This window comes from Diadema setosum, chromosome 15 (assembly GCF_964275005.1).
Source record: "Diadema setosum chromosome 15, eeDiaSeto1, whole genome shotgun sequence".
Lineage (NCBI taxonomy): Eukaryota > Metazoa > Echinodermata > Echinoidea > Diadematoida > Diadematidae > Diadema > Diadema setosum.
In genome coordinates, this window is record NC_092699.1 from 17,533,969 (window position 1) to 17,678,147 (window position 144,179).

At 38.8% G+C, this 144,179-nt stretch overlaps 5 protein-coding genes, 1 long non-coding RNA gene and 1 pseudogene across 7 annotated transcripts in view; 3 read left to right on the plus strand and 4 right to left on the minus strand.

Annotated features, from left to right (window-relative positions):
- The first annotated feature begins 13,145 nt into the window (after positions 1 to 13,145).
- LOC140238570 (allatostatin-A receptor-like) lies at positions 13,146 to 14,291 on the plus strand. The gene has a single exon (XM_072318471.1). It carries the CDS (start codon positions 13,146 to 13,148, stop codon positions 14,289 to 14,291), a length of 1,146 nt encoding a protein of 381 aa, XP_072174572.1.
- A 14,877-nt stretch (positions 14,292 to 29,168) lies between these two features.
- LOC140238571 (apelin receptor B-like) lies at positions 29,169 to 30,287 on the minus strand. Its single transcript, XM_072318472.1, has one exon. It carries the CDS (start codon positions 30,285 to 30,287, stop codon positions 29,169 to 29,171), a length of 1,119 nt encoding a protein of 372 aa, XP_072174573.1.
- A 372-nt stretch (positions 30,288 to 30,659) lies between these two features.
- On the plus strand, positions 30,660 to 33,890 carry LOC140238573 (uncharacterized; annotated as a pseudogene).
- Positions 33,891 to 42,779: 8,889 nt separating this feature from the next.
- On the minus strand, positions 42,780 to 96,287 carry LOC140238931 (eukaryotic translation initiation factor 4 gamma 1-like). Its single transcript, XM_072318828.1, has 28 exons — positions 96,273 to 96,287; positions 96,007 to 96,134; positions 83,881 to 83,953; positions 82,794 to 83,042; positions 79,994 to 80,230; positions 78,141 to 78,228; positions 72,045 to 72,262; positions 70,678 to 71,599; positions 68,325 to 68,431; positions 66,965 to 67,418; positions 63,931 to 64,058; positions 63,232 to 63,327; positions 62,345 to 62,518; positions 61,843 to 61,980; positions 60,796 to 60,999; positions 59,753 to 59,989; positions 58,614 to 58,718; positions 57,970 to 58,218; positions 56,865 to 57,064; positions 56,292 to 56,467; positions 55,823 to 55,938; positions 54,849 to 55,018; positions 52,826 to 53,030; positions 51,481 to 51,579; positions 48,989 to 49,144; positions 47,736 to 47,817; positions 46,956 to 47,102; positions 42,780 to 46,018 (listed from the first exon to the last, which is right to left on the minus strand). The coding sequence occupies exons 2-28, from the start codon at positions 96,063 to 96,065 to the stop codon at positions 45,855 to 45,857; spliced, it is 5,253 nt and encodes a 1,750-aa protein (XP_072174929.1). The 5' UTR covers positions 96,066 to 96,134; positions 96,273 to 96,287; the 3' UTR covers positions 42,780 to 45,854.
- Positions 96,288 to 104,310: 8,023 nt separating this feature from the next.
- Positions 104,311 to 108,674, minus strand: LOC140239126 (uncharacterized). 2 transcript variants are annotated; one of them, XR_011901953.1, is made up of 4 exons: positions 108,573 to 108,674; positions 106,545 to 106,699; positions 106,114 to 106,245; positions 104,311 to 105,264 (listed from the first exon to the last, which is right to left on the minus strand). It is a non-coding gene; the product is annotated as an uncharacterized lncRNA (long non-coding RNA). The 2 variants fall into 2 exon arrangements; XR_011901952.1 differs by lacking the exon at positions 108,573 to 108,674 and having other exon boundaries at positions 106,545 to 106,879.
- Positions 108,675 to 115,509: 6,835 nt separating this feature from the next.
- On the plus strand, positions 115,510 to 134,196 carry LOC140238933 (lysosomal amino acid transporter 1 homolog). The gene is given in 8 exon segments (XM_072318830.1): positions 115,510 to 115,545; positions 115,547 to 115,812; positions 116,933 to 117,062; positions 118,643 to 118,742; positions 123,932 to 124,167; positions 129,179 to 129,265; positions 130,176 to 130,346; positions 133,294 to 134,196. Coding segments are annotated over 8 exon segments (1,131 nt in total). The 3' UTR covers positions 133,399 to 134,196.
- Positions 134,197 to 140,616: 6,420 nt separating this feature from the next.
- LOC140238915 (uncharacterized) overlaps positions 140,617 to 144,179 on the minus strand; it is a 10,365-nt gene continuing 6,802 nt past the window's right edge. Inside the window, exons 3-5 of the mRNA XM_072318813.1 lie at positions 143,940 to 144,140; positions 143,252 to 143,470; positions 140,617 to 142,242 (exon numbers count right to left, since the gene is read on the minus strand). Coding sequence (XP_072174914.1) covers positions 141,563 to 142,242; positions 143,252 to 143,470; positions 143,940 to 144,140 — 1,100 coding nt within the window. The 3' untranslated portion in view covers positions 140,617 to 141,562. The remainder of the gene's footprint in view (positions 142,243 to 143,251; positions 143,471 to 143,939; positions 144,141 to 144,179) is intronic.

Below are 144,179 nucleotides of genomic sequence, written 5' to 3' on the forward strand. Positions count from 1 at the left end.
GTTCTGTCGCTTTGTTATAGGACGGATTGATAGTGCCGATCGTAGAACATGATGTGAGAAGAGGCTTTGAGTCTATGGAAGTTGTAATGAAACTGCTTTTGTATATATGATTTTTCTTCATATCCTCTAGAGACCCCTGGAATTTTCTCCAACATACCCAGGAAAAAGAACCAAAAAAGAGGAACACGAAACAAAACAATTTGTTGTTGTTGTTGTTGTTGTTATTGTTGCTGTCGAATTAACTGTCGCCTTTATTGTCGTTAAAACTGGCACTCTGAGGAACATGGAACCTGCCGAAAACCAACTTGGCCAAAAGAGCAAAGAAAGAAGAGACATAGAAGTAGCAGTAGTGGGATTATTGTCAGTTGTATGTTTAGAATGAGGAGAAAAGAAAAAGAAAAAAAGAAAAGGAGAAGACGGCGAAGAAAGAGAAGAGGAACGTATCCCATTGGTCGGAGTAGATCACATGATCTGAGATGTGAAATGAACCATCGAATCAAGTGATGCTCTTCAAGAGATGCTGCATACGATAATCTCGGGGATGATTGTACAAAGGCCATCGTGAATCGTTTCTTAACTCCCAAAGGTCTGAAAACAGGCTGCATCGGTTTTCCAATCAACAGTTTGTTTTGTTTATGTTTGTTTTGGGATTTTTTTTTTTTTTGTTCAACTAAATCTTTCTACCATGTAATGATGCCACAATTACAAATAGGATAAGAGATAATCTGTTCAGCTCTGCTAGACAGACGTAAATTGTATTTGCACTTGTTCGGCCTCTTTCCTGTGCCAAATTTTGCATAACAAAATTCCTTTATAGAATGGACAGGTTATCGGTGATTGTTATATGTACAGTTTGTGTCGGGCTTGAGTTCAATTAGAAATACCAGCTGGATCATCAGTAATAAAGGAGATATCACTGTCTTAAACTAAAGTAGTTATTTTTTCCGTCGTCTCATGAGCATAGAGTTTATTGTTATATAATGTAAATATATTTCATGTTGACGCTGAGTTGAATTATGAATATGTTATATGTGGACAGTTTTTTAATTCTACTTTGATTATCATAATGTACGTAATATCAGACATCGAAATATAACAAACAGACTGAGACTAATTTGTTTGAAATCAATCTAGAAAAGAAAATTTGGGCCTGATGGTTACAGTTTAAGCTTCATTATTAACGATGGTGTCGGGCACAAGACTCAATATATTAAACCATTATTATTTTTTTGGTCATTTGGCGATTTTTGGAAGTGTGGTATACCATCATTCTCTAGTTGCAATAAATGCTTACAGTGTTCACTTCATAATATTTCTAATATTTCTTTTCTCGTTTATTTGTTGCATGTGACATCCCCTTCCAGTCAAGGTTGACATTGAAAGGACAAAAAAGAAGAAGATAAACATTTCATAAAAATCGCATATGAAATACTTTATGCATTGCAACGCTTCACACAAGTTTCCGAAACGACACCAATATCCACATAAGGTGATGTTTTTTGCCCATTGAAAATCTCGCATTGACCTGCAGACACATTTTCTCTGAATTTAGTTTCATTTTTAGATGAAAAAATGCTGAATTGCATCCCACTCATCACAGTGATATAATTGTAGACATCAATAAAACTTGAACTGATGACTTTTACAGAAGCGGCCGGAGTTGTATCGGTTAAAATTGTCGACGCAAAATATACACTTTCACGTTATTCAGTGTTATTGTTTCTGCGTAAATTAAAAGGAGAATAACAAGATTGTCAATTGCAATTGAAAGATTTGACAATTTACTGCACAAAAGGACAAGTTCACCTTCATATACACGTGAATTGAGAGAATGCAGCAATTTAGATAGAACTCATCAATATAAGTTTGAGAAAAATTCGACAATCCGTTCAAAAATCAAGAATTCTTGAAGTTTCAGTACCACCATCGCTGGATGAGAAGATTACTACATCTTGTGATGTCACTAAAATGGTGTAGAACGATACAAAGAAAATATATAGAAATTGTAACATTTTCACTTCTCTCGTACATCAAAAGAGCACTGGACTTGCCTCTTTTAGAAGGAAGAGAAAATGATAACTTAAATATGTGCCAGTGATAAGTCGAGGGAATGTGTAAGCCTATATCTTTCTCTTTTTTTTTTTCGGGAAATGAAATTCTGGAGTCAAAAGAGGTCCGAGCTTTCGATCTTTGCAGAATCTTCGCCAGACTGAAGCCTAATGGCAGGTGAAATTCTGTGAAATGCTCTTTATATTTTCCTCATATCATTCTGCGCATTCCAGCAGTGAATGCGCAGAAACTTTAGAAATTCAATTTTGAACGTATTGTCTGATCTGCGTCAAAATTTCACTGATGTGTTTTACTGACATTGCTGTATTTACTTAATTCACATGTATAGGAAGGTGAACTTGTCCTTTAAATCATGTAAATGTAAATACCCCAAAGTTTGGCAGGACTTATTCGTTACAACCCCCAAAACACTTTAAAATCCCAATAACTTTCTCTTCGTTAATGATATTTAATTCATTGTTTTTTGTTTTCCTTTATTTGACTCTATCTATTAATGTTACCTTAAACATACATGGGAATTCATCTTTACTGCTTAAATTCAGTTCATGACAAGAATGGAGGCTCGGGCGAATTAAAGGGGGCAGCTACACTTGTCTTGACAGGAAAAAGGGAGTGACAGAGAGAGAGAGAGAGAGAGAGGAAGAGAGAGAGAGAGAGATGGGGAGAGAGAGAAGGAAGAACAAGTTTTGAATCTATGTCAGCCGTGGTCTCTAACAACACTACTAGTCTTGAGATTGTTATAGTTATGTACAGACCACCAGGATATCGTTCTTTTTCATCTTTCATTGATGAGTTCTCGGATTTGTTAGATGAAAAGTTGTATAAGTTATCTTCTCTCGTAATCACAGGAAATCTTGATATACACTTAGATAAGCTCTCATCCCAGTACACGCAGAAGTTCAACGACCTCGTCGATGGCCATGGACTCCGCCAGTTGGTGACTACACCTACACATGATCATGGCCATATTCTCGACGTCATCTTGATACGGCAATCTGACAGACTGCTATTTTCTAACACACGAGTTATTCCCGGCATCTCCGACCATTCCGCCGTAACATTCTTGTTTCGTTTTAACAAGCCAGAGAGGAATGATGCTACGTTCTCATCTCGCAACATAAAAGGCATCAACAGGACTGATTTCGCCAACGACGTGTCTGACAGTAACATTTCGTCCTTGTCAACAGCCGACGTTGATGATGCTGTGAACCGCTACAATTCAGAACTTAGCAGGTTATGCCCCAGTCACACAGTGCTTTACTATGGGTTACGTCCGCCGGGGATAGATACGGATGAGTGGACGCAGGGGGACGCAGCGTGGACGCAGGCATCCGCAGGGACGTATGTAGACGTAACTGTCCGTAACTCATCCGTAAAGAAACGCAAAATGACGGCGCCAAGCCTGCGAAATTTTGAAATGTTCAAAATTTCGCAGAGGGACTCCATGGATGCAAACTTACGCAAGTAACCGTAACCAAACGTAACTATCCGTAACTGAACGTAACTACCCGTAGCTTGGACGCAGACCTTCCGCAAAAAAATTTACCTCCCGTCCGTTTGCGTTCGTTTACGTCCACCGTAAGTATCCGAAATTAACAGCAAGTTAACGTATCACAACACTTTCGTCCGCTTACGGATATTTGCGCACAGTTACGGATGCTGCGGACTATTACGTCCTTCGACGTTTTCCGTTTTCCACTCGCATGGGAACACAGAGACTCGTGGGATGCCACACAACTCGTGTTGCCAAGCTGCAGGGCATTTACCTGATGGAATACTACAACACAGTCGGAGCGGTGGAGAGGCAGAACCGCATGGTCAAATTATGAAATTTCTCCCTTAAATTGTCATTTTAGGTAGCACCCATTTATACTCATGACATCGGTTGACCCTTGGTGCTGAACTTTTTTTCTTGCACTCTTTGAATGTATATTTTTCGAAAAAGGCAATATATTTGGTAGGGGATGGGGTGACAGCATTTTATTCACTTTTCTGGCCGGGGAAGGTGTGGGACATAAACTGAGAACGAATTTAGCATTTCTCTACAGTCTTACCCACTTTACGCTCCATGGAATGTGTATTACATTTTTTATATATATATATATATACAGTATGTCCCAAAAAAATTACAATCAGATTGTCGCGTTGATAACACCCAATATGATTAAACTGTCTAAATGCTACTTCAGGGTCTTAAAATATAACATCTTAGCTCTATTTTCCAGAAAACCCCATTCAATTTAGTTAACAGGTCACAGAGAAATGTGGATTGTTGTAAAGCATGTCATGAGTCTGATTCTTCCAAGTTTAGCATTCGATGCTCTTGTGTGTGAATACAATAGACAGAACATGGAGGGAAGAGATTCCTGACATGTAATTCCACATTTCTCCTTCACTACTAAAGCAAATCGAATGGGGTTTTTTGTAAGATGTGGGCAATGAGTTATAGTTTCATACCCTGAATTCGTATTTAGATTGATTCAATATTTTTAAAGATATCATTGCGGAGGGCCCCGTTGTTATTTTTGTTGGGACATACGGCATAATGTACTTGGTTGTGGGAGGGGTGTTTGAAAGTCTTGATGTCATTTTTTTCTGGAAATTTAATAAACATTGCTTTATTATAAAAATCTCCTTAACATAACCCAATAAGTCATGAATATCGCTGCACAACGACAGCGTAACCAAAGTTTGTCTATTCCATGACTGTAAGTAATATTTTCTTACTCTAGTGTTTAACATACCGATCTATAATGTACTTTATTTGTGGTATAATTATGTTATATTCTTTACATTTATAACGTTTATTCATATTTGAGTTGCACAAATAGAATTGAAACTTCAAGTTCAAAATTTCATATATCTTTTATTATTGTAAAGCAAATCAAAGGATTACGAATTTTTTTCACAACTTGTACATAATTCAATTTCAGTTTTCCCCAGTATACAATGTAAGACAGTCCAATATGTGATTACCTTGCTGTCAAGATACACTGACTTAGCAGGGATCGTCACAGAATGTCCATAATTATTTATAACAATCTGTAAGTATCCGTAACTATCCGAAAATATCCGCAACTCTCCGCAAGTGTTCAGAACTATTATGTGCCAATTCGTAAGAATATCCGCAAGTGGACGCAAGTAATCGCATCTGGTCGTATTTGTCCGTATCGCCCGCATTTTTTCCCCGTATGTTTTGTACAAATTTTCTGGTGACGGCAAAGGATCCGTGGGAGTCCGCAGAAAAAATAACTTTTTTGGACGTAACGCCGGACGCAGAGCATTGTGTGACTGGGGCCTAACTGGACATTTACGCACCAGCCAAGACTCGGAAAGTGAAGTCTCATCAGTACAGTCCCTGGTATGACTCTGGTATCTCTGAAGCAAAGAAAGAGTGGCGGCGACTTGAGAGGAGATGGCGCATCAATGGAAAGCTGCAGACAGACAGAAAGTTGTTCTGTGATCAGAGAGACCGAGTAAAGTACCTTGTGTCCAGAGCCAAACGCATCTATCACACCAGACTCATCGAAAACTGCGGAGATGATCATAAGAAGCTTTTCAACGTCGCCAATCGACTTTTGAACCGCAAACAGTCATCTCCATTGCCTAAACATGTCGATGGCTGTGCCATGGCTGAAACTTTTAGTCAGTTTTTTCATTCGAAAGTTGAAAAAATCCGAGATAATTTCAATTGTAATGTTGTACTATCTGAACTTGAACCTGTTACTTCTTCCACACTGGAAACCTTCCAACATACAACTACTGATGAAATACTTCTCCTTCTTCGTAAATTGCCTCCTAAATCCTGTCTATTGGATCCGGTTCCAACCATTCTCTGAAAGGACTGCGCACCCACGTTTGCCCCGATTATTTCTCAAATTGTTAACCTCAGTATCGAGCAAGCTACCGTACCCTTATCTTTAAAGAAAGGTCTGATCCGTCCTTTGCTGAAAAAACCTTCATTGGATAAGGAATCATTGACAAGTTATCGTCCTGTATGCAATCTTTCATTTTTGTTCAAGATTTTAGAGAGAGTTGTGTTTTCGAGACTCTCAGACTATATGCTGGAACATGGTCTATTCGATCCTTTACAGTCGGCTTATCGCCCTCACCATAGTGTGGAGACCCTTTTGATAAATGTTTCTAGTTATATTTTAAGGGAAATGGATTCCGGATCCGTCACAGCAATGGTTTTGTTGGATCTGTCTTCGGCCTTCGACACTGTAAATCACAGAATTCTTGTCAATACACTTAGAAGTTTGGGTATCCAGGGACAAGCTCTCGAATGGTTTAAATCATACCTATCACACCATTCACAGTCTGTTCTTTTGAATGGTGTCATATCGTCTTCAAAGCCATTAGGCTGTGGTGTACCTCAAGGCTCTGTTGGCGGGCCCACCCTTTTTTCTATCTATTTGATCGGTCTGCGGAAAATATTTCAAAGGCATTCTGTTCGGTATCATCTATATGCAGACGACATACAAGTTTTTGTATCTTTTCCACCACATCAAATCCAAGCATCTCATGCACTGCGCTGTCTAGAAAATTGCATCATTGACATTGATGCTTGGATGAGGTCTAACTCATTGTTTCTAAACCACAGCAAGTGTGAATTTATCCTTTTTGGTTCTAAATCTCACTTGAATAAGTTGGATATTAATTGTATTTCGATTGTAGGTAATGATATTCCTCTGTCAAAGTCATGTCGCAATCTGGGTGTTATGTTTGACTCTCACATGGCTATGTCCGATCAAATCACCAACATTTCTAAATCAGTCCGTTATCAATTGCGCAATATTGGTTTTATTCGCAAGTATTTGACTCGCTCTGCCACGGAAAAACTTGTTCATGCACTTATTTCTTCACGCCTTGATTTTGGTAATGGTTTGTTTTTCAATCTACCAAACTCGCAAATTGCCCAATTACAAAAGCTACAAAATGCCGCTGCACGTATTGTTTCTTTGTCAAGTAAACGCAGTCATATCACACCTATCCTGAAGAGTCTTCATTGGTTGCCTGTACAGGAGCGAATTCGGTTTAAGATACTTCTTTTGGTTTATCATGTTATTGAGGGATCAGCTCCTGATTACAATGTTTGTTTGTTTCGTCAATACCAACCTTCACGAACTCTTCGATCCTCAACTTCAGGTCTCTTACATATTCCGTTTTCTAGGAAATCTTGGGGGGAACGTGCTTTCGCTCACGCTGGACCAACACTGTGGAATTCACTTCCTCGTGAGCCGAAAGACTCAAGCTCTATAACATCTTTCAGGAGTAATTTAAAATCCTATCTGTTTAGCAGTGCATTTTGAAGACCAGTGTCTTTTGAAGACAGACTTTCATGTCTTTTTTTTGTGCTTCTTCATCTTCTTCTATTACTGCGATGTACTTGTATTTTCAATCTGTTTGCTTTGATGTACCTATTGTAAAGCGCCTTGAGCATTTAATCAAAGTGGAGAACGGCGCTATAGAAATTGTATGTATGTATGTATTATTATTATTATTAACATCAAATGAGGAAAGAAACCTAACACGATGCCTACAACGTTACGGTCATAATTATTTTGGTCTGTACAAAATCCCGTGCAAACTGTCCTTGTGTTTTTTCTTGACACTTAAACTTGTCATGCATAGCAATTAAAACTGACCCATTAAAGTCGCTATATCAATTTATCGAAATGCATGCAGGCTGGTATGTTGCCCCGAATAACATAAATGCTCAATTCTGAGTGATACACGCCATCAAAACCACCCAAAACGAAACAACGACAACAATAACCACTAAACAACACCGAATTCTGGAAACATGGGTCCAATTCATCGCGTTTCTTTCATATCAGCCTCAGAAATATAGCAGTTCTGCAACCATTTTTTTTTTCACATCGAAACAACAGCAACTATAACCTAACAGTTTATTAAGGTATCTCACATCGTTGCATAAAATGGTTTATAACGAAAGGGCATTCCGGAGGCGAACTCGTCATAACTCTGAATGCAGCGACACGTATCTAGAAAGAGTATTGCAATCTCAAACTCATGATGTTCCATTTCATGATATTTAAAGTTAATACGACCTCAATGCCATGTGCATCTTACAACTCCCCAGACACCGTGTAATTACGAGAGCAATGTTCATGAATTAGAACAAACCGTGAAATAGGTTAAGAAATTCCATTTAGCTGACCATGTTTGCTCGCCAGCATTACCCGTCTCTCCCTCTCTCTTCCTGCGTATTCATCGATTGACACAAAAGCGTTCAAACGAGCTACCCGTAACGCCTCCTCTCTGGGGAGGTGGACCATTTAGCAGCCATTTTATTTGGAAGTCTCCCGGGGACTGGGCCGAAGGCTCATTGCTGAGGGGGGGGGGGGGGGGAGTATGACCGTGTGATTATGGTTGTGACAATAATGATATGACCGACAATTTTGTCTTTCGTTTCATCTTATTAAAGTGTACTTTGAAGAAGCAATCCTCCTCCTCCTCCTATACTGCTACTAGTAGTACTATATACTACTATTACTACTACTACCACTACTATTACACACACACGCGTACCCACACCCACACACACACACACACACACACACACACACACAAATATTATATATATAAATATATATATATACATATATTTATATATACATATATTTCACACTGACACACATATACATATTCAATTCAATTCAATCAATTCAATCATAGTTTATTTCCAATCAACGAAAATCAAAACATAATACATAATACAAAGTATACTTGTCATGAAATGATATTGTCCAAACGTTTACAAAAGATTCATGTAGTATACGAAATAAATTATATACAACAACATAACATGTACAATAATTACGAGGAACAATGCATGTATACTTCGTGAGCGTTCGGAAAATAACTTCAATTATGGAAAATAGCGATCCACTAAAAAGCAAAGCTTGTGGGACGTGGATCGCTAGATAAATAATGAGTAAATAATATATTATTCATTTTTTTTTTAACAGCTATTGTATTAGATATAAATTACTTAAGTCACTTGTAAAAATATAGTTATTTTAAGATACGCTGGCTTCGGCAATAATAAGAAATAAGAATAGAGTATCAATGCTAATGCCCAGACAGTGTTCATTGAACTGCGTGTACCGGGAAAATATGACAAGGACGACACACTCGTACAGACATTCAGTTACCCACACACATATAAGACGCGAGACAGTACCGAGAAGAGAGAAGACAATAACAATACAATTCTACGAAGAACAAAAGACAGTAAAGGAAGAGGAAAGAAGAGAGAAGAGAGGTCTGCACACAGAACACGCCAAGTGCTGCGACATCAGGACAGGTGAGACCTCAAGCATGAATGAAAGCAATTTAAACTATCTAGAATTATAAGTATATAGTAAATGTTTTCTGAATTATTTAAATGTGAGGACTTTGGGGGAATATATTCATATGTTGAATATGTTGAATAATTACACTGCTTATTTCCTCTGTTTTAATCACTCTCTTAGCATAAAGAGATGGTACAGTTTCGGTTGAGATAGGGCTTCAGGTGTCCAGCGATGATTTTGTTTTTGTTTTTGTTTTTAAATAATGAGAACTCTCGCATGAAATATGAAAGAGCATACACTTCTTTTTAAAGAGGAATTCAAAGTTTATTCGAAATATTGGTTTTGAAATGGCTGAGATATCCAATATAAAGCAATCCTAATAAAAGGTAAGACCCACATTATGTTAGGATTTATTTATTTTATCTATTCCGTTTTATTTTCACAGGGTAGCCCTTTCAGATTAAAAAATAAATGATTTACAAGGGGGCCCTGCATTGCTTTGTTTTACTTTGGTTTGGATATCTCAACCATTACAAACCGATTTTCATCAAATAAAAATTAAATTCCTCTTTAATAGAATTATATGTTCTTAAACATTTAATGAAGTGGTTTCTACGTATCTCGCAAAAAGCTGAAAGCTGAATCCACCTCAATCAATATAATAGACCATCCCCATCATAACCTCATTCACACCTGCCCATACGTGCACCTATACCTACGTATCCAGGAACTGAAAGGACAAGTCCACCTTCACGTAGCCTATGTGTATTGAGTGAGTGCAGCAATATTAGGAAAACACATCAGCAAAAGTTTTGGGAAAATCTGACAATCCGTTCAAAAGTTATGAATGTTAAAAGCATCTATCGTACGCAGTCACTTCTGGATGAGAAGACTAGTACAGTGTGTGATGTCATATGCATAGAGCGATATTAGGAAAATATAAAGAGAATTTCATAACATTTTACTTTTTGAAAAAAGTGCACAGTTCCTCGACTTGTCACTAACGTATATGCCAAGGGCAATATTATTCCCCTTATCTTCTGAAAGAGGTAAGTCGGGTGTTCTCTTATTATGCGAGAAAAGTGAAAATATGTTGAATTTTCTTTATAGTTTTTATATCATTGTACACGTGTGACATCACAAGCTATAGCAGTCTTCTCATTCAGCAGTGACAGAGCAGAAACTTCAAAAATTCATAACTCTTCAACGGATTGTCTGATTTTTTTTTTTCAAATTCTCACTGATGTGTTCTACCAATATTGCTGCATTCACTCAACCAATATGTCAATGAAGGTGGACTTGACCTTTGAAGTCCTATTAACATGTTGTCTCTCCGGATCTCTCTCTTTCTCTCTCTCTCTCTCTCTCTTGTTCTTCAGTTTTATAAGCACAAATTATTTTGAGGACGACGTTTCTCTATAACAAGCATAACAAAACAAAATTCTATTTTCTATCACGCATTATCTAAGAGTAGCAGCATTGCGGTGATGCTATACCAGTGTTTGTTCTGAAAACTTTCTTAGCATTTCTTTGAGAAGTTTGTCGTAAATATGACAACTCAAGATTAAGCTGTCAAAACGTCTAGTAATTTTTTTTTTAATGCGATACCTTCACTACTATACTGTCTTGTAAATACATCATTTTGTTCTACATATACTCGTCCTGAGGTTTTTTTTTTTTTTCATTGAGTTTTTATTGATCAAATTAACTGGATTACAAATACATACTCGTCCTGAGTTTATCGTTCTTCATTTATGTACCTTGGGCTTTGCTTCTACTCTACATTTCTCATACACTCAATCATTCCATATGTCATGTTTGTCACTCTTTGTATCTTTGGAATTTGTGTTGAATTTGTATTTGCTTGAATACAGAAATAAATTGAACCAAACAAAAACAAATTTCTATGTTTCTTGTAATTTAATGCATATTCTTTTTCTATGCTCTATTTGAATGTTCAAGAAAGATATGAAATGAATATAAAATACCATAATATAGCCTCTCAAAATGTAATTCAAAATATCAAATAAGATAAATGTCTAATAGGTTGAGCTCAAAATTTTGGCTCACGGAACTCCTGCCTTTACCAAAGGCTGTGAGATACGAGTACCTTACTTCTAACTGTAAGGATCTATGATAAATCTGTCAATCTGATAATAAATGTATCTCACATGCTTCACACCTACTCAGCGCCTGAAGTGTCGCTGTTTTGATTCAGCCCTCATAAAATGCTAAATCTTAAAAAGTACACTCAGTATAACCGAATGCGTTTGTCAAGAAATAATGAAATCATAGCAACTCGTATCCTTGATTTAAAAAAAAAAAAAATCTGGGCGGACAAACTGTGTTCGATACACATACTAAAGACGCCGCACACACAGACAGACAGACAGACAGACACACATGCACACACACGTGCGCGCAAGCACACGCACACACACAGACACACACACACAATCCCACAAAGGCTTGTCATAGCAGGAGAGTCAGTCATGCCGCAGGCGCAGTGAAGCCCATCAAAACTCGAAGACGACAACTGAAATGGTAAAAAGTGCGACGGATGGATGCAGTTTTAGTTTGAATACTCTCAAGTTAGATCGACGTGGCGACGAGTTTGCCCCTGACATGTGCAAAAGATCGTCCAGCTCTTCCCTGGAGAAAGTCACCCTTCTAACCTTGGTGAGTTTGATATACGTAGCAGCTTTCTTGTTTCAAAAGGAAGGCACCTCGGTGATTCTTTCTATGATTCAATTATTTTTTTTTTTGTTTCTTCACCTTCCCTTTCTTTTTATCAGGTAATTATTCACTTTCTTTGTACTTTGTACAAGTGGTTACAACAGATTAAACTTAAATGATGCACATCATCATCATACATTCTGAGGCCCTTGACTAACACATCTAGTGATATCATCTTATAATCACAGATGAGGCATTTAGTCTACCATGTTCCATTTAATAATCTGAACAAAATACTCGCATATTCGTGGTGGACGTACAGATGTAAATATGATAATATGTCTACGCTTGACATTATCAGATCAGGAGCAATGGATAGATAGGGATAGATAGATAGACATATAGATAAATAGATAGATAGATAGATAGATAGATAGATATATAAACCAAGACATGTGTGATAATGATTACATAAATGTAATCATGGGGGGGGGTCAAGTTTCGGGGAAATTAATAGAAATATGATGACTTTAATAATGCGGGAAAAACAGAAATATTTACTTTAGTAGGTGTCTGCCAACCATCGTGGATCAATTTCTCTTGTTTATGTCATGTTCACACTGTCAAGTTTTTCCTCCATGATACTAAAAAGAGCAGTTTCAAAGGTAATTCCACTGGAAAGTGAAATTTCGTAAATATCACTAGATAAGTCATACTTCAAAGATCTATGGAAAAAAGTCGTCATTCCTTCGTTTCTGCACAAATATCGAAAGAAAAGTTCTTTCTTAATGTCACTGATTTATTTTATTGGCGTACGCAATTGTGATAAACATAAAGATTACGAATTCCAGACTTTCGATTGTCTGTTACATAGATAACATTCTGCGATAAAGCATACTGTCATACCGATTCTCTTGAAGGGATTGTACTGTTTGCTTTCTAGACACACTGTTAAGTTTCCTCCAAGTACTAAGGTAGTATTCAAGAATATTGTTGGTACTGAAATGTGCATTGTCATTTGCTGGTGATATTTTGTCATTGTCGCATGCAGAAAACACCTCGATTACATCAATGGTGATGGCGTGTCTCATCTTGACACTCTTCTATGTGCTATCAACATCTACATCTGCGAAGTCAAGTGACGGTGAAGTGGGAGTGGCGAATGGTACTGACCAAAGGGACCAGCTCTGGACATCATCTGAGTTTGTAGACGTGACCACTGTCGAATTTGAAATAGATGCTGGCCCTTCGGAATGGGCGTGGTATCCATTCCAGTGGAGCTGGTGGATCGGACTCCAAGCTGCTTCGGCGATTCTCGGCGTCACAGGGAATGGTCTCGTCGTCGTAATCATCTACGAGCGCTTCTCCGTAATCCGGTCGACCGATGTCCTCATCGGTGCTCTCGCCATCTCCGATTTGATCACGTCGATCTTTGTTTTCCCGATTCCGTGGGCGAGGCGGGTTCCCGGGACAATCCTAGGACACGCCTACTGCAAACTGCTGTATCCCTCGTTTATCCTGTGGCTTTGCATCACTGCCTCCACATACATCCTGATGGCTATCTGCATCGAGCGTTACCTGGCCGTCGTGCATCCGCTTCTCTTCACCCGGATCGTCAGCAAGAGGAGGGTATCACTGGTCGTGGTCTTGATATGGATCATTACGTTCGCACAGGTCTCGTACACTTTGTTCACCTATAGATATGATTACAACATCAACTACTGCGGTAGCGCAATCAAGACCGAAGCTGGTAAGATCGCTCAAGCCTACTACGCCTTCATCATTCGCCTGGTGATCCCCGTCGCTACCATGTTGATCACCCAGCTACTTATCGCCCGATCACTGCGCCAGCAGTCGAAGCAGTTCCGTCAGATGACCAGAGAAAGCAAGGGCGAAACCTTCCACATGCTGGCCAGGAATCGCATCATCAAGATGATGCTTATCGTGGTCCTGGTCTACATTGTGGCCTGGACCCCGAATCAGATCGCGTATCTATGCTTCAACCTTGGCTACATCTCTTCATCTTATAGAGGAAGCCCCCTTCACCGTATTCTTACTGTGCTCGGCTTCTACAACTCATGTGCCAACCCGATCATCTACACCTGGAAGCACCCACTTTTCCGAGCGGCTGTCAAGGATCTCTTCACATGTGTCAAGTCGGACGGCGTGGCGCTCTTCGAGGCGAAGGAACCAGCGCAGACCAGGTCAACCGCAGCGGACTAGGCAGTTGTTACCTGTCAACTAAAGCGTCTCGTCACACTCCTTTTCATCTATTTCCACAACTTGAGTATAAGAATAAACAAAACAGCATGAAATGCATCTATTCACACAATACTCACATATTGCACTAGTAGAACATCGTTTATGCATTATAAGTACATACACTATACGTACAAAAACTTACTCATGTCATTTAAAGTTCAAAGAGTGAATGAAGAAGCACAGGTCATTGACCTGTCAAGGTTGTTCTTCGGTTAAACTAATGGTAAAAAAAAAGAATGTTACAGTTACATATAGAAGTGAGACAAAAACAAAACATAAAAAAAGACTAAAAACACTGAATATGATGTAGGGCCTACTTGCATTAATGATTATGATCTATATATAAGTATACAAGATATAAGTGTATAAGATTACAATTTATGTGAATTAACAATTCATTCGTTACGTGTTTTTTTTTTCTTGAATGTAGAAAAGGAAACAAATTGTTTGAAAGAATTTGCTATACTCATCCGAATTTGGAGGCCAAAATATTTTATAATGCATCACGAAAACTCGAAATTTACAGTTAAAGTTGGGTTACTTACAACTCTTATCTTGTACAATTTACTTTGTTGTTTAGTATTGTATTGTTTTGTTTTTGTTATAACAAAATAAAGATCAAGAGGACATGCTATCATAATGATCTCTTTTAACAAACTTAAAAAAAGGAGGTTTGAATTTTGCTTATGTTATGCTCTTTAAACATTTACACGCAAATGCGAATGTGGTCTCGAATATGTCATTGTCACTGCACGCTTTTGAAGAATTTAAATTCTATTCAAATGCCACCATATTTAGTCCAAATATTACAGTAGGCGAGTTGTGATACGATCAATAATCTTGATGAAGTCTAACGAGATTTTTTTTTTTAATTCGTTTCAGCCTATTCATAACACCAATTGTCTTGCTTACTTTCACATATTGTATCAATATGTTAATTTCTATATGTTAACATTTCATCGATCACAACACAACACAACACAACACAACACAACACAACACAACACACACACACATACACACAATTCAGTGATTTGACAGAAGGGATTTGACAATCATAAATGCATACATCAACAACCATTACAATAATATTCATTTGTAGACTTATGCAGCATGCATGTTTTGGCCAAGTTTAATTATATCTAATTAAAGCCTATCTGCTGAAAACCAATCATCAACTCCACGAAATTTATTTTCAAAAGTTGAGCAAAGAACATAACATATCCATCAAAATGAGACAAAAACAGAGTAGTATCACATGACTGAATATGTATATTCAAATTTTCACTGTTTCACCAGATGTCATTTAGATATTCAGTCTCATCATTTTTTCCACTTTGAGTTTCGTATTACTATAGTTTATTTTTTTTCTGCTTTCATTTCAGTGTGTCATGCTTCACCTTGGTATCAAATTTCTTTAGGGTTGCAATTCTTTACGCCGAACGTTTATTATTACGAAGGAGCGTTATTCCGAAATGAAATATGGTTCATTATTGTGAAGGTTTGTTAATCCAAAAATGAAATATAGTTCGTTATTCCAAAGTTTCAATTATCCGAATATGGAAAAAAAAAAGTTCGTAATTCCGAAGATTCGTCAATTCGAAAACGAAATAATGTTCGTAATTCCGAAGGTTTGTTAAAAAGCACTTTTCAATAATTTTTTTTTTCCGCTCACACTTTACTTTCGGATTAACGAACTTTTGGAATAACAAACTTTTTGTTTCAATTTTCTATTAACGCACATTAAGATTAACGAACTTTATTTCACTTTCACATTAACACCGAATATTCAAACTTTCACTGTTTCCACCAGATGTCGTTTAAATATTCAGTCTCGTCAGTATTTCCATTTTGAATTTCGTACTATAGTTCATTTTTTGCTGCTTTCAAATTGGATTGCCTCGCAGTTGGGGAGCCAAAAGACCTTTCTGTAATGTATAACAGTTTCTGGATGTTTCTTTTCCAACTGCCTAGTAACGAAGCAATTCGTTTACCTGCTCACTTCCATTAAGTTCCATAGGAAAGAATTCGCCTATAGTTATAGCAAACTTTGTCGTTATTAGGGCAACTTTTGTGAACAAAGCATGCATAGAATCCGAATACATTACAGAACTGGTCTATTGCTTCGTGTCTTATTACATTATAAAACCACTTTCTAAGGAGGATATGTTTTTGTGATGGTAATTACTTTTCGCCATCCTTGCTTGTATAAGATGAGAGATATGCAAATGTAAAGACACGGGGAGGGGCGAATAAAAATTGCGTAGAAAATGAGAATAAAAATGAAAAAATGCTCGACTGGGCATGCCGGGCACTAATGTAACATATCAATTGGTAAAGAACTATACATGAAGATTATACTCAAATCAGATTTATTTGTCGGAATTGAGCGGAAAAAAAGTGACAAAATCGGCTTTCCAGGAGAGTGCAGTTTTTAATGCTTTCACAATCATGATACAGCTCTGATTTACGTTTTTGCACACATTTCTGGAGGGATTTTGATGTCATTTGATGAATAAGCAAGCGAGGTATCCTCAACATTATGAACGAGTTCAAAATAAATCTTCAGATTGCTCAGAAAGACCGCGGCATCAAACCTCATCATCAAAGGGACGCAGGCACCTGTGAGATTCTTTTGTGTAGGCATAGAATACTGAAAGCTGTTTGAATAATTAAAGTCATTTTGGAATTGCAGCTCTTGAACCTCCTTGCATATAAATGTATCCGCAATAAAATGTGTGTGTGTTTGTAATTGTGTTTAACTGAACATCTATGATTACAAACTAGGCAACCTCGTACACACATGATGGTGTAAAAAAAAGAAAGAAAAAAAACACACACACGTTAATATCCTGCGTTGCTGTTTGAAGATTGAAAACCAACATACTTTGGAGCACATAATTATGTCTTAAAGTACCGATAAAATATAAGGATACCGTGGAGTGTGAAGTCTGGAGTATATTCGAGAATCCCCTTTAAACAAACCGTGTACAGCTTTATAACTGATCTCTACGTATTCAATGCTTTCTTTATCCAGGGTAACCTCTTCACTGTTGACACTGCTCTCCCCGAGAGCCCTGCCTTTAATTATTACCCTAGCGTTGCCAGGTACCCATTTATACAATACCTGGGTCGAGACGGACGTGGTGGGGAAAAATATCTTATCCAAGGATGGAAGCACCGGGAGGGAATCGAACTCGGGTCCTGCAATTTTGAGTCGGGAGTCTTATCCACTATATATATATATATATATATATATATATATATATATATATATATATATGCCACAGCGCCCCCACAATAGTGTTTTGATTATGCATTTATTCATGATATACAACAGTAATATTCAGAGGTCCCAATTTGCAAGGTATGGGATAACAGGTAAACTCACAGTATAATCATGACCCTAGGATTAACATGATTATCGCTCTGAGAGAAATCTAATCTTGAAGGGAATGATTTATATCTGCCAAACTGAGTTCATATCTTACAGAGATGACTGTGTCCACTTTAGTCCGGGTCATTGACGTAGAATATTAGAGTACTTTTATCCTCTTCCTAAGTGTCCGTATGCATCAAAATGGTTCACCTAGTCGTTGAATATGCCATTTCACGGATCAAAGTGATGGGAATCGTTGAAGAACTTCTCTTTAAATTGGAAGGTGATTACGAATCGTAGAAGTGACTCGATGTACGAGGGTAGATTGAAAAGTGACTGCCAAGCCGTTAATGGGGAACAGAGTGTCGGTACGTCGAATGGCGTCGGACTCTGGAATGCATTAAACTAATCCGCCATAATGGAAATTAACCCAGCATCTGAATACTACACGTGTAGTTCTCCACTTCCTCTTCCTTTTGCTCTTTCCCCCCTCTCCCCCGCCCCCCCTCCTCCCCTCCCCCTCTCTCTCTCCTCCCCTCCCCCTTTCTAGCTACAATGCATGTCAGCGTTCTATTGTAATTCATAGCATACAATATATATATATTGATATTTATATATATATGTTCATATATCTTGTCGTAGTTGTAGTAATCTCAAATAAAAGTGTTGTTTTTTTTATTTCAATGTATGTAAAATTATGTAGCTATATATAAGAAGTTAAACCATTATAGTAATTATTATCATGTAGGTCTACATTTCCCTTGCCTCTGGCCCATACATCGCATATGGGAAATTATACGTTACAAGCTTTATCTTAAGTTTCTCTCTATAACAATAATATTGTATCATTGTTTCACAGTTCAGGAAGAAGTGATATGTATTCTTTATAATATATTTTTGTTAATGTTTTATGTTGCTTCATTTGAGGTAAGATTTTTTTTCGATTGTCTCCCCGATCTGTATTTATGAAATTTGTAAGATCGCAACCGCTGATCTGCATTTTTAGCAAACATGTTAGAAAAGGTGGTTCCTTTTCTGTGACTTGTTTCTCACATTGTTTGTTAGATATGTAGATTAGCAGCTGCGATCTTACAAATTCCGTTTGTATAGAGGGAGACAAATGAAAGAAAACTCATACCCCATATCTTCACCCCTCTGCTCAATAATCTCTCTTAATGCTTTCATGTTATCATTTATGGTGATTATAAAACAATAAATGCGAGGAAAGAAAATAATTCTCTTAACAATATCTATTTGTTCGTTTGTTTCCATCTGAGAAGCAGGCTGGATAGCCCATATTCAGCTACGTTAAGCTGGTCTTCCATGGGGGTCCAGTTGGATGTGAGGTGGGACCACTTCACCGGGTTAAACACCCTGCTATTTGCGATGAATGAATGAAGCGGGATCTTTTACGTGCGTGAGCTGTGACTCTCTCATACACGGGACCTCCATTTTATGTCCTATCCGAGGGACAGAGTGTTTTGCCTCTTTCTAGAGGAGACGGTATGATTACACACAACATTGCTCAGTCCAGACTCGGGTTCGAACCCGGGCCCTTAGGATCGTGAGGCAGACGCGCTACCGACTGAGCCAACTCACAGCCCGTACATCAATAGTAGATTATTGTGTTTGAAATGTATGCGTGGCTGGTCATTTGCTTATGTAATGATTTCTTCCTTCAAGTAAAGGGTGTTAAACTTTGCCTATTGTGACGTAGGCCTATTGCTTTCTCTTCTTTAATTCTCTCCCTCCTACTTTTCAGTATTTCTATCACAGCTTCGATTTGATATAATGTCATAAGGGAAATTACCACCACAATCACTGACATTATGGAATCAGCCGTTCTTAATCGATCCGCGTCGTTTGCTTCATTTAAATATTAAATTTTCTATTTGAATATTCAATACAATGTCTATTTATACTCGTCCTGCTTGTTGCTGTACGTGGATAGAAGATGATACAGATAATAGAAATGAAACCACACCAAACCAAAACCCAAATCCGGCAGGGCGTTATGTATTGATTGCTAAATTATGATGGATATGATATTACCTGTTGTAATCATCGTAGTTGAATGTATGCCTACGATTATGATTCCTGATTTATTCTGTATTGTTTTGTTGAAAAAGACAAGAATAAAAGTAAATGAATCGAAATTTAAATTAAAATTGATATAGTGTGCTATCTTACAAACAAAATCTAGTGTATTCTTTATTGAATCAAGGTATGCATTTACGTATGTATAAAATGTATCTTACGGAGCAAAGCGCTCATTGAGGTAAAGAAAAAGATAACTGCGAAAAAAAATATACATATATTTCTGGGGTTGAAGGAGCTGACATTGTCAGGAATGACAAGGACGAAAAAAAAAAAATGATTTCAATGCCTTTAACCTCAAGTGAGCATTCTATATCTTGCAGTTAATTATCAGTGACCACAGACAGGTAGGTAAGAAGATTATGTCGAGCAAAAAAATAGACGTTTTCTGAGCTTCTGAAAAAAAGTCGAATTTATAACGTCCTAGCTGTTTTACAAGCAAGGGAGTCTTTTTTTAAATGACTCCAAAGCCTATTATACTCATCCCTCGGAGCCCGTCGGTCCTTAAAGGTATTAATACTACATTTTCTTTCAAATTTAACAGCATATACTTGAACACATACACACACACACACACACACATATATATATGTATATATATATATATATACACATATGTCTGGAAAGGACACAGTGTCTCACAGTGTGTTCACAGTGTGGTCACATAGTCGACTATGTGAAAACGCTCGGATTTAACAGTGTTCACACTGTGTAACACTATGCAGGGGCCGCGGAACGTTTTTTCAGTGTGGGGGGGGGGGGGGGCTGCGGGACCGGGGGGGGGGGGGTTGGCAAGGTCAAGACACCCCCCCCCCCCCCCCCCCCCCGCTTAGACGGGAAGAATCTAAGGGCGGAATCTTTGGAAATTGAAATTCATGAGTGTTGTGATTTTTTTTTCTTTTATATTTTTTTTTTTGACGAACCAAAAGTGTGTGTGTGGGGGGGGGGGTTGCAGCCCCCCCAGCCCCCCCCCCCCCGCTTCCGCGGCCCCTGCTATGTTCTTTCCTGCAGGGTTTATATATATATATATATATATATGTTTTCATGCGTGTATAATTTTTACATTAACACATCATTGAGCATGACATAAGCACATATCAATCAGTAAGTATGTAAATGCTTACAGTCATTATTCACTCAGTCCACGTTTCGTCATTATACACACTGAAGAGATTTGATCGACTGAATGGAATCGTGCGTGGGATCGAGAAACATCTCACGGCAAAACACGCTTTGTGACCCGGAATGACATACACACCTCTCATCCAAATTATCTTCATATTCCCTCAGTTTATATTCAGTAAACGATCATAATCATGTATTTTTGTGTGATAACCTCAAAGCTAAAAAACCTTCAAAGAGGGTATCAGAACGATTGACTGAAGGGCTTGTAAATTATAGGGTGCACGTCCCTAACATTATCGAATTCGTCTTTAGTTCCTTTGTTTCTGTAGGTGTATATAATATTTTAATGTAGAGCAAGAATAATAAGACTCACGGATGTTTGGTATTATTCACTGCATTAAAAAGACGTCAACTGGGGAAAATATTGCATCATTATACGAGATGAAAGTAATACAAAGCTGAAAGGAATACCTTGACATTTACTATAAGACGATTACAGTAGCAGCAGCAAAAAAAAAAAAAAAAATGCTTTCTCGTAGTTTGGAGAAGTGACTTTTTCCCCTTTAAACATAAATTGACTGACGTTCAGCATATAATAGCTCAATTGACAGGGGACATGCATCTCTTTAAAGAATTTGAGGTATTCATAAATATCATATGAGCTCCCTCGTGGAGACTTAATTAGCTCCTTTGTGGAGACAATATGAGCTCCCCCGTGGAGACTTAATGAGCTCCTTTGTGGAGACAATATGAGCTCCCTCGTGGAGACTTGGTACATACACATATATATTTAATAATCTTGTTTATATTTTTCTGAGATTTATAATGTCTGTTTTATGTTAAGTGCTGTCTGGGGCAAATTATTTGTATAGGGCCCCATTTTTCTCTCTCTTCTTTCTTTCTATAAAACAACAACATGCATCTCTTCTCATCCGTCGATTATTCACGCTAAATAGATTGTTTAAAAGTCTCCTTTTTTTCTTTACCTTTTTTTCTCTGCTGACCTCTCTAAAGATTGAGTAAACGTCTCATCGAGTTTTTCTCATTTCCTCTTTTCTGTCTCTCCTTCGATACAAGTAGATTTGCATCGTTTCGTCTGAATTTTATACCGAGGTTGATGAACACTATATATATTATAGTCTCACTTTTAGAGTTGTGTTTCTCTCCCTGAGGGAAGGTGAGTAAAGGAGGTTCTATTCATTCGTTTGGATGATTGTAATTCTTATTCAAAGATTAAGTGCAACACAACCTGATCTATACTGACATGATTTAGAAGGACGAAATGGCAAGTCTTTGTGGATGGCAGGTCCACTTTCATCTCGGGGTCATCCCACGAGCTAGACAGCGACGAGTCATACGGACCACGAATTAGACATTGAAAAAAAAAAAAGATCCTAGAGTCATACACCCATGAGTCACACAGCCCAAGGGCTAGACACCAAGTAAAACAGGTCTACGAGCTAAACAGCAGAGCCAAATAAGGTCCACGAGCGAGACACTACTGTAGGCAAACAACGCCCACGAACACGACACTGAGCAAAAAAAAAAAAAAAAAAAAAATATTCCACGAGCTCGATGAGCAGTCATGAAATGTCGACCTCGTAGGCCCCTTTTTGCATTATGTCGAGCACGTAGACCTTATTTGCAGAGTGTCGAGCTCGTAGGAAATCTTCACTTAGTGTCTACCTCGTAAGTTGTATGTCTCGTGAGCTGTATAACTCGTGGGCTGTAGGACTCGTGGACGTCGAGCTCGTGACGTGCACTCTTCATTCCATGCAGATTTTCTCTCTTTTTACTTTTACTTTTCTGTCGAAGAGATGTGGAGAACATCATTTATAAAACCTTCTTTGTGCCATCCAGACGTCCGACATATGTAGATTCTCTTTTTATCTCATTCATCGTATTTGACATATAAACACATTTTTTTTTGTGTCTCTTTAAGCTGTTTAACTCTTCCATTACCATGACGATCTGCTCGCACACTATGTCAGGGGCACTCTGAGATGGTAGCTCTGAGCGGTTGAAGCGGGATTTCTCTTGTATGAAAATCGTCGGGAATTTTTAGGTCATGTGTTCATTTCATTTGTCATTGATATTTTCCTTGTTTCTCTTTCGCAATCACTCTATCTATATTGATTTTCTCAAGCTGTCCTTGAGCCAGGTTTCAGCTCTTCTATTTTTGTGTGATACATCCTTCTCCTACTCACCATCAGCATTGTCTCTCTCCCCCTCTCTTTCGCTCTCTCATATCCTTAAATTTCTATCTATCTATCTATCTATCTATCTATCTATCCATCTATCTGTATTTATATTTCCATCAATCTCATGTTTGTCTTTCTCTCCCGTGAGAGAAAGACTGCTGAAACCTAAAAACAACAACAACAAAAAAAGTCGTCATTTTTAATTTAATGTGATAGACTTACGGGAGCAAAACCAACCACCAACCACCACCTCCAACAACAACAACAACAAAATAATGATAAAAAAACTCAAAACACTGCAATACAGCCCCGGCATAAAAATGGGAAAGAAAAAAAAAATGCATACCCATTTAAATGGAAATTGAAAACACGCAGGAAGTTGCCGTGGTGACAGATGACGATAATGTATCTCACAAAACTTAAAATGACAGCAATTTAAAGATGTGCTGTGAGAGAAAACCATTAACCTAATGGCATTGATCCTGCAGACAGGTATATATGTGTAGGAGAATATGATATCCACGCATCAATAACTATTCGACATGAAGAAAAAATAAATCCACACAAACATCTATGAAAAATGATAATATTAAACGTTCCGCCAATTTATGTCCACCTACCGGTTGATACCCACGCATCGATCATCTTTTCTTATATACGTAGAGGGTACACGAAATATTTTGTCAGGTACAGGTTTGCAATGATAGAGTTGCTTTCAAACTTGCGAGCACTCGCAGTCGTTGCAGGTGGTTGTACGAACTTGAGACTGTCGTGACATTGAACTTTGAACATGCTCAATTTCCAGACGCGACCAGAGATTATTGCTGTGACCGGTTGTGAGAATGTCGTATACGAGTTGCACAGCCTACCTTGCTAGACTTGATCCGGGATTTCGCACGCAACGGAGATTGTGCAACGCTCGCGTGTGAACGTCCGCCCACTCGCACGATCATACATGAACGCCCTACAAGCAAATGCGACTTATTCGTGAAACGGTCCCCTCTAATCGCATTTGTTGTACAACATCGGATTCTGTTGCATTTATGAATGTCTCTCTGGGACCTGATGAGACTGATGGTGACTGAAGCCTGCTGCAACCTGTCATATGATCAAATAGTGTCAAACGGTCGCAGATCGATCGTTAGACCGGTTTCACAGCAGTGCTATGATTTCAAAGCGAAACATACAACTACAAAGTCCAAGGTCCTTATCCTTCTTCCGGTAACTTTTGACACTTTAACATACTCGCTACACATTTCATCAATTATTTTAGAGGGACTTTTCAAACGGATCTTAAGTTCCTCTGTTAAAGGAGAATGAAACTCAAATATACATTGAGTAATTCAATTAATATGGGTTGAGTAAGTTAATACAGCAACATTAGAAGAACGTAGGCCTACGTCTGTACGTTATAAGTTAAAGTCTGCTATAAATCGAACAATTTGTTGAAATGTTATGATTTTTTTTTTTATTTCTCATCCATCGCTGGATGAGAAGACTGCTACAGTTCGTGGTGTCACTTATGGAAAGCGATACAAAGGAGATATAGTGCGAATTCAACGAAATATATTTTTAATAAAAAATACACATTCCATCAGCTTTACTCAGACATAATGTTAAAGGTACTATCATTACCCTGTATTCTGGAAGAGGTAAGTCACGTTCTCTGTTATCGACTGGTAATTATGCCAAAAAAGGTGAAAATGGCAAGATATTTTTTTTTCTCAGTCTTCTTGGGGAGGGGTTTGGTAAAATGACTATACGGATCTAAAACAGTTTCGCAAGCACAGCTGCTCGTATCGTCCCCAGTGCTAGATTACACTAATGTAGATCATTTAGATCATTTCAACACTGAATGAGGTATATAGCAAGTCTCTTTCTTTTCCTTTTATTCTTCGATGTTTATATTTCCCCAATTTCTAAATTATCATTTCCTTCAATTCTAAATATCAAATAAGAATCAATCTTATATCTTCATCTGGGAATCTACACCTTACAAGCAATGTTTTTATGTAAATTCCTCATATTTCACATGTTTATAATTGTCTAAAATGCTGTATTTGACAATCATCCATGAATTTGTTTTAGTTACGTTTATGGTTTATTTGTTAAAATCTGGAACATGGAACAATAAGCACAAACCAAACAAAACAAAAGTCATTTCGATTGCTGGTGTGAATAAAAGAAAGATAAAAATAATAAGTGGGTCCACTCTGAGTATCTCATACCAATAGGCAACACAGTTAGTATAGTCCTGTCCTTTCAATGTTAAGTAGGTAATTAATGTCTTTTTATGATAATACTACTGACTTAACGACTATTGTGATGAATGTCGAAATACATTGTGTAAAAACATTGACTCTTTAAGAAAGTAAGAAGAAACAATCTTCCACGACTGTATGTAATAGGTTTAAAAAAAAACAGTCTGTGGTATGTCAAGTACGCAGTCACCAAACAAACAAAAACCTGAGATATTTCACAGGTGAAGCAGTCAAGTCAAATTGAGAGCTGCAACTTACGTGACACTTTCTTTATGTGATCTTTATCAATAACTCATCGAATGTGGTTTATCTGGAAAATTCCTGACTAAAACCCAATTAATATTATACAAAACGAAATACAAATTCACACATTTTTTGTTTTGTCTGCAGTTGTAAACAAGTGAACATTTATGCAAGGAGAATATTACTCTTTTTCAATCTTGCGCTGCAATACGTTTACGGCATTTATGAGATCAAAGTACTTTTCAGCAGTATCATTTTGACAGGGAATGTAATCCCTTTCGTGTCCTTCATCTCTCATCCACCCATCTATGTTATCCACAAAGCCACTGAGATGATACCACAAAACGACATTTTGCTGAGCCAGAACGATATTTCATTTGATTTCACTGTGCTAACGTGTTTACACACGGCACACTTCTCTGCACAAGCACCATTATAGTAATGCTGCCCTTCCGTAACCATTGCGAGAACGTTACCTGCGGTTGATATTCCTTGTTCCGAAGGTTCGTCTATTTGACAACAAAATAAGGTTCATTATTCTGAATTACACAAATTCTCTACTAGAATGTTCGTTAATCCGTAAATGAAAAAGGGGTCGTTTATCCTAACATTTTGTGAGGTTGTTCCAAAGGTTCTTTATTCCGAAGGTTTGTAATTTCAAAAATGCCTAATTTTCAGTAATCCGAAAATGAAAACAGGTTCGTCAATCCGAAAATGAAAAGGAGGTGTGTACTATCGAACCTTCGGAATTATGAACCTGATTTCTTTTCTGGTTTTAAACGAACATTTAGAATAACAAACTTCTCTTTTTTTAATTTTCTGAATAAAGAACCTACGGAATAACGAACTGTATCTCCTGTTAACAGACCTGGAACATCGAGAGTTTTGTTCTAACTCGCCACCACTGTAACAGATCTAGAAAGGGATCCCAGTCTATGTATGCGTGAACAGGGTGTGAGATGCTAAAGGTTGAAATTTCTTAGTATGCTTTGGACTGTGCAACTCATTAGTATCATGAAGTAAAAAATCAATTAGTTTGAGATACATCGTATACTAAACAGAAAACAAACCGCAACAGTCCGACACATAGTATTAATGAGGACGTCCATGAACGTTTTTGCTTATAGGTTTTCTTTATGCAGGTCATAAATATCGTCAGTGCATAACTTTTAGTCAGCATTCAAAAGATCGCGATGCAATGATACAGGGCTGGGAACACAGAAACATCCACATTTTGATAGTCGATTTGCAGTTTCAATATCTTCTTTGGTTTGTAAGTTTTCTCGCACAGTATGATTGCACTCGAATAGCGAAAGTAAATACAAGCAAACTAACATAATAAGACACTTTGTTTATTACATAATTATTTTGTTCTGGCATTTCTTGAAGGGTGTAATAGAATCTGACACCACAAGGGCGAATTTTACGGGTTACGGTTGAGCAGAAGTAAGTCATTTATGAACAACCCTATCGATGAGATAATTGATGCTGTACCTGTTTTCACTCGCAAGGGGTAGGGAAAGATTATCCTGATCCTTACTTCACAGCCAAAAACATTTTCGTTTAAGTTTGATGATTGATGAGATAGACATTCCAATTTTGCTGACTGAGAGAACAGATTATGTTTAAAAGAAAAAAAAAAGGTGTAAACCTATACGCTAAAGACACTCATGATATGGTGAATCTCCGAGAATACTTCCTGTAGGATTCACATGTACAGCCGTAAGTCTTCTCTAAATCTTATCCATTTCAAGGCGTAGCAAGAGAAATTGATCTTGTTCTTCACATCAAATAATTTCTAGACTTGCAACAGCCATACAGCGATGACATTTGAGGAATTAGGAGTCGAAGTTGCGTAAGTATCGGGAAGAAAAAAAATGTTGAGTAACGGAAAGGGAAAATCGAAAAATGAATTAACACAAAACTCCCTTGGTTTTCCGAGGATTCCGCTCTCTACGGCAGCTTCCGATGTCTTGTTTTGTTTTGAGTGGGGGGGGGGGGGGGGGAGGGGTGAGGGAGCATTGGCCCATGACCTAACTTCAACTGTAATATAATCATGTTTCATCTTGATATGTCCACTTTGATAACATTTCTACCTTTCCATACGTTTGATATCTGTCACCGTTGAGATATTTTATACATTTTGTCTATTCATTCGTTCATTCATTTTGTATGAACATTTATGATATATATTTCTTACAAATGGTCAACAATGTGACTTTTTAGATGCATACTTTTTCTTTGTATTACCTCTTGTTAGATGGTAATAAAGCACAACTGAATTTGATTGAAATTATCTGATGTCGTATCATTATCTATCAAATATCCTAAAAATGGGAGTGGATCTGCATTGTTTAGAGTTGAACTCTCCCTTTTTATTGATAGCCGGTTTCTGTGAGAGTATAAATTCAAAGACATGTTTTGATTCGTTCTTCTCCTTTACAGATGTAATACTGGGGAAGTTTATCACAAGTTTAAAGGTCCTATTTGCCATTGGGAGCATTGATAAAAAAAAAATCAAAATATCACTTTCGATGCATATGTGTAGCTCAGTTGTATCACAAAACATCCTACCATATACAATATTTGCAATAAAGCCTAAAATATAAGGAGATATCACTATTTTTCTTATCAAACAGTTACTGTAGACGGTTAAGTCTGGAGACATTCTTATTATAACTATTGTTCACATTTTGTATATTTACCAATACTTTTAACCTCGATTATACTCGTTCAAATTTTTACAGTGGTTGTGTCTATCCCTAACTCATATTTTAGAACTATTTTGAAGCACTAACACTGGGTTTTTGTTTCATCTGTAAATTGTAAATTATGCCTTTAAAGGGAAGGTAAACCCAAAAAGCAATGTGGATTGAGTGGAAGCAGCAACATTAGTAGAACACATCAGTGAAAGTTTGAGGAAAATCGGACAATCGATGCAAAAGTTATGAATTTTTAAAGTTTTGGTGTTGAAACCGCTGGATGAGGAGACTACCAGAGGATATGACGTATGAGTGGACAACAATACAAAGAAAATATAAAGGAAATTCAACAAAAATTCACTTTTCTAGAATTATGAAAGAGCAATAGACCAACCTCTTTCAGAAAGCAGGGGGAATAATTGCTACCCCTAACATATGTCAATATCAAGCTGATGGAATTTGTAATTTTCATGAAAAATGGATTTTTGCAGGATTTTCTTTATATTTTCTTGGTATTGTTGTCCACTTATACGTCATAACCTCTAGTAGTCTCCTCGTCCAGCGGTTCCAACACCAAAACTTTAAAAATTCATAACTTTTGCATCGATTGTCCGATTTTCTTCAAACTTTCACTGACGTGTTCTACTAATGTTGCTGCTTTCACTCAATCCACATTGCTCTTGGGGTTTATCTTCCCTTTAAAGCTCGGACTCTACTACTTGGGGCCTATGACATTTTGAAAAACAAGATATCATCTTTGAATTCGGTATGTCATCAAAAAAGGGGTGATTACTCATTTGAACTATAGTAAATAAATGAGTCCGGATGGATTAGGAGGGTTGTGGCAACTCTACCTGATCGGCTTTAGTCGACCCAGTGTGGGCAGCCTCTTCGTGCTCAAAGAGGGCGTCCCTCTCACTTGTTCTGACGAAGGTAAAGAGGCCTTTGATGGCGGTACGGAATTTTGGGTTCTGCCACGTGTAGATGATGGGGTTGGCACACGAGTTGTAGAAACCGAGCAAGGTCAGAAGCTGGTGGAGGGGACTTCCCCCGTAGGACGATGAGATGTAGCCGAGGTTATAGCAAAAGTAAGCAATCTGATTCGGGGTCCAGGCCACAATGTAGACCAGGACCACGATAAGCATCATCTTGATGATGCGATTCCTGGCCAGCATGTGGAAGGTCTCGCCCTTGCTTTCGCTGGTCATCTGACGGAACTGCTTCGACTGCTGGCGCAGTGATCGGGCGATGAGTAGCTGGGTGATCAACATGGTAGCGACGGGGATCACCAGGCGAATGATGAAGGCGTAGTAAGCTTGAGCGATCTTACCAGCTTCGGTCTTGATCGTGCTACCGCAGTAGTTGATGTTGTAATCATAGTCAAAGATGAACAAAGTGTACGATACCTGTGCGAACGTAAAGAGCCAGATCAAGACCACGACCAGTGAGACCCTCCTCTTGCTGACGATCCTGTTGAAGAGAAGCGGATGCACGACGGCCAGATAACGCTCGATGCAGATAGCCATCAGGATGTATGTGGAGGCAGTGATGCAAAGCCACAGGATAAACGAGGGATACAGCAGTTTGCAGTAGGCGTGTCCAAGGATTGTCCCGGGAACCCGACTTGCCCACGGAATCGGGAAAACGAAGATCGACGTGATCAAGTCGGCGATGGCGAGAGCACCGATGAGAACGTCGGTCGAACGAATCGCGTCGAAGCGCTGGTAAATGACCACGATCACGAGACCATTTCCTGCCACACCAAGGATCAAGGACAGGACTTGAAGAACGGTCCACCACGTCCAGGAAAGGGGATACCAGTCCCATGGGGACTGATCTGGGGTGAGTTGGGTCTCGACAACGCTGGTGTTATCCACCTCGGGTAATGCCCACATCAAGCTCGTTCCAGCAGTGGCGTTCACCATGTCAACGTCAGCGGTGGCAGACATTCTGCTACGGATTAATTTAAGGTATACAACACGAACATGAGGGTCGCCAATTAATGGCACAGAATCGTTGTCGCTTTCCTACATCGTCACGTCTTCTATCTACAGTTACTTCATATACTGTTAGGATCATATTGTGTCAATGTCAGTGTTATACCATCAGTGCTATCTATTATTTTGATCAAGATTCTATTACGTAATACTCGTATAAGTCTTCAGAGGTTAGCATTTCCCAGGTGTTTAAGGCAGTGAAGTCACATAATGAAATTCAAAGTAGGTGAAAATTCCAAGCAGTCCAAGATCGTTATAAATACCCGTGTCAGATAGCAGAAACCATCTTTTTCAAGTGTGACGGCAGTGAATTATAAAGCTCCAATGTCTAGTGATCGGGAAGACGACGCTACCTCTCAGCCCCCCTCCCCGCGGGGAGATCAGGGCATGGAAGGCCGCCTTGAAGCTCAGGCTATGGAGATCCGTAAACTTTCCGAGACACTCTCCCGCTTCTTGGATAGAGCGGCGCCAGACCGCGGCGATGACAAACGGCATGCGTGCCATGCCGGCTCGGGCAGGAGAGTTCCTCCTCCCGACGATTTGTCTAGACATGCGAGCCATGTCCGCGGGGACAGGGGCGCTGCCCCGCCCGCCGAAGATTTTAGCGATCTGATCAACCCCATAAGAAGCTCATGGGACGACGATATTCTCAGCCTCTTTCCCGGCGACCCTGACTGCCTCGCCCTGGGAGGTGACTCAGCCTCTACGGTTAATAGTCGTGTCGCTAAGAATTACGACCCAGCTGAACTCGACTCAGACGTCATTCCCACACAACCTAAGTCTGATACCGAGCTGGATTTTGACAATGACATATATGACACTAACTCTGATTTTGGCCCGGCCAAATTCGAAAAATTGGCTGATTTGCTAACGAAGGCGGTCACTCTGCCTCCCAAGAAGGAAAGCCTCGATAAAATCGCCGAGCGCTACCAAACGCCATCAAATGCTCAAGCAGCATGCACACCTAAAATCGAAAGCGAAATTTGGGCTACTCTCCCCGGCAAGGCTCGCGGCATTGATGCGAGCTTTCAACGGCTACAACAAAACGTAGTGAAGGGCCTTCTACCTTATGGGGAAATCCTATCTGAGATTCATGGATCATGCACGAAAAATCAGCCAGTTGACACTAAGCGAATCAAACAACTCGCCATCGATGGCCTAACACTTTCCGGCTATGCTTCATACGAACTGAGCATGCACCGTCGAGCTAGCCTGAGACCCTTTCTCAACCCCAGGTACAAAGGCTTGTGCAGCAAATCGACTCCGCTCGATAGTAAGCTGTTCGGGAAAGACCTCCGAGAAACCTTGGCAAGCGTCGCACAAGCATACAATGTGGGTCAGAAAGTATCCACCCAAGCCGGCAAAATGCAACGATCAAAAAGGATGCGAAGCACCCCCTTTCAACCCTATGGCTACAAACAACGACCATCTTGGCAGAGCCAGAGGCCCAGCCGTAGATTCCCTCAGCAGTGGCATCGCCCCCAGTCTCGGGCGGTCTCAACAGTGCCACGCCCACCACCATCACCCCGGCGCACTCCGACGGATACACGTCGCAACATGGTGCCCGCAGCCTCGGCTTGCTTCCCATCAAAAAACTAGTAAGTCCAAAACCATTCAAAGCTGGGAATCTCAAGCTTTTCAAAGATGATTGGTCAAAAATATCTTCAGATTCTTGGATATTAGATACAATATCCGGCTACAAAATCGATTTCATTGCAACCCCATACCAGCCAATTCTTCCACCACAAAGTTCACATTCTCCCGAGGAGGAGAAGGCAATCGACGAAGAATTATCTAAGCTTATCTCAAAGCAAGCTATTAGAGAGATTTCTCATTCCGAGTGTCAATTCATTTCTACTATTTTCACAGTCGCCAAAAAGACTGGCGGTATAAGACCAATCATAAATTTGAAAAACTTGAACAAATTTGTGAGATATGAGCATTTCAAAATGGAACAGTTTCATTTGGTCAAGGATTTAATTTTGCCTCTGGACTTCTTGACTAGTATTGATCTTAAGGATGCGTATTTTTCAATTCCCATCCACCCTGCTCACCAAGTGTATTTGTCTTTCGAATGGAAAGGGCATTTTTACTGTTTTCAGTGCCTTCCCTTTGGCCTGAGTTCAGCCCCACGGATATTCACTAAGGTTATGAAACCCGTCATTGCCTCAGCAAGGAGTAGAGGCATTAGAACGATTATATATCTAGATGATATTCTCATTCTTTCTCGCACTAGAGAAGAGTGCCTCGACAACACCAATTTTATGATCAACTTGTTATCCTCCTTGGGGTTCTCAGTTAACTTTGACAAATCCAGTTTAAACCCAAAACACGTCGAGTCCTTCCTTGGTTTTCAGATTGATTCGCAGCAAATGAAAATCAGCTTGCCTCAAAACAAGATTGACAAAATAACTACTCTTGCAAATTCAATCTTGTCTAAAGAAGAGACCATAATTCGGGATTTAGCCAAATTCATTGGCCTTGTCATATCTACGTTTGAGTGCTTTCCACAAGGAAAATTACACTTTCGTCACCTGGAAACAGAAAAGACAAATGCTCTACGTAAAGCAGAAGGTGATTTTGACGCTCTAATTGCGTTATCTAGTCATGCTAAACGAGAAATTATTTGGTGGCTGTCTTGCAAAGCCGAAGAATTTTCCACCCCCATCAACCCTGCCCCTATTAGCATAACAATCTCAACTGATGCTAGCATGTCCGGATGGGGAGCGGTCCTAAATAATGACAAATCCTTTGCTCAGGGAACCTGGACTGCCAAGAAGGCTGCCCTGCATATTAATGTGCTTGAATTACTGGCAATTCAGAACGGTCTTGAGGCCTTGTGCAGCTCATGTACAAACGTACATATTCATGTTCAGTCAGACAACACCACAGCTGTTTCATACATAAACAAAATGGGCGGTAACATACCCGACCTGAACAAAATAACAGTCGACATTTGGAATTGGCGCCTAACCTCTAATAACTGGATGTCAGCTTCACACTTAGCAGGTGTAGACAATTCTGAAGCTGACTGCTTGTCTCGCAGAGACATGAACAAAGAACTACAATTGTTACCTTATGTTTTTCATGACATGATTAACAAACTCCATACACTCATTGTCCCTGATGTTGACCTCTTTGCGTCTCGGTTCAACAACCAACTCCCTTCCTATGTAACATGGAAGCCTGACTTAAATGCCGTGGCCTCCGATGCCTTTTCCATACCTTGGAATGTTTTCACCCCATACATTTTCCCCCCATTCTGTCTCATCCCCAGGGTCCTCCACAAGCTTCAACAGGACCAGGTGGACAAAGCACTCCTCATTGCCCCAATATGGCGGGCGCAGCCATGGTTTCCGGCACTGCTGGAAATGATAACAGCCCCACCCTTACTACTCCCCGAGAGGAGCCTCGCCCCACACCCCCACCCACCAACGAACCTTCGGTTAGCCGCCTGGGTGCTCTCCGCCAGCGATGGCAAGCGACAGGCATATCGCAGCACGCTGCAAAGCTCCTTTCATCATCATGGCGAGACAATACCAACAAACAATATGAGGGCGCTTGGAGACAATGGCATCGCTGGTGTTCTGAACAACCTTGTGATCTCTTTAACCCATCTATAGAGAATGTTGTGAACTTTTTAAGCTATCAGCATAGCTTAAACAAAACCTACTCCACGATTAACTCGTATAGATCTGCTCTCTCATCCATACTACCTAAAATTGAAGGGTACGACATTGGCAAACACCCCCTTGTAGTCAGACTTATGAAGGGAGTATTTAACTTCGACCCTCCTAAGCCTAAATACAACAAGACTTGGGACGTTGCAATTGTTTTGAATCACTTTGTATCACTTCAGGATAACCATGAACTTTCTCTGCTCGCCTTGAGCCAAAAACTGCTTTCATTGCTTGCACTCGTTTCGGCCCAGCGTACACAAACGCTGAGGTATCTTGATCTTAACTTCATGACATTATCGGCAGACGAGGCGACGTTTCACGTTAGAGATATTCTTAAAACTACTAGTACTAAGAAAGGTATTTCTAACCAAGTGATTAAAGTGCCTTCTTTCACATCCAATCCTAAACTCTGCGTGTTATCAACTCTTCAAGAGTACATCAAACGCACAGAACCTCTCCGACGAGTCAGTTCAGAAAGCAAACTCTTAATTTCTACGAAACATCCACATAAATCGGTGACAACAAGCACCTTGGCGCGGTGGCTAAAAGCGTCCCTCGCGGCCGCAGGTATAAACACTTCTACATTCTCAGCTCATAGCTACCGAAGCGCCGCAACTTCTAAAGCTTTCGCACATGGAGTAAGTCTTAACGAAATCATGTCCACAGCTGACTGGACGAACGCTGGTACTTTTCGAACCTTCTATCTTAAGCCAATTGACTCCACCTTTAGCTCCACAATTCTCAGTTCTTCTGAGTCAGGCAGGCACATGTAAATTGTGGTATGGGATATATGTATATGTGAATATCTGGAGAACGATGTATTATATGATAGTAATACGAGTCAGATAAAGCCACAAGATACGTGCATTGGGGTATGCCAACACCTTAACCGTTCACCCGTTTAGCAAGTTCTGTTCAACAAACTGACGAATTTAAGCTTTAGCATAACCCCATACGAAACCAGAGTAACTATTCACTACGCCTGTGTTAGTATTACTATGTATGAACCTATTGGTGATTCCTCCAACCTAATGTACATACCATTAAAGAGAATCATAATCATGTCTTTTGAATCGAAAGCGGTACAAGTGACCCGCGTGTATTTATTTGTTTGTGCGTTATCATGCTCAACACTGAGCCAGCTAAAGAACGCAATGTACCAAGTGATATCACGATCATGACTTTCTATGTGTTGTACTTCAAATTTACAAGCCAATCGTACTGGAGTTCATTTCACGTTTGAGACAATGTGTGTCTCCGTCGCTGACACCCCCTGTGCGTGAGGTGCCATGATTAAAGTTTTCAACTTCTAGCGAAGAAAAACGTCTATCACCCTTCATTATTCTCTGGTCACGAGTCCCTACTATGTATAGACTGACTTCTGTACGGAACTTTGAACATGCTAACCTCTGAAGACTTATACGAGTATTACGTAATAGAATTCCTAAATTATACAAATAATATGAAGTATAATTAGAATTCTATTAGTAATAATGAAGTATAAGTCGAAGAGGTTCCCACCCAACGATCCCTCCCTTTTCAGCACTGTACAGAAGTCAACACTATACATGTTACTGTATGTTGGTGTCTAAATGATTGCTGATTGACATGAGATGTCTGCAAATTACTCCGCATCATCTGAACTGCAATGAATTGTGCTTACAATCTTGCATGTTTCATGATCGGAATTACCTACATTAAGGTTTGCCTGCTGTGCTCCAATATTGGTATTGCTGATCAGTTCAGAGTCATCTTCTCTTTGAAAAGATGGTTTCTGCTATCTGACACGGGTATTTATAACGATCTTGGACTGCTTGGAATTTTCACCTACTTTGAATTTCATTAAGTGACTTCACTGCCTTAAACACCTGGGAAATGCTAACCTCTTCGACTTATACTTCATTATTACTAATAGAATTCTAATTATACTTCATATTATTTGTATAATTTAGGAATTATGATGTGCATAAGGATTGCATTCGTGTTACGCATTGTTACAATGCGCTTTGCAAAATGAGACTCTTATTACTACCCCGAACTGAAAAAGAAGTATTGGTATCTCATTAAAAAAAAAAAGAAAAGTTGAAGTATAACCATCTTGCGCACAGTGGGCATAACATTGTTCGCCAGGTTTAGTACTTTGTTATCAAATCTTTCGAATTATTGTCTGATGCGTGTTATTGCGAATTTTCATAGTCGCATTTTACAGTAAAAAAACCTATGCACACTAAATAATTGCTGTCGAAAACATTAAATTTAAAAGGGGACAGCGGATTGCTGCTGGCTAGGTTATGTTGTGCTTCAGGAACGATGTATATTCAAATAGAAGCGCTGTCTTTTGTCAAGGCAATTTACCACCAACAAGACCTAAGGCCGGTTAAAGTTTTTTTTTTTCCCAGAAGACAATAAACATGTACCGGGTACATTACCATTCGATATCATCAAATGTCAAACTTAGGCATAAGGTATGTATGTATTGGGAACACTTTCACATAATAGATCATGGCATAATATTGATTTCGAATAAGCGAAACCATAGTTCTAATTTCGGGGAAGCTGTATATGTGAGGAAAAGTAAATGACCCAAATCTCATCTCCCATGAATTTCGGCAAATTATTTAGAAAATTACTAGCAGGCAATTTCAAAACAAAATTCAAGTAAAAAGAAACACATGAAAAAGAAACACAAGAAAATATGACGAGGCGCTTGGTTCATTAGATTTAGCCAGTTTTGTTCGACACGTCTTCAAATTTCAAGCAGTAGTTTTGGACTAATCGTCGTATTACTTGACGTTTCACTTAACTACGTCTTAGTAAAAAAAAAAAAAAAAATCCTTCTAATAATGATCATTATTTATTATGTCAGTGGTACTTTAACGTTTTGGTTCTGAGAGTTTATGGCGCAAGATATTATATTCAAATCAAACATAATGTATTTCGGAAAGTTTGTTTAAAGATAACTCGAGGAGGTGGAGGGAGCAAATGGATCAATCTCAAATTTGACAGAGGTAATGAAGGTGCACATTATCACTTACGGGTGACTATGATCGTGGGAATTGAACCGGAGAGTGCGCAACTAGAACTGGTCATTGTGACTATACACAAACGAATATTATGGAAACTTACCAGATATTTTGAGACGCAGCTTCATGTATACCTCTAGGCTGACTGAAAGGGAAAGTGCAATGTTGGAACTTGGATCAATTCTTTTAAGTGCCGCTATACATCATTTATCTTCACTCTATTCTTTTATTTTTGTTTAGAACCATCCTTGATACAAGCCTATACAAGGGTAGTGCGCATGCGCCTCAAAGACTGAACAAGTCGGCTCTTCTTCATATTGTACAATATACTACGAATCATGCTGTAAGGAGCGCAAGTCCCACATGATCTTCACGTGATACATCTTGTGCTAAGACTTTTACTTACTCTTTTTCTCCCTTGATAGGGAACATATTCAATTAACTCCCCGTAAGCCGATGTGGTTGATTGTCGTTGCCGCTTTGTTACATTTCTTGAACATGCGACAAGCGTTCGCAGGCACAAAACGCTTTGCCATGGACGTCAGCAATAGAAGTTCGCTATTGACCATCCGGACCGTTCTATAAACATTTTGTGACAACATAGTAAGTTTAAGTATTATTGTCTGATCGTGAAATAAGCATTCATTTTTGAAAACAGGATGTACGGTGTTCATGCATTCATTCATTCATGATAACAGGATGTATATACGGTGTTCACTGTTGAAAGAGTATTAACCTGCATGAGTACATCTAACTGCCATGACAGCGACGTACAAAAAAAAAAAAAAAAAAAGAGGTGAAAGTACGCGTTTTATTTACACCGGTTTGCATACAGAAGAGACTTTATTGCTGAATACCCATGAGACTTTTCAGACTATAGGGTTTTAGTTAGATGCTCAAAGTAGGATGTTGTAAAATCCTCTTTGATCGTTACATTGGTGAAGCCAGTAACATGCATGCACTGCAAGCAACAAACAAAGTATAGGTTGGCCCATGATACAGTTTGTTAGGTAGGCCCTTAATACTGAATATGAAATGAAATAAAAAAGAATGAAAAAAAAAAAGAATAATCCTCGAAGACAGGCTACGTTTTCCCTTGCTCTGTTATATCGCGGCACTTATGTCAAGTGCCTGCACTTAGAGCTCGATTGAATAATTCTTTGGAAGTTTCTTTTTCGCGAGGCGATGCTCATCTCAACTCTGAAGTCAATTATCTTGGAAGAAATGGACATGAAGCATCACTTTTTTTTTTTCATGATAGATTACATAATTTCGTGTTGTGTTTGTTTTTTTTTCTTTAAAGGGGATACAGACAAGAAAGTTTTATTCTGAAAGGTAGAGGCCATGTGACACTCATGTGTTGACGAAACTCCTGGGCACTGGTCAGTATTTTCTCGTGAATACGAAATAAACGTTCTTCGATATGATCTCCTGGCAAATAGATATGTAGGATATTGAGGAACAAAAGAAGGTAACTATTTCGGAATAAGACTTCAGTGATAACACTAGGGAGCTTTATATGTTCTCAACGCGGACATTCAGAGGAGAAAAACCTGTTCTGCCCATGCGCAATATTGCTTATCAAAACAGATCTTGCGTCGTCTGAGTTTTCACAACGCCTTCTGGGCCATTTTTGCGTCGGCTCAAATTCACAACGCACAGAGTTAATTGATGCAATGATCATGGCGTAATGGAGTTGCCATTGTACTTTGTATAGGTTGCGTCTTCGCGAAATCTAAAGCTACTTTGCAACATGACGCAGGGATAAAGGAAAACGGCCAACGCAATCCACTAAACATCGCAAATCTAAAGCTCCCTATCACATGTATTATGAAAAGATACCGCGGTTTAGTGGTCACCACAGTCACATGGGACAAAGGGATCTCTAACAAGATTATGTGTAGAATACAAGTATGTACTCATTAAAAAGACTAAATGGAGACTTCTTCATGATTTTCAGACTTTTACATTTATGAACAACTATAAATTGGTTATACTGGTTCTAGAGTTTCAGAATTTATAGTGATTGGGATGAGGAATAAGAATGTTTTAAAAAATGTATAACAAATTACAATGAACAAGGATGATGACATGCTGCCTCACTATAAGAATGCATGATTAGGAGCTTAAAGAAGCAGAACAAAAGAAGAAAGCATGCATAATTTCGACACAGTTGAACTTGTTAAGCACGTGGTATTGTACTGGTATTACATTGCTACATTTCTGAAATATGTGTGCTCCTATGTCATCATCCCTGTTCAGTATACTTTGGTTGTTGTTGTTTTTTTTTTCTTCAGAATATTGACTTCTCTACTCAAGGACCACAATAAATTCCACAAATCTATATGTGGAGCTGTTGATTTATGTACCCCATGATGTGAAATTATGAAAATCTTCCGGAATGCCCCCTAAGTATGAATTTGATGTAATGATATTATTTTCTCCATAAAAGTGATATCTACCGATTAATAAAGGACATACAAACCGAGACTCAAGCTGACTACTATTTCTGAAGTGAGCTAGGTAATGCTATTTTCATCTGTCTTCCGAACTACGGTACAAGAGGTTAGAAGAGTACATGCGATAAAAGCTAACCACCATCATGCATAAACCACTACCAAAGCGACCACCATCCGTATCCTGTTTCACACACATGTGTGTTTAATTCTGTGCTATTTCTGATATCGAAGGTACAAAAACAAACAAACAAACAAACAAACAAAACACGTTCCTGTTCTCTATTGTAAATACATAACCCCGTGGAATGTGAGACGAACACTGTTTTCCGTTCCCGTTAAAGTATCAAAAACAATGGCTGTACTAATTCTGGATCTGGAGATAAACTTGTACACACATTCACACTTACATGATGGAAACTCAGCGCACCTCATATCACACGAAGCAGGAAAGGTAACACTCGTTGTTTTTATGAAGACTTTGAATACAAAAACAGAAGAACGCCATTTCTATTCTTTTTAAGTTAGTGAGGTCATCATCAGATAGAGAAAAATAAAATATTTTAAACGATACTGCACTCGTTATAAGACAAGGAATATTTTGGAAAACATTTTCTGTGTTTTTCAGCAGCTTTAATCTCAAGTACAATGTATCTGAAATTGATATAACCAGATATCTGTTTTTGCATTTATACACTTCCTATACACACACCCAAACACACAGACACAAATATATATATATATATATATATATATATATATATATATATATATATATATATATATGATATATATATATATATATGATTATATATATATATATATATATATGTATATATATATATATATATATATATATATATACATATATATATATATATATATATATATATATATATATTTAACTTGTTAGCACCACACACTGGCCTTCAAGAATGACAACGAACGGAAAGCGAGTACATCAGCCCCCTCGAGACTTTAGCATAAGCCTTGTAAAGTGATACTTGTTTTTGTGTTTGCAAATGAAAAAAGTGAGTGTTACCAAAGTGATACCTCCTTGGTGTTACCTTCCGGCTTCGTACGTGATGAGGTGCGCCGAGCGCCAATGTATCGGTATGTATGCGTATAATGTGTATATTAGTTATCCATCTGTTTACGGAGCCTCCGTATGAGTATTGGGTTATCCGGCACGGCTCCGTTTTTCCTATTTATTGGCGAAAAGGAATATATGGGCGTAATGACAATCTTACCGGTAGAAGTCTCTCCTTGAAATGAAATCTCTCAACACCATGCTTTCGAAATTAATTCGCTATATCGAGTGAATTGTTATTGATACTGTTGAAAATATCTGTAGGTAATATTAGATTCACAACTACATATTTTGTATAAAATTCTTGGAAACATGTCTCTAGCAATAGGATGCATGCGCCATATGAAACATATAGGGCTCACACCTGTAAATAAAATGAAATGTCCCAGACCCCTTCACAAATTCGTACCAAAGATACCAACATAAATGAAGAAAAAAATTAATAAAAAATCAATAATGCAGTTTGGCAAAAAACTGAATAACTGGAGTATGAATTCCTCTACAAAATGCATTCTGGTTGGAAGATGAAAGATTTTCTCATGGAATTTGAAGGGACTATATTTCATTAGGTGCATGTACAGAAAATAGGTGATTTTTTTTTTTTAGTGAAAAGAACTCGTAGTCTGGCTTTGCGGACCCTTGGACAGAGTTTGAGCTGAAGAACCCGCCTTGGAAATTTGATGGGATGAAAGGGTATATCTCACTTATCCAGGTTTGTGAAGATGAAACATCTCATTTCTCCCAGCTATTTTACAGATTTTTTTTTTTTTTTTGAATTTTGAATTTTAGCACACGTCTTATGGGGAATTATTTACCCGTGTGAGCCCTTTACTACCATAAATCAATTCGTATAAATTTGCATTTGCTCTTATACCACCCACACTGATTATTGATGTACGGCATTGGGAAGCTGTTCAAAAAAACCGACGTGTAAAAGAATCATACAAATGCGACCAATGCCGGATGTTGTTATACACCCCAGTGTTCTTTATTTACGACATTAAATTGGCTCTCTATCGAAGAAAGAATCAAGTTACACCAATGCATACTCACCTTCTAAGTCCTTCATAAGCTGGTACCTGTCTGTTTGAGCCTTTGAATTACTTCTTTTTCGGTCATCTACCAAACACGATATTCTCAAAATGGCGTTTATCAATGCCCTTACCTGAAAACCGAATTAACCCCCTCCCCCCTCAAAACAAAAACAAAACAAAAACAAAAACAAAAATCAAAAACAAACACTCACAAAAAAAAAAATTCACGCTCTCTTTCCAACATTCTCCATAGCAACAGAGCTGACTTAGCCTCAAAATAAACTCAAAACATATGGCCCGAATTCACGAAGGTGGTAGAAATGAAACCATGGTTTAAACCATGGACAAAAACCATGGATCGCCAAGTGTCGCACGGAATATTTCGTAACGAAATTGGTAATTTCGTTGACAAAATGACAGTTTCGTTAAGGAAATTATCATTTCGTGGACGAAATGTTCATTTATTGACAAAATGTTGTCTTTACGTTACAAAATTATTTCATCGACGAAATGACTGATTTCGTGACGAAATATTCCATGCAACACTTGGCGCTCCATGGTTTTAGTCCACGGTTTAAACCATGGTTTCATTGGTACCACCTTCGTGAATTCGGGCCATATTGTCTAAGATTTATCTGCATGCTTTAATTCTTTTTCCCATGAACGATTTCATTGTCATTCTCCTTAGAAGCATGCTTAGCCACTTTCCCCTCTCCCAATTCTGCTCTACCCTCAAATGTATATAATCAGGACTAGTTTCTTTTGTTCACGTCACCGTTTTGCATTAGTGTAGTTCATATTACTGCCTGTCATTTTATCTGTATGCATGCAGGGCGCCATTGTAAAGCAGTTAGCAAACTGCATGGTAGATTTTATTTCCAAATAAAATCTGGCACCGACTTGACAAAGCCCTATGGCGAAAATTTGTTTGAAACAACGTCTTTCACGGAGTTTTTGATTGAACATATATATATATATATATATATAGCACGCACACACACACACACGCACACACACACACTCACACACACACACACATGTATATGTCTTGTAATATGATAACAGAAACTGGTTTAACATGTGCATATCCTCCACATCTTTCCCTATCATCCCAAGTCACAACAGACAACAATAAAGACACATAGACAGATGGATGGTACATATTCGTTTCTCCCAATTGTAATCTTCTTTCTCTCTCATCGGTAATCAAGGAAACAGTAATTGTCTGTTCAGTCACTCACTCCTATGGCATCATTCTATCATCATCTTCATATTCTTCTTTTTTTTTTATCATCATGTCACTGACAGTTTGCGCAAAACTTCATCTTCGCGTACTCAAAAATCACGCCCGCCTATAGAACTTATTAGTATGTACACAGGCTAGGCACACGACCGACTTCACAAATATTCAAAGTTTCTTAGTTTGTCTTGAAGAGTCCTGACCTTGTGACGGTAAAATGGCTCTTCCTTAATATTGGTAATATTTCAATCTTAAATTCACAAATACACGTGTTTCCATTTTGATATAGTTTGTCAACATTTTCCTCTTTTTTTTTTTTTCTTCTTAGCTTCCTTCATAATTTGTCAATATATATCTCAAATAAACTTAATATTTTTTTACTCTATTACAATGCCTAGTCAGGCTCACAAGTTAACTTGCCACTGCATCCATTTGCACACTACATAAAAGTGTTCAAATGTACACTACAGAGGAAATGCAGTCCATTGCTTCAATAAACGTCGGTCACAGCTCTCCAGCTGTATTCCACATTTTTCAACAGGAGTTACGGGATTACATTACCGGGGTGTACTGCGCAGTATAGATCTCCACCTGACTGCTTTGCACAGGAGGAACAATTATCTCCAAGGTGCAGGAGAGAGAAATACAAAAAAAAAACAAAGCAGTTATCATTTATGTTAACAATTCATGCAAATCCAGCAGATATGTTCCTGTTTTGAATGGTGCAATGGCATTCTTTAGACCACCGCATGAGCCATACCAAAATCTGACCCAGTACAATGGATACATTGTGTCGCTTCTGCTATGAAAAGCAACCAAAGTAGCAATAGAACAAAAGAAGAGTCTCAGTGGTATATGATATGTATTGCAAAGTTACTTCGTCATGACAAATAAGCTTTAAGCATGCAATGAATGATGAAAGGTAATATGCTCCTGGGTAATTTCTGGTTTGCGGTTTCCCTAAAAAAAAACACAGAGTCACTCAATTACACCAGTTTGATGCTGTATGACCAATTCCTTATGCATGGCTACTGTCTACCAGTATATGCTTCTCAGTAATGGATGCACACTGAAATGTTCTGTGCCAACTTTCGATTCCAATGCCGACTCATGATTCTACTTGATACGTGTTGGTACAAATGCATAAATGTATTACCAAAACATCTCACTAATGGGTATTTAAAGGACAAGGCGGCTGATTTTCTTTTTCTTCTTTTCCCTTTTCTCTAGTCTTACAGTCAAAACCTCATTTCCACTCCAGATATTATCCCCTTGCTTTAAACCCGACATCATCCATGTGTCCTTTGCTTAATGAAAACAATCGTTATTGCAAAATAAGTGTGTCAGTTATTTCTCATGAGACAGAATGCATGACTACTTGTGCTTAATATGCGTACAAAAGTCTCCTCCGAATACTGAATTAGAATGAATATCTGAAATACACGATCATTTAGCTCTCCGCTGATGGAGAAGTTCAAATATTATTCAGTCTTGCAGTTTAATTTTCCCTACTTTCACTGTTTCCTTCTAGGATATTGTCCGATACTCGATCACAATGGAGGTAATACGGCACCGTGCCCAACTATTACCGAGACAACAGTCGGTGCTAGACCATAAAACAATGCATCCACTATGTCTGCACACGGAGGGCACCTCTCAATGGCTGTGCAGAGACTTTTATCCACCAAAACAGACGCCATAGATGCATAGAGCAATATGAGCATACTTATCACTACACTTTTAACATACAGAAAATATATGTTCGGGGTGGCAATGTAATCACCTTATGTACATTTGATCATAAATTAAATTGCAACATATATTATTGACTGCCTTTTCCCATGAAAGATTGGCAGGAAAAGGAGATAAGTAAAAAAAAAAAAAAAAAAAAGACAAAAAAAAAAAAAATCATATGGAAATATAACCAGACAGAACAAAATGAACATAAGAAGGTTCAAAAATTCTACAGTAACGTCTGGCTCAGTACAAAATGTGAACAAGTGCTGGACAATTGATCCATGTGAGAACTGTAAACAGGAGAAAATTGAGTGACAAATCGCAACTTCCAACATCTTTGCTTGCTCTTCAGTGTCTCCCCTTGTTTTGTTTGCTTTCTTTCTTTCTTTCTTTCTTTTTTTTGGCAACTGGAACACACACATTTCGTAACAATGTGCACATGGTGATATGATGATTTATAAAAACAAAGTGATCTCAGCCCATCTGGCCTGAATGCCTCAAGCTACAGAGATACAAGTCTAAAATGGAAGCACGTTTTGTTTCTTGAATTAAAAAGAGAAGAAAAAAAAAGAAGAGAAAATCAGAACGGAAAAAGGCATTAATTGAAAGGCAAGGATTATTCATTCCACCGATCATGTGCGTCGTTTACGTGAGAATGTCTCGACTGGCAACTAACATGTACACTGAACTGCGAGTTCACCAAAGTGCGAAAAAGGAGCCGCGAGGCTGAGAATTCCTGCGGCAACTTTCTACTCGTGAATGCACGGAGAGGACGAGGGAGGAAAGAGAGAATCCCATTGTCGCTCATTTTGGCTCCATGAACAAACAAAAAACAGCGAAAAGGAGAGAGAAATGCTGGCAATTTCATTGTCAGCTACTTAGGATTGCTAAAGGTAATGGAGCACTGCCTACATCCCCACAGAATGACTCTTTTCATGAGCATTCCCCAATCGAGCACACTTCCTTAACTGAAGTCCAGCATGCTCGTGTCTACACTCTCAAGTATGAAAGAAACAAAAAAAAAAAAAGTTAATCTCATAATATATCTTAACTATATATCATATATATAATACGTGGTATACAAGAAAGAAGTCTGTTGTCGTGTCCTCCATTTTGCAACAATATTCCGCTGTTATTCGTTGAATTCAAAAGGGAGAAAAGTTCTGTCTCGGATCGCGAGACTGTCAGTCCATTCTGTGACGACTCGAAACCACAAACAGCTGCTTGGCAGTTGAGTTGGGGCGGTGTCAATGACCGGTTTAATCCGCCTCGGCTAACCATGTGAAGAAACTTGTGACAGACTTGAGCGCCACCCCCTTGCCCTGCTGCTCACGTGGGTCATCACTTCGCTTCCAGTCATAAAATGCCTCCTCCGATACAACATCTTCGTCGTAAAGCACATCAAACGCAATGCCTAGTAGACCTGAAAGGAGGGGAGATATTAATAAATGACAGATATCAAATATTGTCTCGAGTAGTCTACAAGTGGAAATTTCTCTGCATTTCGAATGATTAGAAATCAGCGTGAAAATAGGTGCAAAGTAATTTTTTTTCGCTTGTTTTGTGTGGACACTATCTTATGTTCTGATTACGTGAAATTATAAACATGAAATTCATCTTTCCCGGCCGTGTGCAAAAAATTACCCACACGAAAATATCCACTTTTACAGTAAGTCTCCCATTATATGTGACCAACCACCTTGAGAACCTGATACCATAAAAACCTGATAGGTCTCTAAAGTTTGAGTCTCAGATTTGTGAATTACTTAATCCTCAACATTTCCAAATATATGCCAAAGAAATGGTAAAAAAAAAAAATGAAGTCACCATCAGCAGCTTGCAGAAATTGTGGTTTGAAGTTTGGTTGCCATTGAGCAGGCAGAGCCAGGCAATTAAACACAACACAATTTTGAAACATGGATGTGAGGTAGTGAAGACATCAAACTTGATGACAATATAAACCAACAAAGATATATCAATGAAATTGATTCACACCCACTCCTGCCATACCAGATTGTGCGCTTCCTTGACTTTTTTTTTTCTTTCTTTCTTTTCGGGGTCACAACATGCTGTTACTATAATATCCTTTCTGCAACTCTCAGAATTGTGTCTTCCATGTCAACAGCTGAAGACCAACAGGTGTTTGCACTGTTAAATTACTGGATGTTGTTTGCTTCAGTATGTTTTTCCTAGATTTTCCCGACTATATGCTGAAACCATGTCAATGCACTTTCTCCAACTCAGAAAAAAGAAGAAAAAAGTGTATATAGCACATATGCAAATTAAGGCTAGCACGTTTGCCAAGTATTATTTGAAATGAATGGTTGTTCACTCCACATGCGTGAAGTATATTCCCTTACTTGGAGGGTTCATAAGTGACTGGTTGAGGGCCTGAACAGCATACAAGGCCTGCAACTCGCGTTGGCGCTTGTTGTCGACGTATCGTTGTAATAACGTGCAGCGTCGCTTCAGGTCTTCGCACGCAAGGTGGCAAGATTGTCCTTCGCCTGGTGAGGGGGGATAACACCACAGAGTATGGTCAGTTATGCATTATTCCTATTTGTTATACGTTTCAGTTCCAAATAAGAACTTTTACGAGGGTCTCAAAGAAATGACTGCTACTCTTTTGCAAGCTCCTGTAATATGTGCAAAGTGCATATTATCTGTACATAGCTAAATACCATAGTAACATCATGCAGCCTGAAATCATAGGATACCCTGCTTTTTTGTACAACTACTGTATAACATGACGGCGTAAATCTGTCTATCTCCTTTTCATATTCATGTTTACTAATAGAATCTGGTGGAAGGGTTAAAAAAAGAAGAAGATTTTGAACATTCTACATTGTGACAATGACTTTATGCCCCTGTGTATTCAATACATATATTATCAGAAGAGTAGAAGCATGCTTAGCATAATTTTATTTTGATTTTTTAATATCGCACACACTTGAACCCGACATAAACCCAAAGCAGAATTCAATTTGGGGATAAATGCGAGGGATCACCGAAGTGATAAAACTATAACATACAGCACATCTTGATGCTCGCAAATAAGTGTATAAGTTGGGCCAAGAACAACCATCATTCAAATTTCATCACAGAATGCAAAGGCCACGGAAACAGATAAAACTCCTCACCTTTTATTGTGCTTCGACAGATGATGGTGACTAAGGCACGAATGAATTCGTCTGACTCCTTCTTACTGGGTGGAATCATGCGCTGCATGGAGAAACCAAAGACCAGAGGGTGAGGCAATATCATGAAGGACAGTTTCGAACGGCAATAACTCACATGTTAATCTGTTGCGCATTTAGGCAAGTTTATACTTGGGTAGCATTACTCCTGTCACTTGTTGTCTGCACAAAATATCATGCTGATTATAGACGTATACCACTATGAAATACTGTAAAAGTGGAATTTTTGCACATTTTGTGGAACCAGAAACTGCCACAAAAATAACAGCATGCAATCTTTTTTTTTTTTACTTGCTATATGTATCATTAATCAATGTTTTGATTCCACAAAATTAAGACATGAAATTCGACTCACCCGGCCGAGTTTGAACAATTACTTGTGTGAAAATATCCACTTTTACAGCAATAGGGAGACATAGAGCTATATGTAATACTCACAAACTAATTCAGAATTCTTGTTTACTATTCTTTGAAAAAAAAAACAAAAACAAAAACAAAAAAAACAAGGAAAAGCAGAAATTACGCAGTGCGTATTATATGTCCCCGCCGGAAGTAGCATTTTGTAGCAAATGTACAATACAGGTCAAAAATCAAGGTCAAAGGACAAAGAAGTCAAAGGTCAAAATTCTGTGTAGAAGTTTTGAAGCCCTCACCTAGTGCCATCACATAAAGCAAACGGAATCGAAATCGGGTTAGAAATGGCGAGGGAGTAGCATTTTGTAGCCAATGTACAATATAGGTCAAAAATCAAGGTCAAAGGTCAAAATTCTGTGTAGAAGTTTTGAAGCCCTCACCTAGTGCCATCACATAAAGCAGACGGAATTGAAATCGGGTTAGAAATGGCGAAGGAGTAGCATTTTGAAGCAAAATGTACAACATAGGTCAAAGGTCACAACTGAAATTCTGTGTTGAAGTTTCAAAGCTCCCATGTAGTGCTATCATATAAAGCAAACAGAATCAAAATCGGCTCATAAATGACAGAGAAGTAGCAAATTGAACATTTTGATCACACATGGACGCACACACAGACGGACGGACAGACAGATGGACGTACACACGGACACACACACGTACGGAGCCCGTTTCATAGTCCCCTGCTCGAACTCGTTCGGCGGGGACAAAAACCAAATTCCCTCTCTAGAAAGCAACGTGTTCTGAGCAATGAAGTCCTACATAGCACATGATGCGAAACCTACCTCTAACCAGTCGAAAACCTCATTATTGTTGTCAGGCTTCTCTTTAAGTAGTGTGGGTAGCTCCTGTTGCAGGACTTGAAGCCAGTCGCCCCGAGCATCAGCAGAATTGAGGCCATTGTCAGCTGTTGCTGAACCTTCTAGTGTGAACTGCACACCCTGCATGTGAACAAAAACAACATCCTGTCTGTAGCAGCTACTCAAACCATTTCCACCATTTCCAGTGGTTACCCATCTATCTGAGCACTATAAGTATAAACTTCTTCGTTCTTTTGGTATTCTACAGTACCAGACGTAATACACTGTACTTCAGTAAGGTGCTGGTTATGACATCATCATATGTGACCCTGCATAACAAAACCAACAAAAAGTCGCCAGATATGGATTTTTAGTTAAGAGCAGATTCTGAAAGAGCAGACTCTAAGCTTTAAAATGATGTATAACTCAATTAATATGGATTCCCCTAACCTATCTAAATACTGGAAAGAAAACACACACTCTGGTACAGTGTGAACTGAGAAAAGAGGCTCTGAAGTACAGGGTCTATTCAAGCACTTAATCTTTGCCAAGCCGTCTGAGCAGTGTGGTCAAAGGGACAAAACGCAGGATGTAAACCACTGGAGCGACAACAATGAAGGGATTATCAGATTAAAGTGGTTGTATAGTTTTGGTTGAGACCTAATTTCAGGTTTCTAACATTTTTTGGTGAGATATTAATGAGAAACCTCTTATGAAATATGAAAGAGCATGTAATTCTACAAGGAATTCAACATTTTATGAAAATTGGTTTTGAAATGGCTGAGATATCAAAAAAGAGTGATTCTAATAAAGTGTGGGACCCGCACTTTATGACGATCACTTTGTTTTACTTTGTTTTTGGATGTTTCAGTCATTCTAAACCCGATTTTCATCAAATTAACTTTGAATTCCTCTTAACCCTAAAGGGGCTGGGCTTTTTTGGCTATGCTCAGACCGGGGGGGCAGATTCCGCCCCCCCCCCCCCCCCCCCGAGATCTCGGCCATCGGTGGTGCGATCGCGATGAAATTTTGCATGCGTGAGACCCGCGTCATAATCTACAAGATTGTGTTATAAGATTTTTTGCAACAATCAATTTCTAATTTTAATTAATTAATTATGCAAATTAAGCTCAAGGTGATATTTTAGCTTAATTAAAAGCATTGAGAGTCTAATTTTTGATCTGTAAATCTGTTTTAGCATATTCAACAATTGTACATCACAAAAACTTCCAAAACTCATTTCAATTCTTATGTATTTTATTGTTTTCAGAATTTCTTATGTATTTCTTTGTTTTTCAAATTTTGTTTTTTCTTTGTTTTTTCATTGGAAATTGTCACTGACCACTTTTCTACCATAATTAGCACAAAATTAATCAATGAAAGTGATTAATTGTAAAAATAATCAGGTTTTTATGCCTTTCATGACAGAGCACTGTTTTCCATAGGAAATGTACACAAAATCACAAAATTGTGCCCGTTTTGGAGCGACATTCCGTTACAAAAATGGGCGTGGCTTTGCAAAAGTATGCGCGGACGTTGCAAATTTGGTCTCAAAAGTTGCGCGAGACTTGAACGAAGAAAGTCAAGAAGCCTCGCGATGAGGCCTTCTCGCGTTACAGAATTATAGCGCGAAACGTCGAGGGGGGGGGGGCGGATTCCGCCCCCCCCCCGGCCCTTTTAGGGTTAAAATGGTATACTCTGTACTACATCTTAAGTGTTTTCTTGGTATCTCGCAAAAAGTTTAAAGCCCAATTCTCATCTCCACCAATACTGTACCATCCCTTTAAGCTGAAATTGAGTATGCTCTATCAACACATTCTGTCCATGATAAGTGCCAACTTCCAAAGCAGTAAGATTATCCTTTCAAAAGTTATTAGACATGAAAGTGAAGTGTATGAAAGGATTTCAAGAAATGAAAAGGGGCCTCTGAGACATATCTGATCTTTCTACTCTCCCCCAAAAAAGTTGTAGAAAAACTGTTGAAACACACACTTTCCCATTCATGTTATGATCCTAAACTAAAGAATAATGTAATTATCATTATGGAAATAATAGGGTAATGGAATTAAAAGAGGGGCTACCTGTCCACCGCTGATGGAATGATTGCTAACAGAGGAAGCTACTGCTGTACTTTTAATTCTATTACACAGTCATACCATGGTGGGGGGGGGGGGAGAGATCTATCACCCTCCAGATGCTACCTGTCCAGTTTGGTAAAAATCTGTTCTGCGAACTTCAAGAAGAAGCAGACATTGTAAAATGCTTATGCAAGAAGAACATATGAACATACAATGAGTGACTGCGATAGTCATTAGCTCATTTCAGCCTTTGGCTCAAGTGACCTAAAAAGGCAACCTGAAAATATGCCTCCAGCTCTGGTTGAGGTGGAGGCATGCACAGAACATTAAGGATGCATTCCCTTCCATAGCACTTTTATTTGGTGAAGCAGTATTTTGGTTCGGGAAAAGAAAACTTACCATCTGCTGCACAAACTGTTGCACATTCTTGCCTGGAGGTAGAAATTTCTCCCACTGAAGACCGGATTCTTGCCACCACTGGGCAACTTTGCTAGCACCCTGAAAATATACAATCATGCAAATATCACACAACCTTTGTGAGAGGTTGGCCGGAGACTTAAGAAATTCTATACTCTCCCATTCACTCAGCGTCATCCCTTACAAAGTCCTCACCATATAGCAGCATGTACAGCATCCTCTCTACACTTATGATTTATATCACAATGCAAACCAATGCAGTAAGGAACATTTTCTGTTCCTATAGAATCGTCATTTACATTACTTCACCACGTACTCACAAATCTCGCAAACACCCATGATTTGCTTTGCCTGAACAGGGTGCTACATAGGCACTTGCCCGATTGCCCGGGGCAAGTGAAAATCGAAGTCGGGCAAGTGTTTTGGAACAATGAGAAAAAATGCTTGCCCGAATTGGGCAAGCAAAAAGTTTTGAAGCCATCTTTACTTCCCAACACTTACATTTGTACGTGAAAAAGTCCCACCAATCCAACACCAACACTCTTTCGAACCAAGTTTGTTACTACTCCCCCCCACATGTGCTGTTTATTCAAATGATTGGGTTTTATCAAGCCCTTGGCTTTACAAGTGATTTTCAATATAATTTTCTTATATTTTTGGACTTTCTTTTCGGGCAAGTAAAATGCCTGTTTGGGCAAGTGTTCTGCAACAATTCGAAAATCTGCTTGCCCGACCGGGCAAGTGGTAACAAAAATTTATGTAGCACCCTACCTGAATATCTGGGAACACTATTGTTGCGAACCATGCCTGCACCTGGTTCCGGTCCAAGCCTAACAAGACTGTGACATCATCTCTTTGGTGCTCTACAGACCTGTTGGGTTCGGGCGCTGTTTTTTGTGCTAATGTCTACTCTAGTCATAACTGGGGAGATTCAGGATGTTGAACAAAAGTTAAGTTTATGCACTGATGTAGGAAATTTGCATCTGATTCATTGCACTGGATCATCTTCTCTTTTAGTTTTGGAAGCTCCCAGTTATTGCCGACATAAGTTACAGTGTTCTAAGACTGAATACTGTAAAAGTGGACATCTTTGCCTGAATAATTTGCTCTTGTCCGGGTAAGGTGAATTTCACATTTTTTTTTTTTTTTTTGTGGAATCAAAACGTTGTGGTATCAAAATATGTACAAGTGCTACACATAAGAAGCACAATTTTTTGCGTGCTTTATTTTCACGCTAGTTGCACGTCACGCAAAACATCCACTTCTACAGTAGGTCTATAGGACGGAGATAGAGCTACGGATAGAGATAAGGATGACAGGGACTCACATTTCTTCTCACTGCTGTCTTGAGGATCTCAGCCAGTAGAATGCCTGCCTTGTTGATTTCACAAAGTGGCTCGATGCCCATGGCCTGTAGCTTGAGGAAGTCAGCTCCACCCACCAGCATAGCACCTTGGATCTCGCCCAGATACTCCCAGATCTTGGGGATGTCTATTGCCATGTCTTCTGCATAGTCGATGGTGTTCTTCAGTCTGCAGGAATTTGTGTTTACATCGTGTGCATGTGTGTGTGTTTGTGTGTAGGTGTGTGTGTGTTGGGAGGAGTTAAATAAGCAATTCAAAATCATTACAATTCTTTTTAAAAAAATCTTTCTTACTTCTCTTAGCCAAGGGGTAGTGATTCCTACTTGCAGACTGTTCATTCCTCAAAGAAAATGAATATAAAAACAACTTCAACACAACACATTTCTGCTGGCAAGACAGAATAATTTTCCCCTATTTTTTTACTCTCCTTGGTATTTCCATTCTTTGATTACACTATACTCTTCCACTCTGGCACTTTTAGTATCATGATATATCTGTAATAGTACAAATACTAAGCTTCCTAACCATGCTATTATTCACACTTGCAAGTGATGTATTGCTGCAACTTTTATGAGAGCCAACATGACAAAGTGTCTGTGTTTATGGTAGCAAATAATGCCTCTGGCCACTTCGTTGCGGAGGCATAAAAAGCAGATGCAGAGTGCTGTGTTGGTATGAGGCACTTGTCTCGCACCAGACTTACACTCAATTCCTTGTATAACAGCTTCAGGTATCATAGCACTGGCAAAAAAAAAAACTTCAGTTAGCCAATACCTTGGAAGTGACAAAGTTTGATGACAAGGCTCAGCAGAAACAGTACAAGAGCAATTCACAGAGAACCAATAATGCACTGCACACGCCATATATTTTGCAGGGTACTATCTGGGAATTTTAGAACACACGTAACATCAACGCTGATCTAAAAATTAATGTGACATGCTCACATACATATCCCCATCCATTGCTTCACTCTTGAGGAATTTAAGCACTCATGAAATTGTCAGGAAGACCTAGTTCATGAAATAGTCTTGCTGAATATATGGCATATACAATCACTGCAACTGAGACCCTTGGCTATTTCAAATTAAGCGAGAAAAAACAAAACAAAAACAAAACAACCCTTACTGAGATGATACTGAAGTACTCCTGTCCTTTTGATAGAGAAATAAAAGCCGAGTAGTTTAATAGAAAACTTGTTTAACCCTATTCTAACTGGGCTATTCGAGACCAAGTTTTTACTGGGGGGGGGGTCAATTTGACCCCCCCTTCAGATCTCGGCCGCCGATCGCGCAATCGCCGCAAAATTTTGCCTGAAGATAGAGCCGGATGTCAACTACAAGATTACATGGTCATACAATAGAAAAATTTTGATTTCATATTTTTTAATAAATTAATTATGCAAATTAATGCATGAAATCATATTTTCACCTATAACTCCATCAAAAAGACTGAAGGATTAATCAATTTTTTTGTCAGAGTTCCTCAAGACACATCAAACAATTTTCTTTTAAAAAAATAGCGCAATCAAAATAATTTTCTTTTGTTTTCTATTGTTTTTTTGCCAAAATTTGTTGGAGGCACTTTTTCAAGCTTATCTACATTAGAATTGATTTATTTCAATGGTTAAAAGTTGAAATAATCTAATTTATAGCAATTAAACAAAAAAACACAGTTTACATTCGATTTGCACACGAAATCATGAATTCGAGTGGTTTTCGGGTTGACATGCATATGCAAAACATTGCATAAATTCAGAACGGTGTACCCGGACGTCGCAAATTTGGTCTCAAAATATGCGGGAGACTTCAATGAAAAAAGTCATGAAACGACGCGGCAAAATCTTTGCGCGTTGCAGAATCGTGGCGCGAAACGTCGAGGGGGGGGGGGGTCAATTTGACCCCCCCCCCCCCCCCCCAGTTAGAATAGGGTTAAGTTCAAAAAAGAAAAGATAAGAAAAATAGACATACAGAGCCATGCTTCACTTACCCTGCTAAATATTGCTCGTTGGTTAGGAGATTTTTGACAATGAGAGTTTGGAACAGAACACCGACATTTTCTCGCATCTCTCGTTTCTTCTCGATAATATGGTCTAGCGTGGCCTCAACAAAGAGATTTCTCTGGCTGCTTGGCAACTCGGACACACAGTTGATTGCTTCCTGCAATGGGGCGAGAAATAGGCAATTGCCTTGAATGTCTTACTTGCAAGCTGTCTGTAGGTCTCCATAGCAAAGACCAACAGTTTTATCACAAAGCTTGATTTCCGCCTTTTCAATAATTACTACAGATGCATGCATTGGAATGACTTAATGGGGCATCAGACTCGAGGAGGTTCACTGCATGATTACAGTCATATATCAATATTCACAAAGGCCTATGCAAGGCATCATGGATATGGGCACCTATGAGGGATCAAGAATACGATACACCAGAATGCAATATATCATCACTGGCTGAGACAAGGTTAGATGGCAATGATACAGATTAGAGTAGAGATAGAAACTTACAATGCAAGGATAACATCCATGTTTTAGGCATCACTCAATAATATGTTATCACAAGTAACATCATAACCCCACTGTATTATTCATTGTTGTATTTCTTATACGTTTTGCTATACAGTGTGTAAAGGCAATGAAGATATTCTGTGAGCAACTTAATATGTTTATGTATGTATATACATGAATGTGCATGTACAATGATGATACAGAAACCAATAAATTAAATCAAATCAAAATATATGGCATGCTCAGCTCAACTGCTCCGTTATGAACAGGTGGCAGAAGATACTGCTATTTTATTTTTGGCTTATAGCACAATAAAACGACAGCAAAAAAAAAAAAAAAAAAAAAAAAAAAAAAAAAAAAACACTGGCTCCTGATGGACTTTTGGCCCTGACAATATGTTGACTCATACAAAGTATCTCCTCTCATTTGGAAAAAAAAAAATGCATCTCTACTCACAGCGAAGTCTCGGAGATTGAGGAATTCGTCCACAATTGCCTTAGCCTTCTGCTCCACCTTGTCAGCCGGTAGGAGAACTTCTTCTGCTGGCTTTGCAGGGGGCTTCTCCCTTGATCCTGTGATAAGGGTAATCAAAACAGTTCGATTATCATTGACACAAAGAGCCACTTTCATATGTGAACATTATGCTCTACTGGAGAACTACCAAATTCTACTTGGACTAAAACAGACTACGACAAAATATGCGAAAGACAATTATGCAGTTCATGTAAATTCCTTCTGAAGTTTTCAACCACTTTTTCCAGAAGGGGAAGGAGGATTAAAGGCTAAATAGAGAAAGAAAGGAGGGCAAGTTTAACATTTGCAGTCCACAAAATTACAAAGTCTTGCTTAGCCAGTTGTCGGCAAGACTACATCTCAAGGCCAGTATACTCTCAACCACAGAATTAACCAACTAGCTCAAACTCACCTTTGGGCTCCTGCCTCTTCTCCAGTGAATCTGACCTCCTGCCTCGGGTCAGCTTCTGGACCTCGGCGATAGCTGCCTCCTTGTCTCGCTCCCTCTCCCTCTCCCTGGACGAGTGCTTGCCCATGGACGGAGACTGACCGCGACCCCGCGAGTCCCTCGACCCGTATCCACCACCCCTGTTCAAGAAAGGAACAGGGAGCACATGTGAGTGTGAGCGGAATTTACAGACAGATGATTAAACATACTAATTACTGAAATCAGGAAATGTGTTACTTTAATCCATTGAGGACAAGCCAATTTTGCTACAACACGCATTTCCCATAGACACTTGCCCGAGTATACACGGGACTTGTCTTAACAGGTTTAAAGCAATGACCCTTCAACCCGGAATGTATTATTCATACTATTTCAAATGTAAGCAGCTGTTGGGAGAGGTGAAATGTGGCTCAAAACTGCCTCTTACCTTGTACAAAGACCAAGGAAGGAAATCTCACAAAATTGACAACTGAATATCACTTTGGTAAAGTCTCTATTTGTTCTGTTTTGGTTTTGGTTTGGATTATCAAGCCTCACCTGGCAGGTCTCTTGTTGTCCTCGTTGAAGACCGAGAAGCGGTTGGTTCTTGAAGTTCCCGACTCGTCCTGAGATGCAGAGGATGAGGAAGAAGCCGACTCCTTGGATTGGTTCTTGCTGCTGCCTCCGCTGCTGCCTCGCGTCCACATGTTGAAGCCCCGCCCACCAGGGCCCAGCTGCACATTGTCATCAGCCTGCATCTGTATACATGAGATATACACAAACATACACAACTGGTATAAATCTGGGCTCTATCAATGTCGAAATATGCACATACCACACATATTCATGCTACAAGCACAATGAAAACCTAGGTAATTCCAAAAATGATCTGAAAACGAGTCTTGCAGAATATGCGACACTCAAGGACAGGTAAGTCCAGTCTGTCAAGATTGTCCATGCTCATCTTAGACACCAGAGGAAAGGTCACTTTACACCGGTCTGCCAACATTCCCACATCCAGATCAGGGAGATTCCACACAGCAATCACCGAGATGTCTGTGTGTTACATGCATTTCAATGGCCGAAAATAATTCCTGAATCAGGGAGATTTTAATATTCTCCGATTCAGACACGAACAGATTTTGACATTTTCAGGGAGACTCCCGCAGAATCAGGGAGACTTGGCAGCTCTGTTACATAGTTGAAGCATCTCATCAGACACTTGTGCATTTTACCGAAAGGTCCAACTAATGTGATGGGGTCATGAGGAAGAGCATACAGTTGTGACCATGACAGAAAATAAGCACCTCAATCCTGAACAATCTTTTTCTTTCAGGGGGAAAAAATATTATTGTGATAGTATCTGGCAAGAGTGAGTTCATGACAAAAAGTTTCAGTCACTCAAATCCATTGCTGATGGTAGTCGGAGTACTAACTGGTTTTTTTTTTGTTTTTTTTTTTTGTAATTATGTCGAAGCAGTGTCAATAAATACAATCCCAAATACAAACCACTGTGCATAATGCCTAAAGCACACAATACAACATATAGATACATTTCATGTGGAATATTGTTTCACCCCTGCGACCACACCAGATATCCCAACACTTGCCATGCGACTCTCTATATGCGACATTCAGAACTAATGCTAAAATTCCTCCTTACCCGAGTGAGTTTCAGCTTTGACGGGTCATAGTTGGGTCTGCTCTTGGAGCTGGGGACCGTGTTCCAGCCGTCGTCAGCCTGTGGGGGGCCTGTCCTGGTCGGCGGCGGGGGCTGCTCCCGGCTGCGGCTGCTCACCTTGCTCAGCTGCTTGGCCTCTTCAGCCTTCTTAGCCTCCTGCGCATTGAATTCCCGGTGGATTGCATCGATTGTCGTTGGCTTGGCTTCTTGCCGCCGCGGAACCCAGTTATTCTGAGAAAAGCAGGAACATACAAGCAAATTTGAGATACAAGGTCTTGTCACCCTAGTGATGATATAAGACTTTGCACAATTAGAATTCATTGGAAAGGAGCTCTTGAATGAAATTTTTCCGTCACTGAATTTCAAACACATCAAGAACTTGGAAGACACAGCTTGAGTGGGGTTGAACATGTTATACAGATACACTACAGTGCACTCCCGTTATAACGAACACGGTTATAACGAAATTCCGGTTACAACGAAATAAAATTTAGGGCCGCAACATTATCAACTCTATGTATTTTTATTGTTTATTCATTCGGTTATAACGAAATTTCGTTATAACGAAAGAAAACTGCCGGTCCCGAGGACTTCGTTATAACGGGAGTCCACTGTATTGAGCTTACCTTTCTTAGATCAACCAGGTCACACATGAGAAATCGTATCCTCGGCGAATTCTTCTTCGACAGGATAATCTTGTCAATTTGGACAAAGTACTGGTCCATACGATTCTACAAATGACAAAAAAAGAAAAGTGCACGAATTAGGGCTATACCACTCATACAGATGCAATATATGTCACTGAATATTGAACTTGACGAAAATGCCCTGACACTCAGACATTACTATACACAAGATATCTTTTGCTGCCGTATGCATCCTTCAGAGACAAACTTCGAGCATTCCGGTTTTCATATAAAGCCCTGTGCTTTAAAACAGAATAATTTTGTTCACCCCTCCCCTAGGTGTCTGAGAAGAAATAAACAGTATCACCACTGAAAGTGGTGTATTTCTACTTACTAACTGATGGAGATGTTATTAACTACGTACCACATCTTCACTGACAGCCATGGGAACAAGTCCCCATGGCCTTCATAAATCATTGCACCACATTCAGGGGCTTTTAATTCAACAATTTCAGGTGAGTATTTCCTGAGGCTTTTGTCAAACAAATATGTCGGGACAAAGTTGCTCTTGGATAATCAGATACATGGATTTCAGTAGCTTTTAACAGTTTGACAGGAAAAAAAAAAAATCTGACAGAATGCTCATGAAATGCTTTCCCTGTTGCCCTGGAAGGCTACACCACACACACTAAAGAATGGACATACAACCTTTTCTGAGCCCTACAACAAGACAAACCAATGCCCAACCTTCCAGTGCTCTTTAAAAGCCGATCCATCTCAGCATAATCATGGCCTGAGCAGTGCACAACATATTTGAGCTTTTCAGGATGACAATTCACAATAGCGAGTTAACGAAAAAGTGAGCACACAAGTCCCTCCTGAAGTACAAGGCCCGTCACACAATACATGATTCAACTGGTCACGCAACCAGTCGCATGATCTGACATTGTGCATTGTGCGATTAGACCGCATAGTCTTGAAAATTCGACATGTTGAACTTTCCAACTAGCAATGTAACCGAGTCACACAACTGGAAACTGGCAAGGGTGGCGACGTCACACCTCCAGTTGCTGGGTCATACAACCGCTGAATCATCGCGAAGTGGTCTAGCGCACGGGGGCCTTAAAAAGTTGACCTACCTTGGCACGATCATGGTCCAAGTCCTTGCCAATGGTGGACATGAGATTGCACAGGCATTCCAGGGACTCGTCGTCCTTCGCCTTCATCAATCGCAGGATGCAGTCGTGCATGATGTTCTCCGTCAGGATGCGCAGCTTGAAGAGCTCGCCGATGAAGCGGATGTTGCCCATCGTTCTCCTCTTGGCCTTGTACAGCTGCTCCTCCAGTTCTTCCAACTTGGACTCGCGCTGCTCCACCTGGAGAGTAGAAGAGTTGCATTTTTTTGTTTTTTGTTGATAATACTACAGGTACAACAGTCAAGATCAACTTCCAAATACAGTACTCTATATAGCATGCTTTTTCACGCAGTTTTATTCTCAGAAAATTTTTTAAAATTGACCAAATTCACAAAATTAACACCACGCCCAAGCATTAGACAAATGTGATATTGTACACAGAACATATGCAATTTATGAGGTTGTTGGGTGGGGACTCACATTTGGAAATGGGATAATTTTTATTTCTCATTCTATCACTGAAGTTTCTCCATCACAACTCTAACCCATATCCGCCCATCTACGGGATATTCCCTAGTTCTGGATAGGGCACCAGAAATTCAAAAAAAAAAAAAAAAAAAATGCAATGAGCAATCGGGAATATACAGTTCTTGTGTGTTGTGTGAACCTTAACTGATAAAAGTAATCTGATTAGGACATGAAGAGACTGTAATTCAAGTTTTCCGGGAGTCTCCTGCAGAAGCAGATTCTGACATACTGTCGGGAGTCAGAGAGCACAGAGATTCTGACATACTGTATACGCCATATACTCGACGAGTCTTTTACGAATCGGGACTTCCCAATAATATCGCGAGTGGTTAAATTCGCGATCGTGGAGCACGATAATAAACAGAGAAAAGTGTGCGTGCATGTTGTTGGGATCGGAGTTAATGATTTCGCGTCATCATTTCGGGAATCATCCGACTTGTGAAATATGCGAAAATAGAATTTCGCAAAATATATGGTGTATACGGTAGCAATGCAGCTGATGACGCCTCTTCACTCACGGGAAGTTGCTCGATCTCCTTCCTCCTCTCCCTCTCAATCTCCTCCGTCTGAGACTCCTTCTGGAACTCCTGCTGGCAGTTGTGCAGCAGGATGGGACGGAACTGGACGAAGGTGTTCGGCTTCTGCGTGGACGGCACCTTGAGTTGGGACAGCCGCTGGCACATGTGGGCGTAGGCCGTGCTGAAGCTGGGCTCGCTGATAGCCTAAGGGAGGAAAAGGAGAAATCATAACAATAAAGAAATCAATAGACTTCACTGTTTCTGTTCACAACTACCTTGGTGAAAATGGTTCAATTTCATTACTGGCAGGAGTGGCAACTAAATATGTAGTATTTCTGGAAAAGACTACACGTACCTACACACAGACCATCAAGAAAAGTACAGTACAACCAGAAATTTTTGCATGCATTTCGATTTCGTTCGCGAAATTGAAATGCAGACAAAAGTTCTTAGTCTACACTGCACGAATTAATGCCAATGGAAATGTGCGAAAATTTCATATAGCGAAAAAGGCTACTGACTCCAATTTGCAAAAATTTCATGCTACAAATATTTTTGGTTTTAGTTATCAACAATAATTCAAATGCTCCTTCTTCGCCCTTGATATCTCATTTTTCTAAATTACATCGCAGCAGATGAATTTCTTTACACAGTTTTTTGTGCTTTTCCAAGTACGTGATGTTAGTCAGGGACTGGTGGACAGGACGCATTGGCAGTTTTTTTCCTGTACACAGGTTTGATTGCTCCATTAATAAAGGAAAGTAATACAGATATTCTGCAAAGCAACAAGTAGAAATGTAATGTACAGATATGAAGATTTTAGATCCTTGAATAATAGCTGGTGGACACAAGAACAGGCGGTAAAACTGCAAGGTCACATCATTTTGCACATGCAATGTTTGTGTCATGCAATGTTTGTGTCATGCAATGTTTGTTGTGATACATGGCAGGTGTGCAGTGGAAACTTTAGAGAGTTAAGTTGTTCCCAAACAAGGCACAGCCCTGTGAATATCTGGGTCCACAACAAGCATCCTACAGGTGCATTACCTTTTCGAAGACTAGTGAGATGACGCCGATCAGCCTCTCCTCCGTGTCGATGGGAAGCTTTTGAGCCTGCTCCACCAGCTTCGTGAACCTCTGGGGCGTGAGCTTGTTGAGTATACTTTTGAAGTTGCGGAACAATTCCTGCAAAGGACACAGAATGGGCATAAAGTTAATTCATATATTCAATCACACTGGGATAATCAAAGAACATCAAAATGTGAAAACTGACCCCAAATTTGGTCTTGGCACCAACCGCAGGAAATTCAAACATAAAAAACCTTCACAGTTCGCACCGCATTCCACCATCGGAGAGCTCTGAAGGTTGGTGACCAATTATTCAGAATTCCAAGTGCTCCAAGAGCACTCCTGAGCTTAGCCTCAAGGGGGAGCATGACTTTAGAGCGCTCCACGGCATGAATGTCTGTTCACAGAGAGTTCAGAGGGGTTCAGGTGCACTCCTGGAGCACTCTAAAAACGCCCTGAATAAAATGGCATCAATACTCACATCAGTCTTGTCTTCCTCCCCACCTCTCGCCTCTTCACGCTTGTGGACGGGCTTCCAGGCCTTCTCCGTCGTGTTGAGCTTGGTCTCCACGGCTGGCGAGGCCCTCTGGATGACCTTGATGTGCTCCCTGGATGCCCTCTTACCCGGGCCTTGCTGGTAGTTGGGTGCCTTGCCCTGAGCAGCCACATGGAAAATCAGGATGGATGGGAGAACAACAGATTGGGTAAAAAATCAAATCAAATTTGGTATTTCTCAGCTTCATTTTCATTATTACTATTCTGCAAAAGATGAAGATGATTCTATCACCTACTTGATGTGCATATATAAAGATAGACAGCTAGAGAGAAAATCTCACCTACTCCCATGCATTTTATGCTCATCATTCTGAAGAGATACATCATCAGATTCAACATTTACAACCTACAGCTCTCAGAATGATGGTAGCTTTTAGCATTGTGGTGCAAATACTATTGCAGTGAGGAAATATCCAACACAAAATTAGCATAAACTCTGTTGATATTAAATTCACTGTATGACAAACTTCTTTTATTCTTTTAAAAGCAAATGTTCAAGTTTTCCCAAGAAGATGTTACAACAGTGGCATTAAATAAAACATCAAAATGCTTCACTTCTGACATTACATCAAACTGGTAAATTACAATACCTAAATGCAAGGTCAATAGGTAACCCCACCCCCTTATATCACATGTCCATCAACGAATAGGAGGACAGATTCATGTTATGTTGACACAAAGCCTTTAAATATTATGTATACCATGGGCAAGGCCTCTCCAATGCATCACTTTCAAATCGAGTAATGGCCGAGAAGCCATTTTCAAATCGAGTAATGGCCGAGAAGCCATGTCTTTGGCCCTCGCCTGCCTCACCTGTGTCCGAGGGGACTTCATGAAGTGAGGCATGAAGTCTGTCCCCTTGGAGCTGATGCCCGTGTTAACGCTGAGGCCGATGGGACGAACATCCGCCTTCAAGGAGTCAAATTAGAAGACACAGTTGAAAGTCATGCAATTCTGAGTGCTACTTTTAATACAACTCTAAGAGCCAACTCGAATGGATTAATCCAAACAAGAGCAAGCCCCAAGAAATCAAGATAAACTCCCTATTGTGATTTTTCTACCATAAATTAGCAGTGGGTAATATACTATCCCTATGCTGTTTTGTACCAAATCAAAAATTCATGCAGGGATGTAACAATTCATAGATAATAATAATCAAGCTTCATTTTGATACCTCAAACTGTTCTCAAGATATGTTGTCAAAAAAAAAAAATTGGTTACGGATGGACAGACAAACAGGTGGACAACCTGATAACATAATGCCTCCACTGGCACTTTGTGGTAGAGGCACAGAATGCAGAGGTATTGAATGGAATTTCCCTTTCTGTTCATTTTGTGAAGAAGTTACTCCTTCACAACCACGGAACGGCACAAAATTTGTGTACTTTTATCATACATAAATTTTCAAAATAGGAGAATCACAGTCTCTTGACCACAGACATTGGCAAAGAGAAAATGCCGTAATCCAACGTTTGGAATAACTGCTGTATCTAAACCAGTATCTGTACTCACTTTCTCAAGCACAATGTCAGGAATGTTAGGAAGCCCGTCTGGTTTGTCGGTGCACCCTTTCTGGAATTGCAGAAGGAAGTCGCGATCATACTGTTTCTTGCCCTCTGGATTGACAGGGCTCCACTGATCTGCAAAGTTCAGAAGGAACAACAAAAATTTTTATGCTTAAAAAGAAGACCCGAGGACACGACGAAGATGCTTGCGTTGAAGGAATCGGTGAAATAGCTGGCAAGCAGGGCAAATGGAGTACGGTGGTACACGTATGTGTTGAGGAAAGTGTTAAAACAAGGATGACCAAAGGTATGAGAGTAGTTGCTGCGAGTGTGAGGTAAATCCGGCCACTCTAGTCATCGCAGACATATCCAGATCAAAAATGGATGATGGCAAATTTGACTGCTGCACGAGTTGACTAGGACGCCTCTGCTTCTCATGCAATTACTCTTCACCCTTCTCTTTACCCTTCATTTATATTTGGTGAAGTTCTCTGATCCTGACCACAGAAGAAATATATATTTCCAACCTCTTCTAATCTATTCCACTAAATAACATTGTTGTTTGACATATGTAATAGAATTTGAGGCCAGAAAATGGCCAATCATATCAACTTGCTGGCTTTGGCTTTGACCTTTGAGCTTTTACCTACGTTAATTCAGGCACCTCATTGATTATTTCTAATGTTCTTAACGGATATTGTTACCACTGGAGATTACTAGCTGAAGTGATGTCTGGAAAATAGCATTTTAACCAAAACACTGGGACCTTTACCTTGCTATCACCATAATGTCCGGGTGAACTTTCATACAACTATCCACCAACTAACATTACTACTGGATATTCCCAGCTGAACTAGACTTTACATCACATCTTCTTGTTGTTGTTGTTGTTGTTGCTGCTGCTTAAGTAGTGATCTTTGACCTTTGACAATGACCTTTCAGCTTTCATTTCAAAAAACTAATTTCCCTTTATTTCTACCCTTCCTATTAAATCATATTACTACTGGACATTACTAGATAAAGTTAAAGCTGAGCATTGCCAATTTAAGCCAGAGTTCAGAGGTCTTTGATTACTGGCTCATGTAAAGTTTGACCCAAATCTAATCAGTGTAGCTTTACCAAATCTTGCATACCAGGACCAGGTTTCATGAAACTTATTGAGCGAAGATTCTTAACCCTAATCAGGCTGGGCTTTTTTGGCTATGCTATATTGTGGGGGGGGGGGGGGGGGGGGGGGGGGGGGTGGGGCGGATTCCGCCCCCCCCCCCCCCCCTTCCTTCAGATCTCGCCTATGGAACGTGTGATCGCGCCGAAAATCGGCACATGCGACGCCATTTTATATTAATTAATTATTTTAATTTATGCATGAAATCAGTTTTGGGCTCTAAATCACTTATTAATGCTCTAATTAAGCTAATTTCTTTTTTAAAATGTTTCTTGTATCATTCTCCTGAGACATAGGATAAAAAAAAAAATCTGTATCGAAATTAATTTCTTATGTATTTGATTGTTTTTTGAATTTCTTATGTATTTCTTTGTTTTTCGACCTTTTGTTTTTGTTTGTTTTTTGGCCAAAATTTGTCACAGACATTTTTCGAAGCTTTATTATGCTAAAACAAATTAATTTCCTCCATTCTAAGTCAAGATATGAATTTTTATGTGAATCAATTGAAAAAACACAATTTGCATTGGATTTGTACACAAAATCATGTTTTGGAGCAATTTTGGGGTTGACAAATTTTTTTCGAACGGGCGTCGCGTCAAAACGGTACGCGCGGGCGCAACAATTTTGGTCTCAAAAGTTGCGCGATACTTGAAAGAAAAAAGTCATGAAACATCGTGGCGGGAGCTTATCGCGCTGCGGAGATATTGCGCGAAACGTCTAGGGGGGCGGATTCCGCCCCCCCCCCCCCCCCCCCCCCCAGCCTGATTAGGGTTAAATCACAATCAATGATCTGTGGGATGGACAGATAGATGGACAATCTGAATACATTTGCCTCTGACACCCTTTGAAGTGGAGGCATTAAAACAAAGAATGACTGTGAGAAAAGACATACACACTGTTGTAGTGTTTACTACAGTATACTTCCTTATCTGGCATATTCTCATTAGATGGCTTTTTTTTTTCTCACAGGCCTGGTACAAAATACACCAAAGTAATTATTCAATTTCACAGTAACCAAAACTGCAAAAATTTAGCATCTTTGAAATGCAGTGGTAATATGTGCAATAGGCATTACTTTCTAAATGTACAATGTAACAAAAAAAATAGACACGACTGGGTCCAAAAGTGCTTATACACTGGAAATCTCCAGCTTAGTGTCACTTGAATTACACCAATGAACATAATCTGAAAGCATTGTGCCTGATATGAGCTTCTGCATACTCTCCCACTGCTGTGCACACTCAAAAAGTCCAGCAAATAATACAGAGTTACACTCTGGCAGAGACAGCTTTCATCAGTGCCTTCTCCCATAAATGAAAGTTGATGAAATGATGGCTCGAAGAGGTAATGAGGAAGATCAGTTTTGAACTACTCAAATAGTGATTATTGCTATTGATTTTACTACTAAATCATCCACACAATTAACTAACAACTGAAAGGAAGGAAAAAATAATGCAAAAAGAATATGTACACTGGATCTTTCTGTGACAAGTTTGAGTAAACACAAACAGGGGAAGAGCTACCAGGATCTTAAATAGGAATCACAACACTCCTTTCAGGGTCCCGTTTTATAAAACTTATCAAAAACAAGTTACGATAGTTGTTAAAAGCTACTGAAATCCTTGCAGCTGATTGGCTGAGAGCATATTTGTCATAGAAATGTGGCAGTTGCTACTGATAACAAGTTATATGAAACAGGAGCCCGAACAGTACTCCAAGGAAATCTATGTGACCTAACAGCAAAAGAATCAACCACCATGTCAGCACTGCAATCATTCCATTGCACGAGACCTGCCGATCAAGGGACAAGCATATAGCAATCCCTGCTCCGCCAATGCCATCGTCGGCACGTATTTCCCACACTGCGCTCAATTACCTTTCCTGTAGGTGTACTTCAATTGAATCTTATTGTCTGTGGGGATGGGCTTCCCTTCCTTATTCTTTGAGTTCTCAGACTCCACAGTGTCCACCTCATTTTTCTTCTCCCACTCCTCGGCCTCGTTGCGATCCGACGGCTCCTCCTTCTCCACTTTGGCTGGCGTGGTTTCCGGCACCACCTCCTTCGCTTTCTCGCTAGTGTTCTCCACAGCTTTCCTCTTGGCAACATCACTTTGCACCTCATCAGTCTTTTCACTTTGCACTTCTTCCTCCTCCTTCTCCTTCTCCTCTTCCTTTACCTCCTCCTGCTTCGGAGGCTGAGTTGTTTGCAGTTTCTCCACCGGCCTCTCCTCAACCTTCTCTGCTGCTTCCTTGGGTTTGGGCGTTTCTTGCGCAGCTGCAGCTTCTCTCTGCTTTGCTGGGTTCTCTTGACTTTCTGGGTTGGCGGCAGCCTGCAAAACGGGAAAATGGGGGAAGCCGAAGGTTGCCATAATTGGCAGATACTTTAGAGAATGACTGGTACCTTTAAATCGAGAAATAGGCTCCTACTGCATATCACACCATTCAATGGAGATTGAAGTGTGCATTCATGATAGTTCTTGAAAGTAAAATTACACACCTGAAAACCATCACACAAAGAGGCACTTTAGAATAATGAGAACTAGATGCCTTCAAGATGCCTAGCAGCATTCAACCTTTTAATAAAAGCAAATGTGCAGCCCCACAATGTAACAAGATATATTTTCACAGTATTACTATTTTTCACAAAAGTAATCACTTGACTGATATCTAATTGGTGAGATTAAGTTGCCAAAAATACTGATAAATAATATACTAGCACAAATGCAAATGTTATTAGTCTCCATTACCCAAGGTAAAAATTGCTAACTATTCCCTTAAAAAGGTATGATACTCATTCCATCACCGTGATTTTTTACCAGCAAAAAGAGTCCAGATTCCCAATATACAAGGCATATACAGCCTAACACAAAAGTTAACAAAATAGTTCCGGCAGGTGTTCTACTGCTTTTGGGGAATACAGAAAAAAACTTCTTTGCTGGATCAAATCAAACATTTGATCCCTAAATAGATACACTGATGCCAGGGTCCTACTGCATAGAACTATGGCAACTTTACAATTAATGGTAACCCTGCCATCAGTAGTAACCATCAGTGATTTCTTGGCTTTGATGGCAGTGGAATAGCATAACTTTGGTACAGACTAGTTACCATTGATTGCACAGTTACTGTTTGTAAAAGTTACCAGTTTTTTTAGCAACAGGGCCCAGATCTGGACAACTATAGCATATCATATTAGATTTGTTGATTCAAAGAATTTTAAATAATCACAGACTCACTGGTGCACCATCTGTCGTGAATGCAGAGAAATCATCTGAGTCTTTGACAGGTTTCTTGTCCAATTCTTGCATCCGCTTCTTTTGGCTTTTCTTCTTATTGTCTTTCCCTGTACAGTCAAAGATAGGAGAGAATTCCAAATACCTCTTAACAAAAATCAATTAATTCACTTCTTTTCAAACTTTATTTCAATTTTTAAAGAACACAAATGAAAGAGGTGTGTGACTGAAATTGTGATACAGTGAATCAGTAGGCAAATATTCTTTCAAAACAAATATTCTTGTCATTGAAATGAAAAGTTGAGGACATGTTCAGCAAAAATAGGAGAAAAAAGATCAGTCTAACCATTTAATCTCATTTCTTCCTTTTTTTGTGCATTATGGCTAAACTACACAACTTTAAAATTGAAAAATTCTGTTTGAAGTTATATCAGGGATACTGAATAACCTTTGTAGGTACTCTACTTTATATTTAACCCTATTTTTACTGGGCTATTTGAGACCTAGTTTTTACTGGGGGGCAATTTGACCCCCCCTTCAGATCTCCGCCGCCGATCGCGCGATCGCTGCAAAACTTTGCCTGAAGATAGAGCTGGATGTCACCTACAAGATAACATGGTCATACAATATAAAAATATTGGCTTTCTATTTCTAGTGAATTAATTATGCAAATTTTTCATATTTTCACCTATAACTCCACTAAAAAGACTGAAGGATTGCTAAATTTTTGTGCCAGAGTTCCTCAAGACACATCCAATAATTTTCACGCAAAAAATAGCACAATCAAAATTAGTTTCTTTTGATTTTTGTTTTGTTAATTTCTTATGTATTTTATTGTTTTTCGACCTTTTGTTTTCTATTGTTTTTTGCCAAAATTTGTTGCAGGCACTTTTTCAAGCTTATCTAAATTAGAATTGATTAATTTCAATGGTTAAAAGTTGAAATTATCTAATTTATATGAATTTAACAAAAAATTTGCATTGGATTTGCACGATTTCATGAATTTGAGCCGTTTTCGGGTGAAGATGCATATGCAAAACATTACATAACTTCAGAACGGTGTACCCGGACGTCGCAAATTTAGTCTCAAAATATGCGGGAGACTTCAATGAAAAAAAGTCATGAAACGACGCGGCAAAATCTTTGCGTGTTGCGGAATCGTAGCGCGAAATGTCGATGGGGGGGTCAATTTGATCCCCCCCCCCCAGTCAGAATAGGGTTAACACTTTAAACAAACTCACAGACAAGCAAAACTAAATCCTGTGCTAATAACTTACTTTTGGTGAAGTTTAATTTATTGCAGAACATGACTTGGTTCCAAATAATGGCATTCTTATGTACCAAAAATATGCTCAATACAATTAAACTTATTTGCTTCATCCATACAATGTCCCTTGTTCCAGTGAAGTTTAAAGGCACTTGAGCATGGAACACACATAAACTTAAAATCATTTCAACACATTTTTACTCTCTCAACCAAGACGCAGCTTAACCCTAAAAAGACTGGGGGGGGGCCTAAAAGGCCCCCCCCTCGACATTTCGTGCGATTACTCTGCAACGCGCAATGCTCTCGCCGCGATGCTCTATGACTTTTTTCTTTTGAGTTTCCCGCACATTTTGACACCAAATTTGTGACGCCCGGGGGTACGGTTCTGAAGTTACGTAACTTTTTGTACATGCACGTGAGGCCGAAAATGGCTCAAAAATGTGATTTTGTGTATAAAGTCAATGCAAATTGAGTTTTTTCACATGGCTCATATAGATATGCTTATTTTTACTCTCAATGGCTAAAATTAATTTGTTTTAGCAGTATTATGCTTCAAAAAGTGTCTGCCACAAATTTTGTTAAAAAAACAACAAAAACAAAAGGTCAAAAAACAAAGAAATACATAAGAAATTCATAAAACAATAAAATAGATAAGAAATTAATTTTGATACCGAATTTTTTTTCAAGTACATTTGCTAAGAATGCCACTAAGAATATTTAGACCAAAAATGAGCACTTTTGGAGCTTTATTTACTGATTTAGATCAAAGAGTCTGATTTCTCGCATAAATTAGCATAATTAATCAAAATAAAATAAAAGAAGACTATTTTGTAAAATTTGAATATACGATCTTGTAGATTACATCGCACACTACCATTGTGCAAATTTTCGCGGCGATCGCGCGATCCACGGCCGAGATCTTAAGGGGGGGCCCTTTAGGCCCCCCCCCAGTCTTTCGAGCTACCAAAATAGCCCAGTCTTTTTAGGGTTAAAAACAACATTTGGTTTATCACACTTCCATCTAAAATGCATTTGCCCACTTCCCCCTCCTCCAAAAAGAAATGAATACAACAGTACTCTCAACATTACCTTCTATATGAGCAGCTGTCTCCTGTTTGTCTGCTTGAGGTACTGATTGGGGAGGCTCCTGTGGTTGCACAGATGGTGTATTTGCACTTGATACGGTGACCTGGACATCACCATCCACCTGTGAATCTTGGGATGCCTCGGGCTTTGCTTCCGTGACTGGTTGCCCCACAGGTTCAACCTGCTCTACTACTGGGGCACTCGGCGTTGCAACAACGGCTGGTGCAGCGTCCTGGCTGGCTGCTGGTGCGGGTGGTTCGGTTTTCACTGTGGCTTCCTGAGGGGGAGGAACAGTCTGTTGATTTGATGGTACCACAGCTGGAACAGCTGGTGGGGAGGGCTTGGCTGCAGGTGCAGCATGTGGTGGCTGGGCGGCTACCGGTACAGGCTGTGCTTGAGCTATAACCTGGTGAACAGGCGCAGCTGGCATTCTGGGCTGATTCGCAGGTTCCACAACAGGTGGCGCTCCTTGTTGAACCGCTTGTGGCGCCGGAGGTCTTTGCTGTGACTGGGCACCTTCCTCTGCTGCCGGCGTAGCTGCCAACACGTGTACCTGTGCTGCCTCGGGCGGTACAGGTTCCACCGGCTGGCTGGGAAACTGACCAGGCTGCACCATGGCCATGGGCGCAGCACCAGGCTTCAAGACGGGCACAACGGGTATGACCGGCTGGCCGCCGGGAACCACGCCTTGGACTACAGGCTTCTGCTGCAGGGGCACCGCGGCCATGCCCTGGTGCATGTGTGAGGGTGGTGGCTGCTGAGGAACCTGCTGAGGAACCTGCTGCTGCTGTTGCATCATCGGCTGCTGCTGCACATGGGCTGGGGCAGGTCTTTGTGCTTCCTTGATGTCTTCACTAGCAGCCATGGCCACACTCGCTGCAAACTGGGCTTGTATTCTCTTGGCATCTTCATTGTTTGTAGATTGCTGAGAGATGAAAGAACATGGCAAATAAAGTGCTATTACGCTACGTTAAACAACACTCATCCGACATTTATGGAAGTAATGTAAATCACTGTTAAAATAATTTTGGCCATTTCACTCATTTTCTATAGCTACAGGCAACGTATGGGGATATGCCAACTCGGGACCTGCACTAGTTTCAATGCACACCACCGTCATTACGTCTTTTCAAATATGAGAAAAACACTTCAGCTTCATTCACATATTTCATTAAAAGAATGTCATCTGATAGAAACGATTACACACTACCCTCAGACAGCTGAGGTAAACCAACACAACAATAAGTTTTACATAATTATCACACAAAAAACTTCATATTTTGTGGCAGGAAAATTGATTGATCTTGCTGGGTCATGAGCCCATGCCTGGTCAAATCATGCAAAGCCATTTTCTCAGTTACCCAACTTACTGCGGGGGGAGTGACATTAGCGCTGGACCTTCCGGAGTGTGGCGAGTTTGAACCCGATGCGTCCCGCATCAGTGTATCCGTCACATCTTGATTCGTTGTCGGATCCACGATGCGAATCAGTTTCTTATTCCGCTGATTTTCCGGCCGGCTGCTCGGCACTTGCTGCTGATATGGTCTCTGTGCTGGCTGGGTTGGCTGTGTGGGCAGCCACATTGCAGCTGTGCGGGCAAGACAAGAGTGGAATCACCATTTCAGATAGTGCATACTGTGTAAGCTGTTATTTTTGCGAGGATTTAATTTTGGCGAATTTTGCAGATCACAGTTGGATCACGAATTTAACGACACACGAAAATGCCTCCATGCGCTTTGTTAATAGAACATTAAGGTAAGCGGGGGCATCGATTCGTGAAAACAACATCTCGCAAAAATGTCTATGATCTCATCATTCGCAAAAAATCTGTACGTGAAAATAACAGCGTATACAGTAATCAACGACCAACTTGGGTTAAACTGGGATGAGTATATCTTTCCAATAGGAATACAATTTCAACCCCCCCCCCCCTTGTAAATATATAATTATTCATCTAACTGACCAGTACATCTTGTCCTGGTGCTCTCGATTGGTTTTATCTCTCGTCTAGATTCTTCACAAGGGGTGAAGGATAGGTCTACTTACTGCACACGCCATATATTTAGCGAGTGTAAATTTCAAGAACTGGGACTTCCCAACAATTTACCGGTAATGAGTGTTAAAATTTGCTATCTTGGAGTACAGTACTGAACAAAGAAATGTATATGTGAACATAACATTCATATCGGGATTAGAGTTAATATTTTCGCATGTCTTTAAGTTTGCGAATAGCATCAAGACTTGTGAAATTCATGAAAATAAAGACCTCACAACATATTCGGCATATACCCTATCTGACATCACAGCAGCAATAAACAAGGAAAAGTAGAAATTACGCGGTGCGTAATATATGTCCCCGCCGGAAGTAGCATTTTGTAGCCAATGTACAATACAGGTCAAAAATCAAGGTCAAAGGTTAAAGAAGTCAAAGGTCAAAGAAGTCAAAGGTCAAAATTCTGTGTAGAAGTTTTGAAGCCCTCACCTAGTGCCATCACATAAAGCAAACGGAATCGAAATCGGGTTAGAAATGGCGAAGGAGTAGCATTTTGTAGCAAAATGTACAATACAGGTCAAAAAATCAAGGTCAAAGGTAATAGAAGTCAAAGGTCAAAATTCTCTGCACAAGTTTTGAAGCCCTCACCTAGTGTCATTACATAAAGCAAACGGAATCGAAATCGGGTTAGAAATGGCGAAGGAGTAGCATTTTGAAGCAAAATGTACAATACAGGTCAAAAATCAAGGTCAAAGGTCAAAGAAGTCAAAGGTCAAAATTCTATGTGGAAGTTTTGAAGCCCTCACCTAGTGCCATCACATAAAGCAAACTTAATTGAAATCCGGTCAGAAATGGCGAAGGAGTAGCATTTTGTAGCAAAATGTACAATACAGGTCAAAAATCAAGGTCAAAGGTCAAAGAAGTTAAAGGTCAAAATTCTGTGTACAAGTTTTGAAGCCCTCACCTAGTGCCCTCACATAAAGCAAACGGAATTGAAATCGGGTTAGAAATGGAGGAGTAGCATTTTGTAGCTAATGTACAATATAGGTCAAAAATCAAGGTCAAAGGTTAAAGAAGTCAAAGGTCAAAATTCTGTGTAGAAGTTTTGAAGCCCTCACATAGTGCCATCACATAAAACAAACGGAATCGAAATCGGGTTAGAAATGGCGAAGGAGTAGCATTTTGAAGCAAAATGTACAATATAGGTCAAAGGTCAAGGTCAAAGGTCACAACTGAAATTCTGTGTAGTAGTTTCAAAGCTCCCATGTAGTGCTATCATATAAAGCAAACAGAATCAAAATTGGCTCATAAATGACAGAGAAGTAGCAAATTGAACATTTTGATCACACACGGACGCACACACAGACGGACGGACAGACGGACACACACACGTACGGAGCCTGTTTCATAGTCCCCTGCTCGAACTCGTTCGGCGGGGACAAAAAAGGTGAATCCTCAATATCATAATTACGCTACTCACTCGGCTTCAAACAGCATACAGTCCAAGCAAGTACCCTGTGAGGGATACACCTGAAATACCCTCTCAGGGCTATTCAGCGGCTCAACGAAGCGTTGCGATCGTTATCTCTATTCTCATTGCCCATCGTTCCGATTTATGACTAGAAATTCTGCGGATTTTGCTGGCTTGTGCGAGCGCTGCACGCTCGCCATGAGCTGGGTGGCCTTGTACACCCACATGCAGGCCGGACAAGTCGCAGCGTGCCGGACAAGTCGCAGCGTCACATACCAGCCGGGGAGATACCACACACAGTCTTCACATCCACCAAGTATTGTAGTAACCCACGCTAAGAATAGATGGTTTTAATAATTTGCACAAATCGAAACTAATTTAAACTACACCAAGTGCACATAGTCGTTGCAGGATGATAACACGAAAAATAAACAAAATACACAGCCCCCCCCCCCCCACACTCACGTACGCATAAAAGCACAAGCATCCACAGCAAAAACAACCCACAGCAAAAACAAACCAGGGTGTCAACAACATCAAAAGCAAAAGCAAAACAAAAACTGGAATCATTCAGAAAGTGTTGAATTCGAGTACCTTATATTTAATCAAGATACAGTTGTGGCTTGTATCTTGAGAAGAACGTATAACCATTTTTTTTTCTTTTCAAATCATGTTCATGATGCATCAATTATTAAATCTGTATTTAATAGTCACATCCAGTATCAAACCGTATCACTCTGTGACTGAGAAAACAGTCATCTGCAGTGTGGACATATTGATATATATGCATGTATAATATAAGAGTAAGAACATCTTCTATAGATGATCAAATGCAATTTCAGAACCCAGTTTTGGCAACTGAATGGATTTCGTTCTCCTACCTGCCCGTGGCCGGTACACTTGCCGAAATGTAAAGACGATGGCATCACACATCTCCTCAACTGGAACTACAGCTGTATTTTCAGTTATGATTCTCTCACAGTCCCAAGTAGACATAACACAAAACGCCATCTTAGTCTTCAAAAAATGCTATCGATACAGTCATGGCAGCGTATAATCCATAATTCAGGGAGGTGGAAAGAGAATTGAATAATTATGTCTAGTTAGTGCACAGGGATAAACTGTACCGTGCTACTGGTCTCCGTGGCAACCGACTGGTATCGAGGAAACCCGACTAAGGAATTAACCCTAACTTACCTGGGGGGGGGGCCATAATGGCCCCCCCCTCGACAAATTCCGCGACCATTCCGCCGCGCAAAATTTTTTGACCGCGCCGCTCACTGACTTTTTACTTTCAAGTCTCGCGCAACTTTTGAGACCAAATTTGTCGCGACCGGGCATACCGTTCCGAAGCCACGCCCCTTCAAAAAATGTTCGTCCACCCCAAAATTGCTCAAAAACGTGATTTTGTGTACAAAGTCAATACAAATTGTGTTTTTTCAATTAATTCATATAAAGATTCATATTTTTAATTTTAATGGCTGAAATAAATGTATTTTAGTATAGCTATGCTTCTAAAGATGTGTATGACAAATTCTGCTGAAAAAAACAACAAAAACAAAAGTTCGAAAAAACAAAGAAATACATTAAAAAATGATAAAACAATAGAAAACATAGGAAATTAATTTTGATACTGATTTTCTTTTTACGTACAAATGTTCGGAATGTCACTAGGAAAATTTAAAACAAAAATCAGCATTCCATAAGCTTTTATAAGCCAATTATAGACGAAAATGAGTTTTTTTGCATATATTTGCATAATTAATTAATTTAAAATAAAAACTGCAAATTTTTTGAAAATTGAACTTAACAGTCTTGTAGATTACATCCGGCTTTATGTTCATGCAAAATTTTGCGGCGATCGCGCGATCAACGGCCGAGATCTGAAGGGGGGGCCATAATGGCCCCCCCCCCCCCCAGGAATTCAAGCTTGCTAAATAGCCCAGGTAAGTTAGGGTTAAGATAACAACACAAAACAACATCACTCCCCCACCCCCATTGAAGAACCCTGGATGGTATGTGTATGTGTTTCAAAGTGATTTTCCACAGCAGACACTCTGCCAAGCGAGACTGCCTTTTCAATGTCACAGCACTTTCCCAAGATCGATGCAGGGACGTGATCAATGCACATTTGATTTTTCTGATAAACTGCGTTGATACCATCTTTTAATGTCCCCTGAAGATCATACTATAAAGATGTAAGCATCGATTTCATCCTACATAATGTACTTCCAAAATTTACAGATGTGATTACACGTACATTATATCAAAATAATGTGAGATGAGTGAGGTTCCTTCGTACAGCAGCGAACGTTAGCCCACGAAAGCGGCAAACCAAACAAGCAAGGCGAGCCAGAGAGCGCAATACGATCACCATTCCACGTGGGCTAAATGCACGGAGGCACGTGGTGTGTGCGCGTTTTTCTGTTTCAGTAGCGATAGCCTGACAAATTCAGACCAGATTGAATGAGGCTAAGTGGACAAAATTTTCGAACATGTTGTGCTATGACAGAGAGCGTGTGAATTTTGCTCACCGCGGATTATCCTGCAAAAGGGTCTATGAAAGGAAAGACTAATAATCTTCACTCTGAGGGAGAACGAGCGCAAACCGCAATGAGCAAAATACACCTTATGCGTTTAAACACACGCATGTCGAAGCGGTTTTGTCAGTTCCCATAGACTTTACACGTGAAGGCGATTCGCTTGGCACTGAACCAAGTTCGGCGAGCTCGCTCGGTCCTCCCGTTTTATCCTCTATAGGGTATTTCGGCGTTATCCTTCACAGGGTATTTGCTTGGACTGGCATAGCAGCAGTCCTTAAGAGGTGGTGCGACTGGTATTCAGACTAGCTAAATGGTGTTATCAGCTTCCCCCCTCCCACCGCTTCCTCAAATCAGTGACATCTGCTAGCATACTTTTGTTTGGCAGTTTTTCTTCCTTTCGCTGTTCACACTGTCCTACTATCCAAGAGGAACATTTTTATACAACACAAAACCAGGACAAAAATAAAAACAAATATTTTTGGTTCTAAATATGAAATGATATTTCATCACTTTGATTTTGCAGAATTTAAGACAAGTGAAATTCATTTCAGATAACAAAGCATGTGCCAAAATATGTCTCCCCCATTCGCATAGAAGAAATTAATGTTTTTTCTAAATTCCGGAAGTTCTTTGACCCCGCCTATGACCTTTGATCTTGTGGTGACCTTCAACTCCCCAAGGGACATTTACCAGCCAAGTTTAGTCACAAACGGACATATGGATCAAAAGTTATGATCCATAATTGAAACACGCCGTAAAAACTTAACATTGGGCCCAAAGTTTGGTGACCCCTTTCTATGACCTTTGACATTGTGATGACCTTCAATTCTCCAAGGGATATCTACCACTCAAGTCTGGTCACAAACAGACATATACAACAAAAGTTATGAGCCATAATCGAAACGCACCATAAAATCTTAACATTGGGCCCTAAAAGTTTGTTGACCCCTGTCTGTGACCTTTGACCTTGTGGTGACCTTCAACTCCCTAAGGGACATCTACCATCCAAGTTTGGTAACAAAAGGACATATACATCAAAAGTTATGAGCCATAATCCAAATGCGCCGTAAAAACTTAACATTGGGCCCCAAAGTTCATTGACCCCTGCCTGTGACCTTTGACCTTGAGGTGACCTTCATGTTTGGTAAAATGTGTTACTTTGTATATCCACTCTTCCCTCCAAGTTTGATTGAAACTAACGTCCCAAGTAGAGGGTTATTCAAGTTTTTGTAGCATTACGGACGGACAGACGCCACAGGCGATCCCTTTAGTCTCCCCGCACCTCCGGTGGGCTCAACAAAAACATTTGTGTGTGTGTGTGTGTGTGTGTGTGTGATTTCACACAACTTCCCAAGAAAATCTTAAATGTTCATTTGTGGATACTAGTTTTGAGTCTACAGGTGCATGAGTCGCAAAAGTTCCCAGCTGGGATATTTCACTCTGCTTTCGCATTACTTACTTGCTGCAGGTGGAGAGCTGTAGAAGGGTGGCTGTGGCTGGAATACTTGTTGAGAATAGGACTGCTGGAACTGTCTGTGTTGCTGGATCTGTCATAGTAGGACACAGGCTAGATACTCATTTCATTGCTTTTACACAGGCTAGAAACAGCCATTAAAGGACAAGTTCACCTTCATAAACATGTGGATCAAGTGAATGCAGCAATATTATCAGAACACATTAGTGAAAGTTTGATTTGTTCTGTTTATGTCATATACTTTGTTCACGGCCTCTCTGAAAAACAGCCTCTTGGCTGGTTGAGGGCTTTTAACCTGTGATTAAATAAACAAACAAACAAACAAACAAACAAACAAAGTTTGGGGAAAGTTTGATTTGTTCTGTTTATGTCATATACTTTGTTCACGGCCTCTCTGAAAAACAGCCTCTTGGCTGGTTGAGGGCTTTTAACCTGTGATTAAATAAACAAACAAACAAACAAAGTTTGGAGAAAACAGGACAATCTGTTCAAAATTTATGATTTCTAAATTATCTGTTCAGTCACTGCTGGATAAGAAGACTACTAAAGTGTATGATGTCACATGCATAGAATGATATAAGGAAAATATGAAGAGAATTTCACAAAATTTAATTTTTTGCAAAAAGTGCACATTTCTTCAACCTGTCACTGATGTATGTTAAGGGTAATATCATTCTCCCTCCCTTCTGAATGAGGCAAGTCAAGCATTCTTTTATTATGCGAGAAAAGTGAAAACATGTTGAATATTCATTGTTTTCTTTTATATTGTTGTACACATGTGACATCACAAGCTGTAGCAGTCTTCTCATTCATCAGTGACTGAGCAGAAATTTCAAAATGTTGTAACTTCTGAACAGATTGACCGATTTTCCTCAAACTCGATGTGTTTGACTAATATTGCTGCATTCACTCAATCCACATGTCTATAAAGGTGGACTTGTCTTTTAAGGACAATGGAATTCCATGCTACATTCACCGGCAAAACATCTACTTTTTAGTGTTGCACGTATGTGAAACCTAGGAGCAGGATAATTCTGTAAACAGCCATTTCTTTTGTTACGTTTGTAGCTACTAGGTGACTAGGCATTAAATCATAACAGAAATTATAAAAATCTCAAAGGTAATCTGTCAGTGCAGGGACACAAAACGTAACCTACACACAAGTGTCTTTCCAAAACTCCAAAACATGCAATCCTCGAGTGCGAATAAAAAAGGACACATATATTTGTTATACAGTGGACTCCTATCATAACAAAGCCGTCAGGACTGGCAGTTTTCTTTCATTACATCGAAATTTCGTTACAACCAAACAAATTACAAAAAAAAACAAACAAACAATAAAAATACATAGTGGACAATGTTGCGGCCTGAATTTTTACTTCGTTGTAACCAGGATTTCGTTGTAACCGGAATTTCGTTATAACCATGTTCGTTATACCGCGAGTACACTGTATGTGATATACAGTATAATGTCAATGTTACACACAAAGTATTAGAACACTAGTCAGACATGTCATGCTTTAGTCTTCCCTCCTAATTTGACCCCTCAGCACAAAGGCCTCTCTCAAAGAAATCCTCTACTCACTGAAGTAAATGATGATTTCATTTCCCATTTTGCACAGGTTCTGATGAATAGATCATGTTTTTTAAATGAGATTGCTGGTAGAGTTTGAGTAATACAGGGATGATGTGATTTTACACTGATTTACAAAGAGGGGCAGTCACATCCAGTACAGGTGCAACATCATCATTCAAGAAACTTTTCAGCAATAAGGAGCACATGCGAACCAACCGCACAGAGTAGTCATACTAGGGAAAGGTGCAGACTCGAATCGTACCGGTTGCACAATAGGCACGGGGCCGGTAATGGGCGGCCCCGTCATGAGAGCATATGGAGGGGCTCCCGGCGTTGTGATATACTGGCCAGATGCAGCTGTGTTGGGGGCCATCAGCTGGGGTGTGTTGCCCCCCTGCTGAGGGGTGGGGCCTCCCGCTTGGTGGTGGTGCTGGATACCCTGCATGTGGGCGGTATTCTGGTGGCGCATGGGGTAAATGTTCTGAGGCTGCATCTGGGGCTACAATGGCATGAGGAAAAGGGGAAAGCAAGTGGAAATGAACATGTGAATGCTAACATAAACATCATAACAGATGGTACAGAATACACCTTAACCTGACGTGAAAATTATAACCCAGCAGTAGATAAAGGAGATGAATTTTCTTCTCCCCAAATTATTCATTACTCACAAAACTTAAGTAACCCTGTCCATAGTGCTGATATTTTATCTTACACAAGTTTTTATTTCCTTTTTAAGGGGGGGGGGCATCAACTGTTCTGCTACAGATACTTCATTGGTCAAGGACCATCAAAAGGAATACCCCCCCCCCCATACCAGACCCCTAGATTGTCCAATGTTTCTCTCAGGATGGCATTCGGTATTGTGGCATCACCTACTTAGCAGTGAGCAACTAATATGCCATACCTGCCAACATTTATCCCCAAATTATTCATTACTCACAAAACTTAAGTAACCCTGTCCATAGTGCTGATATTTTATCTTACACAAGTTTTTATTTCCTTTTTAAGGGGGGGGGGGGCATCAACTGTTCTGCTACAGATACTTCATTGGTCAAGGACCATCAAAAGGAATACCCCCCCCCCCCCCATACCAGACCCCTAGATTGTCCAATGTTTCTCTCAGGATGGCATTCGGTATTGTGGCATCACCTACTTAGCAGTGAGCAACTAATATGCCATACCTGCCAACATTTCAAGATGAAATATCTTACTCGTGGATTGCAAAAATCTTATTTTATATGCAAACTGAAGTTAAAAATCTTACTTTCGGTCAAATATTCAAAAATATCTAAATATTTTTTTAAAATCTGATTTCTCTGACAGAAAATCTGATTTTGCTATTTTTAACGTAAAAAATCTTACTGAATCTGATAAAATCTTACTAGTTGGCAAGTATGCTATGCATTCTTTGTGGTTCTCCCTTCCCCTATCTCACCTGCAGAATCATCCCCTAGTGGCTCCCACAAAAATTGTTGGCATCTATAAACTCAAAATGCTACACCATGTTATGTTTATCTTGATTTCAATAAACAAGAGTCAAATTACAGGAAAACAATTTAAACACAATTAACCCTAACTAGGCCGCGGGGGTCTCCGAGGCCCCCCCTCGACGTTTCGCGCGATGTATTGCTATCGCAAAAAGCTATATTGCCGCGACATTTCATGACTTTTTTCTTTCGAGTCTCCTGCATCTTTTGACACCAAATTTGCGATGCCCAGACGCATGGTTAAGAAGTTGCACATAAATATATACGTGCATGTCGGACCAAAAATTGCTCAAAAACGTGAATTCGTGTACAATTTCAATGCAAACTGGATTTACAAGTAAATTTCATAAAAGCATGATTATTTTGGGGTTTTATTGATTAAAATCAACTAATAACATATTTTCTTGTTCGGAACAATGTCGCGGACAAATTTCATTGAAAAAACAATGAAAACATAAAGTCAAAAAACAAAGAAATACATAAGAAATTCAAAAAACAATAAAATACTTAAGAAATTTTTTCTGATTGCACATTTTTTTTTCTCTTACATTTGCTAAGGACGCTAAAAATGATGTTCACACAAAAAATGTGCCTGCTTTGAGCTTTATTTAGTGATTTATTCCAAATTGTCTGATTTCATGCATCATTATGCATAAATTAGCATAATTTAGCATAAATGATAATTTTGAGAAAAATTAACTTCATGGTACTTTAGATTACGTCATAGGCAATGTGTGCGCCAATTTTCATCGCGATCGTGCAGTCGACGGCCGAGATCTGGAGGGGGGCCTGGGAGCCCCCCCCCCCCCCCGGCCTAGTTAGGGTTAACACTGAACTACTGGCATAATGAAAATGAGGATATCAAACGTAACTGCATGTTTCACAGGGTACAATCACATCTACTGCCATTTTCTTTAATCAAATTGACCAGAACTTGAGGGGGGAGCATTTAATACATTGTCACATACGGTTTGTGAAAATGAAGGCTGCAATCTGAACTGTTCACATAATTCAGGGAGTTTAATAAAGCTTCCTGTCTTAACACCAATGCTCTCACCCTTAAAGGAGACCTCCGGATGATTTTCAGATTTTTACAATTGAACAACTATAAATTAGTTATACTGAGGACAGAGTTTCAGAATTTGTGATAATTGGGATGAAGAGTAAGAATATTTTCAAAATTTAGAACAAATAGCCATGAACAAGGATGATGACATGGCAGAGTCACCATAAGAATGCACGAGTTGGGGCTCAAGGAAGCAGAACAAAAGAAGAAGGCATGCATAGATTATACACAGGTGAACTCGCAAGCAAGTGGTATTTTAATGGAATTATACTGCTACATTTCTGAAATATGTGAACCTCCTATGTCATCATCCTTGTTCAATGTAATTTGTTTAAGGTTTTTCAAAGTATTGTTTATCTGCTCAAAAACCACAATAAATTCCACAAATCTATACATGGAGTTGTTGATTTATGTATTACATGATGTGAAATTATGAAAATCGTCTGGAATGTCCCTTTAAGTGGGTAATGCCCTGCAAAGCAGACTACATGTAGCCTAGAGGCACTCACTTGCTGATATCTCTGTGAAACTTGAGGGCCACGCGGGTTCGGGTAGCGCACATTCATGCCCATCATGGGCGCACCCGGCTGGGGCTGGTTGGGCAGAATACCCTGCTGCGGCGACGCGGCCATGCCAGGCCGGTTGGGTGCCCCTTTGCTATTCATGTCATGGGGGAGTGCGTTGACAGCCACCGGGCTGACGGAAGGAGACGGAACGCGAGGGCTCTGTGACGGCACAGGATGTTGGGGCCGTGGTGGCTGTAAATACAAAAAAGAGTGGCCACGGTGGCAAAATGAGAGATAAATAAATATGTATCGTGTAAGGACTGAAATTCAACCGACTGCTCAGGATCTGTCACTCCATCTTGTCATAGCTCAATTACAAATATTTTGTATGCTGGTATTTTTTAAATTTGACTGTTCAGGGCCCCGTTTTATCAAAAGATTAAATCGATTTTAAATGTCCTTACCACACAGGTTGCCATAGACTTACAGTTGAAATCAACTTTATAATCAATTTTAACTCTTCATAAAACAGGGCCCTGATCTCTATTATATAAGAGGAAACGAACAGGAGAAATTTGATTTTTTTTTATTTCTAACTACGGTAATATGACAGAGACTGAATATGTCATACAACCTAATAAACTACTGTAGATGAGGAAGTTTTGGCATGATTAAAGGCATAATTTACCATTTGCAGATGAAACAAAAACCCAGCATTAGTGCTTTAAAATAGTTCTAAAATGCGAGTTAGGGATAGAAACCACTGTACAAATTGTAAAAATTATCGATGTTAAGTGTTGTTAAATACACAAAATGTGAAAAATAGTTATACATTGTAATACAAATGTTTCTATAGACTACACTGTCTACAGTTACGGTATATTGAGAAAAACACTAATATCCTTATATTTTAGGCTTTATTGCGAAAATCTTATATGGTAGGAAGTTTTGTGATACAACAGACCTACACATTTCATCAAATGTGATATTTTGAACACTTTTGAAATCACTGCTCCCAGAGGTAAACTGGACCTTTAAACATTTGTCGCCACTTATCAATTTCTTTATAGGTTCTTCGAATATACTGCACCTGTTGTGGATTGTAGCGTGGCTGACGAGGACTTATCTCTTCAGGCCTCGGATGTCCAGGGTAGCGGATCCTTCTGATGCACCGGTAAGTCAAGGAAATTTGTCAGGCTTCTTTTATAGCTCTTCATAAAATCAAACCTCCCCGGCAAACTCAGTTCCAATACTACAAAACCCCCAACACTTGATGCAGCCTTTTGTCATGAAAGGAAAGGTTTTCTTGAATAGACCGTTTGTGTCACTGCAATTCACAATGCTTCTTTCCAACAACCTAGTAACAAAAAAAGAATTTCATTCAGTTGCTGCCTCGTATTAGGTGCCATAGGCAGGTATTTACTCAGTTGTTGCTAGGTAGGGCAAGCCTCCTACAAGCTTTGTGGCTGTTAAGGGCAACATTGGACAAAGCAAATTCTAAATATATTACAGAACTGATCTATTGGCAAGTATATGACATCAGTCTCTGATGACCAAAGAATGACATACTAGAAATGTCACTGGTGAATCACATGCGCACCTAGAGCCGTTTTCGATACATGGAAAAGTAGTAACAATTTAGCATGTTTCACTTCACCTTTAACCTTTGATCCTATGGTCTAAAACTTTTTCAACAGAACCTTTACCTGGTAATACATGTTACATGCACTTTAGTTTCGTGAAAATACCTTCAGGCAATGCAGCATGGGGGATATGGTGAAATTTTAAAAATGACAGACCTTGTGGACATTGACCTTTGACCTTGAGCACCAAAAAGTTGGCAGGCACAGCTCCATCCACATACAAACATTTAATGACAGATTACATACCTCAAATTGCATCATGAGTTACATTTGTACGCCCTCCACAAAATTGATTGCGGATGGAAGCACAGATAGACAATCCACAAACATAAAGCCTCCAGCGACACTTCGTGGCAGGAGGCATTAAAAAACAAAACAAGACAAAATTCACAGTATTCACATGGAAACTGAACAGATGTTTGAGTCTGGTATTGTTTCTTTTAAATGCTTCAAATCCACAAGAAAGTTTTGGTTCTAACATCTACATGTAGCACTAGCAAGTAACTTTTTTTTTTTTTAATGAAAAGATCCTGTAATCCATATTATTTCTCGGCACACTGGTTCTACATGATTGCATCTTGCGAGTAATTCTAATGAAAAGTGAGACTTGGATGAATAATTTATGAATATTAATGTGGATGTTCACTCAACACTTCTACTGTATGACAGGAAAATATAGCCAGTATTAATATCACGGTTCACATAATATATCTTGTATCAACACTTCCTCAAAGCAGCCCTATCTGTGCACATTTTATAAGTAATGTCAATGAACTCCATTATCAATTGCTTGCACCCTCTAAGGCATTTAATTCATGGCATTCATTCATTCATTGTGCAGGAAGGCAAGTTGCACCACAAAGAGAGAGAGAGAGAGAGAGAGAGAAAGAAATGTAGAGAGTTAAATACTGTTAACAAAAGATGGCAAACTTGTGCAGTATTATGAAAGCATCAAGTCTAGAAATAGATTGTGAATGCTATCCGCATAATCTGAAATCATGAATTCAGCATGAATGTTGTGTAGGTACTCTGTGATACAGGCATTTACAAATGTATAGGATACATGTGGAAGTTCTGTAACCTCCAAGTTACGGAGTTAACTACATGTACTAGCTTATACTGACTTCTTTTGTGTGCTGGAGGACTCCCCCCCCCCCCCCCCCCCCCCCCACATAGAAGTATAGTTATCAGAGAAAAGAGCAATTATTGGTACATTACACATACAGGAAAAACAATTGTATAAAATGAACACAAAGAGTTGTAAAATAGTTCAGGAGTCTCTACTATTTAGACACTGACTGTACATGTAATTTTGTGCACTTTTTCTGAAGAGTTACTATTCATGAGAGGTGAACAATAATTGACATGCCCATTAATCATAACAACCCAGCTACATTGCAATGATCCCATACTCAAGGTATACGCTGGTCCTTGAACACAGGAATGAATAACCTCCAAAGAATGCGGTGGTTCTCCCGTGTCATCCTGTACCAGAGGGGGTCAAGGGGAATACCAGCGTATTGTGTCCCATCTGCTGAGTAATACAGGGCACACACACACACACATACACGCTCTCTGATTTGCAAAGTCATTGTGTGCATTCTAATATGAGAGCAAGCACATAGTGCAAAACTTGTATGATATTGGTGTACAGTGTATATCCAGTACAGGGAATTAGCTCAAGTTCTACATCACTGGGCCTTTTTTTCTTTCTTTCTTTCTTTTTATTATGCCAGATCTATCGCAGTAATTCTTCCAAAGCAACTGAAAATCTTTGTAAAAGGGTATTATTGCTCAACTTGTCATGTTAATATTCCATCTTATGCACCTGTGCCAGCTTAAGTTCCATGCATGATGTACAAGTATAAGTGCATGGATCACATGTACTACTCCATGTGCTTTGTCACTTGCGCCTATGCATACACTTGTACAGTGTACGTGTCACTTTTGTACCATGCATCATGCACAAGCGCCTCGCATATGATGCATTGTTGTATGTTGCATCTGGCATACAGTCCGTACTGTGTGTCACTTGTACCCCCTGCACAATCTTGCTGTAACTTAAATCTACATTGTTGATCATGACAACAGAATGAGCACCGAGATTTCTGTTTGAAAGTACAATGTAAACCAATCAGTACTGGAATGTTTACTGACACATTTTAATCATATCTAGCTAAATGTATGGCACTTTGCTATTTGCTCAGAATATTAATAGTGCAGTGTTCAAGTAAAACCCATTCTCAGCATAGAGAAAATATTTGATTATCTTTCTATTCAATATGCTTTTCAGCTGTCTTCATACTATGTTCCATCTCTAAGAGTACTGTATATGCCAAATATTTCTCGAAGTTTTTATTTTCATGAGTCAGGTGCTATTCGCGAAATTAAAGACATGCCAAAATAATGACTTTGATCCCCATATGAATGTGATGCACACGTATACATTCTCAGCTCAGTACAGTACTCTATGATCGCAAATTTGACCACTCGTGAAGTCATCAGGAAGTCCCAATTTGCGAAAATTTAGACTCGCTAAATATACGGCATACAAACGTGTATACAGTAAACCGAATCCATCCATTTCATTGTTTAGTGAGCAAAAGCCCCACGTTCCACAAACATGGGCAGCTGCACCACCTCTTGCGTACCCACACCTACTGATTTCAATACCCCCGTAAAATGCATTCTGCATGAAAATGGGTGCCCCTACAATTTTTGCAGTCTTCCTGTGTATTCACTTACTTTTTTGTTTGTTTGGGGGTTCTTTTTCCTGAGGTGTCATACAGTACCTCATCTAGCCGTATGCAGCAATGGCTAAAAGGGGCAGTTGCCCCTGAGAAATTATGCATGCATTATCATGGGACAGATGCTATGTATGAAGTACAGATTTATGCGAACTTAGCATTGCATGACACCGTCATATGCCAGCCCACAAAAAGAAAAGGTTTACACATCTAAGTTACTATTCTCTTGCATGAGCTGCATTACATGTCCTATGACTGCGGTTTGTTTACTCTTAAGAGGAAGACTACCCCAATTGTGAACATGGTATTAGGCAGGACTGCACACTAACCCGTTTTTTTCTATTGGTCCAACCTGTCTGTCAAGACCAGTATGTCAAGACCAGTATGTTTCAAGTTTTTCCATTTTTTACTGATCCATCCCTGAAAAAGTTACTGGTCCGACAGTGATTTTTACTGGTCAGGGACCGTTGGACCTGTGCTAGTGTGCAGCATTGCATTACATGTAGGTTTCATCAATGCACCTCCCACTTTTTAAAAGGAATCACATTTCTGCTTTTCATAAATGGTGCAATACAACCATCAAAATCATTTGCTTTCACACTACTAGCTTGCAGAGCTGATTTTTCTAAGCTGTTCAGGCATTAGAAAAGCTGCTTATATACAATACATGCACGCATGACGACACTAAACTGACAGTTCAGAAATGTTCTTGAACTCTTGCTGACAAAAGGCCTTGTACACTCCCCTTCAAGATTACATTACCTTCAAAACATTTGAAACGGAAGCAGACTGGCATAACACACTCCTTGCACCTGCTTACAATGCAGGCAACTTCCGCTACACATTTTTGATGTACTACCTCTTTCCCACTCTGTTTAACACCCCCGCCTCAAGACATTGAAGGAACTTTTGACTAAATGCCAGGTTCCCTGCTAATAACAAAATCCTTTAGTGCCTTGGTAGGCCCCTTCTCTCATCGTTCAAGGTGAAAGGAGTGATTTATGCATTACTGTGTTTGAAGGCAGGCCAGCTGATGATATAAACAGTATCTGGTGTAATGTACTTATACAATGGACAAATGGTGAGTCAACAGGTCATTTGAATATAATCTTGCCATGTACATGGTCTCGGAGTACAAATTATATGAATTCATACTCCTTAATGAGAGTGTTCACCATACTTTTTTCAACCAAATGATTTTTTTTTTTCCCAGCAAAGTCACATAAGTTAAAACTGTAATTTGCCATTATGAACAATAGTGAGTACTTATCACACAGCACATTGCAATGGCATGTTTTCAACTCATATTCACATTGCATGATGCAAAATGTACTTAATATTACCCCCCCCCCAAAAAAAAGGAACAAAATCAATAAAACTGGCTTTAAAATCTACTGTAAAACCAGAAAATTCATGTGCTTTTTCAGTACATGAATGTGTGAATGCGCCTGAGCAGCAATATCAAATTTTTTTTTTTTTTTTTTTTTTTTGGGGGGGGGGGGGGGGGGGGGGGGAGGGGGAGGAGACTATAGGCGTGTCTTCATCAGCCCGAAGTCAAACTAGCAGGAAATTTTGCAGTCTTGGAAAATAGCCCAATACAATGAATGTGCGTCTTCATCAGCTCGAACAGCCCGCTTGGGGAAATTAGCCCGAAAATTGACGCATGCGCACTTTGCATCATTACTCTGCTTTGCTCGCGGTTCGAAAGTGGATTTCCCTCGCAAAATCTCCTGTATCACCATATGTGATGATAATAAAACCAGGAAAGTGAGCAGTACAGCATATTCTCTCCAAAGGGATACCAATAACGCTACTCATTCTTCTGTCCAGTGAGACATCTTAAATGAAATTAACGATTTGCAATGCTTAAACAAGTCCAAAATACACACAATCTGCAAGAATCTTCAGCTCAGGTAGAGTGGACCATTAAAAGAAGTACAAACAACAGCCAGCATGCACGGCACTGAGTTATAAAAGGGAGGTGAGAGGTATCACCTCCCTGGTTTTAAAGAAGCCAACAACAGTATAGGCCTAGTACACACATGTGATCCTTGAATACACCGTGCGTGTATGTACTGTACACAGTCATTAGCTTGTACATGCGCTTTCCATAGCCAGCTGGCTACATGTAACCAGAAGAGTACGTGGAGGGATTGAGAAAATTTCGGGCTGATGGAGACGCACCCAAAATAGTATGCTATTTCAGGAATTAGCGCGCTAGCTCACGAACTAGACCAAGATTTTTGGGGAAATTTTCCCGATCAAATAGCGCGCTATTTGCGTCTTCACTAGACAAACAGCGCGCTATCTTGACATCGGACTAGTTTGGTAACTGCAAGATAGCGCGCTATTTTGAAACTTCGGGCTGATGAAGACACACCTTACGTGATAACCAATTTATACAGGGCAATTAGAGCACCCAAGCAGCGCTCCTGAATCCTCCCCCCCCCCCCCCCCAAGGAAAAAAAAAAACATCAACAACTCTGTATGAACAGACCTTCGGGCCCTGGGGTGCAGAAATTATGCCCGCTCTAGGCTAGGTTCAGGAGTGCTCCCTGAAGCGCTATATAATTCTATATATTGTAAAACGAGCAATGTTCGCATGCATTTTAATTTCGTGAATTTTGCAAGAGCCAAGATTCGCGAAATTAAAATGCATGTGAAAGTTCTTGTCTACACTGTACGCAGTGATTGTTAGAGGCAACTCGCGAAAATTCATGCCGCGAAAAAGGCCATCGGCTCCAATTTGCGAAAATATTTTTACAGTAAAGGTCACCTATTGTTTAGTGAGAGCTCCGGTAGTTGAATGCACTGCACACTGTGCACTCACGAGCGCTCCTCGCCCAACTTTGTGTACAAAATGGGAATGTAGATTAATCTAATACTCTCATTTGATTGCACTGATTTGCAGCTTAGTCTCCTTGACACAAAATATTGCCAGTTGGTTTGCTTTGATCTACTTTTGATTCTGTTTTAGAGTTATTTTTACCCTTTTCACGGGGGGGGGGGGGGGGGGGGGGAGGGGGGTCCATTCCCCTTTACCACTTGAAATGCTTGCTTACCCTGGCCATCATATTCATGATGCCCAAGGATGGCTGCACACACTTTATTTATGCTATGGAAACCCATTTCTCACCATGACCATTAGGATACCACTCTGTTAAGGCGGGAGGGGAGTTGCAATGTAGGAGTGACAATTACCTCTGCGATAAGTCTGTATGCAAGAACGCACCACTGGGTTTTTGATGTCTTTTTAATTCACAAGTCCAAAATTGACCCTAGAGAGAGTGAGGAGAGAAAGAAATAGGAAAGGGGGGGGGGGGGTAACTGCATGAATTGAGCAGTGCTCACCAGAGCATCACACTGCCACGTGTCTTGCTTTTTTACATACCATACTGCTACAATACACGGACAGATAATTAAAAAAACATTTATTGCGTCAGATTTTCAGCGAGTCCAGCTTCCTCCGTTGGTACAATTTGTACATTTGCTCCTAAATCCAAACCAGTAGGCAACAGAAATAGGAATTAATCTACCTTTTTCCCACCTTGGAACTTCATGCTTTCTATTCTAGGTATCATCAGTATAGCGTGCATCACTGCATTTGCAATGAATTGGCACACTTTGGAATAAGTAAAACGAATGCATACAAGTACAAGTAGAACATGACAAGTGGCAGAACTCACACAAAGGAGTGAGTGTCACAGTTAAGCTTGTTTGACTTTCACATATTAGGTTTCATTAGACTACCATTCACAAGTTCAAAATGCCTGCACACTGAAAAAAAAAAGAAAAAAATGATAGCATTATCTAGTGTATGTCTCCCTGTCTGAATTCCTCTAGATTTGAAATTAAATAAATCCCTGTATCAGTATCACTATTATGCAAAATTAAAAAAATGTGCAGTTGGTGCAATATTGTGTTTTGTTGAGTGGAATCATTCCCCCCCCCCCCGCCCCCCCCCCCCCCCCCCCCCAGTTTATAACACCCTCACTATATGAAATACAATGTATGTAGTATCTTGTTTTGGAACAAATTCAGAGTGACCTTTGTGCCACATACTGTAGTGCGATTACTCACAGCTACAATGGCTCCATGTAGCACTTCCAACATTAATATGAGGTGTCGCAACACTTCTGTTGTTTTGAGGGGGATTTTATGGAACAGACCAGGAGTCACAGACAGTACTTTACCATGCATAGTGCATGTGCAATATTACTAAGCACATCTTACTCTGCCTGGTATTGCTTTCCTCGAGTTTACATTGTAATTTTCTTTCAAATGGCGTAAAAAGTCCAGTCACAGGACTTAGTGACAAGCAGATGCTTTTGCGTCACCTTTGTGTAGAGTAACCCTGGCCATGAACACATGCAGCAGCACACTGGGGTGTTGAAGTACTATGTTATTGCTGTGTCGGATTTCATAGAATACTGGAAATAATGTACATGTACTGTATATGCTAAATATTTTGCGAGATTTTATTTTACACGAATTTAGGGAGTTGGGTGCTATTCACGAATTTAAAAACACACAAAAATAACGACTCTCAACCAACATGAATGTGACGTACACGCATACATTTCTCAGTTCAATACTGGTACTAAACAATCATGAATTTAACCACTCGCAAAAATGTCGGGAAGTCCAAATTGCGAAAATTTAGACTTGCCAAATATATGGCTTATAATACAGTACTTTGAAATATTCCCTTTCCCGAACACTTCAGACATCTGGACTTGCTTTGACATCCCTGAATATGCAATAAACAACATTTTTGTTTTTGTTTTTGCTTTGTTTGTTTGTTGTTGTTTTTTTTTTGTTGGTTGGGGGGGGGGGGGGGGGTATCATCCTCTATGTAAGAATGTAGCCTATGGCAAATAACACCAAGGAGACCTACCTTTATGGCTGTACATTCTTGGGTACCATCAAACTGTTCATCCAGACTATACTCTAAAACTTTGTGATCAGATACAATATTTGCCCCCTCAAAAACAAACAAACAAACAGAAAAGCAAAATCAGACAACCAAACTACATACGAACACATGCCCTCGTTTCATAATATTAACACACTATTATCTGTGGTTCATCATCACACAGTCTACAATCATTCCTACAGTGTTGACAGATATTTGGGCCAGGTGACGTTGTTTAGAACAAGTTTCCATGGCAATGAATGGCTATGACATCACACTTTGGTACTCTATGACATCTGAAATTGCAAACTGATAGGCCCTTCTGCAGATTATATTTTGAATCACTCTGAGCTCAATTTTTCCCAGGTCTTTTCAGCATAAGTCCTGCAAAACTACTAAATGGAAGAAACGAACGTACGAAGCATGCTACCACACACAAGCTTCCTTGCACAGAGCTCTGCTGATCAGCTACATGAATGTACAAACTTTGCTACCCAACAATGGAAGTGAAATTCCATCATTCAAGTGCTTAGAAATTCAGATGGGTCTCCAGGGGCCTCTCAATTGAACTTGCCCCTTGCCAGTGGCTTGACTCTTGCCTCAAGTGATGACTCTGTTCACAAGTTTCTCTAGCAATTACTACAGTGAAAGGGCAATTGACAAAGGTTAAATCAAGGGATGTCCATCCTATGTAGCAGGCAACCACCACCACTGGGCATGTCAGCAGGAGCTGACATGCCCAGAGAGTGATAAATGTTAAAGCCCACTCATACTGTATATTGTAGCTTTACAAAATGTAGGTCTACCTGGAGTTCAGAAGCCTATGGACATGAATGCACTATACGATGTAAGAATTGAGTAGGAAGAACTGAAAATAGTGTTAGTGATATACAATGTACATTGCATATCAACTCCACAACAAAGCGTCACTTTGGCTATCTAAATCATATGCAGGCAAGTAACTACTTTAATAACCAATGATTTTTTTTTTTTTTATTTATTTATTCCCATGCAACTTGCCATGTTGATACAATGTGGTCTAAAAGCGCACCCACAGAGCACTTGAACATACGTGTAATATACTGATCCAAAAGCATACTGTAGTGGAAGTTGACAAGAGTGCCTGTAGCAGGCACAATACAGCTCAGATTTGATTCTGTGCACTAGTGACATTGATATGCCTGTGTGACACAAGCATGCATATATCAAATGCGGCAAAAAGTATGTATTCACAACCTGCTTCGTGCAGTTTACTTTTATTTTTAACTACATATGTAGAAACAGAAAAGATTTTTTCATTCACCATGTTTATGAAACTAATCTAGCAGTGGATAACGTTAGTGCTCAAACATGCAAATTCATGTTGTGTATATACCTGGTAGATTTTGTTTTGTTTTGTTTTGGTTTTTAACTAAATGAAGTGCATGTTGTGTTTTATGGCTGTGTAAAACAAAGCAACTTCAGAAATGTTGAAAGAACAGGCCATGTGTTCTCATAGATGGCTAGATTTACATGTAATGGCACCATAAGAAAGCCTTTAATTCAGAGTTTTTAAAAACAAAACTTTTGAAATCATGCTTTGTTCAAACTTGAGTATTACACTTGATTGCAATCCTGTGCATGAGTGGGTGAAGTGCCTCTGTAGCAACCCTGACCCAACCCTATGCAAGGTGGGAGTTTCATACAGTAGTTTGATGAACTTATGAACAGTATTAGTGTTACAGTACGACGTAGCTCGAGTAAAACAAAACAGACAAATCTCCCAGGCAACAACATATAGCTCACACTTTCATGGGTCATAGATACAACTGTACCTATATTTCCTGAACCTTACCAAATGAGGTATTACTACTTCACGTTTTATGTCGAAAGCTCAGCAAATCCACTGATTTGATCTAGAGAGCTTTGATTTCCAGCCATCTCCATCTGAAAGGAAATTTGAACTCAAAATTGATACCCGGTGCACAGAGAAGCAAGCCACAGGTATAAATTGGACCATACGCTGTCCAAGATTTTACCACCAGCTACATGTAAAACCTACATGCTTTTGTGCGCAGTCAAATTTTGGCACGGGAGGTCGAAACTTGGTACTGGTTTTTTACTGTCGAGTAGGAAAGAAAGATTGCAAAATCTGTACATGTACATGCAGAATGTACACTATACTGATGTAGCAAAAGTGCACCAAGCGATTGACCCCATTGCTACACAACACGTGACCCCTCTGTATCAAGGGCCCAAACTAACTTGAGAGGTAAAGGTATGTATGGTGTACAAGTACATTATCTCCGCAGAGCCCTTGTAATGCTCCCAATGGGAACCAGTCAGGCACGGTATGGATATAGTACAACACACGGGGTTCAGTTCACTTTGAGCACTCGAACACAGCCATACATTGTACACACAGATTAGAGTCAAACAACAAATGTATCAAACTGACCTCTCCGAGTTTAGCAGTTGTGCCAAAATAGCTAGAGCTGACATAAACAGCTATGAAAATAGCAAAAATAATTCAATAAAAACAAGGATGATAATAATAGTAGTAGGCCCTAATAGTACGCTGTAGTAGTAGTAATAATTATAATAAAAATAATAACAATAATAATAAACCAGGAAATAATAATAATAATATATCTATTTGCAATTTAAATAGTAACAATTTACATTTTTTAAATAATCATATAATTATTAGGTTTCACATGAAACCACTAATTAACTAAATCTATAGCAGCGTAGACAAGACAGCGAATGAGATGTGGATTAACACAATTTCTCAGTGATCCTGAACTCGTGAGGGGGAGAAAATACTTACATGTCCAAAATGTTCTTACTCACTGTACCTGTGCCGACTTCTCAGGCTTCTTTAGTATACATCTATGCCGAGTCTGCACAATGTCAATGAGGCCTGACAGCAGTCACGATGAATGTGCATGTCATGCTTGAATCATTCCCCCCCTCCCCCCCCCCCCCTCCCCCCCCTCCCCCCCCCCCTCCCCCCCTCCCCCCCCCCCCCCCCCCCCCCCCCCCCGGATGTTGCTGTATCCACGTGTATGGTAATTGAGCATTAATGTTGACATGTCACTATGACATACTGTAATATGTTATGTAGTCTATGCAACATTTTAAGCCCCTTGATCTTGAACTGTTGAAAGAACACGCCCACATAGGTAAATCAGTAAATGCCAAGCCCACACCCAACTTTGGAGGGTAGGCCTATTCATTAATTAAAGTTATCATGAAAATAGACTACTTGATCAATGCTGGGTCAATGGGAGAATAATGGCCTGAAACATTCTAAACCAATGAACATCAACAAATTGAATAAGATGTAATGCACCAAACACATCAGCTTAGGTTTACTTGAGACTTGTCATGCCACCAGCACCATATTGCATCTTTGCGACGAGTGGGCATGCCATGCCTATATAATGTTAGAGCCATTTGCACAGTGCACAGGTCAACCTCTTCATGTGGCACGGCTCAGCTCAGTAACGAGCATGTGGCACACATGTCTGCTAAAAAGAGGAATGACTTCAAATGCTGTAACATGTCAAATGTCTCACATGATCAACTCTTTATCCTCTGAAAAGATCATCCCAACCAAAATCATACTCATCACTTCATAAATCATGTATATATTTTAGTTAAATGTTTGCACTGATAATGGAAGCAGAGTGGGATTCCCATACCGGCATTTTCACTTCAATCATTAGATCTATTGTAAAACACGACGCTGCGCTACGTGTCCTGCGTATTTCGTTTCCATAATACGGACACGTATGGTTAGGTGTATCGTTAATGATAAATGCCTTAGAATCAGTTATTTCACACGATTTTCAAGAACATCAAACATAATTTACAAATATAAGGAGTAACATAGCTTATAAGCAGTAATTTCATTGCAAAAAGGATACTGTTGTGGGTGTTGTTGCTGGTAATACACACCTTTCCCCTTAGCAGTGGGATAGCTCATGGCAACTTGCAAATCGTACGGTAGTCCGTCCAGGACCAGCCGTTGTTTACCGTTTTTGGTAGAGATCTCCTGCGTAATTAAAGATAATATCAATCAAAATACTAAGCCTAAAAATACATAAATCGATACAATGCCAAAACAAGATGATACATACACCAGCAAACGAGATGAAGCTCGATTTTCTATGAGATACGTAATTTCCATTACCTTGTCACGGGTATTTCGAAGGAGACAAAACCCGAGAGCCGAGCCCCTCGATCGGGTAATTCATTTCTCCCGAAGGGAGTGTTCGTACAATCTCGGGATATGATCGGAGAGTATTTCTCAGCACTGGTGACGTCATAGTCTGCATTCGTTTCGTCTATGATGTCTGGGTGGAAATGGAAGTCACCGCATGGGTTTACACGGTGTTGACAAGAAAGGAAATGTTTGATCTAGTTTTATCGTTTGCCAGTAAGCTGTGTTTTGCCCACATTGTACTACTGGGATAGAGCATTGTTTGACTACGTGGGATAGCTTCTTAGTTTCTTAACTTCTGACTGGCAGAGGCACAACAGATGCTAACTTTTAATGCAACTTTTCTTTTTTTTTTTCTCATAACTGTGATAATTATCAAGCTCAGTGCTCTTCTTCTTCTTCTTCTGATTAAGTCTGCCTCCTTCAATAGACTGAAGATTTTTGCAGACTGGTGCTATTTACATTATAATACAATTTATTTACAGATATTTACAAGCACATAGAAAATTTGACGAAAAAACTAGCCACTGTGATCAACCGTTAGACGGTTTCGAAATGATCCCACAATCTTTATCTTCATTTACTCCTTATATTTACAAATATAAGGTAACATAGATAATGATCTTTATCTTTATAAAGATCTTGATCTTTATAAAGACAAGGATCTTTATCTTCATCAGAAGATAATGATAATGATAATGATAATGATAATATAATGATCTTTATCTTCATTTATTGTATCCTAGGTGTCATTCTCTTACATGCTTGTAGATCACAAATCTGATACTTTGTCGTTGCACGTTCGAGACATCATTTTCTTTCACTGTAGAATGATTAAGTCAGTTAGAAAAATGTATCTTTCTTTGGTCTCTCCTTGTTCAGTGCATTTTATCGGACATTAATTCTAATTTCCAATTCAGAGTTTTAACAAACATCGTTTTGACGATTGCGTAAAAACATGATCATTCTTTTGATCTTTATTTGTTTGTTTCCTCCTGTTTCTTTCCAATATCTTCCTTTACTTCTGTGTTTTTCGTTTGTTGCTGTTTTTTTTTTATTTACATTGCCCAAAATACCAAACATACTCTGTGTGAGTGCAAAATGATTAATGAACTCCTACAGACTAATTCTAAGGAAATTCAGACAATGGAAAAGTTCACCCCATAAAATAACTATTTTCAGTTTTCAGTTGACATGATGCAACCTAGGAGGTGCCAGGTAAAAATGGCAGGGGTAAAAATGGCAGAGGTAAAAATGGCAGAGGTAAAAATGGCAGGGGTAAAAATGGCAGGGGTAAAAATGGCAGGGGTAAAAATGGCAGAGGTAAAAATGGCAGGGGTAAAAATGGCAGGGGTAAAAATGGCAGATGTAGAAATGGCAGAGGTAAAAATGGCAGAGGTAAAAATGGCAGAGGTAAAAATGGCAGAAGTAAAATGTCACAAGTAATGAGAGCGATTTCGTCAGATATAAACGTATGAAGAGGTTTTGAATGATAACCTAGTCAGAGCAAACTGTATTTATCGAATTATCAAATCCAAATTGCAGATTTGAAGATTATTGATTTAATTATGTTTTAAAAAGATTAGAACACTCTCATTTTTCTGAGTTTGATTCAAGTGCAGTGGCGTAATCTGTCTGTTTGCAGAGAAATAATAAACCAGCTAAGAGCCTAGTAGGCCTATGGGAAATTATTTATATTATTAATTATTATTATTATTATTGTTACTATTATTATTATTATTATTATTATTATTATTATTATTATTATTATTATTATTATCTAACATTATAAGGGGGTTCCAGCAATGCTGCAAAGCCCTTAAACAGTATAATCCTACGTTGTTTCGCCCAATGAAGTTATCACACACACACACACACACACACACACACACTCACACACACGAACCCACTTTTGGTATAAACATATACGCAGATACATACTCTCACATAATATACACACTCTTACACAAACGAATTCCGCTCACGTCCAGGCTAGTATATTGTCATTATTTTTCATTTTTTGAACTGTTTAGTGTAAAGAAGTGAAGGAGACATAGTCGAAGCAAACCGCTAATTTTTCACTTGTTCAATATTATTTTCTCACATTCAGGTTTCGTATGAGCCTATTAATTTCACAAGGCCTGATCACGACATAATGTAGAAGTAAAAATACAAAACGCAAAAAAAAAATGCAGCAGATGTATCGGCAGACATAAGTAAGCTCTTGCAAAATATTTTATTACGTTGTTCAAGTATCACATGGCGCAAAAACAAATATTAAAGCTCTTGCAAAATATTTTATTACATTGTTCAAGTATCACATGGCGCAAAAACAAATATCTCGAAGTTTAATGAACACTTGTCTTTGTGGTCACTTTACAAACTTATGCCTACTACAAATGGAGACGAACTTTAGCAATAAACTGTTCTAGTGAGAGTAAAAACTGATAGTTTGCCATGGGATTTCTTTCAATCATTGTTGAACGAATCCGCAGGCGAAAAAATGTAAATGTTTGATGCCTTTCAAACTTAGCTGTTGCTCCAAAGTCAGATTCCATTATGTTATCAACATGTTGTGTTGCCAAAGATTGGTAGATTCAGCCACCGAAAATGACGTTGTTCCCTCGTTATACAACAACAGTAAGAAAATCCAATCCAATCCCATCCAGGTAGATTGAAATCACCGCCTATGACTACCATGATCGCGATTCAATTTACACAGGGATCGCTGAAGCTCTGCAAGACTCTCTTTACATGTGCCGCGGGGAGAAATGTAACACTGCCCTTTTAAATTTCTCCCAGTGGTAACAGAAACAGTAAAAGATCCCTGCCAATTTTTCACACCTGCATGTCTGTTATCAAGCAATTTTATTTTCAGAAGTTTGCACATTTTTTTAAAATACTTATTAACATAGTATGGACCTACCAGATCTAAAGTAAGTTTGATATTTTACTGACAAGATACCTGTAGAGCTGTATAGTGGTTAATATGTCCATTTTCAGGTGTACCGAGGCTCATCTTTTTACTGATATAATTGGATTGTTGACTGGCCGAGCATTTTTCAAGTTACATGAGTGTCCCATATTTCTCCCCGTGTCCCATTTCTCCCCGGTCTCCCCCGTGCTTTATTTCAGGAGAAGGCACGAAAAGCGCGTAATGCGAGAAAGGTGTCAGAAACGTGAAGAAAAAAAAAAAGAAATCTTCCTCGTCCTCTTGCATTTCAACGACTAAATTCTTATCAATGGCATTCTTATCTCTAGCATTTTGACCACTGACATTTCGACCACTACTGACAACTTACCTCTGACATTTTAACCACATAATAATTTACCTCTGCCATTTTTACCGCTGCCATTTTTACCTCTGGCATTATTACCTCTGCCATTTTTACCTCTGCCATTTTTACCCTGCCATTTTTACCTCTGCCATTTTTACCTCTGCCATTTTTACCTCTGCCATTTTTACCTCTGCCATTTTTACCTCTGCCATTTTTTCCCCTGCCATTTTTACCCCTGCCATTTTTACCTCTGCCATTTTTACCTCTGCCATTTTTACCTCTGCCATTTTTACCTCTGCCATTTTTACCTCTGCCATTTTTACCTCTGCCATTTTTACCTCTGCCATTTTTACCCTGCCATTTTTACCTCTGCCATTTTTACCCCTGCCATTTTTACCTCTGCCATTTTTACCTCTGCCATTTTTACCTCTGCCATTTTTTCCCCTGCCATTTTTACCCCTGCCATTTTTACCTCTGCCATTTTTACCTCTGCCATTTTTACCTCTGCCATTTTTACCTCTGCCATTTTTACCTCTGCCATTTTTACCTCTGCCATTTTTACCTCTGCCATTTTTACCTCTGCCATTTTTACCCCTGCCATTTTTACCTCTGCCATTATTACACCGAACCCTCTAGGAGATGGGCAAGCACTTCAGTTATCTTTAGTAAAGCAATAATCCTGATAGATGAAGAAAATTACAAGGAATATTATTCATTTGAATTTTTGTTTATCAAATACAACGCATATTGTTAATTCCTTTGACCTCCTACTGAGAATTGCATCAACCAACAGGGGTTTTCTGAGTTAGGCCTATAAAATCATTTATGCCTTCTTGAGTCAGTATACATTGTGCTGGTTTTATAGTACATAGAAAATGACTTCAATTTTCTTTTTTTTTTTTTTTTTTTTAAGTGAAAATAATTGTTGCGTGATTTCAAGGAAACCAAATTGTTCGTATCACCAAACAAAGTTTAACAAGCTTAACGAGACATTAACAAAGGTGTCATGTTTTGGAAGTCTGGACGTGCAGGTTTGAATTCAGGTAACAACAACAAGAACAACAAAGAAAAAGAAGAAGCTAATTGTAGAGATTGATAGCAAGGTCTAGGTAGGACAATATAGTCAGCCACTAGCTCGATACAAAGATGTACAGGTTGATATGCGTAAGGAATTCACTACAGTTCAGAGGAATTGAAAGAATGAGTCTGAAGTCTGCATGGGTATTTCATAAGCCCGATGTGTGAGCACAAACACGAAGTAACAACAAACTTTCCACATAATGAGCTCGGTTATAGCGCCCTCTTACATCATAGCCACGGTACTTTTGAGGTACGGTAAACGATCGAAAAAAAAAAAGAAAAGAAAAAGAAGATCGATAGGTAGTATAATTATAATAATAATATTACAGTTTGATTATGATTGAGATGCTTGAATTCGGTCTTCCTAGGCACTGACGGTGTGTGTCATCAAAATAATATTTTATCTGTAATACATGGTAAAATACAAATGGAAGAATAGAGCATTGCTCTCTTAATTTCTAGGATTTATTTTTAAGTCCTAAGGATTTATTTCTTTAAGTCCTAGCGGACTGTAGATACGGACAAAACCTTAGGACTTAAAAGTAAGTCTTAGCTAGGATTTAAAAATTTAAGTCTATGTTCGACTTAAATTTCAAGTCTATAGGATTTATTTTTTAAGTCTTATTAGATTACATTTAAATCTTTCTTAGACTTGTTTTTAGAATAAATCCAGCTTGGATTTAAACGATAAAAGACTTATTTTAAGCCTTCCTTGGATTTATTTCAAATAAATCCATCATGGATTTAAACTCAGACTACTGAAAATGACAGCCAATTGATGCACTTTCTTCACATGTAAAGGTCTATTTATTTTAACAAAATCAAACTGATGCATTTTTCACAAACATCGATAAGTTACAAAATATAGAGATGATTGTCATACACATGTAGGCTCCAGAAAAAAATGAAATACGACATGATGAAAACAGAGCATATTTTGCAATAGTCTCAGATGGTCACATCTTCACATTCATGTTACTGATGCTTCTTTCACTGTGTTCTGTAAACAAGTTACTAGACGACTGGAACCTTCATTGCCAAATAGATTACTTTTTTCACTTTTTTTTTTTAAATCTTGCAAGATGACTCCATACGACTTGATTCACTTTCATTTTATGTATTTCTTTCCCTGGTGAGCATCGTTAAGTCGTAAGATGGAAACTATGAACAAATGTAAGATTATATATGAATTCTAATAACTTAAATTTTAGAAATGATGCTGTGTAATAAACAATACAGCCTCCATTAAGTTGACGTTTAGATTTACACGCTTTGTACGTCCCATGCATGCAATTTAAAGAATTATTTGATTTTTTGGAATGATGCATAGTATAAATTTAATCAAGAGGGAAGTAAAGGCCAAAATTAGTGTAATCAAATTAGAAAAGAGAAGAAATTTCCCTACACAGAATGGTGTAAAGACTATGAAAATCAGCTACGAAATAAGGAAGATATGCCTCTTTTCAATTTCACACATTTCCAGAAAACAGATCTTGTCCAGTCTTTATGAACGTCCACATGAGGGAATTGATGATGTCATTCCTTCAAAATTTTTACACTTTCCACCTGCATGTATTTGCATATTCATACGGACTAGTCAAGAAATGTTTTCTGAAAACGTGTTACATTTCCTTATTTCTTACCAGACTTCCCTAATTTTTCCACTATTCCGTAGGGAAAATTTACAATTGAATCCAAACTGTATTACATATAACAGTAGGGAGCAAGATCTATGTAAACTCTGAAGTAAATTCACCTTAAAACATTAAGAAGCTCAAATAACAGTTAACATTCTAAACTTACTTCTAAAATTCCTTGAATATCGATTGTCTGAAATGGATTTACATAAGTACATTTCCATACTGCATTTTGGTAGACAAAATGTTTGACAAAAGAATATACAAATTCCTGCTTAATCTATTGATATTTAAGAATCAATCTCAACTGATGACAGGGAACCATCTCAAGAGACTGTTCAAGTGAGATGGACCACTAGTTTCTTAATTACTTTGATGTCATATCTCGTAACAAAGCACTATGTTGAAGTGATGCAATCTGAATTTTTAACTAGAATTATCACTCATTGTGATTAATATACCCCCACCCACAATTGAGGGAATTAGCTCAACCAGGATTATTTTTTCTTACTTTTTAATAAAGAAAAAAAATACCATGGCAATGCACTGTTCCACCTCTCAAATCAATTGCTCAAAAACTGAGTGAGCAAGATAGATAAACTGACGATTTCTATGGTTTTTACTAAAAATTGTGTAACCATGGCAACACAATGTTGGACATTAAGAAAAAAATGAAGTTTGCACAACTATAGGCCCTATATCAGAGCCGTCATATGTGCCAAATTTCAAGCTAAATGCTAAAAGGGTGAGGGGTTTAGTTGAATTCACATTAGTGTATCATTTTCATGCAAAATATACTGTTACCATGGCAACACATTTTCCACACTGACAAAAGATTTTTTGCACATCTAGGTAATGTAGAGGTAACATGTGCCAAATTTGAAGCCAAAATGCTCTAAACAGAGACAGGAGAATCGAAATGTTTGTATGATTTTCATGGAATATGCACCGTTACCATGGCAACAGATTGTTTAATGATGAAATATGAAGTTTGCATATTTCTGAACTACAATGGTTGCATGTGCCAAATTTCAAGCCAAATGCTCAAAGACTGAGGGAGTTACCTGAATCCAAAATATTTTTGTATGATTTTCATTCAAACTATGTTGTTACCATGGCAACACAATGATCAACAATGACGAAAGGTTAAGTTTGCACATGTACGTACCATAGTGGTCAGGTGTGCCAAATTTCAAGCTAAATGCTCAAAGACTGAGGTTGTTACATGAATCCACAATATCTTTGTATGTATTTTAGTGAAAAGATGCTGTTACCATGGCAACGCATTGTTCACCGTTGATGAAAGATTAAGTTTGCACATCTATATGCTAAAGTTGTTGCATGTGCCAAATGTCAAGCCAATTACTCAAAGAGTGAGGGAGTTAACTGAATCCACAATATTTTTGTATGATTTTCATTCAAAATATGCCGTTACCATGGCAACACATTGATCGACACTTACGAAAGAATACGTTTACACATTTACATACCACAGTGGTCTTTTGTGCCAAATTTCTAGCTAAATGCTCGAAGACTAAAGGAAGTTAGCTGAATTCACAATATTTTTGTATGTTTTTTTTTGGTTTAAAAAAAGCTGTTACCATGGCAACGCATTGCTCACCACATTGTTTCCATATCTATATACCATAGTGGTCATGTGTGCCAAATTTCAAGTCAAATGCTCTAAATTTGTTTAAGGTGCCCATCTGAATCTATCCTTCCTCGTGGGTTCAAGCACATACTTTGGCTGGAAAACCAAAGTTTATTTCTTTATAAATAGAGAGTTTCATATTAAAGTGTTTAGCCACAATGTCATAATGAAAATAGCAACAAATCAGCGCTCAATAAATGTGATGGACAATGGCTCAACAACACTGTGGGAGTGATGAAAATTAGGTAATCGTTGAATAATTACAAAATTGTTCAGGGAACTTAAACTTTCTTCTTTCAATTTAAATCAATGCGGATCTGGCATTACTTTTTTTTTTTTTTCATCATCAACCAGACATAATATACAGAAAACAAGCCAAAGATGAACAATAAATAAATTGAAACTGGACATGTATAAAAACTTGAAATATTGTTTAAATGTTCACGTAGCAATGCAAATGCAAAAGTGAGGCACACACATACATGATAGCACCTCTAAAGGAAACATTGCGGCATTAACTTTCCTTATTGTGTTATTTTCATTTAAAAATGCACACAAAAAAAAATTACAAGGAAACTTTACTACAACCAGGGCATGACAGACATGCTTCTTGTGTGCATGGATTTGTAGCTCAATATAAATGGAAAAGTGAGGCACACATAACATAACTCAATATCCATGAGTCAAACATTATGCATGATAGTATCTTCAAAGGAAACATTGCAGCATTTTACCTGTGTTACTTTGATTTAAGAATTCACCGAAAATTAAGAAGACTTTGCTGCACATCAGGGCAAGTCAGATAGGCTTCTTGTGTGCATGGGTTTGTGGCACAATGTCGGAAAATCTTACTAGCATCATACACTGACGTGTTCTTGAAGTTCGTGGCTAATGCCCAGAACGAAGCCCTCACTCGGGATTGTAGCAGTACATGAATATGCCGCCACAAAATCAAAGAATGCTTCAAGCACCCAAGCATATTTGACGATGAAGACACAGTGGGCTTTAAAGAGTCTGTCAAATTCTTGCTTCCGGTCATCTCCAGCCTGGACTTAGTATGGTCTTGTCCAGGATGAGAAAATACTGGATGTACGTCTAGTCACTCCCTTATCTGACTAAGCAGGGCTGGCTGAAGGTGGCATCTTTAGCATCACTGAACTTTGCGCTTCTCGCTCGTGATGTATACGTTTCGCGCGGATCAACTTGGCGTTTCCTGTTTGTTAGGGCTTTCAGGTGGGAGAATCTCCAGATCAGAAGATGCTTGGGGCTGGGGTTGGAGTCTCTGCATCAGCAATGCCATGAACATTGGTTCCTACCTGAAAAGAGATTAAACATGTATAGCAGTACTGATATTTCGAACTAAATTTCACTTGAATCGTTTGAGCAAATGACAAAGGCTGCAATTATTATCAAATAAACTTTGCATCACATAGAGGGAAGTTAAGTTCTCAGTGAGAGGGCACTCTGGAGGGAAAAAAATATTAAAATATAATTTTACATATTGATCTTAAATACAATGTACTAATAACATATTCATCACATAACTTTTAGTTTGTGATGTACAAGTAAATATTTCTGATATATTTCGGAACATATTATTTTAAAACATTTTGTCTCACTGATCTGGTAAACCTCAAAGCCTTGAAAAAAATTCCCAGAAATCAGATTACTTTTTGCCATCATCGGGGTGGGGCCTACTTGATATTTACATGTTCCAGACTCATAAGATATTTGATGTACATATTATTACAAATCAATAGAAGTCAGCATGCATTTTTAATCCGTAATTTAATGAATTTAAAAGAAAACTGTCAAAACACGGTAGATACCCCTTCACAATACTCATTGCTGAATGTTCTAAAGTTTGTTTGAGAAGAATCGCTTCAAAAACACTGATATATCAGAGAAGAAAACTTTGCATTTCTCACGACAGCATGAGAAATTCAGATTTTTAAATTCCACCTGTTACTGAGTACATGCAGATTCTACACGAGTCTTGCTTTGTAAGATACGAAGCTCAAATATTCTTCTCTAAACATGAGCTGGTACTTAGAAGCCCAATGAAACATGCATATTGATAATTCTCAAAATTGGAAGCTCAGTGATTTGATCATGAACTGATTTCAAGTCTATAAACATTAAGCATATACATATACTGTACTTACAGGCACATAGTCATTCTGCACCAGGTACTGCTGGGCATCCCTCGGGAGCATAAGAGGTCCTCTCCCTTTCTTCTACATGGGGATGTTGGGTCTGTGAAGCATCGCTGCAAGTAGTGACATTCCACAAAATTCCTATAGAATGGAACACAATACAATTTTTTTTTTCAACTTTAAGTATTTCACCCATTCTCTTTAACATATTAGATATGACGTATTGTATCAGCTCTGACAATCCCTAACATTCAGTTTTCGACTTATTATCAATATCAGTCTATGAAGAGCAAACTCGTGCACATTCACTTTCCTGAAATGTGTAATAGCAATGAAGCATAAACAAATGAGTAAGTTTTACTCTTACACTTTGGACAGAAATTGTTCCAGTAATTATAATCAATGCCACAAGATCTATGAGGATTGGCGGAAGGACTTACTGTCTCCATCCATGTCTTCACATCTTCTTACGATGTCTTGCAACTAAGGGTGGTTTCGCTTGGCAAGTGCAAGATTCTATTGACATAAAATGGCCCCCATCTGTTCACCATCTCCTGCACTTTTCTCGGTACAACTGGGCAAAGTCCGCATTGATCTGAAAATAAACACAAAAACTGTGAAATATCAGTGATAAGGAAGTGGAAAATGAAAAACAGAAACGCTTGACAAAAAAAAAAGGAAGAAAACAAATATGCTTCGGGGTATAAACGGTCGTCATAGCCACACTTCTAGATTTTTATGTAATTAATTATTTCTTATTGGTCTCAAGGGTTGTATTTCATGCTGGAGGAAAAAATGAGACCGATATCTCTGATTTTTATTTCAGATGTTATCGTTAAAATCAATTTTTAGAAATACCAGGGATGTCTTGCATATCTAAACACCAAGAAGGGATAGTCCTGACAGAGTACTCCTTGGAGTACAAATTATACAAATAACAGGTAATTTTCATTCCCTTTATCTTAAAAAATATTAAAAGTAAAAAATAAAAAAAGGCCTCATATATTGTAAAACTTCACTACATTCTCTCACTGGTGTATGTGATGCTTAATGCATACATCTCAGCCAGAAGTGTAGATCTGTAGAATTTTTAAGTCTAGATCCTTCTACTCAAACACAGATCACCACATTGATTATGCTACAAAGAGAAAGACTGGAGTAGATTACCTTTATCCAGGTGCGAAATCTTGTTCCATTGCACGAGTTAATTCCATACATTATTTGTTTCATACAACGCCTTCAACAATAACACTAACAGACTTACTAGTTCAAGAAAGAGTCTTGAATTCAGTGCAGAAATGGCAACCATAAGGCCTAGGTGTCCAGGCCTACTACTGAGTGGTAGTAATAATAGTAGAAGTATTTTCATGGAATGCAAATCAGTAGCACATTCACATTACATACACATGTACGCAGCCGAGTGCAAGTAGCATTGAAGTTGATTATTCCAGTAAAATGAGTGACATGATGCACGCTTGATAGTAAGAGTGTTGAGTGCACACACCAAAGGTAATTGTTCATTTTGACATCAGACTCAGTAGACCTAGTCATGCAGTGGAACAGAAACTGTTTATTAATTGTAGACCCCCTATTTTAATATGGGAGTCAATAGAAATTGGTGATGTCAGCCAATATGGCCCATGCGATAGAAGTTTTTAAAGTTCAGAGCTTGACGCCACTGCACTGGCATTGCAACATTGGCGCCCTAAACCCTGGGGCGCTCATCACACAGGGGGCTTCGTGTTTGGGCTGGTCGCAGTTCTATTGTAGCGCCCATAGGCCTATAGGGTCTACGTACTATTGGTGGCCTAAACACAACGTTAAAAATAAAACCCATCTAACAGCATATGCCCTACATTTTATCACAGCATAGGGCATGATAAGGCCTAGAACTGTGCCTTTCTACGTAGAAATTGATAAATTAAACCTTACAAGAGTGTAGGAAGGGGTGAACTGACACTAACTTGTTACTGTTACTCAGTGTTAGACGACAGTTAGGCCTACGCTACAGTAACTATACACAGCCCAGTCGCCGCGCGTAGCGTATTAACAGCGTCTGGTCGGGCTAACGCTACAGTAGCCTGTTATGCCCATAGCTTTACCTTTCAGTCAAGACACCAACATCGTAAATCATTAGGTAGAATGGGCGCTTTATAAGAGTCCCTGTATTATTACACTTGTACTTGCAGTTTCACCGAAATAGAGCCCCCACAATACTAGTATAACGTTAGCCTTCATGTAACTTGTTACAATGTTTGGATAGACACACTACTAATTAGCCATGAACAGCTAACGTTAGCACTGGCGCTTCAGGGATGGACAGCGCTGTATAGACCCTACAGCGGCAAGGCTCAAACTCGCCAAAAATGTAGGGCGGTTAGTGCACATCTTAACATCTTTTATCTTTGGTTACTGAGTCCCAGAGTTATCAAACACATTCTTAAGCATTCATACAGTAATATGCTCACCTTTAAGCAACTTGGTCAAGCTTCCGTCAGATCATGCCCTCAAAAAACTCCGGCCTGCATGACTTCTGCCTTCAAGACCAACTCAACTGTTCGAGTCAATAGCGTTTGTTTGCAAACATGGTAGGTACAAGTACATACACATATTGTGCACTGAATGTGTGTGTGTGACTCGACTACGCTATCTAGCATCGCATGAAGCAAAGTGACGGCCAGCGCCAATTCCGGTTTTAGGCGGTTCAAGATAGCGCATGACGTCATTTACAAGTCATCTGATTGGCTGAAAGTTTAAGTCCTTGTTAGATTTAGATTGCGAACAGCTTCGACACTCAAATTTTAATCGAAGCCACCTAAAATAAGTCTTAAAGACTTAAAATATTTTAAGTCGTAAGAAAGATTTAAAATTTAAGTCCTAGAAATTAAGAGAGTGAGTATTTCACTTGTGTCATAAAGGAATATAAACAAAGAACATGGAAAATATTTACAAGATCACTGTAATAATGTAACAAGTATATAGGACTTTACATATCACACTACTTTTCCGACACCCTTTTCCAGTTGGATAGGATTTTGATGTCATCTTACATTATCATCGGGATTATCGGGATATAACGTCATTATGGTGTTTCACTCTTTGTTGGATGGGAAAATAACCTGCATTCATATTAGATAGACGTTTAAATTTCTGTCCCTCTCTCTTTCTCTCTCTCTCTTCGTCTATGACGTTTGTGTCTTTCAAGGGTACATCATTCCATTCATTTTTGTTCTTCTCCGCCTCTCTCCTGATTTTTCCCTTTAAGAGTGGAAGCTATTATTCATAATGAAACAGTTACTATGAATAGGTTAAAGGGATGGTACAGTATTGGTGGAGGCGAGGATTAGGCTTTCAACTTTTTGTGAGATACCAAGAAACGACTTATGAAATAGAACAGATCATACCATTCTAAGACGAATTCAAGGTTTATTCGATGAAAATCGGGTTTGTAATGGCTGAGATATCCATAAACAAAGTAAAATAAAGCTGGTCACTCATTAGTTTGTTTGTTTTATTCTCCTTCCCCATCTCGGAATATCGCTCTTGAACAAGATCTGATTTGTATAGATATGGTAACCTAATGTTCTGCCTTTTTTGTTCTTTTTTACAATTCCTATACACTGTTCAGTGATTGTGTTATTCTAATCAAATTAATTGTTGTAAATAGTGTGATTCTGTATAATCTTTTTCAATAAAACATAAAAAAAGAAACACATTCCAGAGAGATACAAAAAAAAAAGTAAAATAAAGCGATCATACTAAAAGGTGGGTCCCACCTTTTAGGATTGCTCTATTTTGCATGTCTCGGCCATTGCAAAACCTATTTTCATCAAATAAACGTTGAATTCCTCTTGAAATTACATGCTCTTTCATATTTCATAAGGGTTTTCTCATTATCTTGCCCAAAAATGTTAGAAACCTGAAGTTAGGTCTCAACCAAAACTATACGATCCCTTTAACGAAGTCAACAAAGAGTACGTACCAATGTATAATGACACAATATTAAAGGACAAGTTCATCTTCATATACATGTGGATTGAGTGAATGCGGCAATATCAGTAGAACACATCAGTGAATGTTTTGGGAAAATCTGACAATCCGTTCAAAAGTGATGAAATTTTAAAGTATCTGCGTAGTCACTGCTGGATGAGAAGACTACTATACAATGAATGATGTCACATGCGTACAACAATATAAGGAAAATAAAAAGAGAATTTCACAAAACTTCACTAAAAGTTGTAGATTTCCTCGACTTGTCACTGACGTATTTTCCTCAAACTCTCAATGGTGTGTTCTGCTAATATTGCTGCATTCACTCAATCCACATGTCTGTGAAGGTGGACTTGTCCTTCAGCTCTGCTCTCTTTCTTCGTTCTTTGCGTGCTTTGAAAGCATTCATTCTGAGCCATGAGTATAGCTTCTCCTCTCCTCTTTCTGTTTCTCTCTATCCCTCTTTCTATCAATATATTTTCAGCTAGTTTGCCCCTTCTGTCCGTCTGACTGGAGCGAATCAAATCAGATTGAATTTTGTTATTTAGGCTCTAATGTACGATATGGAAATTTATACGTGTACATGATTGTCTCTTCTCTCTATTATACCAATGCATTTCTTTGATGGAATATATTCTGTGTCACAGTCCCCTTCTACGTACACGTTTACTTGTACCGTACTGAGGGTGGTTTCATCATTAAATAGTTAGCTACATCATGTATTCACCCACAAATCTTGTTTATAGTCATTATTATCATGACACGATATGATGTATCGAACGATTTCTTATCTTTTATTTGTTCAGTGTTTTATTGATAATTACGATGAATCAAATGTGATATTATATTGATCTTTATTATGTGATATTGAGTGACACAGTCATGAGGGCTCAACCCCCCCCCCCCCCCGCCCCGGGTAATAGTAAACTATACTTTACTTTTGTGAGCACTGGCCCATGTGTCACTCCATCAATTTTATACATGTATATACCCTGATGTATGTTACATGACATCATGTATATCGCAATTGTATGGCAAAATAAATGAATGAATAAATAAATAAACAAATAAATAAGTAAATCAACAATAATGATAATAACTCGTCAGAATAGCAGGAAAGGTGGTGACAGTAATTTATAGCACGACAAAATACAACTTGAAGTGAATTTCTGCTTCACGTCCATGTTTCTGCTAATCTGAATAAACGATAGTAAAATCAGACGAAGGTTGACGAAAAAGTTGAACAAGAGCATCCAATTCTCACTGATCCACGAAGTAGGCCTGTGCATCTTTTTGTGTTATAAAATGGGCCAGTATTCGGTAAATTTATGACTTTCAATGTACAACCATTTTCTCCATCATTGTGTCTGATACACCTACTGCACTATAGACTTGAGCCACTAAGTGCGTTCGGATTTTACCGGATGTATGACTCAGTGTGGATCAGTAAAAATCAATGCATGACAATTGACCAATCAGATTGCAGAGATTCTAAAGCCCATTTTATAATACGTTTATAATGATCCTTCATTTTGACATGGCTTCACAGCCTAATATTGCGTGATTATATTTTGATACTGAGAACATGTATATTACTTTTTCAAAGTACTGAGTGTTTAATATACATATTATATATATATATATATATATATATATATATATATATATATATATAATATATATATATGACTCCTAAAACCATGTGGTGGCAGCAAACCAAATCTTAGACAAAGGATATATATATATATATATATATATATATATATATATATATATATATATATATATATAATTACAATAATCATACTTATGCTCTTGTGTTGAAATTAAAATAAATAAACGAAATACAAGGAGAAAAAACATTGATATTGGTCGTAATATTGAGGTGATGTAAATATCAAAAGAATCTAAGCTCACATCAAATCAATGCATTCTTGTAACTATAGCTAGTATCGACGGCATTAGATGGGAGAAGAATCAAAGACAATGCAAGAAAACTAAAAAAGTAGATTTTTGTGTGAAAGCAGTATGAAAGTTGTGAGGTAATCTAATGTGGTCTCATTTTCAGGGGAGTTTGCGCCAAATATTTTTCGGTTATTTTTCGGTTAAGATTTCATTAATCTTTGTCCGATTTTGATAGAGATTGCGCATTTGAGTGAGGACTTGGTGTGATGCTGAAAGGAAGGACGAATGACGTCGTGTGAGAAGGACACTAAATGTTGGAAGAAGATGTCATGTTGACACAGTCCACATTTGATTTATTATCTTATTGTTTGTTGATTATTGTTTCGTTTATTGATTATCGACCAAACTGTTCTGTAAACATGCTTATATATCTAATGTAACTCGAATGCAGTCTGTCATTCCCTTAATTGATCAGTATACTATAGGCCTACATCATACATGTCAGTATCGTTGCTATAATCCACAGTGGTCTAACCGGACCGGAGGTAAGACTACGTACGTTATTGTGAAAGGGTCTCGTGACCACTTCAGAGGTCACATGATGAACAAAGTCAGGAAACCATAAACACACTCCCTTCGTACGCGATTTTGGTGCGAGTTGCATGACCGCAGTACAAAACGGTGCGGCAGTCCGAACGTCGCGGGATCGCGGGACTTGTCCGTTGTTGACTGGCAGGGGCCGGTGTCTGTCGTACGGAGAGAACCAACAGACAGCTAGCTATACTGTACTCCATCTCCTCGTTTGGGCCGCAGAAGCACGTAGGGACTTGTTTTATTGCTGTGGCGTGTAAACTTGTTGTCGAAGTTCAGCCCAGGGGCAGATTCCAGGAAAGGTAAACATATCATCGGATTATTACGGATTGAATTAATGTTTGAATTGAAGTGATTATTACTTTGAATCAATGTGAGTAAAGACAGAGAGAGTGAGAGAAGAAAGCAAGAACTCGACGGACGAGAGTGGTGGCGGGCCAGTACGTTCAGTATACATACAGTACAGTACCAGTGCAGTGGCAGTACTACACAGTACGTAGTAGGTCAGTAGGTTTCTGCTAGAAGTCACTCTTTTAATGTAAACTGCAAACGCGTAGTACAGTACCAGTAAACTTGACATCACTTCTTCAGAGAGAGTAAAACTACACTGGATCTAGTTTCACAACAGTACTTGTAGTTTGCTTATATTATAAAATGTTGTTGTGAAGATTCATGTTCTATGTTAGAATGTAGTTAAGGTCTAGGATGTTTAATTAACTGGAGTGGTAGGACTACGGTTAGATCTAGTGGTGGTTATGTTTATTTTTTCCCTTTTGTTGCTGTTTCGATACTGCTCTGGATCTTTTCACGAGCATAGCCTTATAGCATTACTCACAAATGCCAAAGAAGATGAAAGTTCCACTATGTCGCATCTTCAACACACACAAGTAATGAAGTATTGAGGTAGATATCATTCTGGAGTTGAATGGCCTTTGGAGCTCTTGTCCACGTTTTAAAAAATAAACTGCCATGACAAGTTGGTCCTACTACTAGTATAACTACTTCTAACTAGTGCCTAGACAGAATATTTCTGTTTGGAGGGGTTTTATAAACGTGTTAAAAAAACAAAAACAAAAAACAGTTCTCCTCCAGAAAGAAATTCCATGAAGCAAGACATCTGCCCAGAACATGAACATTATCCCCGACGATAAATACAGACTGACTGATCTCTTGGTCTAGTGCGTAGCTGTAGTGGAGTATCACTATAGACTAGTTACAGGCTTATATCATGTATGATAGATACAGTAATCAGTATTCTGCCTATAGCATAGGCCTACATCAAACTATGGACCTTGGTATATAGCATAGACTTGATAACTAAACTATTAAATTTCAGATGATATCAATGCATTTCAAAGAAAGAAATTGTGTTCTTGCATTAAGATATTTACCTAATTGACTGCCTGTACAGGATTTTATCAATGATGCAAAGGCGAAAGCAAAAATCAGTGAAGATTTTCCTTGTTTTTTGAAGATTTGTTGGGCAGACAGTAAACACAGCATGACCATTTGTGTGTCAGTGAGTTCCGATCATAGCATCCACCAACACCAGAGATGAATTTTGTCACCCCATACATGATATCATCGTCATGTACCAGACATTGCTCAAGCCTAGTTTTCATGCTAATAACTTCATATTTCATTTCATGTCCCCGATAGAAACAGTTTCTTGTTGATACTGAGGAATTCTAATACTAGTAATAGTACAAATTTGTGTAAACATGTTACATCATGACATGCTAACTTGCTCTATTTCCTGTAATGAATGATACTCAGCCAGATAGTAAGGCTATTTTCTGTAATAAGTGAATGATAGTAAAGCTGTCACCATTTGATCAAAAATAAAGTTATTTCAGTTTGCCAGATGCCGTGTTAGGGGATTATGCTGCTGAAGGTTACAAGTGTTTTATAATGGCCTTGTTTGTGTATGTACAGTACTAATTTTACTAGGAACTAACTTTGTCTTGTGAGCAAAGTCCCTTGTAACACCTGCTCTAAATGAATGAAAAAGAGATTTTCTTTCTTTTTTTAAATGGTTGTAGCAGCATTTTAGCCCTCAGGAGACATCAAGGACATAGGTTCATGTTGACCCGTTGAGGATGGGCTGATTTTGCTACAACACCCATTTCCCGTAGACACTTGTGACTCGTCTTCAACAGGTTTTGATAAGATGTGCAATGATGTATTGTGAAAAATGATACACGGACAGTATGTGTAAAGTTGCTGTATGTTCAGATACCGGGTACTGTATTAGAGGTAGAGATGTTGGTATATTTAAAGGACAAGTTCACCTTCATTAACATAAGGATTGAGAGAATGCAGCAATATTAGTAGAACACATCAGTGAAAGTTTGAGGAAAATTGGACAATCGATGCAAAAGTTATGAATTTTTAAAATTTTTGTGTTGGAACCGCTGGACAAGGAGACACTAAGGCTTATGATGTCATATGAGTACAACAGTATAAAGAAAATGTAAAGAAAATTCAACATATTTTCACTTTTTTCGCATAATAAAAGAGCACTTTCGATTTGTCTCTTTCTAAAGGCAGTGGGAATAATATTACCCATAACATATGTCAGTAACAAGTCAAGGGAATGTGTACTTTTTTCAAAAGATGAAATTTTGTGAAATTCTCTTTATATTTTCTTTTGTACGCATGAGACATCATACACTGCAGTAGTCTTCTCATCCAACGGTGACTGCACAAAAACTTCAAAAATTCATAACTTTTGAACGGATCGTCCGATTTTCATCAAACTTTCAATGATGTGTTCTACTAATATTGCTACATTCTCTCAATCCTTATGTTAATGAAGGTGAACTTGTCCTTTAAGCAACATTTTTTTTGAAATGCTTCTTGTGTGCATGCGCTGTACAGATGAGGGAAGACACCAGATGGTAAATATTTAAACATAAAATGAAATCACATTCTCATGTAAATGCTTATGATTTAGACTAGAGAAGATTGTAGCATATATAATTCATTTTCCTCCAGCACCATAATGGATGATATAACACCAATGAAGCTGCTGTCCGTAGACCTGGGGTATGGGACAAATTTCTACGGCTCCGGTGTGAAGCACGAGAACTGCTCAGCAGAACCTGACCATGTGCCGTGGGTGTGGAACATTTTCCGGGAGTGCGTGACGGACTCCATGGAGTATGCTGGCTTCATCCTTGGCCTTGCGCAAATTTTGTGCTGGATTGTGGTTTTCTTTCCGTAAGTATGCACCTACCCTATCATCAATTTCGTTCTTTTTGTAGGTACTTTTTTTTTTGGGGGGGGGGGAATGATCAAATGCAATAACAAGAACGACAACACAATCCTTGATATACACAATATGAAAAAAACAAAAAAACACCAAAACAAACAAACATGAAACAGCAACTGTAACAAATTCTCACAGTTACTTTATCATTGTCATCTGTGTTACCACCACCACAAGCACCAGTTACTGGAAGAGAAATTAGCGGATTAACACCTAGTAATTTGAGTGGGCTCTTTGAGTGTGGTTGCAACTCGCAGATAACATAGATTTATCACTGTGCCCTGCAAATATACAGTATGTGTGTTATATCAGGTAGTTATATGTGAGTAGCTAGCTCACTTCTGTGTTGTATGTTTAGGTGTGTACCAGAGTTATGGGGTTTCATCATTTCCTTGGTCCATACAACCTGTAGTAGCCATGATAATATTCTGATAAACTGTTCAATGTTACTTCCTAAACTCTTCTCTGGGGCTGATTTTGTAATTTAAGATTTAAAGCGAAATACTGGTACCGGTACTTATTTGCCTGTAAAGGACAGTTCATGTCATTAGATTGATAACTGTTGAATAACTCCCCCCCCCCCCCACCCCCACCCCCCCCCCCAAAAAAAAAACCCAACAATAATAACAACAACAACAACAACAACAACAAAACAAAACAAGAAACTCAACGTCAGGGGCTCTTCATTTCCAACAATTACAAAGGGTCTTATTTACCGGTATATATTTGAGTTTAACCCCCCCCCCCCCACCCCCACCCCCACCCCCCCCCCAAAAAAAACTCCAACAATAATAACAACAACAACAACAACAACAACAACAAAACAAAACAAGAAACTCAACGTCAGGGGCTCTTCATTTCCAACAATTACAAAGGGTCTTATTTACCGGTATGTATTTGAGTTTACTATGAAGAAACATGTGTGAACCAGGTGCACTCTAATGTGCTCTTTTTCCTTCATTGGTTGTAATTAGTTTCTGTGCAATCTGTATGTAATATCTGCCTGCTTGCATTCTACTTGACTCACATACCAGTATCTGCCTGTTCATGTTTTACTTTACTCACCTCAAGGCAATTCTATGAGAACTACAAGCGGGGCAAGATGGACGAGGCCATAGCGCCCTCGTTCCTCATACTGTGGATGATGGGTGATTTGTCCAATATGTTGGGGTGCATTCTAGCCAAACAGCTTGCCACTCAGGTGAGATATGTTGACTGCTAACATGGAAAGGTCTCTGATAAACTCTATCCTTTGTACACTTCAGACAATAAAAATATGCTCTTATAGTACATAGGCAATAGATTTCACTGGTTGATTGGAAATAAATTTAATGCTTAAAGGGATCGTATAGTTTTGGTTGAAACCTAATTTCAGGTTTCTAACATTTTTTGGTGGGATAATGAGAAACCTCCTATGAAAATATCATATGAAAGAGCATGTAATTCTATGAGGAATTCAACTTTTATTTGATGAAAATTGGTTTTGAAATGACTGAGATATCCAAAAACGAGCGATTCTAATAAAGTGTGGGTCCCACACTTCATTACAATCGCTTTGTTTTACTTTGTTTTTGGATGTTTCAGTCATTCCAAACCCGATTTTCAGCAAATAAACTTTGAATTCGTCTTAAAATGGTATGCTCTGTACTATATCGTAAGTGTTTTCTTGGTATCTCGCAAAAAGTTAAAAGCCCAATTCTCATCTCCACCAATACTGTACCATCCCTTTAAATCATAGTATGACATCCATGCAGACTAGTCAGGGACATAAATTATGCATTTGTTTTGTCTGTATAGTTCTGCAGTATAGATATTGCTATTAAAGTTATATGTCAGGCATGTCACTGACTCTGGAAGACATGTAGATGTGATGTATTTTATGAGGAGAGGAATATATTTGACAAAAATCATCTAGGCATCCAAGTAATGAAATATTGGCTCTGAATATTCATCATAGGGAAATAGGTCTTGAATATCACAACAGTTTACTGTTGCAGGAAAAAAAAAGACTGAAATCAGTTACAAATATTTTTGAAACAAGAGACAATTGTTTTACAGTTCAAATATTTTGTAGGATTGATCAGAGTGCATTTTCCCAAATTCTGTAATTGTGCCAATTACTACAAATGACTTATTTTCAGTTTCACAAAGATCTGTCCAATCTCTAAACCATTTACAAACGTCATCCCAAGAAGGATGCTATGGTATCCACAAGTAGCATATCCTCTTCAGATTTATGAGCCTGACGTAGTAATTGTTTATGATTGCTTTCGTTTATGATTGTTTATGATTGCTCTTGCTTTCGTTAAAAATTGATGTTACTCTTTATGACACCAATATATCAAAATAACTATTATACATTGTGTCAGAAAAGTTTAGTCGTATCACATAGCTGTATTGGTCAATAGAACTTTAACCTGTTGAGGACGGTTTGATTTTGCTACAACACGCATTTCCCATAGACACCTGCCCGAGTATACTCGGGGCTCGTCCTCAACGGGTTAAATCATTTGGTAAAATCTGTAATGTTTTACTGCCATCATAGAAACTTCATACATGACATTTTCTCACGCATATTATGACACCTGAATTCACTTTGAACAATTCGCTGAAACTCATCTGAGGTAGAAAAAAAAATGCGTTTCCTGCTGAGATGTGTCTTGTACACACTTTGTAGAAGTAATTCATGATTTTGATGGTACTTCTGTTGTATTTTACAGTAGTTTGATGTTTTCATGTTGATAACAAGACTTGATTTTGCTTTGTTTTCTGACTCTACAGTTTGCCACAGCTGCCTATTACATTCTCATGGATGTAATCATCATTTCCCAGTTTGTCTACTATTACATCAAGAACAAGAGGAAAAGAGTTCCCATTGCAGGTAAGAAGTTTAAAGGGGTGTTGAAAATTAAAATGGTTGTATGCAAATGATCTCGTCTGAATGTAATCTTTACCTGTTCCTGTGTAATTTGTTGTTTTTGTTTTTAAGCTTTTGTTAATGAGTTGTTTATTGAAGTAATATTTAGAAGATAAGATGATGTTAGACTCATTTGTATATTTGTGTCATCTTGAGAAAGACAATGAACCCTTGTTTCTGTGCATGTGCTGTTATGTTTGAAAAACTGCCAGAACATACAACATGCCATAACAATTTCTAAGTTATCCCACTGGTCAGTTTGGAGTAAGATGGATATATGACAACATTAGTGAAGAGCCAGCAGTGACTGGCATTCAGTGACTGGCAGACTTTGTATTTTGTGGAAAGTAAAAAACAAAACAAAAACAAAACATGAATGCAGTCAAACCTGTCTTTACCAGCCACACAAGGGAAGAAGACAAGGTTACACAGAGACAGGTTATCAACCTTTAGGTGATGGCATAAAGCATGTGACCACTATGCAAAGACAGGTTTGACTATAGTTTTGTTTCATTGAAAGCTATAGGTAGTTTTAGCCAGCATGTCCAGGGGTGGTATTCTGAACACCGTTTTATCTCTGTTGTAACTTGTGTTGTAACTTGTGTTGTAAGTCTGTGAGTTACAACACCACTAAAACAGTTGTAAATCGGTATTCTGAAAACTGTTTTAACGGTGTTGTAAGTCATGATAACCACGCCCATCGCAATAATCATATCCAATAGGAAATATTGTTAGAAGTAGCATCTAAGACATTTCAACCAATAAGATTGCTCCCTTGGGCAAATGCGCCTTGCTTAACTCTGCGCGTTTTCACAAGCGCTCATTCTCTGGCGTGCGCACAAATAGGACAATGGCATGCGCAGGTAAAGAGAGCCAGAGATAAAATAAAGTTACAACAGACGCTTGATCGTTTTGCCTTCTTACCAGTTTTGACGTATAGTTGGTGCGGTAGGGGATTCGCAAAGCTATCTCAGATTGAGTCTTTTTATTTGAAATTTTGTTTAGAAAATAACATATCTGGCGTTCATGAGAGGAACCCAAATTTCATGGTTTATGGGGAACTAGACGCTTCTAAATTAAGTTAAGCCCTTGCAATGCCATGTTATTATCATTATTATTATCATTATTATTGTTGTTGTTGTCACTATCTTCACAAGATATTTCTTGGAGATCAATATCATGTCAAGTTCCATCATGGAACCTTAGACTTCTAATACTTTTCTCAGGATTCGCGCCATCCCCAGCAATAAATATTTTTGAAACACCCAAAGGTACTGATAATGAATTCTTATTGGTGAAGATAGTGAAATCATATATATTAAAAAAAAGTTTAATATCTTGAAAGATATTTTTGAAGTGAATAGTGCTTAAAACAAACTGCCGACGGTGCCGGTAACCTTTTTGTTCATGTGTTTGTGTTTTTATCTCTGTGCATAATTATGCAACGCGTATGTACTTGCAATGTTACTGTTACCAAATTTTGTATTGTGGAATAAGTTTACATTTTGTCAAACTGCTATATCTTTTGCCTTTCTGTGCATACATTGTTTTTATTTTGTGTATATCATTTTTATTTTGAACTCGCATACCACAATATTGAGTTGATTAATTATCTCACTATCTAACATAAGTTAAAACGAAAGTTACAGCAGATTTAAAACACCTTCCACCCTGTTTTATCTCAGAAGCATAAATTTGCACGGGGCACGACTTACAACAGAAGATAAAACGGTTTTCAGAATACCGTGTAATCTAATGGGTGTTCAGGCTTGCGCCCACTGTTACGCGCTTGCGCATACCCTAAGACAATGGTATGCGCAGGCAAAGAGTGCGCAAGATAAAACACAAGTTACAACAGAAGTTACAACAGAAGTTACAACAGAGATAAAACGGTGTTCAGAATACCGATTTGTTACAACAGACTTACAACAGAGATAAAACAGTCTCAGAATACCACCCCTGATGTTGTTGAGTATTAGCTTTCTAGACAATCTGTTGATTAAAGAGGAAGGGTTTTCTCATGATAGTATAACATGCTGTAAAGTACACCCTGCATACACTTGTAATTGTATGTGAGGGAAGCCATTACCAAACTCGGAACTCAGCACCATTATCAGTGATCATGATACTACAGTAGTCAATTGAGACTGCTAAGGGTACCAGCAGACTCGGGCAACAGTGTCAAACAATGAAGGGATTACAGGATACACACTTGACAATGAGATGGTCAGCACAAGCCCTTTCACCCCTGCCTGACATTGATCCACCCTTGTGCATGGTGATGGTATTTTGACCTCTGATCCCATCTTTACCCATAATCCCTTCTTGACCACTAATCCTGCTTAAATACCCAGTATGGGTTCAATTTTCAGAGAACAAAACACAAGTTCTCTCTTTGAGCCCTCTTCCTCAATAACTTCTAGAGACCAGTAAGCCTGTATACTTTACCCTTAGCTTTCAAGCCATGGTTTTAGCTTTCAATACATACTATCAGCCTTGGGTCAACCAATTGTATACACATGTATGTTTTGTTGCAGTGGAGATATACCTGTGTGTATGCTATGTATATCAAACATATAAAATATAGTTAAAGAAAGTAAGTGTTCACATTAGGACGGGTGGGGGGGGGGGGAGGTAGGTGATGGTGGGTGTTTGGGGGACTGCAAGAACCCCACTCCTGAAAAAAAAAAAATCAATAAAAAGATAGATTAGAAAATATAAAGAGACAAAAAAGTCAACAGTAACAACCAACGAAACCACACAAAAAAAAACAACCAAAACCAAAACATTTTGAAGAAAAAAATCATTAAATTCTCATTACTTTCACAACTAGAAAAGCACTCTGAGAGCGCAGACCTCCGCCAAGCAGTTACTTTCCACCGATGATCTTGCTCTTTCCAAAGAGATTTTCTCCTCTCCATCACTGGGGAAAAGCATGTTGGGCTCTTCCATAGAGATCAGTGATTTCCACCCTGAGGTATACATGCTGAAAAATTTCCCAATCTAGAAGCCTTTGTTAAGTCATAAACCCTCAGCTGCACAGCGCGCCTCGCCCTAGCAGAAACTAGAGCACGCACTTTAGTGCGCGCATGCAAACCTCACATACGTGCAGCCTGAACTCCCAAGTTCATTGACCCTACCTGCCAAAATATCAAAAATCCTTCATAAATCCCCCCAAAATTCTCGGATCACTACCAAAAGTTAATCGTTTGTTACTTGTGTCAGTCTCAACCTTTCCTGCAAGTTTCATCCCAATCAGTTAACTACATTTTGAGTTATTTTGCACATGGACAAACTAACTAACTAACTAACTAAATAACAAACAAACCAATGGTAACGAAAACATAGCCTCCTCCCTTGGCAGAGGTAATAAAGAGGTCATTATTGATTATTATTAACTATATGAGCATATACTAACTTTTCACTGTATCCTGTTATATGTTAAACCACTCGACATTTAGCTCTGTATCTGCATGTATTAATGCTTTTCATCCATCAGGTTCAAACAGATTTTGTTCCTTAATGACTTACACGACCAAAAGTACATTGTACATGTACCTCTGTCCGGGAAGGATAATGCTTGTCAGTTGGCTTTTCATTCATTGCACTCTTGAACAGATGTTTATTTGATACATTTGGTGTGTGAAGCTTGTCTCTGGTGATCAGTGGTTGTAGGATAACATAAGACACACCTGATGAGACATGTAAGCTATCAGTACATATGTTGTGATGATTTAAGAGCAGTAAGTCCAGTTGTTAAACTAGAAACCTAGGGTAATTATTCGTCATTTTATAGGGAAATATTAGGATCTTGTGTAGCTGCTCAGTGAATTGTGTGATGTCAAGTTCTGGTCTGTCTTGTTTTCAAATATATTTGTTTTATAACATAAAGTAGAACTATAATTTATAGATTATACATAATAAATATGTACCCATCTGTGATGTCTATATTTTGTCCTTGCAACCTTACAAAAGTGCAAATATGCAAAATTAGACATGAAACAGTCTTCAAGTTATATTTTCCAACAGCATTAATAATGAATTTCACTTGTTAATGGGATCGTTTAGTTTTGGTTGAGACCTAATTTCAGGTTTCTAGCATTTTTTGGTGAGATTATGAGAAACCTCTTATGAAATATGAAAGAGCATGTAATTCCATGAGGAATTCAACATTTATTTGATGAAAATTGTTTTTGAAATGGCTGAGATTATATCCAAAACAGAGTGATTCTAATAAAGTGTGGGACCCACACTTGTTTACGATCGCTTTGTTTTACTTTGTTTTTGGATGTTTAATTCATTCCAAACCTGATTTTCATCAAATAAACTTTGAATTCCTCTTAGAATGGTATGCTCTGTACTCTTTCATAAGTGTTTTCTTGGTATCTCGCAAAAAGTTAAAAGCCCAATTCTCATCTCCACCAATACTGTACCATCCCGTTAAGATGATTGGAGAACAAGTGTGAAGGTACCCATTGCAGGTTGTTTCACTTCACATTTGATATTTTGAGAAATGTATTGCTTGTTGTAATTTGTAAACAATATTTTTTTCAATTCTAATGGTCTCATGAAATAAAGAGGCAAGGAGAAATGGGCAAACCACTGAATTATCTGTGAAGAAAGATAGGACCCTTATCTGAAACCTGGACTACTCTGATTACAAAGGCATTTTCTTTTCTGACATTGATGAACATAACCTTTAACTAATGATAATCACTCACTTTCATTTAGAGAGTTCACAATATCATTCCTGTATGGTGTCTTATGTTCAACTATGTTCATCATTGTCAGAAAAGAGAATGTCATTACAACCAGAGTATTCCAGGTTTGTAAAAAGTCATCGTGTTGTATTATATCAAGGCTAGTGCTTACTGTCGCCATGCACATCCATTTACTTTCAGTTTACTGCTGGAGTAATCTATGAAGCAGCAGAATGGTATAGTGTTTAGGCATAAGCTAGGTTTCATATTCATTCAGAGTACTTATTAGGAAGAATCTATGGAACATACTTCACAATACCTGAGTATCACAGAAAGCTTGCTAAATTGATAAGAGTGTAATGGGAGAAAATACTAGAATTGATTTGTGATTTTGCTTGTAAACTCATGTCGCTATCTCGCAAGTTTGCTTCTTTCTCTGATTCCATTGTACAGAGGCTTCACATGAACACCCGTCAATCCAGTCGCTGTCAAATCCCTCGCATGTCATCTACTGCTGTGGCTTCCTCTTCTCAACCAGTTTTCTCATGTCATTACCATGGCAACAGGGCCAGGCCTCCTCCTCCCATCACATACAATCCCATCATGCCGCAGGGCGGTCGCTGCTGTCAGTAGGAAGCGATGATGGGTGTATACAGTATTACCGCCACACGCAGGAGTGTGTATTCACTGTAAGTAATTCTTGAGGTCTTGCATTTCAGTTTAAATGCCCCCATTCCTCTTACCATCAGAGGCTCATCTTATCGACCAAATACAAAATTTCTGTATACCAGGGGGATGTTTCATCAACGTTTGTCAGCGCTGACAATTTCAGCAAAATCCTTGGTTTTGATTGGCTGAGATGCTCTGGTCACTGACTGTTACTATGGTGATTGTCAGCGATGACAACTTTTTGCGCTGACAAACGTTGATGAAACACCCCCCAGATGTCAACATTTTGGTGGTGACTTAGTTCAGTCGGTAGCGTGTCTGCCTTACGATGCAAAGGACTCCGGTTCAATTTCAGGCGAGGTCCCACTGAGCAATGTTGTGTGTAATCATACCGTCCCCTCTAGAAAGAGGCAAACGCTTTGTCCCTCAGATAGGACGTAAAATGGAGGTCCCGTGTGTGAGAGAGTTACAACTTATGCACACACTCAGATCTCACTTCATTTATTCATCGCAAAGAGCAGGGTGTTTAACCCGCTGAAGTGGTCCCACCTTATATCCAACTTGACCCCATGGAAATCCAACTATTGCAGCTAGATACGGGCTATCGAGCCATCTTCTTAGATGAAAAACAAACAAAACAAACAATCATCAATGAGAAGTACAAAGACACTCTGGCAGGTAATATCCTTGTTTGTACATAAACAGGGGGGAATGGCCCCTCCCCTCAACGTTTCGCGTGATTATGCCGCAACGCGTGATGCTCTTGCCGCAACATTTTATTACTTTTTTCTTTCAAGTATCGCGCAACCTTTGAGACCAAATTCGTTTCTCCCGGGCATGCCGATTTGAAGCCACGCCCCTTTGAAAAAAATTTGTCAACCCCAAAATTCCTCAAACACATGATTTTTTACTTTCAGTGGCTGATAATGATTTATTTGAGCCTGATTATGCTTTTAAAAGTTTCTGTGACAAATTTTGATGAAAAAACCCCCAACAAAACAAAAAGTAAAAAAACAAAGAAATACATTATAAGAAATTCAATAAACAATAAAATAGGTAAGAAATGTGAAGCCGAATTTTTGCTTCAATATTATTTTTGAGGATATTGAAAAGAATATGTTCACCAAAAATTAAGTCTTGGAGCTTTATTTTTTTATTTCTAGGCAAAAATATATATATATATATATATTTTTGCATAAATTAGCATAAATCAATAGTAAATACATAAATCAAAATTTGAAAAATCTTTACATTGGCCTCTACCTCAGTGCAAATTTTCGCGAGGATCGCGCGATCCACCCCCTGTGGTTTCAAGTCCCTCAAAAACCCAGGTGGGATTAGGGTTAATGTATTGTATTGTAGTGCCTGACTCTGCAGTTGCCTCAAGCAAACTGCACCATGTAGGAAGCAGTAAGTGTGCCTATTTTTTGGCTTCACCTCTCACATGCTTCATATGATAGATACTCGAGAAAGATAAGTACTACTCGAAGATAAGTACTCGAGAAAGTACAATAGCAGCATACCATGTGACTTCTCTGCGTTAAGCAGACACACCGCGGGGTAGTTCCTCAGTCACATGCTACGATATCAAGAGGATGTGAGATAGATACCAAGTATGACCCAAGGGCATCCTGCTTGTTGTTTCCTCATTTGGCGGAGATAAATTTATCAGATCTACGTACGACATCAGCTTCCTTTTAGGGATACAGTACACGTGGTCAAGGTCTGAGCGGCTGAAGGCTTTGTTAGCACTATCTAATCAGTTTTAATTGCATGTGTGGGTGAGAAAGGCTAATGAGTATGCACATTCTTCTTGAGTGTACATGTACATGATAGTGAAGTGAATGTGTTGTGAATAGAATGATACTAAAGGTGAAGGCACATGACATGTTTAGAAGTACAGTTGAACCTCTCGTATCCGGACAAGTCAGGACCGGGGCTCATCCGGATAAGGGATTTGGCCGGATATGGGAGACTCAATGCTTTATACATGTACATATGTACATACACATGGAGGTCCTACTGATGTAGCCCATTGTAGTACCACATGTAGTAATGTGTATACTGCAACCTTTTCATTGTTACACTCAGTAACAGACCCCAAAATAGAGGTGTATGTTAATGTTGGAAGTGATATGTAATTCATGTGTGTTTGTGTAGGAGTTCTCAAGGAGTTGGGAATCCCCCTTTCCTCCCGTAATTAAAAAAAAAAAAAAAAAAAAAAAATCATGGCGAGATTGCGTCCGTATAATAGAGAGATCCGGATAAAGGGAGGCCGGATAAGAGAGGTTCAACTGTATGTCAACTTATCATCCCATGATTGGGCATACCTCTGATATTTCCTCCATGAACTTTATTCTGAAGAGGGCCATTTTGGTGTCAGTATGGCAGGCGAGCAGGGGACTATGAAACGGGCTCCGAACGTGTGTGTGTCCATGTGTACGTCCGTGTGTGATCAAAATGTTCAATTTGCTACTTCTCTGTCATTTATGAGCTGATTTTGATTCTGTTTGCTTTATATGAGAGCACTACATGGGAGCTTTGAAACTTCTACACAGAATTTCAGTTGTGACCTTTGACCTTGACCTTTGACCTATGTTGTACATTTTGCTACAAAATGCTACTCCTTCGCCATTTCTAACCCGATTTAGATTCCGTTTGCTTTATGTGATGGCACTAGTTTAGGGCTTCAAAACTTCTACACAGAATTTTGACCTTTGACTTCTTTGACCTTTGACCTTGATTTTTTGACCTGTATTGTACATTTTGCTACAAAATGCTACTCCTTCGCCATTTCTAACCCGATTTCGATTCCGTTTGCTTTATGTGATGGCATTAGGTGAGGGCTTCAAAACTTGTACACAGAATTTTGACCGTTGACTTTTTTGACCTTTGACCTTGATTTTTGACCTATATTGTACATTAGCTACAAAATGCTACTCCTTCGCCATTTGTAACCCGATTTCGATTCTGTTTGCTTTATGTGATGGCACTAGGTGAGGGCTTCAAAAGTTCTACACAGAATTTTGACCTTTGACTTCTTTCACCTTTGACCTTGATTTTTGACCTATATTGTACATTGCATGGCTACAAAATGCTACTCCTTCGCCATTTCTAACCCAATTTCGATTCCGTTTGCTTTATGTAATGGCACTAGGTGAGGGCTTCAAAACTTGTACACAGAATTTTGACCTTTGACTTCATTGACCTTTGACCTTGATTTTTGACCTGTATTGTACATTTTGCTACAAAATGCTACTCCTTTGCCATTTCTAACCCGATTTCGATTCCATTTGATTTATGTGATGGCACTAGGTGAGGGCTTCAAAACTTCTAAACAGAATTTTGACCTGTGATTTCTTTGACCTTTGACCTTGATTTTTGACCTACATTGTACATTGCATGGCTACAAAATGCTACTCCTTCGCCATTTCTAACCCGATTTCGATTCCGTTTGCTTTATGTGATGGCACTAGGTGAGGGCTTCAAAACTTGTACACAGAATTTTGACCTTTGACTTCATTGACCTTTGACCTTGATTTTTAACCTGTATTGTACATTTTGCTACAAAATGCTACTTCCGGCGGGGACATATATTACGCACCGCGTAATTTCTACTTTCCTTGTTTTAACTCTGCAGTTCAAATGCATTGGAATATGTAGGATTTAAGGCACTTCAGACTTTTTTAATCGATAAGTTTCAGATTTCTTTCGACCTTTTTTCTTCTGCAGGTACTCTCACACTCCTGCAAATGTGAATACACTGTCACTAGTGACAATTTGTGTTTACATTGGTGATAGATCTTAAAGATTGAAAATTATTTTCTAATTTGGTTGTTTCTCTTATTGTAACCACCAGAGTAAAGGCAAGATTCCTGTCAATTTTTCAGTCTTATGAAGAAGACAGTTAACAATTATGGTGGTCCATTGGGTGTTTTAGCATGCCACAGCAACATACAAGCATTTTTGCACAACATATTTTCAAAAATATGTAACATTCTATGCACTGTGCCTAAAATTTATGACATGTTGGCAAAAGACTTTTGCTGTTGAGTCACATGTGTCAGCAAACGTAAAAACATACAACTGTATTCACCACGCTGTGTTCAGAAATCCTCTTGTGTTAATTAAATAAGACATGATTAGCAAGTGACATTATATGTACATGTATGTCACTTCCTGTAAAACTGAGGAAGGAGGCCATTTGGGACTTGTAATCTGAATCACTGATTACACTTATTCCCACAACTAGTATACGTTCTGGATTATAAACCAGTGTTTTAAGAATGAAATCACAAATCAACCTGCATGAAGGATATGAAAATCCTGGACAGCAGTTGTTACAAGTGTATATTAGTTTTGATACGATGTCGTTTTTTTTTGTTTGTTTTTTGTTTTGTTTTGTTTTTTTACTGCAGTAGAAAAAATCAGTGATGTTGAGACTACAGCCATAGTATCCTCCTTCTTATAAACTCAGTAGCAGTGTGTTAGAAAATTGAGTACTTCATGCAGTAGTGTTTCAGTTTCGGAATGCAATTGTGCTGCCAAAGAAATCAGTCTGATAATATACACTATCAGTCTTTCATATGAATACTAAAGTGTAGAAGTTGTTAACCCTATGGGAAATGCGTGTTGTAGCAAAACCAGTCCGTCCTCAACGTGTTAAAATAGTATACTGTTTAATGCTGTAGGAGAGCTCTTATAGACATCATGATTATAGAATGCACACATACATGGGTATACTGGCTATGCAAGGTGTGATTTTTCTTTTGAGACCATAGACAAAAATGTGCCAATTTTCAAACTTTGGAATTCAGATGTACACTGTGGAAAAATCATTTCATGGTTTGCTTCACACAGATCGCATAGCTGTCATCAAGTTTGATTTGAAATTTAGTAGGTGACTTGAGGGAATTTCTCTTTTTCTTACAGAGCGAGTGCTGAATTGATTTATGTAATTAACATGTAATCCATAGCCACTTTCATCACCTGCTTCTTTTATGTTCTATCCATCTCTTCTTACACCAACAGACTACACTAGACATCATTGGCTATGTATGTGGCTGCTTCTCAGGAATTTTCTATGTAGGATCAAGGGTTCCTCAGCTCATCAAGAACGTGAGTATCATCACCATGGAGATTATGTCAGTGCGTCTCCTCAACTGTGTTTATTAGCAAGAATTAAAAAATGGGCTTCAGAATCTCTGCAATCTGATTGGTCAGTTATCATGCATTGATCTTTACTGATCCACACTGAGCCATGTGTCCAGTAAAATCCAAACGCATGGCCATGGGTCTGGTAAAGACCGAAGGCATGGCTCAAGCCTTGTAGGTGTACTGGAAGCATGATGGGGAAAAAGGTTGAATTTTCATGAATTTATTGTGCCATTTTATAAAACAAACAATGCAGAGGCCTATTTTGTGGATCATTGAGAATTGCATGCTCTCGTTTAACTTTGGGAACAGTCTAAAACACACTCACTGCGCTCATGGGCTGAAACAGTTCCAAAGTTAAACTCATGCCTCCAATTTTCACTGATCCTCTTTGCCCTTTGCATCATTTGTAATTCAATTTGAGAATGGTCTAAATGTGAAATGTGAATGTTTTCATCCTGTGGTGATGTATATTTATGGATGAATATGTCAGGGGGGTGTTTCATCAACTTGAATCACCATAGTAACAGTCAGTGACCAGAGCATCTCAGCCAATCAAAACCAAGGATTTCGCTGAAATTGGTCAGCGCCGACAGTTGTCGGCGCTGACAAGCGTTGATGAAACACCCCCCAGGTCTCTACTTTTGCACTTTCTTTTCTCTCCTTATCATTCTGTGATTATGATAATGATTATCATTGCCATCATTGTTATCGTGATCTTCATTATCATTATAGTTATTGTTCTTACATTACTCAGTATCATCATTGTTGTTGTCATGATCATTTGCTCTCACAATTTTAGTTACTTTTTCACTCAGCTATGGCATGATACTGTTCCCTGTTCTAATATCATAATGTCTTTGTTATTCTCAAGTTTAAGAGAAGGTCAGTGGAGGGCGTGTCCATGCTGATGTTCATCTTGACGGTCATGGGCAACATCTTCTATGGAGCATCGATCCTTATGGAGGACACAGCGGTGGTCTTTATCATCAGACATCTTCCTTGGTTGGTGGGCAGTCTGGGAACCCTCTTCTTCGACTGCATCGTATCCTTTCCAATTTGTTTCGACTTCACTCGTTCTCTTTTGCCGAACAAACTTGCTCTGCATAGGATTTGTGTGTGCTAGCTGTTGGAACCCTCTTTGTAGAGTTTTGTAATACTTAATGAGGCATTACAAATGCTTGCCATCATTTCCCACTATGAAATTACAAATATTGTAAACATCAATATTTTCGTGGGATTAATTTTTCACACTAAGCAGCTCAAAACCATGTTTGCAGGTTCTTGAATTCGCACTGCCCAATTGTCAATCCATCCGCATTGTGCAGAGAAGATTGTAAAGATATTTTCTTGGGTTCTGGAATTTACGCTAGTCCAAAGTAGCTTAAAATATCCGAAATTAATGTACCCTGAAAATTTCTGCATGTACATTATCATGCAGACTGCTCTCATGTATGAAATAATATGTGACCCGCGACAACGGTTTCAGGCAAAAGTCGCAAGAGCAAAATCCCTCCTCGGCGGGGTACAAAGATTTCGAGCATTATTTTTGTCGATTTGGGGTTTTGGCAGAAATAGAATCTTTGAGATGTTTTCTACATCTACACTAAATTTCATAGCATAAGACTAAGTTTTTCCTATCGAAAATGGAATTTTAAACACCCTATGTTGGAACGCACTCATCAGTTTCGATCTTCTTTCGAAGTGTTGCTACGGCACGGCATCTCGCATGCGATTGGCTAGTGCGTCGCACACATTTACATAGTCTGGCTTTCGGAGATAGGTCTTGCAGCGTGTCAGAAATGTTTTGTCCACGCGTGCATGCTCCATTGTTGTTGCGACAATAGATACCAGTACGCTCGCTTTGTGGTGTATGCACTTCGTTTGGCTTTCAATCCGAGCTTTTCTACCGCAATGTTCGACAATGGAAGTGAAACAATAAATGAACAGCAACACTAGGCAACACTAACTTCCAACGTGAAAACAGATACGATGGGGAACATGGTTTGAATGTATCAGAGTCGCAAATCGCCGCTCAAACCGTGCAACATACGATCGGAAACTTAACTTGTCAATTGTGCTTGTAGTAAATGATGACAGCAGGTTGACTCAAAAGACAGCAGAAGAGAGGAAAGGAGCAGTCATAAATGACCAATTAATATTCAAATAAACTGTACTAAATGCCAAAATTGCACCTAAGTAAAGTCGTGTTTGTATGTTTGTTTAAGTTTACCGCACAATGCGGTAAAGGCTGAGAAAAACAGCGACAGGAAGCGTGACCCTTCCCATCTTTCTGCCTTTGAAAGGATCCCAAATGATTAAATCTAAAAGACAAATAAACCGCAATGAAAACATGATATGTAAAGATGTGGATACGAATGCACCACCCGCTGCTTTGACGTGTACACACAGGCATAGCAAGTGGACGCCATCGGGCAATACGTACACATCCACACGTAACCAGCAAGCTTACAATTATCGTATCCGCCATCTTGAAAGACATACTGGTAAACAAACCAGAGTGAAACGCATTGTGTATTCGGGTTTATATGCTGAGTTCCGAGGAAGGTGCCCGCGAAATATGACTCTCTCAGTGAGCCAATCAGAAGCCGCTGTGGTTGCTAGAGGCGGAGCTTAATCTCGATTGGCACCATCGTACAGATGGATGATTCTCGGCTCGCATCGCTGCTCGGTATTGTCTTTGAGGAAGAGGTGAATCTTCAAAGCCCGTTTTCCCGCAAGTTTGTCAGGCTAAGAAATCAAAAAGTGCATCATATTTTGCTTTATATATCCACTTACGGTACCAGAGAATACAAGTGTTTGATATCATTGTAAAGCTTAGGAAATGGGCAATGTGATTCAATGAAAAATGAAATTTTAAAATTCCCGACTTTTGCCTGAAACCATTGTCGCGGGTCATATATTTGCCTTATAATGCAAATGTGACCTTGCATCACAAAGCTGTCAAGAAGTCACCAGACATTGATTTTCAGTTATGGGCAGATTCTGAAAGAGCAGACTTTTAATGATTTATAACTTCATTTAGATGGACTCTCCTAAACCTATTTAGATATTAGAATGAAAGTTCACACTCTGGAAAAGTGTTTACTGAGAAAAGAGGCTTTGAAGTATAGGGTCTATTCAGGTGCTTAATCTCATCAAGCTGCACTCTGTGCGATGAATAAGACATAAGACACGATGTAAAACTCTGCTAATCACAGTGAAGGGATTATCAGATTAACCTGAAATTTTACACACTCTTTAAAGCACATTCTACAAATGTACTTATGACTGATACCAACTTTAAATGCAGTAGTAATAATCCTTTCAAAAGCTATCAGAGTTTAAAGTTAACAGTGTGTTAATTTTTTAATGAAATATGAAGGGACCTGTGAGACATATTAAATCACACCATTAACGGTATGAAAAATGGTGTTCATTAAAAACTGCCAAAAATACATATCCTATTCTTTTTCAACGCAAATGTCAGAATTTCATAGAAGTGTCACTCTTCCAGAAAATATTAAAAAAAAGAACACTTAAAAATTAACTATGCTCACCAAGTTGCTCTTTGCCCAGAGCTGTTCTTAATTGCGTATGCTGCACAGCTGTCATGAACTGTCCGTGAATGATTGTATTGTAAACAGTTTCATAATCCTGATTTGCATTTTTCATGATGACCTCCCTTCATGTGGGGGATTCTCATATTGTTTTACCCAGTAGGCAAGTATAACATAAATTGTAGCCAGGTTTTGGGTTAATCATATGAAGACATAACAGCTTGGCAAGTTGTAGCTAGTCCGGTGGCACATAATGGGTTGATATCAATCCCTTCTATGCAGCAACGACCAAGTTCCTTTAAGCCTCTGTGGACCACAACTTATAGAAATTGCACAGATTTTGGTTGTTGATGGTACAGGCACGGTTAAACAAGTGGCAGGGAAATCCTCACCCTTGATTTCCTTAACCCATCCTCCTCCAACACCACTCAGATGCTGTGTCAATTCGCTGCCTTCCGGTACTTTCGGACGAAGCCGATCAGGACCGAACAAGAGATAGAGGAAGACAAGAGACGATTGCTCCATGGCACCTTGTAGGACGTTACCACGATGACGGGAAACAATATGTGTGTGTTTGTTGAGATTGCAGTCCTTCTTTCAGCGGTAAAAACCAGTGCAGGAAGTGATGCACTGGAATTTGGGGCGTCTTCAGTGGAATCATGTTTTACATCACATGTGATCGTATCAGTCTATTATTTTGAGAAGGTACGAGAGAAAGATTTTAGTCTGTTTTGTACATGTACATCTGCTAAAATGTGCTTTAAGCAGAAACAAACACAAAATCTACAGAATTTTTTTTTCATGAAAACGGGGAACACTTCCAACTCAAACCTAGCATCATCATGACAGAAATTGGATAGACATATGTGCAAACTGCCATTTAACCAGTTAAGTACTGTAAAGCTGAACAATAGGTCCTACTTTATACAAAAAGAAACAACAGATCCCCACAGTGTAGCCACTTGCGTGTGAAGTGGGTGATATTTGTGCACCGTACACATTACAAGCCACGCTAAAGGAAGAAAGTTTTGCTGTGAACTCTAATACCATTGTGCTTTGGTCATGGCTTACAGTGTTCTTTTATTTTCTAAGGCTGTTTCTCTAATTCCAGGCAGTATAAAGTGAGTATACATTACTCTTTATCGCTCTATTGTTGTTTAAGTGCAACTATTTACCAAGCAATGCAGTATGTGTTGTTTTTTATTAACTTTAGGGTATCAAATAGCAGTATTAGCAACATTGCTCTCCTTGTGATATAATCAATGCATCTTTTAGTCATCCTTTATCTGGATTCAGGGTTCATGAGCAGCATTGTTTTATTCAAAACTACTTGTTTCTTATTTTGAACTATAAAGAATATATTTCTTTGCATTTTTATTTAATTAATGGTCCATGGAGATTGGAATACCTGTGCTCTCATTCTGCTCTGCTGCCACTATGCTGGTGTCTTGAAGAAATCTTATTTTGAACCGAGTCTTTGATTTTCCTTAGGTACTGTGGGAGTATATTGCTGCCATATTTTATTACTGTTAGCAAATCTAAATCAATGTGGGAAATGTGTCCTGGGGATGAACCAGCCAGTGAGAATAATGACATACTGTACGAGCTGAAATTTTCGCGTACAGATATTTTCGCGAGTTGCGACTTGGAGGACATTTGCGCGTGTTGTTAATTTCGCGGTTGCAACAGTCTAACTGAACGTAACTATTTGCACGTTGTTATTTTCGCATGTTGTTATTTTCGCAGTTCAAAGGCGATTCGCGAAATTCGCGAAAATAAAACCACCGCGAAAATTTCAGCTCGTACAGTACATAACATTCTTTGGCCCTGCTATCAGAGCTTGATCTTGTCATTTGTGCGTGACTATTACGCAAACTGGGTCATTTCTTTCTTTCCTTCTATTCTTTTTTTTTTTTTGGGGGGGGGGACTCTTGATATGATTTGTTGTGAAACAGAACATTGGATTTGAGTACATTTCATAAGTGAATATGAGATAGATTGAAAAGACTGTGTATGCTGATGAAGTTAAGGAAAGTGTTGGAGAAAGAAACAGAGTTAGACGGACGGAGAGAGAGAGAGAGAGAGAGAGAGGAATAGTAAAATCAATCGTTTTTAAATCCCTTTTTAGTCATTCTAAGCATTTTAATGACATGTATCAAACTTTTTAACCACCCCATTTACTATATCTCTTAAGTTTTAATGGTAACCACCATCCTGTACTAGACACATTTGTCGATATGCACTGCCTACAATCTCTAAGTTTATCTATTGGAATATCAAAAGCGCTTTTAGATAATGTGCAGGGTAGTCCTATTATTGTGCAATCATAATATTACCCTCAAAATCCATTATCATGTCATCAGTGCAGTACGACCAATCATGTTTGTATCTTGCGTGTATCCAACACAGAAAATAACATCACAAGATTGTTATACTGTAAGTGTGAACTTATTCATTAACCTGTTGAGGATAAGCTAATTTTTCTGTAACTTACTTTCCAATAGACACCTGCCCAAATATATTAGGGACTGGTCTTCAACGGGTTAGTGACTTGTCAAAGTCTGCTTGCTGAGAGTTTGCTATTCTTACTTTCACTTGTTTTGGCTTACCTGATTGTGTGACCTTTACCCAAATAAAAAAACAAACAAATATACAAACATATAAACAAACAAGCATTGACATGCCCTGAAACTGTCACAATTTAGAATTGGAGCAAGCAATTTATTCTTTAAATGCATAATAAATGCATTATGGAATGTCACTAAACCAACCAACAAAAGTAGGCAGCCATTGACATGCCTTGTAACTCTCATGATTTAAAATTGGAGCAAGGTATTTATGCATTATCCAGTATATATATATATTATATATTTCATTTTATTTTTTTAATGCATACTACATCATGGAATGCCAGTAAACCATGAATTCGTGCAGTGGCGGATCCAGAGGGGAGCGCACTGGGCGCGCGCCCCCTCTTTATTTTTTGTTAAAACAAAAGAAATAAAAAGAAAAAATGGGGGGGGGGGGGCTCGTGCGCCCCCCTTTAATTTTGTAAAGGCGCCTCCCCTTTACAGAATTCCTGGATCCGCCCCTGTCATGTCACTCACAGTACCATAGTATATCCTAGGAATAGAAAGAAGGGCTCATTACAATTATGCAGGGATATATTTCTGTTTCCTTGGTGCTTTGCTTGAAATCCAAAGTTTTGTTTGCGATAATGCATCATTATCTGTCTTATGTATTGAACACAATGTAGAGCAGTTAGATAAACCTAACGTTTAGTTATTTTGCAGTGGCGTTATGTTTAAAGAGGGTGGGTGGATGAGGTGTCCAAAATTAGTTATTTGGACACCTCATGTATTGCCAATTTGGCAAGTTTAATCAACCACATGCACTTGATGCAATGTAAACTTCAAAGTGCATATAATCCCTGGGTGACAAGACCTTATATCTAAAAAAAATCATGGATTGTCTTGAGCAAAACAGAACAGAACAGAACAGAAAAGAAAAAAATAATTAATTTTCAAGCCATTTTTGCTAAATGACATCACTGTTGATGTCAAACATGGTAGAAACTTTGTTTTGGGTTACATCAATAATTGTATTGTTTTAGAACTCAAATCAGTATTTTGATGTTCAATATTGAGTTAGGTTTTTAAATTATATGATGCCATAATATGATATGAGGGCTTGTCACTCCAGGGATGCTATGACATTGTAATACCTTATAAGGAGACATTCTCATAAAGTGTACTTCCAGAGACATTTGAGTGTATTCGTCTTGCCATGAGAAGTATTAATTAGGCCTATCAGAATTTGAAGCTGTGTGTGTGTGTGTATGTTTGTTAATAGGTGTCTGTGCTAGAATATAGTTGTGAATTATTAATCGTGAGTGGAATATCTGTATGTCCACAGCAGTCACGCCCTGCCCTTAAAGGGGCATAGTCCCGGTAGTGTAGAGGGCGCTGTTGATGATGCTGCCGATCACTGTTAGCATTGATACGAAGATTACCGAAGTTGAGCTGTCATCAAGAGTAAAGTGCGTAGGTGTTGCTAAGTAACGTTGCCTTTGTTGTCTTCTCTGCTCATCGCGCAGTCTGTAGTAATGCCAGGGTGCGTGCAAATGTGCTTCTTATTATGACATCACAAAAGAAGTTTGCTGAAGCTGTCATCCCCCTCAGCCGAATCATGAGCCGAACTGTGATCAGACCACTGACTACAGTGAATTGGACTACTTCGGACTCGGGAAAGTGGGCCAAAGCGTAAGCGCCAAGAGGAGTCGATAGCGTAGGTCTCTATAGGAAACTCGCGCCTTGCGCCCGCGTACGCATTTGACTAAAACACCGGGACCATGCACCTTTAATACATTTGGGCTGTGACAATTATAATGTTTCCTCCTAAAGATGGTTTTTTCATCATACAATTGGCTCTAACTCGATTTATACATGAAAGTCTGAGTGCTTTTCTTCTACATCTTACCTCAGTGTAGCTTCTAGGTGAACATGATACTCCGTGGTCTTCCGAACCAGGGTTTAACACATCTTTTGTAAACATATATCTTATAAAAACAGAAATTTCAAGGCTCTGCTGATTCTGTAATGGCTGTTTGTTCTCTGTTCTCTGGTATATCTTTGTTTGTTTGTTTTTTAAAGAACTTTGCAGTGTATCATGTCATAAACACCAGAGGAAATTCCGATGCAGTGTAATGCATGTATGTCGACTATAGCTACTTAACATGGTTCACTATTCTTTGAAACCAGTTAGACACAAATTGATGTATTACATATAATGTCATCAGCTTTCATCTGCTCTGACAGTACTTGCATGGAGTGGTTGTGTGTGCCATTTTGACGTACACCTTTGCAATCATTTTACACCTGCACATTATTGTTAAATCTTTTAATACCACAATAGGCGCGGTCAGACTGGCAAAAGATTGAGAAGTTTAAGATCGTGAAGTTTGGGCCATTGGTACGCGCGCAAGCAAGAGTGCGCCGTCCGATGGCTAGTGATTGTGACATAACAATGCCCATCTGTACATGACATAAGTTTGGGCCATTGGTACGCGCGCAAGCAAGAGTGCGCCGTCCGATGGCTAGTGATTGTGACATAACAATGCCCATCTGTACATGACAATGGCCTCGTGCTTCGGAGGCACCGCCCGCAAACAGATTGAGAAGTTTCGCGGGAAGTTTTGCGGGAAGTTTGCGGTCACACTGGCAAAACTTCGAGATCTTCAAGATCGCGATCTTAAACTTCGCGATCTTTTGCCAGTCTGACCGCGCCTAATGTTACGGTTTATTTCATTGGAAGTATGGAAATTCCACATGCTTTATGAATATTTTGTAGTGTCATGAGCTCTTCATATCTGGGTTTTTTATGACCCCATTGTACAATAGTTATTCATTGCAGCAAACATATCTGGTAAAACATTTTTAGCCGGGGGTTGGATCTTTTTAAACAAGTGATAAGTTACGTGCATAGACAGGTTTGAGTAAATCAGAAATGTTTTGTTGCGTGGATGTCATTTAATATAGTGCTCATTCAGAACAGGTGCTGTGTTATGAATTAATTTAAACATAACTCCATCTTTGCAAAAGTAACTACTGGGTATTTGGTTCAGGGTAACTCTCAGGCATAGTTATGCAGGTGTGCACAAGTGATTTCAGGACTGTTAAAAGTGAAATCCAACACCATATTTACGTTGGCTGTAATAAATAGAGTAAAATCAGATGTGCTGAGTGGAAAAGATTTCAGCCAAATCCAAACTTAAACGGAAAGTTGTAGAATTTTGAAGTTTCATTGTCTTCACAAAACAGTGTCATTAGTTGCAATAAATTGTGCAAAATGGAGGTGATAGTTTCATCTTTTCTCAAGTCTCTCCCATGGATATGCTCAGAAATGTTTCTGGAAATATTGTTTATTTAAGATGAAATAAGTAAGGATATGTTGTCTAAAATGTCCCCAAATTATCAAAGTCTTGTAATAATGTGGGTGATGGTTTTAGGAGCAATGGATTGTATTTGCAGAAGTACCAGAAGCATCATTTCTATATTTTTGTTTTTGAGGCAATTGGGTAGTTTTAAAGTGATGACATCATTAGACATATTTCCCTGTGTGTGGTTGCAACCAACATCACTTTTTGGTGAAAACTTGAAAAATTGCATAACTTTGTGATTTTTTTCAGATTTTAATGAAATTTCCACCAGTTTTTTCATCCAATTTATTTATTTAACTTGGATATGGTTAGAAATTTCATAGTAGTGTATTCATGTGTCGTGCGCTGTCCCAAAAAAGTGGTTGATGTGACCTAGGCCTGTGGAGTACAATGTCTACTATTAAAGTAACTCCTTAATTTACCCATTAATATCTGATTGTAGCACAATGCTGTCTTACAACCGCATGATACATTCCTTTTTCTAACATGGTAGCAAATGGAGATACAGTGTATATCATATGGATATTATTCTCTTTTTATTATGGAATTACTTAAGTACATCTTTTAACACCAAAAATGTAATATTCCTACAAATATAGGTATTTCTTCTTCCTCAGAATATGATAGAACTTCATGATAGAAAATCATACATATCCTCCACATCTTCCTGAAGCTTTAAAGCACGATATGAATTAGATCTCAGTATGTGGCAAGTGAACCTTTCTGGGTTACAATTTTACCAATGCAAGTTATTATTTCAGTACACTTCCTGTGTAGAGCTGGCTTTGCAGAAAATATTTGTGGCAGATGTTATTTTCATTTCTGTGGTGTGATACATGTTTTGAATCCACCAGTCTTTGTGTGAAAACCTAATTGTTCATGTGTATATATCAATGTACTTTTTTTCTTTTTCTTTACATTGGTATATATTATTAATACTGAGAATATATTGAAATATTCTGTAATATATGACTACAAAGCAACGAATAAATCTGTATTTTTAAGATTCTATTTCACATTGTAACATGCTCTGGTGCTTAATGTCATGTGGTGATCCGTTCGTTAATAGTGGAATATTGAAATGCCAGGTGTTGTAGTAGATGGTGCAGTACTGCAGATCCTTGTATTTATATATCATGCATTTTTCTCCTCTATGGTATTACCCATTGACTGTGGCAAATCATAAGGATTAGCATATAAAAAGGAATAACTCTTTGTAGCTTACAAGAAAATGTCACTACATATCCAAGTTGAATGTAGGGAATAGGAGTGAGGCTAGATTAACCAAGATCAGAAGAAATTTTTATCAAATTGGACATGCCCTGCACCCCTTAAAAAAAAAAAAAATTGCAAGCCCAATGAGGTGAACATGTTCTCTCAATACAGTCATGGTATTTGCAACCACATTGGTGAATTTAGTTATGAGTTGAGGACATCATTTTCTCACATAAAACTACTCAGTAAGCCATGTTTTGGGTGATAATGTAACAACTGGAACCCCCTGTCCCGCTGCTAACTACATGTAAGTTGCTGTAACTCTGTAATAATTAGATGTTCAGGACAAGATTCATTCATTTTTTGATATTTTAATTCCAAAAGGGATATTCAGAGAAGATTTGTGCACAGATCTATGGGAAACTTGCCAGTCAATGACATCATCGTATCTAATTTGCATATGTGATTGTAACCATTATCACTGCTTTTATTATATATGAAATACCAAAACATTATATAAATATATAACATAAAATACCAAAACATATATATATATATATATATATATATATATATATATATATATATATATTATATACATATATACATATAGATGATCATTTTACTCCGAACTTACATTAGGGTAATTGTTCAGAAGACACCCAAATGTTGAAAGGAACATTTTATACCAGTACTCTTCTTTATCTTCCTAATGATACGTCTACATCACGGTAAAACAGATTACTGAATTTGGCTAACACTCTTCAGAATTGTTAGCAACCCGTATTGGACGAGAGATCGAATATCAACATGAATTCTAATGTAATCAATATCAAGGGTCACAATATTTGATAGTGCATTCAGTAAAAATGGATATTTATAAGCTTACTAAGTACATAAGAGCAACGGACGAGAATGAAAAAAAAATCACACTGGACAACACAAAAACTACAATATACTACATGTCGCTAGTGAAGATATGTAAAAATAAATGGACAAAGTAGGCAAAGCAGAGAGGAAACAAATATATATGAATCTTTATCATAAACTCTTTCACTTTCACTTAAAGTCCTGACTTTAAGTCATGAGTAGAAAATGACTCAAAATCGACACCAATAGATTTTATTTCTGTCGCATCGATAGTTACGCAACAAAAAGCAACAGCTTGGAACCGGCCGCTGAATATGACTGCCTAAAGTTTAGATAGCATGAATGATTTTCATGTTTTGATTTTAAAGCGCATCTCTTTGTGCAACTGACTGTACAACCAGTACTGGGTTGATAAGAATTTGCTGCTGCATACCACACGACAGTTAATATTTTTTAGTTCATTCTTCACACATCAGAGAAGGAATAATGGTCATAGTAAGTCCATTTAATACTAAAATTTCTCGTGCCTATATAAAGCAACCTTTCACCATTTGAAGTACGATCATAGGATGTTGCTGATCTCAATATTATGACATTATTCTACGGAAGCAGAGATCAACCCTACAAAGAAGATTGCTTTGATCGAAGTACTTCACATGAACTACAATACCTTTAGTGTCAGCTAAACCACGCATGGTCTGCCGCGCTACTCGTAGCCTCAAATACGTTTCTCATTGGCTCAACCGCTTGCTGATCATGTCGTCCCCGTTCTTCGACGATTCTTCCTTGCCCACCTATCTCTATTCTTTCTCCTTGTCGAGGATTACTTGACGCTGTCCTTCCCAGTAGCGCATCCACATCAACGAAAACTTCTTCCTCAGAGCAGGGCGGAGTCCCCGAGTGTTCGGGTATTGCCCAATCATCGCCTTCCGTCTCCCACGCCCACAACCACACCCCGGGCGATGTCGTGGACTTCGCAGGCTCCGTGTACGGACAATGAGGCCTCGCCCTAGGTTCATCCTCAGCCAGTAGCTCTGCCGTTTCCTCGGGCGAGCGGACGGGATACAGAGCGGACTCCCCGCTCTTTTTCCTACCGATGCTCCCCTGGAGCGAGGGCTTACGAACAAACGATTGCACGCTCGGCTTTCTCGCGCCTTTAAAGACGGACCCGATGCTGTTGCCACTCTTGGTTCTGTACGGCTGCCTACCGCGTTCCTTTCTGACTTTGTAGCAGTAACTGACTAAAAAGACCAGAAGGACCACAACGAGGAAGGACGACAGCATTGTTGTGGCAGCCTTAATGAAAAATTCTTCTCGTCCATAGTGATAGTGATGATGATGATGAATAGATATTGGTCCTATTATGAAAGTATATAGAGAAAAATACATGCAAATCATAATGATGATAATCCTCTTTTGTGTCGAGTAGTAATGGAACTTCTCTTGTATTCTGGTTTGGGTTTTCCGAAAGAAAGAAATGATCTCATTCGTTGAAAATTTCCCGATTCACGTTGAAAAAGGCGGATAATAGAGCTCTAAAAAAGAACATACTTTATCCGTATAAGGCACGATCCATATATAAATCTATACCTCAGTTATAGGCCTATACAGTACTTAAATTTCCACAGACTTTGCGCATTTAATCCACCAGGTTCCGTACACAGCGAGTCAGCTTATGGTAGCACAGTTGAAAAAAAAAAGAAAGAATGAAAGAAAGAAGAAAAAAAGAAGAGGAAGAGGAAGAAGAAGATCTAATCAGCACTGTAAAATCAGAAAGGAATCGTGCACTCCGTGTGATCTACCACCGCTATCTGGCATATAACATGCATCCGACATAGTGCACACTTACGCCACGTCATTTCTTTTACTTTGTCCAACATGCAAAATGTAAAGACAAATGAAGTTTACTATGTAAAACCGATAGAAAGGAGACACCTCATTGCTTTGGTAAAAGTCGATAGTGTATCAATTTTATAGGATCACTTCGCGTCAGATATTCACGCGATATATTTCCTAAAATAAGGATCCTCCGACGATCTTGGATGATAGAGGTACCCTCATGCATAATACAGTTTAAAAAAAAACCCCATATATATATATATATATATATATAATGATACACACACACACACACACACACACACACACACACACACACACACACACACACACACACACAGAGGTATAGACAAAGTACCTACATGACAGGTCTTGTCACTCAATTATTGTTGTAATAGTAGTAGTAATGATTATGTTACATGCATTGATTTTTCTGTGTCTTCGGCGACTTCGTATATGGAACTACGTATAGTGCGCTTGTTTAGAGTTTTCGTTCGCTTATGTATTCTTTTTAAAGGTTTAATTTACCTCTTCTCAACGTATCTTCACTGCATAGGTGGAGAACCGAACAAGAGATGTTCTGCTGGGAATCTCCCTCGCAGAGAAGACCTTCATCTCGCTTCCGCATCCGGGTCACAGGTGATGTTGCTGAGGACGCGTTCTGATGTTGGCAAGACCGATGCCTCAAACTGTACCCGCTGCAGTTCGATGAGCACAGAGACCAATGGTTCCACTCCGTCCACACCCCTGAATGCAGAACGAATTATGCGTTTCTATTTTTTTTTCACAATTCGTAATCTGACAAGCAAGACTCTTGCAACGATGTTTAGTAATACCTGCATTATTTTGTATGGTATGAAATACAAGAACAAATGTAAGGATATGATTGCTTATGATGTGAAATTTCACCAGTCGCTCAAGTCATGATGGAGTACGAGAGTCATGGCCTTGACTATAAACGTGCTTGCTATCGCTGTTTTTTTTTTTTTTTTGTACCAATTAATAATGTTCCTCTACTTTTGAGTACTTTATGAGTTGATATGTTTGTTATCGTTGTTATTGTTTGGAAAATAAATTCCATTTCATTTCATTTTAAATCAGTAGTACTTATGTTGTGTTCCTTTTTCAGTGGATAGCTTGTAATGATATAGTTTGTGTAGATTCCTGACCAAGTATATGATTTTGATAACTGTATACGTTCGGTCAATACTCATACCCGGAATGAACACCTCGTGAAGCGAGCACTCGTCGAAGTCATACTGGCGGCAGCTAGTCTTCTCTTCAGACGGTCCCTCGCAACGCCGGTCCGTGGGCGCAATAGCTGTCGAGTTGGACATGCATTCTCGAATCCTCGTGTGATTGCCGACCCCGCACCTATTGCTGCATGGCGACCATGGCGACCAGTCAGCCCAGAAAACTGAAATAACACATGGAAGCCCTGAATGAAGTCTGATTC

What these genes read in the sequence shown, in the direction of transcription:
- LOC140238571 (XM_072318472.1), bottom strand. Translation starts at nt 30,287, where the DNA reads ATGTCTGCCACCGCTGACGTTGACATGGTGAACGCCACTGCTGGAACG.
- LOC140238931 (XM_072318828.1), bottom strand. Translation starts at nt 96,065, where the DNA reads ATGAGCTATCCCACTGCTAAGGGGAAAGGTGTGTATTACCAGCAACAA. An exon ending in CAGCAACAACACCCACAACA is followed by an intron (nt 83,954 to 96,006) that starts GTATCCTTTTTG and finishes CCGGTGCATCAG; the next exon opens with AAGGATCCGCTACCCTGGAC. An exon ending in CAGCTCTCCACCTGCAGCAA is followed by an intron (nt 72,263 to 78,140) that starts GTAAGTAATGCG and finishes TTGCCCGCACAG; the next exon opens with CTGCAATGTGGCTGCCCACA.
- LOC140238570 (XM_072318471.1), top strand. Translation starts at nt 13,146, where the DNA reads ATGGCGTGTCTCATCTTGACACTCTTCTATGTGCTATCAACATCTACA.